Genomic DNA, 110,514 nt, shown 5'->3' with positions numbered 1-110,514 from the left:
CGAGCCCGGCCGTGCCCCAATGTCCCTTCTTTCCTCCATGGCGCCAGGGTCGCCTTCAGGGGATTTTAAAAAAGAACTTTTAAAGCAAAACACTTGCTCTTCATCAGTGTGATACAGTGCAGCTCTTCTTAAAGCGTATAAACTCTAGAGAGTTTCCAGTCCTTAAAATACTTTGATTCTTTCCCCTGCCAGCAACGCGTCCGGCCCACTGGGAACACAGGTCTGCACAATGCCCAGGGCTCAGTGGCTCTGCCACACACACGACAATCCACAGAGTGTCCCGAGGTAATCCCAGCGCTGGAGCCCCCACACTCGTGTTTGCCCCACTGCAAGAAATGCTCTTGTGCAGCAAAGCTGACACAGGCTGGATGCACTGATGGGTGCCCTTCCCTCCTCTACTCTTAGCTCAGTTTGGAGCTGACCCCGTGGAAAACCATAACATTAACCCAAGTTTTACAGTTCCAGTATTTCAAACCCCCTAATATTGTTCTAACCAAGAGGCAGGAGTGTCATCCTCTGAAGGGGACACCCTTTGCTATGACTTTTACCCCTGACCTTTCCTGCACAGCACATTTTGTTCCTGTGACCCAAGCACAACTGTTAAGCTGTCACATCCATGCAGAATGAGGACTTAGAGCTGGCATTAGCAACTCACTGCTTATTCACAGACTGTGACAAGAAGACAGATCCACAAAGTAGGATCCAGCCCTTCAAGATGGCAAATTTGGAGCATGCTGGTTGGCAAAAGAATGAATTTGTATTAGTTATTTGTCTTCTTCATGGTGTTCACTGGATATGCCTTTACTCCTTATTGCCTGTAGGTAGAGATGTGATGAACATGATTTGGCAGGGAAAGTTTAGATTGGATCTTCTTACAATAAATCACTAAAGAAAAGAAATCCTTATTTCCCCCACATGACCAAAAGCATGTCCCCAGTCAAAATGGCATCCTCCATTCTGTAATGGCTTCAATTCTGGCTACATGCAAGGGGACAGATGCTCCCAGCCCGTCTCTGGGTGCCTGTCCAGTCCCAGGGAACCCATCCTTTCATGTGTTAAAATAAGGGAGTAACACATAGGACAGACAAACCACAAGTGTCCACAAGATTGAGAAAGCATGGAATGAGTCAGAGGAATTGTTCTGCTACCTTGCATCTCGCTCCCAGTCCATGATTTTCACATGGATTTTGCTTTACCTAAAGGACCTTTTCCATAGCAGGTGGAATAGCAGTGCTTCTCAGGTGCTGACAGTTCCTTCTGCATTCCTCAATTCCCCTTCAGAAAAACAGGGGTGGCAGAAGGATTGCCAGAGCAAGTGATGACTGTCAACTTCTGCTGTTTCTTCTCATAGTTCCCAGAGATTTAATTATTAAAAATTTAAGAATACTTTACAATTTAAGTCACCTTAATTTCTAGTTCTTCATCACTAAATATTATCATTTTCCTTCAGATTATACCACTGACTTCAGAAAGCTCCAGCACAACAGTGTCTATAACTGATCTGTGAAACCCCAAGATCAAGGAGTTGTTGGGTTTTATTAATGCTATTAATTCTCAAAATAAGAGAACATGAAGAAGTTCTTAATGCTTCAAATAATCAAATCACAAAGTAGGAAACCATCTAAGTTTTAAATCAAACTCATCAGTCATGATCTCTGAGAGGGCTCCCCAGTGACAAGAAGCAGGGTAAAGACAAAAATAATTTTTCAGTAGCATTTACATTGTATTCTATATTGCAAAATAGGTCTCCAAATTCTAACAGAATTCTCCATTGCTTACCTTACCCTATTAAAGAAAGACAAAGAGTCTAGGGAGAACAGAGCTTCCATGGCTTATGGCTTTTAGAAATTACCTGCTAAGTGTGTAATTTTAAAGTGATTGTCTTCCATTAGGACTACAATAAACAGTATGGTGGAAAATTCTATCTGATTACCTTTTCTAATGAGCTGCAGGAGGTTGTGGAGGCCAGAGCTGTAGAATCTTAAACATTTCACTACTGATTACAAACCTGCCTCTGAATTAATCAGATAATGAAGTGCATAGCCTTATGCTGATCAACAAATTATTAGTGATCCTTGCAGATTTTTGGCAGGTTAAACACCTTTTTTTATAAGATTTTCTTAAGTAGAAAGTTTATAAAAATATGTGCTCTATATATAGTTTTTTATGCAATAATCAGTAGACATAAACTTTATAATTTACACAATTATTGAATTTACTCACAGTGTGTTTAAGTTCCTGTTGGGGCTCCAGGGGGCTGTTATTATCACAGATGCAGTTTAATTGAGACAGCAGCAATTAAAGATGAGCTAAATCTTGAGAACCTTTAAGTACAATCTCACTGGAACAGGTGGAGCTCTGACTCTGGAAATGACACAACAGGTTTTAGACATTGCCAATATTGGTACTGTGGACAAGCCCAAATTCCTAAACCCAAACCCTCCCTTCTGGTAGAACTGCTCCCCATGCCAGCATCAAACTGCCCCTGCCCTGGTCTCCTGGTATCCACCCTGCATTGTTCCCCCTCCAGCCATTTCTTATCCCTCCATGTTTCATTCCTGTAGCTGGAGTTCAATTATACACTTCCATTTTGGAGAACAACTGCCCAGCTCCCCAGGCCATTGTACCTGGCTGGGCAGGAGAACAAATCAAGTGGGTGCCACTGGGGCACACGTTTGCCCTGTGCTGTGCCCTGTGCTGGGCCTGCTCCCTGGGAGACACAGCCAGAAATGGCCTCACCTGCTCTTTCTCCTGAGTTTGGGAGTGTTCTGCTCTTGGAATCCCTTTTGATTTTCTGCTTAGTCACCAGCTTAATACTCACTGAAAGATCAAAGTTATTACTGTTAAAATCTAATATACTGCTCTTGGCTACTGATGGATCTGGGTATGGATGAGATAGACCTTTGCTCTGATCCAGGATGGCATGTCTTATGTTCCTATTATCACTTAAAATTTACTTTCCCCAAGGGGATGTGCTTGTAGAAGTCCATCTGTCAAGTGATTCATGAGAAGTGGACATAAAAGAGAACTGAATATGACTAACTGAATACATTAAAAAAATTAAACAAGTATCCCTGGCAAATGACTACTTGAAAGATCTCAAATAAAAACACTAAGAACTTGAATTTGTCACCTCTCTAGTCTCTGTTTTGCATTTTAAATGGCTGCACCTTTGATGAAATATTTTTTAATGTTAAGTATTGCCCTTTTCTTATAAAAACATGTGTGGCTTTTCCTTTCTATCTCAGTTGTTTTGGATTAAAAGAAGAAGAGGCAATTGCGGAAATATCAAAGAAAGAGACAGAAGCAATGGCATGGATCAAATTATTATCTCATTGAAATCCAGGGCCTGCTATTTGCAACTTCAGTCAGACCAGGATTCATCCTCAGTGCCTGGAACAGTGGCAAATTGGTTTTAATCTCTGCACATTTCTCATCTGTGCCCAATATGACTTATCCTGCAATGCTTGGTTCTTAGTATTTGCCTGGATGGCTTTTAATAAAGATTGAATAAAAATGCCAAACTTCTTTTGTAAAGTAAATTTTGTAAGAAATTTAATTTTTATTTCAATTCCCAGCTTCAAATGTTCAGGGTCACTGTGAAAGTAGAGCTGTTTCGTGGACTTTTTGAAAGTACTTTTTCCAATTTTTGCTGCTGAGGAGTGAGAATAAGCTCAATTTTATGACAGTAACCATTTTACACATTATTCCCAATATCAGTGTGTATCTTTCAAGTGGTGCCATGTGTGTTGTAAACAAGGTATCATTGTGATTCTGATAGGGCATAATCAGAATAGATCAGCCAATAGATATGTGAGAGGTGGAAAGGCACAACACTGACACTCTCATAAAATAATTGGATAATCTGATTTTTCTGCCAAATGCAGATAATTGCTTACTGTGGGTTTGAGGGTGACATGCCTCTAAAATGTCTTTTTCTAAGTATGATTTTGAACAGGAATTGTCTCATTGCTTTGGAGTTTTCATGAAAGGCTTAATTCATAATGTTAGAAACCAAGACCGTACCAGTTTCAGGAGATAAAGACATATATATGGAAACAGGAGATTGGGTTTATCCTCAGCAAATATCCACACACTCAGAAATGAAGCCTCACTATTTAACATAGCAGCCTTTGCTACAAATTAGCCCACTATCTCTTACCCTGTGTTTGTGTGCCTAAGGAGTGATGATTTTAAAATGCAAATATGAAATAGAAACACCATTTACATGTTTGGGGTCTTGCAGCTTCCCTCATGACTTTTCTAAATTTAATGGAGACAGTTCTCTCAGCCTTTCCTCACAGATCATGTTTTCTAAATCTCTCAGTGCTTTAGCTCTCCCTCTCTTTCTCTGCCTCCCCACTTTTGCTCTTTTCAGACTGCAGAGTCCAGACGAGATCCAGCAATCTGGCTCGAGTCTCACAAGTGCTAAATTGAGCAGAGCAGCCACCCCCTATTTCCATATGTGCCTTTTGCAGACACATTGAGCCTGGGATGGATGACAGATCTTCATGCCACACAGCTATTAACCAAGAGCAAAAATTATTCCTGATTTTCAGCTGATTAAATGGCTGAGAGTTACCAAATTTCCAGGTGTGCCAGTGCTGAGCAGGCTCGGTGCCATCCCAGCTGTGGAGTATGGTAAGAAGGCAGTGCAGAGAGGGCTCAGTCCAGAGAGGGCTGTTTGCTAGAGCATCATGATGGGTCAAAGAAAGTTCTTGGCAGGCAACACAAGCTCTTGGTCAAATGTTATGCAGTCCTGGTTTATATCTTGTTTTTTATGTATGAAATTCTTGTGAAGTTCTTCAATAACAAAACTCCTGTTGCTCTTCTGCATGTTGTTCCAATGTCTGAAAATCAACAGACTGAAAATCTAAGTGCTTTTGTTTACAGAGGCTTGAATTCACATATTTACCACTGAAAGTTATTGCCCATCCATTTAACAAATCTAACATTTCCACATGGCTCCCAAATTCCCACACCTCAAGGTCCTTCAGGACACACAGTTAAAATTAGATTGAAAGTCTGTAAATGGTGTAGACAGATACTCCATTTATCTGTAAATCTTTAAACAATGGAAGTTATGCAGAACACTAATGGGTCACTGTATATTCATTATATGAAGTTGAGAATTCAGGCAAGTCTATAAAGTGGTTTTTCTTTGTAATTTTCTCTAATTTTCCTATGTCTTCTTAGAAAGAGTTTTGGGGCATTCAGTGGACATTCACAAGCAAAAACTATTGCTATGCAAGTGGATCAGAATCTGGGTGGGGCTTTAAAGAGAACAGAATAGATTATTGAATAAACAGGAATGGAATAGAATAGAAAAGAAGAAAACCAGATAATTTTATAATTACAATACATGCATGCAGAGGGCTAAATTCACTGCTGCCATCAGTTGCTCTAACTCTCTTGATTTAAATGAATTGCTGTCCATTTACTCCAATCTGACCAGATGTGCTGGCCAAGTACATTTGAAAGCTTCCAGAATATCTGGTCACAGAACTGAGGACTCTCTGGATTAACTGCCTGTACAGATTTGAGTGACCCAACCACCACACATTCACCAATCACTCAGGCCTGCTGGCACCCTGCACCTGTGGCTGCTTTCTGAGTTGTGCAGAGCTGTGAAGGCTGCAAGTCAAATCCACTTTAGCTGAGCAAAGCACCTCGGATGCCAGTTTTTGAATGGATGGCTCTATAAATCTCAGTGTGGCCTTTTGAACTGTATATTACTATAGAACTGTGGGAAATCCCTTTTGGGAAAGAAGTGGCACAGTTGATATTTATCACTGCAAAGTCTATTGCAACACACTGTCTCTTCCCTTTGAAATAAAAGCTTTTGAATAACAGATGATCAACTATATTCACACCCCAAGCGAAACCCAAATATTTCTGGCATTTTGCCAGTATCGGCTTGGGTGTGAAATATTTGACATTTTGCATTAATTTTTTACAATAATAAAAGCACTTTCTCAGCTAAAATCTCCTTTGCCATCCAGGAAGTGCCACTGGGCTTGCAGCTGCTCCAGACTCCTGCACAGTAAATCCATGTCCCACGAGTGAAGGGAACTGCAGTCCTGGGCACTGAGCTCCCTGAGCACATACAGAGGCCACCGTGGCACAGACACTGACCCCACCTACAGTGTGAGCAAGAGGCATTGCTTTGGGATATATTTTGATAAAGGCAATTGCATTAATCTATGCTCATGACCAGTGAAACAAGGCTGCTGTGCAGTCTGTGTGCAATGTGGCTGAGTTAGCAGCAACACAGGCATCTTACCTCAGCAGTTCCAAAATCTCTAGCTCTGCAACCTGAATGTAGCATTAACTTATCTTCCTCTCTCATGTATTGACATTTCTTTCCTTTGGGGAAGGAGGCATAAGATTTTAATGAACTCAGAAAGAAGATGTTAACCTTGTAGGAGGGATCAGTCACAGAGTGGGTTCCAAGTTAATTTATATCATTTGGTCATTTGAGTATTGCTGCTAACAGGGTCAGTGCTCCTCTCTCCAGGAGATGAGCAGTCACCCCACTGAACTCCACTTGTGGACAGTTTTGGGAACAGAGGCTGACCAGTCTGTGAGGACCCATGGAGTGAAGGCTGACAGACTTCAGACCATGGAGCTGCCCAGCTCCTGCTGATGTGCACTGAGGGAACAGACCACACCCTCTCTGCAGGACCTTCTTGAGAAAGCAGAGCTGTCAGTCCTACTTCCAGTGTCTCAACCAAACTGTCCTAGCTGTAATTAAATAGAAATAGAGAGGAGGAATAAATATTTCTCTCCCTACTACAACAGTCACTTCTAGCATTCACTTCATCTCCAAGGAGAGATCTGCCACTGGGAATTTCACAGGACCGAAAGAATGCTGCCACTTGTGGATATGAATTTTTACAAGGGAGCACTTGTAGGTATGAGGTTTAGGCTCTCACTTGTGGTTCATTTAAAGACATCTACCCTGGACTTGATTTAAAGGCATGAAAGCTCCTCATGATGCAGACAGAAAGCCAAGACCCTTGACCCTCTAAATCCATGATCTGAACAAAAGTTTTTGCTTAAATTGCTCAGAAGAATTTGTAATCACTTCAGGACTTCCATAATCTTCCTATAGGTGAATCAGGAATGGTTTCATACTCCAAATGCTCTCTTCCTTGAAAGGAGTAAATAACTGGGTTTTGCCTCTTTAAACAGGAAAAGTTGCATCATGAGACACAGTCCCATGAGATCTCCAAGTTATGTGAACTTCCCTTCTGGTCACTGGACACTGTCAACAGCAGAATTGCAGTCGGCAAAAGTCTTGGAGCATTTGGATGCTCCCTAACTTCCACCTAACCCTATTCTACAATTATATTTCTACCAAAAAATAATTGAAAAAAAAGTGTAAAAAGCAAAAAGTCCCTATACCTTTAAAGGTATTTGGTTCTATAACAGTGGATCTACATAGGCATCTGCTGGCCAGAAGACTTCCCTCATTTATGATGTTAAGGGTTGGGATACATGACCTAGTGGGCAGGAAATTAGGCACACACACAACTTACCCTCTCAGACTCACACAGAAACAGGATAAAGAGAAGCTGGTGGGGGGGAAGAGGATGGAGCAAGAGGGAATGAGAGACAGAACAAGCACAGTTGTTCCAGCTCCTCATCACATTGTTTTTATCTGTGACCACCTCCAGCCTTGCATGAGATGCTTTGGGACAGCCCTGGCTGTGTGAACAACCATGGGCATGTGATGCTCAAATGAGAACAAAAGGCACTGTGAAACCCATGTACACTCCATGCTACCTGAAGTATTGACAGCCACTTTTAGGAGACAATTTACAGAAAAATAAAAAAGTTTACAAACTGGTTTATGAGACAGTTAAATGGTTCTTGAGGGGGGGTCTTTATAATTGAATTATAAGAACAAAAGAAATCTGAGGAGCAGGCAGAGGCCTTAAGGCCCAACATGCTTGACCTCATTTGGTTTAATTGCACTGCTGGCTCCCTCACTATAACCTTCACTTGGACAACAGTCTCTGGAAATCATTTAAACTCCTTGCTTCAGCTGCCTTTGCTAGAGATTTAGTCAATAATTTTATTGCCTCCTTGGTAAGTTAGCTCTGAGTGCTCCAGTCTTTAATTAAAAACCTCTTAGGTTTGAATCTTTTAGCAATATGAGCATATTTATCAAAGATCGTTATCAGAACCTTCTGTAAATTTTATAACTTCCTCCTAATCATCTTGGGGATGCTGTTTTCCATTGTGGATGAATCCAGGTCCCCTGGAGCAGGGCACAGAGCTGAGGGCAGGCTGAGCTCTGCACAGCTCCTGGAGGAACAGTGAGGTGCTGGTGGGAGGGTGCCCAGGGCAGCAGGGACAGCAGGGACAGCAGGGACAGCAGGGACAGCAGGGAAGTGTCTGCTGCTGAGCCTGAATGGGCCCAGGGGAGGTACCACAGCACTGGGAATCCCTGTGCCACCCCTGCCACCTTTGTTACTATGGCCAGGGGCTAACAGGGTGCAGATTTTGTCTTCCTGTGTGCTGCTAGCGGCTACAGCAACATTGATACCACAGTCCCCAAGACTTCCCTTCCTTTGTACATTGAAAGTGTTAAATTTGAAGCAAGCCCTTCTTGAGAGTCTTAGCTTCAGACTGACTTTTTCATATCTGCTCTTCATTAACTTCTTTATTTTTAATATTTAGGTTATTTCTTTTAGAATCGGGTCCTGTTCTTCAGGAGGGTTTCTGTTCAACCTTTCTGAATCACAAATTTAGTGCCACATGATTTCAACTCTAAGTGATCAGAAGTGAATGCCTGCAAAGCTGGAAATAGTAATTCCTCTTCTGAACTCAACTGTGATGTTCTGGCATCAGAGCAGGGGTTAACAGTGCAATGGGCACCATTAAAACACTAAAACTCCTGGTAAAGTGATTCTATCAGGGCTCAGTACTGCTGTGAGAGGGCTGGGGAGGATGCTTTTCTTGGGAGCATATTTTGGAAACACTTGGGTCTGATCCTGTCTCATGCTCTGAGTCCTCACACGAAGTGTGCCCAGTGTGGTCCCTGGGCAGGGGGGATGGCCTGTGGGGACGGGGCTGGGACAGACACGAGCAGGGCTCAGGGGCTCTGTCCCCATGGTCCCCAGTGAGGGCTGCCCAGGCAGCTCAAGCTTCCTTGCCACAATATACTCAGAGATGGCACCTTTGTCACCTGTCCATAGTCTTCCAGCCTCCTCCCAGGGCAGGATCCACCCAGGCAGATCTGAGGAGGGTTTCTTGAAGGACACAGCACCCAGCAGCAGGCTGCTCTGGCTCCTCACTGCCTGCAGGCAATGGGAATGCTCAGCAGTTCTCTGGGGAGGTTCTCTAGGGCTGGAGAAACCCTCCTTGCACCTCTGTTCCCACATAAAATTTGAGAACAACCTGCTTCCTACCATCAGAAGTTCAGCCAGATCTCTCATAGGCAGGATCCTGAACCAGGGCTGGCTGTCACACTGTCCTCCACCCCAGGATAAGGCACAACCTTTCTGCCTCAGTTTCCCTTTCTGCAAAATTAGGGTAATTGTAGTGGACACCTCAAGAGGGAGGGGGTTCAGAGAGATTAATGAGCTCTTTGTAAAGTGCTTTGAATATGAATATTGCTATGGATAGTAAGTGCCAACTATCAATTATTAAGTGGGAGTCAGGTTTCAGGAGCCTTATATCAGGGAAAGGTTAAGGAAGTGCAATAGCAGAAGACATGTAATGAAGCTCAGTACTGCCCCATAGCACTGGCTGTGAGAAGCTAATATCCACAGGAAAATTCCAGCTCTGTAGCCTATGCAGAGTATTTTGCTCTGCTGCTATAATGATGACACTTAGAATTAGACCGACATAACCTAGAGAGCTCTGGGGACTCATCATCTCTGAGATTTCACTTAATTATTGGCAAACTCTCTCATTTAGTATCCCAAGCAGGCTGCACTATGTATAACCAACACATCTAATTTGATTTCATCTTGAATTGCTCCTATGAGTGGTCTTGAATGGGACCGCATCTGGTATCTTGGCAACGTCCCTTCTTCTCGTGGAGAGAGCTGTCCTTGAATCCATAAAATGGATCTCCTGCAGCAGGGGGGGAGTGGGCATGGGGGGAAACCCTCTGGGAGCACACAAAGGGAGGCTTGGCTTACATGCACATTTGACATGTTTAGGTTTTTAATACTTTTTTTTGAGATAAATTATATCCGTGAATCTCGGTGTAAATATTTTTTTTTTGAGCTAGCGCAGTGGATTTAAGAAGCACTTAAGATATTTGATCCTTAATTTAAGCTTTCAAGAAGGAATTTGTTGCTGGTTTGTGTGGACAAAACATTATTGCTTTCCTCCATGTGATATACAATTAGAAGGTGGTGCGGGAGATCAAGTGTACATTTCAAGGAGAAAAGCAAACTAATCATAAAAGAATAGTCAGAAGGTGATTTTTCTGTGTAACTGAATGAGGTTCAGAATTCTGGCATGTAGGACGTAAGGATCACTCAGCTTCCCACTAACTCAAGATTTCTCTGTCCAGCCAGCCCTCCCTGCTGGCAGCTGGCTTGTGAAGAGTAAAAATCATCCCCAATTTTCATGTACACCATAGAAATGAGAGACAATTCACAACTCGTTTCCTTCTTCAGGGTTTCGATCTTACAGTTTACATAGGGATAAACCCAGGTGAAGGAATGAGTGGTTTCCATACAGGATGTGTATTCTGCTGTGCTCATGGGGGAAATGTTCAGATAGACAATATACATATATATGAGTGCCACATTTTCAGTAACTTCTCTCAATTTCTATTACTCTGTGATAAAATGACATTTCCTGAATTACAGGAATTTTCTGTCACTTAAGACTTTCTGTTCCCTTTTGCTGCAGCAAACTTAAATCACTGCATTATCCTTCTGGTCAGTAAGACCTAATCCTGTAAAGCTGAAAGCACAAGGACTCTTGTCCTATGTTTCTAGAGGAGTAATATCTTACAACATTTGTGATCTAAATTGCAATACTCTCTCTTTGTGTCACAAACTGAACATCCTTGGGAGTCATGTTTCAAAAGAAGCATGGTCCTTTCAGCTGTGAAAGACAGAGGCACATCAGGAAGAAGCTCAGGACTAAATTGAACAAAACAGTTCAGGTTTTGTTTTATGCTCTGTAACTCAAAGTTACACTTTTTTCAGTCTTCTCTTGGCCATTCCCAGACTACCAAGTTAAAATTTCAGTAGGATTAAAATACAGATTAGAACCCTGAACATTACCAACTACTTGGTAACTCGGTGAACTACTTGCTTACTTGACAAGTTCACAGAACTTTTTATTTTCCCAAAGGAAGATCCAGTCTTATCCTTTTCAAAAGAAAGCTTTGGTCATTTCTTGCTTTTAAGACAGACCTTTTACCAGCATCTAGGATTTCAGAAACTCTTATTTACAGTTATAGTGTCTATTTACTCCTTTACCTTGCTCAGTTCTCTCCAGCAGAGTGAAACCACAGTACCACGTGCACTTGTGAATATACTGGTTTTGAGTGGTTGGAGTACATTCATCAGCTCTAATAAAGTGCTCAGTGCTTCCTGGATGTACAGGATATGAATCACATAATGTGAAGAAGATGACCACATAGCATCCTCATTATTGAGCTGGGGCAGTGCTCTGCTGCCTGCAGAGCAGCTGTGCTGGTGTGTGACTCTGCACATGTCAACAGACTGAGCAAAGGGAGGGAGATGGATGCAATTCTTTCCTCAGGCACACAGGAGTTAATTATGAAAAGGTGTGATTTTTGATTGGTATTTTCTTGTGTAATTACATCCCTGACTTAACATGGCTTCTTTCTGACTATTCCTCCCAGTAACAGCATTAAGGTTTGAAGTACAGAGTGATAATTGCTATTAATATTTGCACTTCAGGTTTGGTCAGATGGAGGAACTTCTATGACCTTCCAAAAAAATGGATTAAAAAAAATGATGCTAACATCAGGATAGTTGGGGTGATTTATAAGGGGGGCAATGTTTGGAATCAGGATGGAGTTGGCAGTGTTGCTGGGACATCTCTAAGTAACCCCACTGCAGCAGAGTTCCTGCAACCTGAGACCCACACTGAGTGGGACACTTCCAGTTTGTGCACTGGTTCCACTACACTTCAACAAAGCTGGGCTAACTAGCAAAGAAAGCATTTATAAGCATCTATGAAAATAAGTGATGTCAGGATAAAACTAATCAGAACAAAGGGACTTGTGCCTATTTTAAAGCATAAGCAGATCTGGCTTTAATTGCTTTTTTGAAAACTTTTGCTCAATGTGGGCCTTTCTTCAATTTAGAGAATAAAATACAATTTTTGGTTACTTTTAGATTCAAACCATTGCTGGCATTGTGCAATGGAACAGTTTTTAAAAAATATTCCAGGGCAGTCCTTTGATTAAAAAACTTGATGACTGCCAGACTAGACAATCTCTCGGGGCCTCTGCCAGGCTTATGGTTCCATGATTTGTCATCACTCTGGAAAAGACTCTGCTCTCATTCCTATCTGTGTAGCTGCACTGTCTTCATTTTACACAATGAAGAGATGTGGAGAGGCTGAAGTAGCTTGCCAAGAACCAAAAGGGGATCAGTGATCACATCTGGGCAGAACTCAGCCTTCTTTTTTCCTCTGTATAAGCAAAGAGCACAGCCTCTGACAGAACTGCCCAGCTCTTGGAGCTACCTTCCCTACAGACCTTGGTGCCTGATCCTTCCAGTCAAATGCCAGTTCCACAAGCAATGATTTTCATTAATTCCTTTAGCATTCCTTCATTTCTCCCTCCTCCTTCCCATTTTTTTCCTAATTCCATCTCTTCACACACCCCTGACATCACCTGCATGCCTTCCCAGGCCTCCATTGCTCCTCTGTTCCCATCACTTCCTTCCCAATGGCTTTTGGGGTCACAGAAAGAGTGAACACATGTGCAGAGGTGGGAAGAAGAATTGGAGACAGGTTTGATGTGTGGGAAAGGTAAAAAGGCTGAAGAAGAAGACCCAGCCTGTGCTGGCCTTACCATAAACTGCAGCTTATGAAAACTCTCATGAAAGAATTTAACACAGAATTACCAGGAAATGCCAGGAACATTTCAGACTCCCTCCTCCCTTTCACCAACAGGTACAACATGCCAAAGCATATGACACACTCACAGCCACAAGACTACAGAGTTCCTGTCCTTATTTAAATCAAACCTGCAACAACCCCTCAGTATTTGGCTTCCAAGAAAAATGACTGTACAGTGATTTTGTCTGCCTATTCCTTGTCCCAGTAAGGTTTCAATTGGATGGCAAATTTCTAGGAAAATGTTCCAAAGCTATTAAGTTCCCACATGTTTCATGAAAGTGAGTGTCTGGACAGAAGATGGAAGTCTTTGCCATAAAAAGTTCCTATGCCTCATAACAAAGATCTGGAAGAGGTCATGTGGTTGCCCATCCTGCTCTGAGTTAGGCTAAAGCATCTACATTTTCCTCAGTGAAGGATTCTTGAGTCTTTATCTCATCTGGAAAGCCTCTAGCAAGGGGATGCCTCATCACCCCCTGACCAACCCAGAACTGCCACCTAAGCTTTTCCTTCACACACTGCTGGCACATCAGCTTGGTATGGAAGACAGTTTTAGGGAAATGTAAAAAAAGAAGGAAAATAGAAAAAGGAAAATACTTCTGGATAACAGTGGCAATATCAGTTCTGTATCCTGATACAGATAACACAGCAGCTGTCTGTAGAGGCAGATCCTTTCAAAATTTAAAAGACTATTTGGAGAAATCAGTCCCAATAGTGCCATAAGCACAGAACAAAACAGCAGTGCTGGAAGTTGCCAATTTGTTGCTGACAATGCTTTGTGTCACTACCCTCATTTCGGAACACGAGATGGAAAACACAGTCCTAATACCTACTTATCTCCAATAGCCTCTGCCCCTTGTTCATTTCATTTTTGGTATAAATCTACTCCCCACATCATATCCTTTAGTGAGAGCGAGGGACCTGAGGCTAAGTGTGTGTAAATATCACCCAGACATTGCTCAGCCTTGAATGCAGGTGGGGCAGCGTTGCTCCGTTTGAAGTGTGGGAGGTGAGAGGACACAGCAAAGCCACCTGCACTGAGGAGAGGGAGCACAGAGCCAAACCCATCTTCATTGTGGAGATGGAGCACACAGCAAACCCACCTTCAGTGAGGAGATGGAGCACACAGCAAACCCACCTTCAGTGAGGAGATGGAGCCCATGGTGACCTTGCCCAGGGCTCGGCGGGGCTGGGGGCACTCACCGAGCTCGCCCCGTGGCCACGGAGCGGAACCCAGCAGAGGGCACTGCTGAACCAGCGCCTGCAGAGGCTCTCCCCGGGCAAAGAGGCTGCGGGATCTCGCTCCAGCGAGATCCTTTCACACACACAGGGGCATCCAGAGCGGAAATCCTGACAGAAAATCCTGAACTTTCTGGGGAAAAAGCAGAGACATTCGCTGGCGCCTTGCTTCCCCGATGAGAGTTTGGTTTGCCAGGGAAAAAGTGATAGTTTTCCATATCCTCCAGCTCATGGCCACGGTTCTGAGTGCAGGGTTTCCGCCAGGTTTTCTGGCAGTGTCTAAGAGCTAGGGGTTGTATTTCAACATGTATTAAAACAAAAGAATATGGGGAGAGGCAAAAAATTATTGTTTTAATGGGAAGGGAGAAGGCAAATGCACAATCTGCAGTCTTTGGTTTTCTTTACATTTTGTGCAAACTGGTCGCTTACTGATTAATCTTCCCCTGTCGCTGCCATCCTGCCAGAGCAGCTCATGTTGCCCTTCCAACCACACTGCAGTGAAAAGGAGGTTTAAAAATCCATCAGCACTCACAGAATGCATTGAGCAGTGCTGCTCAGTCCCCCCTGCCCTCAGCAGCAGCTCCTGTGCTTAGACTGCACACTCTGTGGGCCAAACTGTCCCAGGATAATTAGGAAATACTGAGGGGGTTTAGTTCTGGCTTTCCCATTTCAGAGCTGTCCTTTTCTCTGCTTTCAACTGCTTATTTTATTTAGTCTGTGTTGAATGCTCTGTCCCTTGACCTTTCACATTTCCAGGAAAGTTCAGGATTTTGCCAAACATGCCAGGGGAGGGCAGAGGCTGAGCAGGGAGGGAGTCAGGCATTGCCCCTTCTTCCCAGCACCCAGGCTCTGTGCTGCGCCAGCTCACAGTAAATCTGGCTGCCACTTGCCAATGGGCACTGCCTCCACACATAACATAATAGCAAAGGTGTAAGAAAGATTTTGTTAAACCTTTTGGGAAATTGGATACCATTTAGAGGTAATCCCAAAGATTCATGGAAAGTTACAGTCAGTAGAGGGGTGTAGGAAAGCGGAGAGGCACTTTTACTTCTGAATACAGCTTGATTTTATACCTGTGAGAAGAGTTGAAAAACTTCTCTTCCCCTTGTCCAGGAGAGAAGTGTCAGGTATTAAAAAAAACTCATCTGACTTTGGGGAAATAAAGGCCCTAAGAATCAACTCTCCATATGCTCCTTTGGCTTCAGGTTTAAGTTAAAATCACCTCTTTCTATCAGTAGGTTTGGTTCTTGTTTAAGTGACAGCAATGTTTATTGTGGCTCAGCCTGGCTGCTCAAAGGCTTGTCCATCTATTGCTGGGTGGTTAAATTCTCAGGTTTTGAATTCTTGCAGGGGACTCAAGGAAATAAGATTTAGTGGCTTTTAAAAAAATTATTACTTCTAAGAGACAGACGGATTGCAAACAAAGGGCTGGTTCCTGCTCCTGTTGAAGGCATGGAGTTGAGGCACCAGAGTTCATTCCTGACTGCCTTAGGTGTTCAGGGAGAAAGAAAGAAATAAGAGAGAGCTGTAAGGCTAAAAGCAAGCACTGACATGCTGTAAGACCTTCATGATTACCTCTGGGGGGAGAAACACAGCCTGTAAAAAAAATTATAAGAGGATAACTGCACCTTCTTCATGAAAATGAGCAAATTCCAGAGTGTTTCTTCTGCCTGCTATGTGATTTGCTTCAGCTTCATTTCACGTGCTGTCTCACACAATAGCCTCCGGGGATTCTCAGGGAAAAAAAATTTAGCTGCCTCACCTTCTATGCCCAATTCCTGCCTTCCTGCAAGGAAATTATTTGCTGCTTCCCTAACAAACCTGCTTCAGTTGTCACTGTAGGTAAGGTTATGTCAACACTGCTATTATAAACTCCTCTTGTCAGGAATTTACAAGTCGGCTGTAAAAATTCCCTTTGCACTTAATTCTGGCAGAGATGAAAAAGCCCCAGAAGCACATTAAAAAAAATAAAAATCAACATTTACATATTAGATTTTAACATTTTCCAAGAAATGAATACTTCAATGTTAATGCAGACACTGTATGACCAGACAAAGACCTAAACAAATGGGTCCAGTCAGGGAGGGAATTCTCTACTGAAATAAGTCACCTTGGAGTGCCCTGCACATCAGTGCTGCAAATATGGAAATGTCACTCTGAGTACCACCAGAGGAATAAGAACAAAAGTGCCCTGGAAAACCTCATCTACTTCACTGCAATGATAAAATGCAAGCCATCCTGTTTATTGAGGGACACATCCTGTCAGTTGTACCAAGAAGCTGAGTTTAATGTTTGAAGATTTCACTAGAGTTGAGGAAGGATTTTTTTAAATCTGTCTGAAGTATTTATCTCACCTTCATCCTCATCTGAGCCCCTTGTAATCACCAGCACATTTAGCCTTCCTGGTGCATTACTGCCCTTTATTTTCATTTCAGAAACAGAACAGTGATATGGAGAGAGGTTAAATGATTTGCCCAAGGTCACAGAGGACAAGCCTGTGCTCTGGGAAAGGCACTGGCCCATGGCTGGGACCCACCCCAGCACACTGTCCATCCTCTCATGGCTTGCTAAGGGGTAAGGACAATTTATTGTGCTTAATACAGCTCTGAGCCTGCAGTTTCTTTTCTCTTCCCGGGGCTTCTACTTGGCAGGATTTAACAGTTACTGGCTTCATTCTCCCTCTCCACTCCCACCCTTGTTTTTTATGGGCTTAAGAGGAACTTGAAAAGGTCTGATTTTGGATCTGAGGAAGTGTAGACAGCCTGAATTGTTTGCATATAAGAAACATTGCTGTGTAGAGGCTGAAACAGAGACAGGGCAGATTTGCTGTGTACAGAGGTGTGTGCTTTTACATTCTGCCCAGATCCATATTGAAAAGGAGAACTACATGACACTAAGCTAAACTCTGGAAGTCTTGAGAGAAAAAAAGGGGAAGGCCAGGAAAAGGAAAAAGAAGATAGAGAATAAGCAGTAAGTGGGTTTGATACAGTCTTTAGTTCATTTTCAAATGCTATAGGGGATCAACAACTGAAAGAAATTATAATAATCCAGTTAGAACTAGTGCAGCTTCAATAAGACCACATTTTTAAAAGTATGATTCCAGCTCTCTAAACTCTTCCACATATTTAATGCATGCAAATATCTACACTCATGTGTATGACTCTGCAAAGTTATGTTTGCAGCCTTGCAAACCACATTTTAAACAAAGACTCAGATCTCCATCTTTTTCCTCCCCTTAACTGTTCAGGGCACACACAAGAAGTGCTGCTTCCTCCAGTGACACCAAGCAGGACGTGCCCTAAGCTGGGGCACCCCAGGCCCAGTTCTGAGTGAACAACAGTGTCAGTCTGCCAAGGAAAGGACCAAATTCTCTGGAACAGAACAGGCCCAAGAAGCACAAAAGGAATTTACAAAGCAAGATTTTGGTAATATGGTCCATTGGCTTTTGATAATAAAAACCACATTGTAAATGGCCAAGAAATTAATCTTTAAAAGGCAGCTGTAGCCCATGTGTATTAACTATTTTTCAAAGACATTTCCTCTGGATTTTTGTAACCTTCTTAATACATGTTTCCAGCCAGCAGAGATGTTATGCTCTGTGGGTGAAATATAATATGCATTTTTAAAACATTTATAAATATGTATACACCCTATGGATTCACACGACACTGTAGGAGCTGTGCTCTGGTCTGCAGTCTTTAAAAATTAATTACAAATATACTAAGGTGTATATTCAACACAATGCATGGGGATTTAGCCACATAAATTTCATTAAGGCTGATGAGAGGTGTGCAGTTAAAGCCTTGCATATCAAGACATCATGCATAAAGAAAAGCCTGTCTAATTATGTATTTACTTATTAAAGCGGAACAGCTCTGAAGGGCATGCATGTTTATCTAATTTTATTTATTCCTTTTCAAAACAAATGAAATGCACACATGAGTACACACGTGTGCACACACACACACCTATATTCTGCAGAACATGGAATTTTAAAATTTGATATGTTAATATGTTGAAAAATCAATTAAAATGATTCTTCAGCTATTGTTATTTTTTGTAACAAGCAAGATTAAAACATCCCTTGAGGTCACAAACTAGGAACATGGAAATAACTTGACAATGTGAAACGGCATTTTCCTGGTATTAAAGGCATTGGTGGCACATTTTAGTGCAGTTGCAATTGTGACACACAGTACTCAAAGCTGGGAAATTCTCAGTTCCCTTACCTTGTTTCCTCAGGTTTCACTTTTGCCATCATAAAACTTCTTTCCTCTTCATAACAGAGGGTAATGTAGATGGCACACAGCCTGCATTAACGTAAAGCTCTGGGTTTAGCACATGCATGTGGGTAGAAACTGGGTATTTTGTATGAATGTTGTTAAGGAATGAAGGAATGAATTTCATGCAACTATTTAATTTCTTCTCTAGATTACTGAATGGCTCCAACATGTGTTTGCTGCCAAGTTCAGGATCTGAAGATGTTGCTCCAATGTCTCTTCTGAGCACTTTGATGCCATCTACTAGATCATTGTGTTAGGGGCCAAGTTAAGGCCAGCAGGGTAAAGGCAATTTATAACCCACATAGTGACATCAGTCTAACCTAGCAACCTCCCTAGCAACACTGCCAAAGCATCACAATGTGGCCCCATAGCTCAGATGATATGAAGATAGCAGCATTGTTAGGGTGGGAGGTTGCCACTTTGGCCTAGCAACAAATAACAGCCTGACCTTGGGATCTATTGAAAGCTGAGAAGCCAAGCAGAACAGAGGGAGAACCACCAAATGAAAGCCCAAGGGTTCCTGTCTATTTATTTTATGTAACCTAAACAAATTCTTCAGAGAAAAATATGGCAATGCTTCCAGACACGCTGCATGCTTATATATTCAACATTGCTTTTCCACATGGCTTGTTAAGAGATTTTACATTGTGATTTGGAAATCACAAAACCTGTGTGCAGAAAAAGGATGAATAAAGAAAGCACTCAGCCAATTCAGAGTGGTGACAAACAGGCTGCATGTTGCTGTGTGTGCTGATGTGAGGGCTCCCACCCCCAGGTGTCACATGGGGTGATTTGGGAGTCACACACACACTGGGCTTTGGGCTCACCCAAGAAATCCAGCTGTAACCAGCTTATTTGCAGCATTTTGTCACTGAAAATAATGAAAAGGATATAAATCACATCCTCCCCTTCCTTCTCTTTCTTCTTGCTGCCCATTCAAATAAGCCCCTTGTCCACAGCATTGTGCCAGCCCTGCAGAGGCGGCTGCTGAGGCAAGGTAACACTTCTGTCTCCCAGAAACACATCAGGAGTAGAACATCCTCCAAAGACACTCTGAAGAGCTGGACCTGATCTGCTTGGTGTTTCTAGTTTCTAGCAGTGATCCCATACTCCTGGTGTTTGTAAGTGAATACCACATGCAGCACCCTGACAGTTACAGTGATTCAAAGACAACTGAGACAAACAAATGGCAAGCATGGAAAAATCAAGTGATGCTTTTGTTTCTGTACTGGTGGCCCTGAGCCAGTGTGTGGTGCTGGATGTTGCCTGATGCTGAGCTTCCAGGCACCATTTGGCCTTAAGAAAATAGAAAACAATATTAGCCCAACAGTTCCTAGGAGAATCATAACCCTCAGAATTCCAGAGCTGTCCTCTACAGTGAGCACTTCTAAGCCCAGCCAGTGGGGATAATTCACCTCCCCCTGGTTTGCTGGCTCTAAGCTACCAGCTGGCCAGTGCAGAGAGGCTCAAATTGCAGCTGCCTTCACCCTCTGTAGCTGTCAAGATAAACAGATGACTTTGGTTTGCAGCAATGGAACATTGAATATATATTTTCAAAAATGTAATTTCTTTGGAAATTTGAATGAAACATGCTTTCACATATGTGTGGCTTTGCATGTGGGTGTGTGAACACACACACATTTTTATACAATTACATTTTCTTAGTGGGTATCTTAAAAAATAATTTTAATTCCTTCAATTTTTGTGTATTGTGTCCCCCTTGTATAACACTTGGTATCACTTTCAGTTTATAACTTCTCTTGAGAGAGGAGCCACAAGCCACAAATAGCCAATTGTCTGCTTGCAGCAGCCTTTTACAAAGGGACTGATAGAGCTGAACTGGACATGGTCTGTCTGTCCTGCTGTCACTGCTGCAGTAACCATAATTGTCATGTGGGTAACGTGAAGTCAGGGGCAATTTATCTTATAAAACCTTAGTGCAACTTTCATCACAGAGCACAGCATCTGCCCATTAGCTCAGTTTCTGTTTTCAGCCAAGACTGTGACACATTCAAAGGCATTGTATGAAGTGTGTGAAAGTTTACTCCTTTGGATCTTTCTTAAATTACAAGCTTTAAGTATGTTGAATAATAGAGAGAATTGGGAGAAACCTCCTGGGTTAGTGCCACTTCCTCCATTCCACACTTTTTCAAACTCAAACTGGCAAGCTGAAGCTTTTTTAACTCCTTGGCTTTCCCATAAGAGCCCTTGCTGGAATTGTGTGTATCCAAATGGTGAAGGGGAGGCTGCAGTGGTACCCAAACAGCTGTTCCTACCTCCCAGTGATGCAGATGTGCTGGAAATCCCACAGACATGAGGGAAGAGGAAATTTCAGCTTCTCTCAGTGCTTCCCAGCCACGCTGCTCTGTCTCCTTCTGCTGCCATCTCTGCACGAGGGTGTCCCCAGAGGTTAACTTCCAAACTGTAAAAGAACGGGAGGAGAATGGGAATGGGGATGAGTTCTTTCAAACTGACCATATTACCTTCTCCATGGATTTCCTGCAAAGCATCTTGGAAAGTGCTGATAATCTTTCTCAAGTCCTAATGCTGGCCACAGATTTCCCCCCAGGGCTCCACATCAGGGTGAGCCCTCTCTCCCTTTTCCATGTCATTTCCTTCCCTCTTTGAACCATGGTTCCCAGAGGAGGGAAGGGAGCAGGGTGGGGAAGGGCTGCCACAGGAACCAATGGTCAGTACTGGCTGTGTGTCTTTTCCTCAGCACCATATTTTGCCAATCTGTACAATAAAATGTGTGAAATACACTTGCAAAAAATAGCTGAGAAGTTAATTTCCTCCTCCTTCCTCATCACTTAACAGCTCTATAACTCCAGACTGAGCTTTCACCAGTCCCAGCCCTGGTGTTCAAAAGCTCCAGCCCCAGCTCTGGCTGTCCTCTGCCCTCCCACTGCAAACCAAGCCCAGAGTAAGAGCCTGGTGTAATGAGTAACCCAGAGGAGATTCATTGGGACCAACACCAGGAAAATGACTTGATTTCTCTGCTTACACAATTCAGAGTATTCATCATTTTGCCAGTTCTGAAACTGAGTAACTTTGGCAAATACCAGAGTCAGTCTCAGTTCCTTAGAGGAAACAAAAGACTTCACCATTAATATTTCCAGAGCCAGCCATATTTTTAGACAATGGAGACTGGGACTGCATTGTGTGGGTTTCTGTACGTGTATAAATTTAACATTCTGGATACCCATGCTTTTTAAAAAATGTAATCAGTATCTAAAAATAAATGCACCTTATTAAATACTTAAAATTCCTATCCTTCCCTCTAGAGACCATGCATGACTGGCATTGAAGCTGGGTCACTGCAACCAAAAGAAATGAACAATTCTGATCAGCAGACCTGATTGCATCAGTGAGCTGGTGGAGCTGGGGAGATTGTACCAAAATTGGGATGTTCAGATCTGGGTTTTGTTTCACCAGTTAATGACAGATGTAGAATCTGGGATCCAGTTAAGGTAGACTTCACCTGTGTTAGATGCAAATTTAGATGCCTCTTTGGTGTAAATCTGAGTAAACCTCATGCACAAGTGCTGGGGAAAACAGTCTCAGCCACCTCCTTCATTCTGGCCCAGGAGGGAACAGCAGCGGCCCTGTATTTGTGCGAGGAATGCAGGGATATATACGGCTCTGCAGCGGCTGCCGTTAATGCCAAGGTCAGCCCCAGCTGACACCGTGCCTGGGGACGTGGGGGAAGGGATGGCTGTGCTCTGCGGCCGAGCCACAAGATGTCAGGAGACTGCTGTGCTGGGCTGAGCCGAGCTGGGCTGTGCTGGGCTGTGCTGTGCCGTGCTGGGCTGTGCTGTGCTGTGCTGTGCTGGGCTGTGCTGTGCTGTGCTGGGCTGAGCCGAGCTGGGCTGTGCTGGGCTGTGCTGTGCCGTGCTGGGCTGTGCTGTGCTGTGCTGTGCTGGGCTGTGCTGTGCTGTGCTGGGCTGAGCCGAGCTGGGCTGTGCTGGGCTGTGCTGTGCCGTGCTGGGCTGTGCTGTGCAGTGCTGTGCTGTGCTGTGCTGTGCTGTGCTGGGCTGAGCCGAGCTGGGCCGTGCTGGGCTGTGCTGTGCAGTGCTGTGCTGGGCCGTGCTGTGCTGTGCTGTGCTGTGCTGGGCCGTGCTGGGCCGTGCTGGGCTGTGCTGTGCTGTGCTGTGCCGTGCTGGGCTGTGCTGTGCTGGGCTGTGCTGTCCTGGGCTGTGCTGTGCTGTGCTGTGCTGGGCTGGGCTGTGCTGTGCTGTGCTGAGCTGTGCTGTGCTGTGTGTGCTGTGCTGTGCTGTGCTGTGTGTGCTGGGCTGTGTGTGCTGTGCTGTGCCGTGCTGAGCTGTGCTGTGCTGTGTGTGCTGTGCTGTGCAGTGCTGTGCTGTGCTGTGTGTGCTGTGCTGTGCTGTGCTGAGCTGTGCTGGGCTGTGTGTGCTGTGCTGTGCTGTGCTGTGTGTCCTGGGCTGTGCTGGGCTGTGCTGGGCTGTGCAGTGCTGTGTGTGCTGTGCTGTGCTGAGCTGTGCTGTGTCGTGCTGTGCCATGCTACAGCTATGCTAACACTGAGCAGTGCTGTGCTGAGCTGTGCTGCGCTAATATTGAGCTAAGCTGTGCTGTGCTAACACTGAACTGAGCTGAGCTGAGCTGTGCTAATATTGAGCTGAGCTGTGCTGTGCTTTGTGGTGCTGAGCTGCACTGTTGCACTGCCTGGCAAGGCATTCTGCACTGGGGCCTGGGAGCAGCCTGGAAGCTGCTGCCATCATTTTTCAGCCCTCTGTGCTATTCTGCATCCTAACCATGCCACTCTGCTTATTGATGAAATGATGTGAGCAAGAAAATGAGGAATTTCTCCCTTTTCATGACTTTTCCCAAGTCTCTATTTTACAGCTTGCCAACTCCCTTGCTGTATATCTACATGCAGGTTCCTCTCTTATATTTCACTTTACATGGTTAATTGTGTTTGTATTCTCCACAGGGTTCCTGGCACTTACAGCACACTGTGAGGTCACTGATTTGCCACTGTGTTTTCAGAAACCTGCCTCACCATCCCCATGTAAAACTGAAAACGAGAGGAAAGTGAGAAAGCAGCAGTTTGCAGGAAGCTCAGGATGAAAGGGTAAACAAGATCGTACACAGAACCGTGCCTGGGCTTGCATCCAAACACAGTGTGCTACAGCTTTAATATAAAGGGATGGCTGTAAGATGCATTTCATTCTCGCTGCATGCACTCTGCTAGTGAATACTCTGATCACCAGACACTAACTGTGTGTTGTGCACAAATCCTGCTGGTGGAATAAATCCTCTTCCCACAATTACAGTACACCCTGCACCAGTTTTTGCATGTCAAGCAGCCAGAGCACAGCCATGTGTGTTTCTAAAGCAGCAATGGCAAATCCATGAGGTCCAGTTCCAGCAGGTGGTATTTGGGGTGTACATAATTGCTGGGAAATTTCATCCAATTTAATTTCTTTAAAATAGTCCTGTGGGTCCAGTCTGGTTCCTAATGAATATCTACCTCATGGATTGATGGAGCGCTGTACAAGTGACTCCCATTTTGTTGCCATTGTCAGATCAATCCCCAAATGGTGTCCTGCTGCATCCCTCTCCCTCCCACACCAGCACACTGCCACTTACTTGCCTATACTTGCAGAATGAAACTCTTTTATGGAGAAGTCATTTTTCCAAGTGCAAAGCTGCCACACACAGAGGATATGTGTGGCCAAGATCTGCACAATTCACAAATTAAACTGGAAATTTCAGGGCCCAGTTCTTTATTATTCTTTTCATACCCTTGCTTTGGCTGTCAGCTCTGGACTAGCAGGAATCCCATCCTGTTCAACACCTTATTTTACTTCTGTATCCAAGTTCCTGAGTTTCTGCATAATAAATGGATACAGTAGCCCCCTTTTTGATATTAAGTGGCATCTGCACACCCAGGTCTTGGGTGTCAAGCTAAGAACTAAGAAAATCAGAAGACATCAGAAAAAAAAAAAAGAATACCAACATTATTAGGGTGATAGCTCATTTGGCAAAGTGACATGGAGAAATATAACACACTCAGTGTGTCATGGTTCAGTTTCAAGAAGATTCAGTGCCATGGGTGTTGAGGCAGAATGCAGAAATGCGTGCCAGATACAATACACAGGTACCATCATACACACAGGGTGTTTGCACACATTAAACATTGAAATGTTCCGTTTGGAAGTGACTGGAAGTTTTCAATCCACAGATTTGGAATTGCTGCATGAAATGACATGAAATCCACCAAGTTTCTGTTCACATAAAAAAAACCAAACCATGGACAAATGGCACTTTGTCTTTCTGGCAGTGTCAGCAGGCCGGACAAGGTTTAAGCAGGTAAGAGAGTGGAACACAGGCTCTGTGGCTGCCCCTGCTAGAACTGATTTGAAGAGAATTATGATTCTTTCTGAACAAACTGCAGCCCTGTCCTGTCCCCTCCATGCCCACCCTCTCCATCAGGCCTCCACCTCCTTAGTGGGGCAGCACAGGATCCCTGCATTGTCAACTGCATTTGGCACCTTGGAACCAGAAAATGTCTTCATTCAGCTCTGCCAGCCCAGTGCCCAGCTAACAAGTCAGCCATGAAAAGGAGTGCAATGGGTGCTTTTGGAAATACTTTAGGTGTGGGGTGAGAGGAGGCAGGAAGTTAATGAGTACTGAACACTGAATGCAACTGAAGAAGGAAGATGTTGACAGGTAGGACCCCACAACCCTGTAAACCAAGTTCTCTGTCCAACCTGCTACTGTAGCTGTGCATTTCACATGGAGCACTGATGTGTAAGAATGAGCACAAGCTCTGCAAGGCAAGGCTGCAAATCCTGACCTCCTGTGCAATGGCTCTTACCCTGCATTTCACATCATCATCATCATCAAGTAATCATATTTTAATGAGGGAGTAGAACATGCTAATTGTTTTTCCTCTGCTATTCTACATGACTGCAAATTAAAGAGACACCAGGGAAGCAAGAATGACAGCCCTGTGTTTTAGGATGGTGCACACTTGCTCAATGCAGCTTCAGTGTTTTGTCACAGCCACTCCATCTGTACGATGTGCTTTGTAGCCTATGACTTGTAACAAAAAATAGATGGATTGCTTTTGTCATTGTGGCACCAGATTGGTGAGGAAAATATTCATTGATTTGGTAGCTTAAAGTGAGTGTACATTAGGAAGTTCTGGCATTTTCATTTTATCTTAACAGCACATTTCCTGAGACTATCTGGAGAAAAGCTGCTAGATACCAACTACACTCTCATATTTTAAAAAGAATTGCAAGAAAGTGAAAATAATTCTAAGAGGAGTTGCTAGGTACAATTCTGGTGTATAACTAATATAAATTTGTCTTATGTTATAAATGAAATATTTGGTTCTGTAAATTCTGACCCCTGTTTCAACAGGTCTACAACTGATATTCTGGGACACATTTTAGAATCTTCAACAAAAACTGCTAGGGGTTTGGAAAATCCTGAAAATTACATAAATTCTTGTATTTCAACTAAGATCTTCCTCCCATGATCTGAGTCCTCGGCACACCTCAGGCACTGCAGCACCTTCCTGTCAGGGCTCTCTGGTGCTTGCACAGCTCTTAAAAAATGGACTCCAGCTTGAAGCAAGATTTCTGTTGACTGGTAATTGGTCACCTGCACATGGTGGTGGTACCTTGTCTGAACAGCAAAATGAGGGCTGGCTGCTTGCAGGGCTGCAAGCAAGTAAAAAAAAACTCATTAATTTCTGTGATATTTATTTCTATGTCCAGGATAAGACAAGGGAAAGAGACAGCAGGGTTATTTTTGTAAAAAACGTCCCTATTAATATTGGCAATTATTTAAAAAAATAATTCATATCACCCAGTAAAACCTTGCTGTCATATATGACACTAAACATTTGAACAAGTGAATTTTCACACTGCACAGAATGATTTAGCACTTTCTTACTTTCTGGGAAAGTTTTTTAGCAAAGCCAGCAGGCTGGGTCTGAGTACTGGCATGATGGATCTTTTTAGAAATAACTGTTAAAAGAAACTGTGTTCTGCAAGTCCAACCCTTTTACAGGGGAACAAGGACAGCAATGTGTGAGCACTGCTGCGTGCTCTAGTGTGGTTTTGTGCCTCGTGTTGGAGGAAAAAACAAGTCGATGGTGGCACAATTTGTAAAGCAATTACTGCTCCTGGAATTGATAGTCTGGCACTGCTAACTGGGTCTAAAGGAATCAGGTGTTTGATGGCAGCATTCCCCAAACTAGGACAGACAGCAAATTAAGTGCTGTCCTGAACAGCAAAGAAAACATGACTTTTTTTGCTCTAAATTAGCAATACTGTAGTTTTTATTTGGACTTCAGAGGCTTACATAGAGACCAAAGCAGTGTGTTGCTGTGGTCAGTTTAATTTTTTTAAAAAGTCATCATGTTAGATTGAAAAGAAAACAAAAAGTCACTGAATTTGGTCTTGCATGGAAAAGACCACAAACTCTGGGAGCTCACTGTGCCATGTGACCAACCTTCCCTGCCCATGGATGGTGGATTATCATCAAAGCTATTTGGGTACATGCACATGACCTCACAAAAATGTGCACTAACAAAAATATACTTTTTCTCAAGCCAAAAAGGGAACAAAATTTTTCATAAAAGAGACCTAAGACTTGCTCTTGTGCTAGTGATTGGATTAGGTAATGACTAATTAGATGAGGTCATCACTTTCTATGTCATATATATAGAGTATTTATGGAGAATTTACTCATTCTAATTAACAGAGTAGAAATAGTTTCTTGACAAACTTCATTTTCCTGAAACTAAGAGCCTTGAATTTGTTCCACTTTTGATCTTTCTTTGGTGGCTATGTTTGCTTTACATTAAAATAACTTCTAACATTCCCATTAAGGATAATCCCTCCAGCAGCCACAGTATGACATTTCTATATTAATCTTTTAAGCATTTTAGAAAAGCAAGGTTTCATGTTTTAATAATCACAGTGTTTTTCTCTGAGGAGTTGTAAAAATTTATGGGGCTTTTCTATCCTATTTGACTTCTGCATCTTTAGAGTTTGGTGCTAATGGCCCATTCAGCCTGCTTACTCTTTGACTCCTTCTTTATTTCTTTTTCATCTTCTTACAAAAGAAAAATTGCTTCCGTGCCTTACGCTGTTGCAGATGCTGTTCAAGTGGTAAGTAATTTCAATTCAACTGGCTGAAAAACCTCAGTTCACCCTCATCTCAGAATCACTTGGGGGTCTCCAATGTAGACATGTGCATACAAATCCTTTAATTCATAATTAAGAACAAAATGTAGCTAGTTGTTTAAAGTAGAAAGAGCAGCAACATCAATATAAATACACACATTTTAACAGTTTATTGCCTTGTCTTAAAAAGTATGTTTTCCTGCTCTATTTTACTTCATTCTTGCTGTTTTAGCAGAAAAACAAAAGATAAAGTTAAATAATAGATGAACTATGTTTATTGTAATTATAAGATGACCATAAGCATCTTATAATTATGCTCCAGTGCCCCAGAAGCATTTTTGTCCCATACTACTCAGAATTTGTTCTATGCAGAGTCAGGAAAGACATTGCAAATAATAAAAATCCAGCCATGCCATCACAGTAACAAAACAAGCAAATTCCTCACTGTGTCACTGAGATCTCTCTCACTGCTCATGCCTTCACTTCCTGAAAGCCAAAAAATCTGGGCCCTTTTGGATAAAGTAATTTCCAAAGAGAGAAAACATGCCTGCCTTAAGTCAGGATTGCCTCTGGTGATTTCCATTACTAAAATCCCTGCAAAAAAGGAGCTGTAGCATCTCAATTAGGCAAGTCTCAAAGCATTTGTGGTTACAGAGAATAAAACAATATTCTCAGTTCCAATACAAGTGGAGACACTTAGTGAGATCAATTTCTTGGGAGATGTTGCACTTGATTTGCTCAGGCAGCAAGCTGTCAGAAACAGGGGCTCACTCTTTACTGAAGCCACCTTGGCTGTCCCATAGAGAACCAAGGGGGTCAAAAAGGGCTGAGAGGATAAAGAACAGAGCAGTCAGCAGCACATCAGAATGTTTGATAATGGAGCAGACAGGAGTTTCAGGGGCTGGGAACACCCACCGAGGAGAATGTAGTAACCACAGAGGAGTGGGAAAATGTAGTTTCTATTGCATATTCAAGGCAGTAATTGAAGAGATAAGTGCCAAAAGATCTGCAGCATCCAGAAATTGTCAGAGTTGTCTTGCTACAGGTTCCTCAGTGATCTTATCCTGAGTGTTTCATAACAGATGGAAAGATAGCTGGAATGCATGTTTAAGAATAGACAAGGAAAAAGCAACTCTGTTTTGTACCAGAGGACCCCAGCCCTGTTCTAAACCAGCAAAGGCATGGTGGCAGCTCAGTCAGCACAGCAGCATCAGCCCTGCTCAGTGCCCTGGCAGCCAGCAGGCAGATGGGTCTCCCTCAGCCCAGCTCTGTGATTTACTGCACACACACAAAGCTGCAGTAACTTGAGTGCCTCTGGGTGATTTATAGAGGCGTGGGCTGCTCATCTAAGCAGAGGAGTGGGATGCAGAAGTGCTTGTGCTCTAACCAGTTTCCGATGTGGAATCCTGCAGTCCAAGGCAGGCCAGGTTGTTTCTCAGCCTCTGTGCAAGTTCCCAAATCTCAAAGTAAAGCCCAAGACTTTTTAGATGTGCTGTTAAAGGCTCCAGGAGAAGGGAAAGAACTTGCAGAAGGGCCCATCTGTTCCAGTCCTTTTTCTCCTGTGTATCCAGCTCTCCCCTAATTCAGCCCCTAAGACTGGGTGAGTACCTGCTGTGCATGAAGGTGCAGTGATTTCCTTCAGGAGCCTCTGCGAGAGCCAGTGCAGTGTATCTGTTGTGTAGGATGCAAAGGGCAGGGTTGCTGTTGTTCATTGGTTTCACAACCACACAATTCTGGTCCTTCATCACACCAGAATCTTCATTCAGCTCTTGTTTGTCTGAGCACTTGGAACAAATATTTACTCCTTTGTTTCTTTATTTGTACAATTATGAGTGCAACATTTCTTGCTCTGCATCCTTTTCCAGTGTTTGTAAAGCCACTGAAAAATGCTACATTTTTACTGACAAGGTATTTTTCAGCAAATAGTGTTGATGATGTCTATTATTTTAGTCTGTGTCAAGGTTGATCTTCAGTGCACATTTTAGATAAGTAGACTGTTACTTAGCAAATGTTACACCAAGGAGTGGGGTCAGTATTATGGATTAGAACATTGAATTTGTCACCAGAATTTAAGCAAAAGTTGAAAATATTTTCCTCTGATTCAGCCCAGAGTCCTGCTAGGAACTCTTTTAGCTTGTGAACACCATATGGGTGGTACTGGGTGGCCACTCTGGTGTCTTTTGTGTTCCCAGTCAATGATATCTGCAGTTGCCTGTCCCTGCACCATCCTGTCACCCATCACTGGTTAGAGCAGGCTAAAAGCTGCTGTAAATGATGCACTGGCCCAAGGGCAAAAGAAGAGCACCACGAATTCCACCTTTAACTGGGTTTCTAATATGTTGCCTTTTAACTTGCATTGTCCTTAAACTAAAACAAGAATACTGCTGGAGATTTTTGCCTCCAAGAAAAACAGAAAGAAAAAAACCAATGCAAATACTAAAAAGAGGGAGCAGCAGAGAGCTGGTGAGCAGAGAGCTCCCCATTCCTCATTCCCATGCATAACCTCTGAACTAATATTGGACATCTGTAAAAAGCACCACTCAGCCCTTGGTGCTGATACAGCCAACAATGAAACGAAAAGTGTCCCAAACATTCATAACCAGCCCTCTGTGTGTCCCTGAAAGAACCCCAATCTCGTGTTCTTTGTCCCCTGAACTATAGTCACCTTGCATTACACGGTGGGAAATGACTGGCCAGCCTTTCCATTGCCGCTGGCACTGAGCACAGAAGATGAATATGAACTGACCAATGGTGTTTATAACCTTGTTTAACAATGTCAGGCAGTGGGCTGGAGCCTCTCTCCCTTTCTCCCATATCATTCCAGTGGCTTCAGTGCAGTAATTTTAGACTTAGCCCAGCACCAGTGAAGTCAGACTCAAATGGAAAACTGCTTTTAGGACAGAAAAATCCAACCACACTTTTGAAGAGTAAAAAGAATGAGAAGTATCAGAACCCTGAGTCAGAGGTATTACAAACAGTGAATTTCTTTGCTTGGCAGCCCAGATGTACCCATGAAAACAGCACAGTGTATACTACAGTGAGAGGGTCTGGCCTCTGAAGCAGATCCCCTTGCCAGCATTAAGCAAAATGCTTCCCCCCTGTATATTTTTATGAACACTTGAAAAATCACAGTAAATACAGTTCATATGGGTAACAAACATGAAAATGTATCTCTGGTGCTAGAGAACCTTTTATCTTGGGTCACCAGCGCCCTGCTGGCACTGTAACATATTTATTTTTTAGCATTCAGTGACCTTTGATATCAGTAACTACTGAGGCTGCCAATCTGCCCATGGGCTCTTCCATGCCAGTCTTTATCTGCTTTGTGTGCTGGGCAGCAGGAATTGAACTCTGCCTGTTTGTGAAGAGGTGGGCAGGGGAGGGAACAAACCCTCTGGGGACTCTGCCCTGTCAGTGTGTGCCTGCATGTTCTGTGTGTGCCTGAGTGGGTGGCACTGGTTCTGAGGCCCCTGACACTCAGCTGATGCACACCAATGTCTGTGTGCATCTATTCAAGGGCTCTGCAGTTTCTTTCTCTTACACAATATGAGGAGTGGTGTTTGCATGGCTGTTGGTTTTAAAGAGCAGCCTTCAGCTGGGCTACAACATGCCCAGTATTCTGGTGTCCACTTTGGATGGAAAAGAGTCTTTTTGTAGTTCCTGTGATTATCTTCGCTGCCATGCTAATTAAAAACACTGCTGTGACCTGTCCAAAACCAGAGTGCTCCCTGGGTTTGTACTTTACCCTGGGCAGTGCCAGCTTTTGGGGAGTTTGCACTGCCCAGTTGCTCTACTACAGTTCCATTTATTTCAGCTAAATTCCCAGGTGGAGAGGCACATGTCACCCTGATCCAGCTGTCCCAGCAACAACAGGACATGGCTCACATTCACCTAGAACATGTTCTCACTCACTTAGAAAATGCCAAGCTAGGAGAGAGGAAAAGGTGCTTTTTAGTTAGATCTCCACCAACTAAATCAAGCTAAAATTATGTCTGCCCTTTGCTTAAGTGCCACTGCTTGAGAAGCAATCTCATTACGTGTGGTAACACGTAAACTTAAAAGCATTCAGCTAAAACCAATCCTTCTGCTGTCCCCTGGCCACCAACTGGCAACACAGCTCCACACTGACACCACTCTGGCAACCTGTAGAGTTTGCCCTCTATTTCATTTTGCTTCCATAAGCACAGCTATTATTGGAACTGCTTACTTGACCATATTGCATGCTTTACCTCCATCTGACAATAATTCATTCTTCCAGCTTGCAACATTAATTACTTATGCATACTGTACACACTGCCTCTCTGAGTACATACACATGAAGAAAGCAAAATGATTTCATGTACAGCCGAATTTGGTGGTGGCTTTCCTACTATTTTTACCTAATGTGAAGACAAAAAGAGATTTCTATGACCTGAAAGTCATCACCAGAAATACTCAGCAATGCAGCATGTCAACAAATACTGGCTGGCTCTGTGGGTTATTAGAGAAAATACAAAATATACCTCTGTGTTTCTATGCTTCCCAATAAAGAATAGAAGGAAAACTTCACTTAAATATGTATTTATGGATAGGTGTGTGTACACACACATATATGTACTTATATGTAAACAAAACCTCAAACCAAACAAACGAAACCTTCCACAAAACAAACCAACCAACAAAACCTCCACAAAAACGTGATCATGAAAAAGCTGGTCCAAAACATGACCAGCAATACACAGGTTCTTGATGGTTAACCCTTTACTATCTGTAACATTAGAAAGATAAGACTGGAAGACATCCTGGCACATCAGAAATTCCCAGCCACCAGCAGCAAGGTACTGGACATGCCTCACACCAGGGTCAGTATCTGTAGGGCACAGTTTTCAGCTCTCTCTCAAGTCTGTTATGATTACAGGGAGCATCCTGACAGACTGATACCTGTGTTAACACATGTGACAAGAGCCTGCAGCAGTCAGGATGGTCCAGCAGTGCCCTGTGCAATGTCAGCAGTGCTGCAAGAATCTTGTCTAGGACCACATTTGTCATTTCTCTCACTGCCTCATGTACTGATGGTTCAGAGTCATCCACTGGCAAACTAATACGGAAATTTGATCTCTTTTTTTCAAATACTGCAGTCAGTTTTCTTCCTTAAAGAGAATGTACTTTTCTTTATCCTTCTGCGTAGTTAACAGAGAGACTGACATATGCACACAACAGTCCCTCTTGTTCTAAATCAAGAACCCAAAAGAGGCAGGATAGCCCTCCACTCTCAGGGAATCTTCCTTTTTTCAGTGCCTGCAGAAGAAGCCCTGGATTAGATTAACTTGAAGAAGATGCTTAATTTTGAATTGTTAATTCTGAAGTGCATCCCAAATGTATGTTTGTTTTTGTATGGAACTGCATCCCATTTCCATCACTTTCACCATCTTCCAGCTCACCAGCCACAAAACTCTGATGCTGTTAATGATGGTGCCTCTTGACTCTTTCATCAGAACATTTCTTTGCCATTCTCCATCTTAAATGACAATAAATCATTAGGGTGAATATTAAACAAGTTCAATCTCCAATTACTAGAAATCTCTATCCCAATAGCAATCTATTGGCATCTCTCCTTCAGTATAAATTCTTACACATTTTACTGCTCTTGTACTAATCCCCATCTTCTCCATCTTAATGAATAACTTCCCATGTGGCTTCATAGCAAATGCTTGACTAAAATCCATATGGATTGCATCTACTGCATTTTCCCTTGCTTAGACAATCAGGTATCTCTGCAAAGATAAAGTGTCCAGGACACTCTGCAAAACCAGCATTGTGGTTGCATTTTATCCTGTTTATCTTCTCTTGCCATCTTTAAAATATATGTATATATATATTAAACATGTTAAATATATTTTTCTTCAAAACTTCTGAAAGTCTGAGGTGGTTTCAACACCAATGAACTCAGTGGCTTCTTAGAAAGCTTTCTAATCCTTTTAAAAAGAAAAGTATTATATCTACTATTTCCAAATCATGCAAGAACAACCTCCAACTCAAAGATTTATCTCAAATGGTTGCTATCAATCTGGTACTAGTTCCTTTGGAGTTCTGGGATGAAAATTACCGGTCTCCTTCACTTGAAAATATTAAGATATTTTAGATTTGCTTTCACTTTTCTTGTGATAACTTCCATTGCATTCCCCTCATTCCAACTAATCATGTTGGTTTTACTCCCTTCTTCAAACCCACTGTTTCTCTTAAAAGCTATGGCAAAACTTCATTTAGATCTTGGGTACAAAAATATTTTTAAACTTTTCCTTGTCCACTCTTCAAAGTAGCACCAGTTCTTTTCTTGTTCCCTGTTTATACATGGCTGAAGAAATGTTTCTTTTCTGTTTTAATCTTTGACATCTATTTGAGACTTATTTTCAGCAAATCTCTCTTTACTCTGAACACTAACAGGTGCTGAGTTTGTTCACCACTTGTTTCTCTTACTCTTATTACTCTCCCACAGCCCAGTGGAGTGATGCTGTTGCACAGACTATATTAACTAGCAGGGTAGACACAGTTTAATGCAGATGTTTTGGAGATAGGTACAGAGTGAACATATTTGCAATGAAATTCACAGGCCAACAGAAATCAAAGATCTTGTTATAATGGAAGGAGTGTTTTTATCTGATTAGAGTTGCAAAACCCCTTGCTTCAGCCCTGCCTATGCCAGAACATCTCACAAAAAGCTTCAGCTTCTAGCAACAAAAAGAGTGCAAGTTTCTTCCCTTCCAAGGAAATGAAAACTTCTGTCAGAATGAACAGAGGCAGAAGTGGACAAAGTAGTACCTTGTACAAGCACTAAACCACTAGCCTAGATTTTCAAACTGCTACCTTCTGCTGCGGTTTTTGTTTGTTTGTTTGTTTGTTTGTTTTTGTTATTGGGTTCTAAGCTCATGATTTTGAGCAGAACACTCACAAGGCAAAACAGTGCAGAGCTGAGGGAACCTGTGACCAGCCACAGCATACAACTAGCTCTGAAATGGGGAACTTTGTGGCAATTTTTTATACTAAAATGCAGGTTACATTTACTGTTTCTTGATTTTGCTTTTACAAATTTATTTCCAAAAATATTTTCTTTCCTTTTTCAGATGCAGAAAAATTACTTCTCAAATTTGTGTTCTATCAAGTTCTGCATTAGTAAAACCAGGAACAGATAGGATAAATTAAGATATAATTACACAAAGGTCATAATGTAATGCTCTGTGCGTCATCCACTGACTGTAGAAGTAGCAGAGTGGGGAACCCAACTAATCCAGTGAATGATGAAGGAGCTTTACTGAGGATGTACACTCAAGCACAGCACACTTGCAGATAAGAGAGAAAAGATTTTCCAAACCCATATTAGCATAAAATTGGAATCTCCTCCATGGGCACTTTTGAGTCTGTTGGACAAAACTTCCCAGACATGTATGTCTGACTGTAGAAGAATATTTCTATGGAGGGGACAGTGAAATAACTTTTTCATTTCATGAGCTATCCCCAGCTGTTCTGATACTATTCAAGCACAGTTTCCTGGGTCATTGCAATGCCTTACACGATGCCTCTCTCAGTTCCACACCGACATTCTGGCCCTCAGCATTTTTCGCGGAGCTGTCAGGAGTACTCCACTGCAGAGACAATGAGTGCAAACCTCTGCTAGGAAACTTTGTCTCAATTTATGTTCAGAGGTAAATCATTATCTATTCTTGAGAAGCAGGCTGGTTACCCCTTGCTTTAACCTTGCTTTCAGACATAAGCCCTAATCTGGCATTCTCTGCCCTGTATATTTTGCTTCGTTCCTTGAATTGCAGTTTTTTGCTTTTCATGGGAGATTTTCTGCCCAGCTCTACCCATGGGTTCGCTACTGTAACCAACAGTTTGCCTGCTAGATGGCACTGGCCATCCACCAGCGCTGGGACTGAAGGCAGGTGGCACTGAAGAGCCTTAAGGGCACAGGGCCACCCTTTGGTCGTTATTCTGTTTACTTTCTGCAATGGCATTTTCTTTGCTCAGATGACTTCACTCCTCACACACAGCACTCGCTTGCCACCACAATAATTCTATCCATGCTCTCTTCCTGTTCTAGGATGAGTATAAACTTGCTGTTAGCACTGCTACAAAGGGCTGGAGCTGCTTCTGGACCCATCAGTTTGTTGAAAACTGAAATGAAACCAAAGCCCTAAAGTTCCTCTGGGTTTCAGTCACGGACTTGAGTCTAAGTATTTTGCAAACAATAACTTATTGGGGGGTGATACAATTAATTAAACTTGTCTGCTTGAAAACAGCATTACAGAGCTATTGTGAATAGATACTAAGGACTAAGATACAAGAATGGTGTGCAATCTGCTTGTTCTTTGGATTCTGTTCTAAATTCCTTGTGTATTGTTAGGGCAAAAATCTGTTTGTCATAGCTACCTTGGATGTGCTGCATTCAATGTATTCATCAACACAGCAAGGAGAAAGTTGAAGCTTTCAACTGTGTCTGCAGAGCACCCAGCACAATCCACTGCTGCCATCCTCTCCATGCTCTTTTCAGTAAAGTGCTAAAAACCTCAGAGTCAAACAAAACTAGAAAACAAAGTTAATGACAAGTGTCCAGCTGCAAATAGAAGAGCCTCTTTCTTCAAAATATTCACAAGCCCAAATCATCCTCCAGAACATGCCCATTGTGCCACAGTGTCTGCAAGCAGAGTGCCACCATCACCCTTCTAATCCAGCCTTTCATCTGAGCATGCAGCTCTCTGCACCTGAGCAACCCGTTTGCTTCTCACACACAGGGGCACGTTTTACCAGTGCCAGATGTGCCCACAGTGGGTGTGATTTCTCAGAACTTGAGGGTGTACCCTCTGTTTGGATGGCAAATTCCCTGGCTGTGGTTGCTTGGAGACATTACAGGTATCATGGTATCTGCCTTGCGTGCCTGAAGATGTTTTCCAGGTAGGTGTGGCCATACTTCAACTTGGCTCATCAGATTCTCCACAGATGTCCCTGGTTCTAGTGACAGTGCCAGGTCTAACTTTCTCATTAGTTCTTTTCCAACCTTATAATTATCACTTATATATGAAGCTGAATGCAGTGTTGTATCATACCATATCATTTCCAGGTGCCAGACACCTAATTTCTATCCTTTTTTTTTGTCTCCTCTCTACTGAAAATTTGTCCATTTCTCAGTTTGCAGAGGGATGCTGCAAACTGATCATTCCCAAACCTAGAGAGGATCCAAATACAAGTAAAGATTTTTAGACTAAACCTTGTGGTCACATTTTAGGATGTTTCTGTCCATCTTCCCAACTTTCTTTCTCCCTTTCACTCTCAAAAGTTAACACCTGCCTAGCAAAGTTGGCAGACAGGCTGAAATGCTTGTGCCTCAAGCAATTCCTGTGAAAAACCTGGCACCTTTGTTCAAATGTCTGATGAAAGCGGGTTTGAACAAAGATGTTGGTTTGTGAACTGGCAGGGGCACAGATTGTGCTGGGGTGGAAAACTGCAGCGGAAGGAAGGAAGATGAGGGCAGATGGTGGCATTGTTGAGGTCTTGAAATGCCACACAAAGATTCACAAAAGTGGGTCTTTCTAAACCCAAATGTCTAAACTTATCTGATAAAAAATCTATGATGCATGTAGCCCCTGTTTAGATAGTGCAAGGACTTCTGTGTATTTGCCTACCAATTCCTCTGGCACAGCATGAAACAAATGGTGTGAAACACCTCCCTGGCTATTTGCAAGGCCACTTAGCTTTAAAATACAGCTCAGAGCAGCACCACCGATCTTAAATTAACTTTCCTGATGGGGGAAGAGTCTTGAATTGATCCTTATCTACTTCACTGGGTCTTGTGCTGACAGTCAGGTTTGCTGTTCTCACCACTGTTAGTGTTCTGCTCTTTATTGGGTGTACTGTGAACAAACCACCAGTCCAGACCCTTCTGATATGGCTGTTGTGATTTGCCTTATCTTTATCTGCTCCTCAAGCCACTTTGGTAAAGCTGAAGAAACCATGTCCTGCAAAAACTTTGAACTCTGGATGAGCAACTAGAAAATATCTTTATTATCAGGGATGGAGAGCTTAGGCTGCAGCTGGGATCCAGCTGAAGGGCATGCAGACTGCAGGGATCTGCACAGGAAGTGGCTGAGAGAGTCACTGGCATTGTGGCTATTAGGGAATTATTAGACATGTGTTAAACGTAGGCTTAGCTTCACTAATGAATCGCCTTGCTGAGGTTACAGAGAATTTTGGTTATGGATGGCTGTGAGGACACAGAAGGAAAGGAAATATCATCTCATACTTGGAGTTAATACAGTGATTCCTACATGGGATAGTGGAAGTACTCCTGTGCATGATTACAATAAAAATGTTTATGTGCATTTCTCCAGTTATTACAGATTAATTAGCTATGGAAGGGAGAGAGTGCTGCAAAGGGGTAATTCAGATTTCTGCACAGTTGTACTTTGTGGCAATGGTCAGTAAAATTAAGATGTAAAATGTTAAGGGAACTCAACATTTTACAAAGTAATGTGTTGAGTTTGCAGGTTGAGCACACTCAGTGTAAGCCCTTCTTACTCAATGCGATCAGTGATGTGCTTTAAGTTAAGCGTGCAAGGAAATGTTGCAGGACCAGGGACACATAACACAAATAACTTTTCCCTCCAATATACTTCCTCAGGTAAGTAACTAAAAAAGTTACTTTGCACAACCCAAAACTTCAGATTCTGTGGGTGCAAAGGCCATGTCTGTATCTGTGCCCTGAATGATGCAAAATGCAGTGACAGTCCTTAACACACAGATATGAGTGACAAAAAACTAATATGCAAATAGTGCTATGCATGATGTTTCCTAAATTTGTGTGTAAAACTCATTTCAGATTCCAACACATGTACAAGCTATAATCTATATAATTTCTCTGAACACACACTTAAGAGCTCATCAGTGATGGGAGAAATAATCTTAATAAATGCCTTTTTCATTGCTCAAAACCTGGGAGGGAGCAGCAGTATTTGGGTTGCCGGGAGGCAGTGGTCAGGCTCCGGGCTGGGTTTCGGGGTGTGGGTGGCAGGGAAAGGGGGGCGGCTCGGGGTGGGGGAAGCCCTGGTCCCTCGGTGGGAATTGCTCAGATCCCCGTCCCTTTCCCAGCCCCGCCGCGGCAACATTTATTGCAAAAGCAGGAAATTGCTTATTACTAAACTAGCTGGCAAGGGAGCAGAGCCGATGCTGTTCCACACTGGCACAGCACTTGCTTAGCTGCTGCTTCCCCTGCCTCTCCTTGTTCCGCTCTTTCTTCTTCTTCTTTCCCCTCTTTCTCTCCTCTCTCCCTCGCTCTCTCTTCTTTTTTTCATTTTGGCTTCTATTCAAATGTGGGTCAGGGGTGAGCGGCTCCCAACGTCACAAGCTTGCAAGATGGCGCTGGGAGGAAGGCTGTGAGATGAGGAACAGGCTGGTATAAACCGAGAGGACAGGAGAGGGAGAGGAGGAGAGGGGAAAGGGAAGAAAAGCTGCTGCTCCAGATGCAATAAGAAGGTAACGCGGCGCGGGGCGCGGGCGGGGGCGCGGGTCCCGCGGGGCGGTCGGGCGCTGCCGGGCTCCGCGGTGCAGCCCAGCCCCGCTCCCCCGCTCTTTATTTGCAGCCCCGGTGATCTGCCCATCTGCACGGGTCCGCTCGGGAGAGTCGCCGGGGTGGCGGGGGTGTCCCCTTGTTGTTCCCTGCCCTACATCAACCGTGCCCGGCACCGGCGGTACTTCCATTGAAAAACCCGAGATGGTTTCTCTGCTCTTGCCCCCCTCTCTCCGTGCCCCGGGCCCCCTCCCCTCGCTCTCCGGGCGCGCTGCCCCGTTGCTTCGGGGGCCGGGGCGTGCATCGGTGTGCCGGCCACCGTGCCTGTCTGGAGCTTGCAAATGTTGGCTATTTGGTTGAAGCGGCTGGAAACTTTCCCCTCCTCCCGTGCCATTTGTGTGTGCGCGCACGGGTGTGCGCTGCCCCTTCCCCGGCGGCAGTGGGGTCGGGCCGGGGGGCCGCAGCTGCTGCCCGCCAGGGCCGGCCGGCGTGGGGCTGACCGGCCCCGGAGCAGCCGCCTGCTCCCCATCCCCACTCGTCCCTTCAAGTGAGCCGTATTGTATTTTATTTGATTTTATTTTTTCCCCGAAAGGAGGGAGCGGAGCCCCGGGGTGCCGGGGGGCGTGTTTGTGCCGGGGATCTGGCCGCATTGTAGAGGAGAGGGCAGGAAAGGGGGCTCCCGGGACTTGCATCGCCTCCTTCCCGCCCCCCGCGGTCCATCCGCCGGGCTGCGAGGCGACGAACCAGGCCGGCATCCCCCAACCCCAGCGCCGGCCCCAGCCCCACCGAGCACCCCCTGCCCTACCGGGACCGCGGTGAACTTTTGCCCTGGCTCCCCCCTTCCCCGCCGCCCCCCTCGGCCGCTCGGGATCGCGGAGGGAAGGACCCGCCGGTCCCGCTCGCTCTGCCCGTCGCTGCGGGTCTCTGGCTTTTGTTACGGCCCCATCTCGGACGCAATGGACGGAGCAGGATCGCGCACCCTCCCGCGGCCAGGGGCTCCCCGGACCCTGCCCGCCGGCTTTGTGCCCCGCAGGAAATGCACGTTCCCCGGCCGCGCTAGCCAGCGTAGAGCTGTCCACTCGGTTTGAAAAAAAAAAAAAAAAAAGAAATTGTACGTCCAGGCTGGCAGGATTATTGCCGAGGCGCTCGACATCGCAATTGAGGGAACCGAGAGGGCTGGTTGCTGCTCGCGGCTGCCCGGTCCCGGGAGCACGGCGCCGCGGAGCCGGACCGGGCTCTGCATCTCCCGGCGCGCCGGTGCCGGTGCCAGCTCGGCGGCGGGGGAAGCCGGGCTTTTTGTGTTTTTCTGGTTGCATTTAAAAGCAAAGCGAAGCCGGCGGGGGGAGTGGGGGCGGGGGAGGCTGCGTGCCGGCCCCCAGCGCGGTGCGCGGCCCGGGAGCCCCTTGGTGCCCGCAGCGCCCAGCCCGCGCCCGGCCCCTTTGGTACGGGGCGAGAGCCGGCGGGGAAGTCAATTATTGACTTCTGCTTGGCCGGGTCCCAGGTGGAAGTGGGCACGGCGGCGGCGGGCGGCTCTCGGCGCGCCCCCCGTTATCGGGGCCGCCAGCCGCGCTCCTCCCGGGGGCTCCGGACACCGTGCCCGGCCCCGCCGCCGCCCGGGGAACGCGGATGTGCGCACGGGGTCTGGGCGCTCGAATCTTTCTGCTGCGAAATCCGCAACCTTTGAGAACTCGGGCGGCCTGGGCGCTTCCAGAGACGGGTAACTTGGCGTTAGAATCTGCGAGTGGGGCGGGGGTATACACACCTTTACACAGAATTAGTGAATTATATATGGAACCCAGTGTTTTAGCAGACGGTTAACGAAATCACTCAGGGTATACTCAGTTGTTAGAATAAATCTGAGAGAGCAGCCAGAAACCAGTTAAGAGCATCAGAATTACATTCTGCTCATGAACTGTCCTTTGACCAAAACTGGTTTAAATTTGTTGTGGAATGCTGTTTATATTTGAATGGCCCATGTTTTTCCAGAAATTAAGGGGAAAACAATATGCAATAGTCACTTTCATTGGAAAATGTCAGAACTATGAGCAGATGTTTGCTATGCTTGATAAATACAGTGTATAAACAACTAATATTTCAAGATGACTTATTGCTATTTTTTATTACTCAGAACTATTGTATATACTACAGCAGCTCTGGAGGGAAAGCTGTAAATGACTCCTTAAGATTTCACAGCAAATCTACATGAGGAAAATGACATATGGAAAGAAAATTGACTTATTTCCACAACTGCAAATGGCCTCCTTTTTGCGCCTTTTCATTAGCAATCTAATCCTAAAAGCATTAGGAGCAATTATTTGCAGTGGTGCCTGACATTCTAGGTCTAATTATTTAAATCAGTTTAACTTTTGATGGTTGACCCATTAGGTCAAATCTGTGTGCCCTTTGTTATATTTATTAAAAAAAAAAAAAAAGAGGGGGGGGGTCTTCAAACTTGACACCTGCTACTGACATATCATTTTAGCTCTGGAGGAGATCAGCATTAAGAATAAGCAACCTCTTACATTTGTTACTTTCCATTCTAACATGGGTAAGGACACCCTGTGTAAGTGCCTCGTTCTTTGACATCTAAAATCCATTGCTTAATCACAACAGACTTGTGTGGCCGCAGGAGCGTAAGCAGGAGGAATGGGAGAGTATGAGAATATGGCAGGTTTTCCTTCTGTCATGCTTCCTAATCTACGTGAAATGCAGATGAGACACACACATAAAAGGGATGATTTTTCAGTATTTCAGGGGACAAGCTTCTTCCAAGGATCTGGGAGAGCTCTAAATCTTTAATGCATAAGGAAATAGCTCATGTTAGTATTCACATTTCTGGGTGGAATGACTTATGGATGTGTAGATAGTAATAAGTATTGCAAGATGCTTGAAGCACTTGGTATCACGTGATGTGATGTAGTGTCAGTGCTGAATTGTTTGGCAGAAGCCAATGTGTGACAAGGGGTGGGGGGAGAGAGGAGAGAAAGAGAAGGTGAGAGGCCTTGTTCCAGAAGGGTACATGTTCAATTTATTTTGATTAGTTGTTTAAAATAACTAGAAAACAACATAATGCTAAGCAGTTTGGCTGTGTAATGGATTTAAACTCTCTAAAACAGCCACCACAGCCCAAAATTGGTGATCACAGCATGAAATTTGAAGTTGTGAACAGCAGATCTTGCAATGAGAGTTGTCGTTTTCTAGCATCTTTACAGCCCATAGTAATTAAGAGCTGCCAAACATAAAGTGTATGTTGTGCACTCCTCTGACCTTGCAGAAAATAGTATGTGGCTATTCTTTGAGCCCCTGCTGCCTTTTTTGATGATAGATGTAGGGAAATGGGATGATGTTTGAAAACCGAGGTGCATTTGCCTTCCTATCAGAAGTGTTTTTGCTGACTGCAGCATTTAACCCTGTCATCCAGTCTGATGAACATATCACAGCTCGACAGCCAGAGCTATTGGTAGGAAGAGGTTGCCATGTTTTCTCTACAGAAAACCAGGATTCCCATACCCTAACCAAATCTGACTGATAAAGTGCACGAACAACACTGCAGCTTCTGCCAACAGCCAGGGAAGAACATTGCCACAAAGTGACATTTCAGTGCTGCAGCAAATGTGGTGTTGGAGTGGAAGAAAGCAGAATCACATTTGTGCCATAGCCATTATATTGGCTGCATTGTGACAGGCGAGGCTCAATGGGAAGGGCCCATTTCAGCATCAGCAGACATGCCTTCCCTGCTGGGCTTGGAGAAAAATTAACAGGGCTCAGCTGTGGCATTGCAACAACAGTGTGTCAACCCAACCATAAGCAGGAGAATATATTTAAAAAAAAAATAAAGATGACTTCTTTGGTTTGGTGTTATTGAACACCAGTGACTGAGCCATTAGGCCTTCTTACATTGGTTTTTGTCTTGCTGTACTATCGGGAGCAAGGACAATGCATTGCAATAGGGATTTCACTCTGCTGTGCAGGAGCTCATTGGCAAAGAAACTGCATTGGTTTGTTCAGGTCTCTTGCAATCAGCAGTGACAGTGTGCTTACTTCTCTCAAAAGCAGCAGGACAATGTTAAAAAGATGTTCCTGAGAGTTGTAGTTTCTTGTTCAGTTAATCTCCAGGTTCCAGCTGGTTTTAAGCTGGGTTTCTTTCCTTGAAGCATACGTGTATTGTGCTAGCTGTCCAAACTTGTAAGTTACTCACGCTTGTTTGTAATTCCTGGAAAGAAAATTCACCCTCCAGTGCTGGCTCCCACAAAACAAGGAAGAAATGAGACGGTGAGGTCAATCCTGAATTTTAAGCTGATACAAAATGAGTTGTTACAATAGCTGTAAAGGATGAGCCTACAACACAGCAGTAGCTGTACCTGCTGTAGAGTGACAGGTGGGAGAAATTCTGTTCTTTTTCATCTATGTTTGGATGATGGCCCAGTGCTGGCCACAAACTGCAATCCAGGATTAATCCTCACATAGTGTTTTCTTTCTATGTATCAGATTTCTCATTTTGTTAATAAGCACAGCCTAGCATGCACTTCAAGTCAGCTGTTCTGGAGTGGAAGCAACAGGGTTTTGCTTTATTGAAATGATGGCTCTCATGCTTTCCTAGAGCCCGTATTGTTTGACCAGGGTAGGGCAGACTGTGATCCTTGTAATCACAAATCCTAAACAGGGATTCTAGTTACTGACTTTACTTAATGGAAAGGGGTGGGGAATGGAGTTTATCCAGGATTACATATGTATTATATCACATTTTCGGATGTGCACCCTGCGGATTTGAAGGGGCTAAAGAGTGATCTTTTCAACTAAAAACCTCAAGCAGGCATTTGGAAATGGACCAATTGTAGAAGCTTCCTTCACTTACTCTCTCTAATGGAGAAAAGACAAACTGAGCTGTCCTGCAGAAACTGTCAGAAGACATGCACTGACAGCTAAGCTGGGAGAAGAAGGGTCTGAGTCTTCAACTGGCACTAAGAAAAGTTTAAAGAAGTGCAGGGATTGGTTTCCTGCTCAAAACAGTCACCAGGGATCCCTCACAAAGAAAGCATCCCTGAAAACAGGGCAAACTTCTTGATTCTATTGCTAGGTGTTCTGAGGGATCTATGCAGGAGTTAGGAACAGCCCCTCTTGTTGTTCCAGCTTTAGATACTGGATGGGAAAATGTGTCAGTGTTGTCCTCACCCAGGTTCTGGATGGGAGGTAGGAAACATTTCATGTCAGTGTGCTGGCCTGAGGCATTTGCTGTCCTTCAGTCCCCTGGGTAAAGGAAGAGGGGATGGCTTTCCATAATACATCAGTTTGCCCTATCCACTCCCCTCCCCCACTGAACCAAACACTGTGCAAGATAAAATTGCCTTCAAATCAGTCCTTTGCCATGGGTGTGAAAAGAGATACACGATGGAGTGACTGGGGAGAGGCCTCATGGTAAACAACCTGACTGCTCTTCATGCTGGGCTGGTCCCATTCATCCCTGGACCCGTTTAAGATGACAGGGGTGCACAGCAGATTCCTTCCCCTAAATGTGTGCTCATTTCCTGTTGGATAAAGAGCCATTCAGTCAGGGGATTCAGTTTTCTTGGAGTCACATAAAGACGCTGCCATGTAGTGGCAGTAGACACTGCCATGCACTTACTGCATTTCCATCTGCTGTCAAGATGCCACCAGCAAGTCTGACAGTTTGGAAATCTTTTCTCTTGTTTGATAAAGAACAGAATAGAGTAATTTGCATTGCCAGTTTTAACTGAGAATTGAATTCGGCCAACAAGAAACCTTATTTTAAAGCTTGCTTGTTTGTCTATGTGGTAGTTACTCTCCAGTAGAAAGACTGGATCTTGCTGCTCTGTACCTTTCAAAACATGTTGATGTGCAACTAAGATAACTTTAAAGTAAATTTCATGTTAAGCAGAAGGACAGGGTTAACACATTCAGGCTATGATTCAACATGCAAATCAGAAACAAAATTAATTTACCATGTTATTGTTTCTGAGAAGTGACTCAAGAAACTTCTTATATAGCATTAAATTCAATGAAATGTTAAACCTGAAGATTTTGAAGTGTTAAATAAAAATATTTGTAAAATACTTTCTGATCAAAATGCTTTCTGATGACCTCCTGAAGTCGCTTCCTTTATGACATATTCTGTGATTTTTATTCAGCTCCAATTTAAACGCAAAGCCAAGGAAGTGTTCTTTGAGCAAAAGTGAACAGATTATTTTCTACTTTTGTTGCTATTTCTGAGTTTGGAACTAGCAGATAGTAGTTTCTAACACCTAGTTTTCATTTGGAGGGAAGTCAGCTTTCCTGCCCTTCTGCCCCTCCTCAAATCTCAGTTGCTCTCTGCAGTCTGAAAGAAGTGGTTATTGAACTAAACTGAAAAAACAGCCTCTCTGTCCCTTTGCAAGAGGCTCCTGGTGCACAGGGTTAGTTAACTGCCCAGAGCAGTAAAGTAGTGGCTTTTTCTGTGGAGGGACAAATTGTCCTCAAAACTTCACCAGGAAAGACATATAATTGAAGAATGCTTTTTTAAAACAAGACCTGTTTAAAAGAAGGTTTGAAATTATGACAGTGTATAGTGAGACTTAAACTTGTGCTGGTTTTATGTAATGTTGTTTCCCCTATCCCTCATGGGTAAGGTGCTTTGGTATTCCTAGTTTCTGTTTACCCATATAAAGTATCCAGAACAGTCCTCATGTGGATCAAACTCCTCAAGTCCTTGAAAAAAGCTCTTTGTTCTTTTCTAGGCAGCTGAAATGTTATTTGATAATGTGATATTAATGACATGATTATGCCCAGTCTTCAAAGAAAAACATGGATGTCCTTCTAGGCAGGGAATATATCTACCAAAGTTGTAGATTGCAAGGAATGCACTAAAAATCATAAATCTGTGTGCACAGCTATGAAGTGTAGATAGCCAGAACCATACTACCAGAATGCTCAATAAAGGGAATTTTGGCATGAGAGTGACAGTTCTCTTGAAATTCTTCAGATGTCAGCAGAGTGATGTTTGGCTGAGTGTTTTTTAAAAGTAATGTAAAGTATGACTTGAAAAGTTTTACCCAGAAAGCTTGGTTATATGCGTTTCCTTTTATTAACTGATGCAGTGGTTGAATATTTGCCCACATTTAATTCTTCTGGCTGAGCTTGTGTTCCAAGGAACTCTGCTTCCATCCCCGATTTAAACTTTCCATGCTATGGTCATGAAGGAAGTTAAGCAAGTTCCGTTTTCTTCATCTTTAAAGTATGAAGAATATGATGTCCTTGGTTTGTTTTGTGTATTTATCTTATAAATGCTCATCATATTTAAAAGTTTGCATAATGGGACCCTGACCCTAGCAACACTCTGTAAATGCTGTCATCATACACATAATTCTAATAAAGCTTCAAAATGGTAAAGTTGCCAAAGGACTGATGCTTTAGGATTTTGCAAAACCCATGACGGGGGAGGGAGGCTAAAGAAGAAATCTCTCTAGTCATTCAGAAATGCTACATTTCTTAGTCTCCACTGTACCTTATCAAACAAGGCTTTCAAAATTGCAATGAAAATTGAAACATGTCAGCTATAAAAATAACTTTTTTTTGCTACAGCACTGAAAGTATTAATGAGACTATATTCCCCTGCAGGGAGCACTGGGAGTTTTTGGAAGGTCTGTTCTGCACTGTCAGTCTCTTCCTGAAAATAAGTAAATGCCTCTAAATAATTCCCTTCAGGATGCACCAAGCAGCAGCTTGTATTTTTGTGTCTTCCCTCCGCGGCTGCATGGTGCAATGCCAGCGCACGGCGTGACGCAACAGTCTTGGAAATTCTTGGAAAAGCACTTCCGTTTGCTCTAGGTAGAAATTGTGTTGGCAGCAAAACTGACTCTGCTGTTTACAAGCTGGCAGCATTCTGAAATGAACTCCAAGAAAAGCAGTTTAATGTATGCGGTTCTGCATATCCATCCAAATGCAGAGGTGTTTGAGACTGTTGGCCTGTTATTATGGGTGGTGCCTTGGAGAAGGAATGTCTTGAGTATTTGCCCAAGTGTGGACCTCTTTTTAGCAGCTGTAGTCAGCTGGTTTATTCCAGTCAGGCTGGGTCTCCCAGTTCCTGGTTGTTTGTAAGGTGATGGGTTTAATTGTTGAATTGATATTCCTCAGCTCCTGAGTGAGGGAAAAAGTGACCTGAGTGCAGAGAGAGGACCATCAGCATCATTCTGACAATCTCTGTTTTGGTGGCTAAAACAGAACTGGGTATGAGAATTTGTTTGCCACGGATGGGTTGTTTGAATCTGGAAAAATAATTTCACATGTCTGTACCTCTTCACCTCTGCCTATGTAAAGCCATGGTATTTTGAAGATGGGCTGAATTTCCACTAGAATTTAATGAACAGAAAATAACAATAGTAACTGCTGTTTTCTAATATTTCACCCTGTTAGTTGTGCAAGAGGATTTCAAGCTGAATGCCATACTAATAATTCAGAGTCTTGCAAGTGGAACCAGATGCAGAGAAAACTAGTACTTCTGATAGAGCTGTAGTACTTGAAATCATGCATGGAGGTGTAACTAACCATAGAGGACAGTCATGGAAGGAAAATATATTTTAAGGGTCCTGCTGAAACACTGATCATTGGAGTATGGAATTCAAATATGTGCCTATCCAGAAAAGACATCCTGTCAACTCAAAGATCTCACAATGCTTTCATAATTAGTAATCTGTGACTTGAAGTTATGTCTCTGGCATATTCATGTAACCTTTTCTGAGATGTTTATATGGCTTTCTGAAACCTGCAGAAGAGTTCTTCCTTAACGGAACAGAAGCCACGGCCACAGCCCAGCAAACCAACAAACCCTTCCACTCCCATTAGAGGCAAAGGACTGATTAAACACCTCAGTTTCTCTGTTTCACTTGTAATAAACAAAACCTCCTTCTCCTTTCTAAATTTTGAGAGTTCATATGAAGTGGGACCTCTGCTACATGACACCAACTGTTCCATTTCAAAAGACTTACCAGTTTTCTACCTAATGCCCAGAGCATCTAATACCATATGCCAGAGGCTTGGGGTGTTCCCTATCCTTTAACTGGTTGGACAAGAAAGGGGGAAAGGAGTCCAAGTGAGTTCAAGCAAGTTTCCATGTGCATCTGCACTGCCATTATTGAGAACATTTGCCTATTTGTGCTCGCTTCCTCTGTGGTTACACATGGACTCCTGCTACCTCCGTGTTTACCTAAAACAGCTTGGGTTGTACCCTCACCAAAAACTGCAAAACCCAAAGCACCCTCCCTAAAACTTCCTGGAGCAAAAGCAAAGCACATCCCCTTTTGAGGCACAGGGGAAGTCACTGCATTTCAATGGCTTTGACCATCAGAAGTGGTGAGTGGGAGGGTATCTGACAGCATTAGTGCTGTAGATTGACTGGCTGGGGTCACATTTTTGTAAGTGAGAAGGTAGCAGCTGTCCTTTGAGGCATGCAGGATGCAGCATTTCAGGGGAACTTGCAATTTTTTTTCCCCCATAAGAACGGCTCCATGCTGTGCCAGGCCTCCTCTGTGTCTTGGCAGGGGAGAAGGGGCTGGGTGGCCATCAGGAATGCTCCTGATGGCACAGAGGAAACAAGTCTGCCTCTGCTAAACTTACACACTACTGGAGACTAACCAGTCAAGTCTGTTGCTTTAATTTTAACTTCAGGGAAGGAAGGATGGCAGCATCTGAAGTGAAATCCATGTAATGCCAGAGTGTGGGATTTCTGTAATTCAGTGCTGTTGTACTGTATTTTAAGAAAAAGCTTGAAATAAGAGAAGTGGAAAGATAATATGAACATGGTGCTTTTGTAATAAAATAAAAATACAAACAGTGCAAACTGGTTGTTGGTCAGATCAGTATTCAGGGCAAAATGTCTTTAATAGATGTCATTGTGAGGCTAACGCTGCACTTGGCACCAAAAATTAGATTTACTGCTGTAAATGGAGATAAAGCCCATTGCAGCTGACAATATACTTCCAGACCATGTCCCCAGCTAAAGAGCTTGCAGTGCAAGGCCCAAATAGGTGCTGTATAGATAACTGGCTGGGGGGGTCAGATTCTGCAAATGCTTACTCAGGCACTTTGCTTGAACTCGGTGTGACTGCTGGAGTAAGAGCTTGCACAACCCAGCCCTAGGAGTGGGGCTGGAGCCTTAGAGCTGTTGGGTAAAACAGAACTGCTTGGGGGGTTTATTTATTTTCCAGCTGCCTGGTGAGGCAGCTCTAAGTAGAAGCCCGCTTCCGACCCTGACTTGCATGCCTGTTTATTTGCTGTAATCACCTGTAACCTAAAATTGCAAAACTCCTGTGGATACACTAATGATGCCTTTGTAAAGTTCTCCTAGCAAAAATTCAACTGGATTTTAAAAGCACATGCTTCTTTCAAAACCCTTAGCTGTAAAGTTCAGTCCTGCCAGCCTGGTGGGCTGAGAACATTTTGGAAAAGGTCAGAGGGCCACATTGAATGCTTTGGGTCCAATTTCCCAGGATGATTTGTTGCCTGCACTCTTTGAAGGGAGTGCAGCACCTGCAAATCCCCTTCTGGGGATTCCCTTAAAATGTGGGGAAGCCTCCAACAGGTGTGTGGAGCTGGCATGGCCTTGGCCCAATGTGGGAGAGGTGTTGCTGGGACACGTCTGAACCTGCACTTGGGCTGGAGCAGGAAACAAAAGAGGCTGGAAGTGGTGGCTGTTCTCAGCTCCTCTCATTCCCCTGAGCACAGGGAAGGGATGCTAACCTTCACCAGCCAGAATTCAGAGGCTGTTCTGTGCTTCTGCAGCCTGCTTGGAAGTAGCAGTGGGCAAGGGAGTTGCAGCTGCCTGTCCCCCCCTCTGAGAGGCAGCGGGTTGGCTGCCGGGGCAGATGCTGACTAATTGTATCAGGAAAGAAGTGGGAGGCGATATAGCTGATTCAGATCCCTGCTTTAAAAACCCAGAGCCTGGCTCAGTGAATGCCTGATTAATGTATTTTCTTCTCAGATTCATTTGCTTTGAGGTCACAGTTCAGAGGCTCAAGAGAAAACAGGCAAGACATTCTGAGCCTCACTGGATGTGTCACACACTCGCTGCCTAAGTGCTCTCCGTGTAAAAGGCTCTGACACAGGGAAGTCCCAGACACACTGCGGTGGCAGGGAAGGCTCTGGCTGGCAAGTCTGCTTGGCTAGGGGTTTGAATCTTTATTTTTCTTAGGAGGCAGTTGCCTGGTTGCTATTAAGAAGTTATTCCTTCTGATGGGTCATTGGATTTCTTTGTATGATCTTTCTAGCTTATTTTAAACTTAAGGTTAACAAGGCATTTCTTTTGCTTTCATTGAAAAGAGTGTAAGCACTTCATCTGAGTAGGAAAGAAAAGCATGGTTATTCATAGTAAGTCAGTCTCTATAGTGAGTAACTGAACAAAAAAAAGTCCAACTGAAGAGTACATTAATGCTACCGAGGACAACAGACTTTAAAATTCTGTTCATCCCCAGAAGTCACAGAGAAAAATATGTTTTCTCTGTCCTGCTTCTTGTCAGCGGATTTGTCAGAAAGAAATCTACCTCCTTCCCAATCTAGTTTGCAGAGTGTATTTGCTCTTCAAGAACAAGTCAGCACAGTAATCCTGTTTCACGTTAACTGTTATGAAATATGGTGTTAACATTTTAGCCCTATACTGGCAGGAAATGGGATTTAAGATTTTTTTTTTCTCTGAGTAAAAAAGAGTTCAGGAGCAGGATTTAAAAATAAAAGATCCTTACAATCCTCTGAGTCAATTTCCATAGCTTAATCTTTCAATTCATCTCATTTGCCTCTTGTGCAATTTGGCTTATGATTTTAACTATGGTAGTCTTTAAATATAAGTTGACACTTCAGATCCCTGTGCTGACTTCAACTCCTAGTCAATAGTGTCTGCTTATTGAAATTTATGCTTTGGTTATCCAACCTGTGGGATTCTTTTCTTCTTCCCCAGTTGTGCACATACTTGCTTTTTCCAACCATTCCTACATATTTGTTGTATCACTGTAATCTCCTTGTTCCCTGGGCTGCGTTTATTCCTGTCTGTTTTCTCTGTCTCCTTCCACACAAATTTAACACCTTGCTTTGGGCTGTCCTTCACAAATACAACAGTAATTTCTTCACTGTAAGCTACTGCAGAACTTCGGAGAGCCACCAAATAGTTGCAAGTTACATCCTTGTAAGTGTTGGTGTGGCATCTGTTTGTGCATGGATATTCTCTTTAGAACAGGATCTGTCTTTCAAAACTCCCTGCAAATGCTCTTCCTTATTATAATACTTCAAGGTCACTTGCCACAAATATTTTTTTTTCTGACTTGTATGAAATTGAAATCCCACTAAACGAAGTATCACTGCAGATGCATTTAGGAACAGGGAAAATGAGGAACTTCCACTGTTAATTGCAGGAAAATCTGGCTGTTCTCTTGACAATGGCCTTCAGCTTCCCTTAGTATACTTTTAAATATTTGATTAATTCTTCTGGAGCAGAAGAGTCATATGACAGAGTTTTAAGGAATAATTCAAAAGAGACAGACTTCAATGTATTGCTGCCTTGTCTTGCCAAATACCAGTGGTTAGATTGAAGCCCCTGATTGTACAATTTGCACTAACTCTTGACATCAAACCTCCAGCCTATGTCAAAGTCTTGCTTTCTAAGAGACTGCATGTCCTTACATCTAGGGAAAACTTGTGACTGATGGAAGGTTTGATATCAAATGCTCTCAAGTCCCACTGAAATCAGTAAGCTGAGGGTGCTGATTGCTAAGATCAGGCCCAAGATCAAAAATGCAATTTAGAGATCATATCCCCGCAGCTGGGTCACAGAGCCTTGGAGAGATGCAGTAGTTTCTTTCCTGCAGGGACAGTCCTGAGCCCTCTCATTAAATTGTTCATTATTTGTTATACACATCTGTGCATTTTTTCTCTGTTTAAAATATCCATGCATAATACCAGACATGAGTGTTTCTGTGTGCAGTAACTGTCAAGGTACACTTGACATTCAGTTACAACAGGAAAAAATGGGGTTTGGTACTTAGTGCTGAATAGCAGAGGCCAACTCATCAAGTTTTTCTGTTGCAAAAATGCTAGGTCTGAATTTCTTGAACAGTGTTGTCTCTAATGCCCCAGAGACATGACAGCACATGTGAAGCACATGAAGGGGAAGACACAGGACATGAATTTTTCTGCAGGTTTTAACAAAGCCAGAATCTTCCATGCCCTCTCTGCTCTGCCACACAGAACAAAAGCCCCAGGGGTTTTGTTTCTAAAGTCATTTGAGAGCTGCCAGCACAAAATGAAAGCCCCAAGGGTTTCCCCAGTCATTGAAGGGGCACCCACCACCTATAAATGTGAAAATGCAACTGAGCTGCACTTTGAAAGTGAGAGGGCACAGTGGCCTGGCACAGTCACTGTGGGAGTCACTGAACTAGCAAGAGTGACACAGTGTGGAACTCCTGAACTCCTGCTTAACCAAGTAATTTGTTTAAGCAGTATGTGACTGACTGCATGCTGCTGGGCCCCACATCCTTAATGTTCCCCTCCCACCTTCCCTGTACCTGTGCCTAAGTCAGCTTTTGGGGATGCCTGATGTGCCACAAAACCTGCTGGAAAATCCTGAAGTCAGGCTTCATTTCACACCTGGGCATGTAAAATGCCTGGCTCTAACAAGAAACCTGAGCTTTCCTCGGCTGATTTTTAGGTGGGACTGCCACCACAGTGTCTGGAGGTGGGGCTTCCATGGCTCTTTGAGTGTGGGCTGGTCCCAGCATGGGCTCCAGGAGCAGATGGGCCTTGGCAGGGAGCAGCTGCTGTCCCAGAGACCTCGGCTGCAGCTCCCCCTGAGCCAGCAGGGCTAAGGCACCATGGCAGGAGCGGGAGGGCAGCCTGGGCAGTGCCAGGGCTCGCACAAGAGCAGTGTGGGCAGTGCCAGGGCTCTCAGGAGGGCAGCCTGGGCAGTGCCAGGGCTCACAGAAGAGCAGTGTGGGCAGTGCTGGTGCACTAAGGAAGGCGGCATGGGCAGTGCCAGGGCTCGCACAAGAGCAGCCTGGGCAGTGCCAGGGCTCGCACAAGAGCAGCCTGGGCAGTGCCAGGGCTCTCAGGAAGGCAGCATGGGCAATGCTGGGGTTCTTGCTCCAGCCCTTGGCTGCCTGATTCCCGGCAGGCAGAGCTGCTGCGTGGCCGCTGTCACGGACAGTTGCACCTGATGTGTGGGAGTTACTTGGCACATGGTGGATGTAGTTTCCCATTGATTTTTGGTGGAATTGATTTATAGAGCTATTTAATGGAATTGATTCTTTTTACAACTTTTTTCCCCTCTTAAAGACCAATTGTTTTTCTTGAGTGATGGCTGCAGGTTTGTGTTTATGTATTAATATACTTGTGCACCCACAGTCCCAACTGTGTTCTCTCTACTCAAACTGCAGAAGAAAGTCTGAATCTCAAATGCCATCTTAAATTTTAATATTATGTTTGATGTATGACCTGGGATAAATTAAACGTGCTAGCACTTGCAAGATGAAATCCTAGTGGTGGGTATAACCACAAAGCAGTGTTCTATTAAGCCAAGGACTGTCGAGAATGTCTGTTGTGGTTGTGTCTGGGTTATGAGTGGCTCCCTTTGGTTTAGTGTAGGTGGATATTTTTATTCTGCCTGGCTTGTGAACAAGGGGATGAAACTTCAGAATTTACCTACAAGAGGAGTAAGCCTCTGCTGACTTTTCCTTTACAAGCCCATAGGTTGGAACCACATTTTTATCCTAAACCCAGTATTTTTATTGTATTTTAATGTATTTCATTGATTGTTACTCCAAAGTGGTTTGTATTAAGGAAACATTATATGTTATACCCAAAGTAGTACTATGAGAAAGTGTGGATATCATAATTCTCTGTTACTGTTTGTACTTTGCAGGTCAGTTCTGTCAGTAAGCTTCAGTGGCAAATTTGTGTTGTGGTTTTGGGATTCTTTTTTATTCCCTTCCTTTCTGTCTTTCCTCTTTCAAGAACACTGAAATAAACATGGGCAGGATCCTTACTCTGGGTGGGACTCCTGAGCAGATATGCCACCCAGATTTCCAGATCAGAGAGACTTTAAATGTGTGTGCTGAGGGTTTAGGGTCCGGCTAACAACTGCCTGTCAAGATACAACAAAATAATCTCTGAACTAGCCAGCACCCAAGTCATAAAAGAAATTAGTAATCCAAAAGTACCTCCTTGAATGGCAAAGTGAAACAAACATTAACTGTCACCGTTGTTGTGTGTGATCCCTGTGTGAAATTTAGCTAAGCAATCTGGCAGCTGTATGGAGCACTAACTGGATCTTCCAAGTGCTCTGATGTGAGCCCAGTACATTTGGGTAACCTAATTATCACCACAGAAGTGAAAGGGATAAGAGACAGTAGTAGTCAACATCCTATTTGAATAGAAAAGCTCTGAACTTCATCACTGCTTATGAAAACTTCTACCCATGGCCAGCTGTAATCTGGTGCCATCTAAAAGCTGCTGAGAATCCAGCAGGGCTCACTCCTGTGCATCTACCTTACACTGTGAGTTTAGCAGGATGGCCAAGAATAATATCATTAGGATGCTGAGTGTGCAACTGCTGCAGGAGTGGGCTGTCCATGTGAACAAAGATTAGCAGGAAAACCGTAGATGGTGGATGCATGATGCAGAGCAGATAATAGCAGAGTATCCTTGTATCTGCAGCTCCAAATACCATGCACCATTAATTTTGGGAAAGGACTCCAAATGTAAGCAAATTGCTTTGACCCAGATTTTAAACTGGTAAAGGAAGCTGAATTCACAGGCAAGGCAATATGGGTCCTTTTGCAAAGCATGGTATTTAAATATGGCTTGCTTAGAGAAACTTCTAACAACAATCTACCTTCACCCTGTGCCCCAGAGGACTGCCAAGACTTTATTCAATGTCAGAGTGATCCTAAATGCCAGTCTTTGAGGGAGAAAACTGCATCCTTGCTTTGTAAATGAAACTGCAGCAGTTGAATTATACTGTAGTTTTACCGAGGTGTTTTATATACCACAACCACATTGTAAACCAGATTTTGTTTGCTTGGAATCATCCTAGTGATTTGTAGTCTGTCTCTGGCAGATGTGTCTCCCCCTAACCATCACATGCCCTAAGCAATTATGCAGAGTTAACAAAACCTAGAGAAGGCAACTGCTCTTATCTGTCTTGCCCCATGCCAAGTCTTTGCCTTCTACTCTCTGCTAGGAAATTCCAGGCATTCTTTGGAAGGGAGAGGGTTAAATTTAAAGAGAAGGATATCTTGTCTTTCCCCACTACTGGGATGGAAAGATTTTAACTCTGCCTGTTCCCCAGAGGTGCTTTGTGTGATGATATGTCCTTGTGGGATGGGTTGGACATTAAGGATCTGTACTGCCCAGTTTCTTCATTGTCATATGGACTGATTCAGGACATCAGAAGAAGCATTTACATGAGAATACATGATTTCATAGTTGGTGTTATGTAAATTGGACTATCTTTGGCTTAGGAACTGCAGAACCCTAAGGCTGTCACTGGGCTGTACCAGCACAATCTCTTCCCGGAAGAATGTTCCAGTCTAAATAGTAGATGGTAGTAGATAGTAGATAATAGTAGATAGTAATAGTAGATAATAGTAGATAGTAGATAGTACAGCTAAAGGGGAGAGAGGAAGCAGAGACACAAACAGATGCATTATTTGGCCAAGGTGGTGTGACAGATGTAGAGAACTAGGAGGAGAACCTAAACTCCAGTTACAGTTTACTTTGCTGCCAGGACAGGCTACTGTTATTATAGCACTCTCTTTTTCATCCTTACTCTTCCAACTAAATTAACTTTCCTTGCCTCAAGGACTGACACAGTCCCTGTACAGTCTTCTGGCTATCTTAGCTATTCCAGAGAACTGGAACAACAAGCATATAAACAAGTCACTGCACACTGACTGATCATTGCTTACTCTCTGTTCTTGAGGCTTTAGCTCATGGCAGTGAGAGGTAACCAGTCACAACCTAGGACAAAGCCAGCCACACAGGTAGCAGTTGCTTCTGGATTTGCACAGCTACTCATCAGTCCTGCTTGTTCTAGAGATGCCTACCTTGCATTTTGGTCTGCAGGCTCCTGGTGCCAGCCCACATGGGGTGAGGCCAGGTACCACCAACACCACCTCAGGCTGCTCTGGCTCCACTTCAAATCTTCATGGGCACCTTGCTAGTGTTAAAGATTCCTTACCAAGCTTCTACCTTACAAAGGGACTGCATTTCTGTAATGCCTGGATTTGGAATGCTATGAGATGGAAACAAATATTCTCCAGAAGATGATAAACAGGACCAAACAGTTACTTACTCTTTGTGTGTTGCCTTGGTAAATTTAAAAACTTCCATGTATTAAATGATGCAATTGCAAATTCCTTACAAAAAATAAAATGTCTGTAATCAGATAATGGTTGCTCTGGTGCTAGTGGTAATGTGGCATAGAATATCTCTTGGTTTGGCTTCCACGATTCAGGAGTGAGGGGAACTGGAATGGTGTTTACTGAGCCAATAAACTTCTCACTAAACATAATTCATGAGCTCTAGCTGGCTAATAACCAGGACCTCAATGCTCTAACAGTTGGCCCCATACATATTAAAACAAAGCTTTATTTGAAGTGAAAACTTTTAGAAAAATAAACTTCAGGATTTAGTGGCCTCTAATATTGTCCGCCCCCACAGGCCATGAGGGATCCCATAACTAGAGAGAAGGTTTTAAAATATTTCTATTGCAGTCTCTTTGACCAATGCTGAAAGACTGCTTGCTCCAAGGATTGCCTTGGCATATTTTTTTGTTTGCTGTTTCCAAACTTAGAGGAATCCATATGCTTCTTTTAAAATAGCACTGTGCAGGCATTTTTCTTCCCTATTTATGTTAAAAAGAGTTTCTGCTGGCCATTTGAGTGCTCTAAGCAGTCAGCCTTCTTCAGCTCTATGAAAAAGCTGAAGAGCTGAAAGAAGGTTTACTCTCTCTAAAATGGCATTTAAAAATTACTTCCATAACCTTTCTTACAGTCCTAGTTTTTCTCTGGAGACATCTTCATCTGAACAGGTTTATGTAAACACTTGCTAGAGTATGTATCAGGATTTCCCTTCCTCTCCTCATGAATGAAAACCTGTGCTTCTGCAGGTTCACTCAAGGAGTGCTCCTCCTTGGAGCACTACAGAAATTCAGATCTGGATTGGCTTCAGATCCTCATCATTTCCCTGTGTGTAGAAGAGTATTCCTGTGTTCTGTGTTTGTTTAGTTTCTCATGAATTAAATTTACATTCTTAAAGAATCCTGAGCAGTGCTCAGAGGGGTGTGGGTGAATGGTGGCTCTGCTCTCTGGGGCACGTGTAATTTGTACTGGGGCAGAGTAGTTCATTTTTAAGGACTGGGAATCACTTCATTTAGATTTCTGCTAATGGTTTTACCTTCTGGGGAAGCCTTGCCACTCTGTGCTGCAGCTTCTTTCTTGGATGGATGACGAAACAAGGCCTGCCTGCCTCCTGTCAGCTGCTTTGAAGTCTGTAGATGAAAGATATCATATGAATGCAAAGTACTTGCCAGTTAATGTCAGCAAGTCATTTTGCTTGTACCTTGATGAAAAAAGCTTTATTGTCAGTTTACAATGAATTGATCTGCATATGCACCAATAGTTCTTTGCCTTTTACTTAAATCTTTTGGAAAATTACATTGACTACCTTTCAGAAACATAGAGTGAGGTTAAATAACAAGCAATAAAGATTATCAAGGAAATTTCTCATCATGTGATACCTTGAAGATAATAATATTTTGAAAGGGAAAGAAAATAACAACTATGCACAAGGATTTTCTACTAAATACTGTTTCGTTCCATGTCTTTCAGGGATTATTTTCTCATGCAGAGCTAAACCTAGTTCCATCAATGCATAGAGAAGTTCTATTATTATACACTGATTTGATAAGATAATATAATTAGTGTCTTGGTCCATTGATGCAGACCTCTGCTGTCCAAAACCAACATTAGGTTATTAAATCAATTCTTGTATTTGTTACAGTAATAAGATAAAATAGCATTATTTAGATACCGCTTGTCTAAACTCAGATAAGTCATTCAACCGTATCTCTGTTTGCTTATCCACATTCTTCTTCTGCTTTTAAAAACCAGCACAAATTCATGAGGCAGTTGCAGGCTTTGGATTTCCTGGTCTTTATTGTTTGGTGTGGCAAGGTCTTCCCTGTCAGTTGTGTCTTGTGTGTGTGGCTCTGCCTGCCCTGCAGCAGATGGGCACTGAGGAAATGAGGGCTCCCGTGGATAAATGCAGCAGCAGCAGCTGCTCTCAAGAAGGGTATCCATGAGCAGCCCACAAGTGAAATGGTGTCCAGGCAGCTAATCTGGACAGATATCTACTGGCAATTTCTGCTGACACACAGATCAGGAGACCTGGAATTGATGGCACAGAGCCAAAGTCAAAAGAGAGAAGAATTTTTAGGTAGAAAGGCAGGTCTGAGTTTCCCAAATTACAGTTGTCTTGGGGAGCTTGGGAGCCTTCTGGCTCCAGAGCAGGAAGAAAGAGACTTTGCCAAATGCCCATTTCAAGTATAAATGCTCTCTCAAGCCCCTAGTTCATAGACTGATACAGTTATTTAATATTCTGCTGGAAATGGGTTGACTTACTCAAAGTTTGTACAAATTGGTTTTGTAGGTAACCTTTGATGAGTTTTGTTTCCTGGTTGTGGTTTTTTTGGGGGTCTAAAGGCACAGATCCTATAGGACAATGACTGATCCAACCTGATGTTAAGGGACCATGGTATCTGGTGAGATCTGTTGTTTTTAAGTATTATATTTTGTATTAACTTGTGCTTCAGACCACAATTCTGCTCTGTCTCCTTGTTTTGTAACACATTTATTTGCATGGGAACATCCTGCGTCTTGCACATGTGAGGACTTCCAGGATGAGGGCTGAGCCCTGCTCAGCTTTGTTCCCAAATTCTGTGGTGGAACACAGGACTCTTTGAGAGTGCAAAGGGCCAAGTTGTGCTGCTGTGTGCTCCTGGTGTGCTGCTGGCATGGCTGTGCAGGGCCAGACAGGGAGGGAAGGCTGTTTAATGGGGCCATGTGTTATTGGAACTTGCCATCTAACATTCCTCTCTTTCCCCAGTGTGTTCTCCCCCTTCCAAGCTGGAATGCAGTAATTGCCATACCAGAAAGAAGCCATGATCTGTCTGTCTAGCCTGGCATCCTTTCTCTAAGACAGGCAAACACCAGATGCTTGAGGGAAAGGTACAAGAACTCCTAAAACAAACAAATATGGTATAACTCGTGCATAGAGGAAGCTGGTGGTTGGTTTATACCCTGAGGTGAGGGAGTTCCTAGCCTTTACATGAGTATGTAGCTGGGTATTCTCTTCATGTATGACAGACTTGCACTCAAGCCACTCCCTGCCTCTGGAGCTGGGTGCCAAGGAGCAGCAGAGCTCAGCTGCATCACTGCACTGTGCTGGTGTGCTCCTCAGTCCCCAACTTTTGTAGCAAGGGGTCTGAGCTCCCACAGTGTGTTGGTGATATCAGTGTCTGCAGAGGATGCCAGGAGACTGTGTTCAGGCAGTATTGCCAAGGCACAGGATTTACTGTGTTCAGTAAGGTGTGAGCTGAGCTCTGCCCTGCTCCTGTCTTGTGAACACGAGAGCAGGATGGTTGGCTCCATGGGTGCTCAATCAGGGCCACCATGGGGGACACTGAACCTCAATCTCGAGTCACAACAAGCACTGCTATCTGCCTTCCTCCTTCCTGCTGTTCTCCAGAGGCCAAATCTTTCATCACAAGCTGCACATGCAAACAGCTTGTCCTGCCACACAGGGACCTTTGCAGGAACTGCTGTGAAACAGCCTCCAGCACCTGAAAGCATGAGGGAGAGAGGCCTGGGGAGGAAGGAGAAAGACCTCAAGTGATGGCTTCATCATCTGGTGCTGATGCAGAAGTCAGTAATGTGCAGGACCTGTGCTCACCTCAGGGATGAGGAAGGGGAGAGTGCTTTTTTAAATTATGCATTGCTAATTCTTTCCCAACCAGCCAGCCTGGGATTTCCTTGCATTCTGAGGCAACGCTTTCATCTGTCTCCTGTTTAACAATCTGAACTTGCTTGAGAAGTTGTTTTTCTTTCTTGTGGAAGATTGCATTGGAGTCAGAGTGTTGTTTACCTAAGATCTATAATAAAAATTCTTTATCCTTATTTTGCTTCCTCTCCAGCTCGAAAAGGGGTGTCATGGAAAGCAGCACGTATTCTGAAGGGAAGATCTTTCAGGTTCAGCCTATTTAGTAACCACAGTTACCAGACTGCTCTCACTTCAAGCAGTTGGTCAGTCTCCCTTGTGCTACCTGGACTTCTACAGTCTGTGGTTCTGATTTGTTGCAAGCTCTGCCAGCAGTCCCAGGTAAACTGAAGCAGAGAGGCTGAGTCTGTTCCCAAATGGCAGCTAGGGATTGGCCATTTCCTGTCATGTCTCCTCTGTGAAGTGATTTTTGCTGAGCCTTTTGATGAAGAAATGTTCTGTCCAAGCCACTATCTGGGTTGTGGTGTTTTAAGACCCACGGTGAAGCTGTAAGAGGTCCATGCCACTTAGTGAGCTGGAAACAGACCTAGTTGCTAACAAACAACAATCTCAATTTTAAAACTTGAGAATTATCCTCTCTGTTAGGTAGTCAAATCAGTAGCTCAGGGAATGGTCTAGATCCAGGTCTGCTGGCAGACTGCAGCTGATGTGTCTTGGGTCTGGTGTCTGGCTTTTTTTTAGGAAATGCCATGAATATTTCTTATGTGTCTTTTCCAGATTTTTTATAATATCAATATTCTTTTTTCTTCTGATACTTTAATTTTTAAACAATGCATATGGTCTGATAGATTGAAACAAAAGACAGATGCAGAACCAGAGGCAAGTTTTTCTAAATACAGCTTTAGGTTTGAAGGCATAGGTAATTAGAAAAATAAAATTTATAATTTTAGTTAGCTTATTTTTAAGTGGTGGGAAATGAGCATTTTTTAGCATGGAAGTTGGGAGACTTCCTTTGCCACATTCAGCTCCAGCATAGCATGTAACTTCATCATTTGTGCAACCCACTAATCCCTGCATGGGCATTCTTCGAATTAAAATGCTCTTACTTTAGTAGAATGAGATAAATGAAATTAAAGTTCCTTTTAACACAGAATGAGGGTGACTGTACAAAGATACAATGTGGTTTAGCTAATTCACTTTAAATTCACAACTTTAGTTAATCTGAATTAAGTTTCCCAAGTGCTGCGTGTAAAGACATCTTTATTTAGAAAAAGCTGTTGTTGTGGAAGGAGCACTGGGCTCAGCCCTGGCCCGAGGCATTGTGGCGTGCAGCTCGCTTGTTCGAGGCAGAGACTTTCTGGCCATTAGCAAATTGTCTACCACATCCTTTTCTTCTCCTCTCAGAACGCCTCTGTGCCACCTCCTAAAATTGTGGTTTCTGAGCCATTACTCTGAGGAACTTGCTCTGGTTGTATTTGCTGTGCAGCTGAGGAAATGATATTTCAGCAACTTGTACCATTTTGGAGCAGGGAAAGTTAAACTTGTCCCTAAACCAGCCATGAGCACACCCTTTGATCTGAAGGGCCTGTCCAGTGGATGTTCCCTCCCAGAGCAGGGAGAGGATGGGGGATCTCTGGTGCAGTAAATCCAGACTTATGCTGCATATAATTCAGAAGCCAAACCATGAGAACAACTGTCTTTTAGGGTCAGAACTTAGCTGAGAGGCTTGCTCCTGAAAATATTTGCTTTTCTGCTTCAAAATGATCTTGTGGTCATGTTACATTTTTCTTAGGAAAAGAGAAACTGGTCACATGGGTCAAATAACAACCATTTAGGACAAACCCCTAAATGAAACTTACTGTTTGCCACATGCAAGGAGTGCTGGACCACGTAACTCTCACTGCAAGTTTCACCCAGTTCACTTTCTATAAAGTTTGTTTTCCAACCCTTGCCCTAATGGGAAATTCTTCATAGTTGCATTGTCTGACAAGCTGCTGGTTTTGGTAAGAAATCAGCTGGAGGGGGATGACTTGGATTTCTCTACATTTTTTCAACTGGTATTTCTAGTATTTTGATCATAGATGTTATGAATAATAGGTAAGAAATAATGGAGTAAAAATTATTTTATAGCACTCCATCTTTGAGTTGGGGTACACGGAAGGACACAGTGAGGAGGAGATGGTTTTCCATGGCCCAGCTGATGAATTCAAGTTCCTTCCACCTGGCAAAGTTCTCCCTGACACACTGAAGTCTCCAGAAGTCCTGAAAGCATCATGCACTCTGCGTGTGTACTATAAATAAACTTTTAAAAACATAATTTAAAAACACCTTTGGCAAAGCACATGTTTAACTGAAACCTGTCTGGTCAAGGTTGACTCAGTGGTGTAGGAAGAAGATGGGGAAAGAGCAAGTGGGAGCACATAAATGAAACCTGCTGTCAGAGAAAAGCCACTTGTTTGTCATTTTCAGGCTGTCCAAGCTCTTGGCTTGTGAGCTGTGGGAGATCCCTACTGACTTTCTGGATATTTGCCCTTGGCGTGCATGTTTGTGAGTGATCTGAGACTTCATTAACAAAGCTGCATGAACAAGGTTAGTTAACCTGTTAGAAAAAGATCAGGTGGCTGGGAATCATAGTTGATTCTCCAGCTCTAAGAATCCAAACAGCTCTAGCTGAATGTCTCCAATCAATTTGACAAAGTAATTTCAAGAACTCCTCTTAATGAATTTTTATGTGTTCCACCCACAGTTCGGATAGCTGCATCCTTTTATTTTGAATGGACAATTCTTTTGATCTGCACAGAACCAGAGGAGGTTTGGGGAGATGAAACTCTCTGAAGGCAAATTGCCCTGATAGTATCTGTGGAGGTATATAATCTATATAATCTGCACTGCTGCTGTCTCAAAGCACGTCTGACTTACCTGCTTGTTTTTTAAGTTTTATGAAAACATGATGCATCGTCAAGCAAGAAAAAGAAATCTACACTAAGGCTTCTTTAGATGGGGCATTAAGGGGTTAAAGGCATTGCCAGTCCCAAGGAAGCCTGTTTCAAGGCAGGCATCCACTGGAATAAGGTTTTGCTGCAGACACAGGCTGATGTGCTTGCAGCAAGGATTGCAGCCTTATCAGTAAAGATAAACATGCAAAGGCTTCCAAACCCCTGTGTCCCTGCCACTTGTTTGGGATCCTTTTCCAGAGACCAAGAGAAAATACAAGATCTTCACCAAGATAGATGCTACTTCCAAAGGGGGCAGCCAGCAGACTTTGTAGACAGAGACCATGTATTACTGTGTGGTTTGGAACAGGTACAGGAGATATTAGTTTACCTGATTCAAAATAGTACTCGAGACCTGGCAGTAGCATGTGGGGTTGGCCCTTTCCCCTCACCCATCAGTCTTTTGCTGAGTGTTCAAAGGCTGGAAAACTCTGGGTTTTGTTGCCCTCACTGAGTTACTTGCCATAGCTGTTTTCTGCTGCCAAGCAACCTCCAGGCTTTACTACCCATTTGTTTGCCATTTCCCACAAATACTTTGAATGTTACTTTATTTTAATCCTGATGCTGAGAGAAGGGGAATAGTGTTTCTATTAAAAATGCACAGGATCAGCTACAGAATTTTTGGGCACAGAACAAGCCACTTGAGTTGCCTGAAAAAACAGTCATTATGGTAATATTGGGTGTAATAAGGGTGTAACCTTGAAACTAACACACTTTTCTTATTTCTCTCTCCTCCTGTTCTGTCAAACAAAACACAGCAAAGCAGGAGATGCAGAAATCAAACACCTGGCTTCTTGAGGTCAAATTCCAAAAGTCTGCATTAAAAATGCAGAGATTATTCCAGATGGGTGAGAACTGGCACTCTTTTTTCTGTCCAGGAAAGTTTGTGCCATTCTGCAGGCTCAGCCTGGGTCCCTCTGTTTTGCCACTGAGCCTGATTGACACTTACATGTGTGTGGCCTTTTTACACAGTGGTGGACTTAAGTTTGAAAATCCAGACATTTTTGGACTGTGACAACAGTTGGTATGGTGTTTCAATCTGTATTTTATTTTTTAAAAATTATATATACTATTTTAAAAGGGAGTGTGGCAACTTATTGCAAAAACTGAGAGAGGAGAACAGTTTACAGAAACAATTTAAAAGTTGCTCCCAGCTGAGTGAGTGTGGAAAAAGATACTTATTTCAAAAATTTCTCTTAAACTTGCAGTGTGATAGATAAAGCTAGTTCTGAGAATGTGAAAATGTGGGCTCCATGTGCTAAAGCTATTTGAAAAGAGGTGTGAGTGAAGGGGCTGAGGTTGGTGTGAACGTCAGACTTCCTGCCTTCTGCACTTTCTGTGTCGCAGCTGTAGCACGTTCATGGTGTGGCACTTCTTTTAAAAGGGACTCTGAACTAGCCCAGCCTTTCAGGGAAAGACAAGCTGCAGCCAGAAATTCTGGCCCATCGCAGGATGACAGGAGGAAGAGCTTTGTTACTAGCTTGTGTTTGATCTTAGCTGCTTTTTTTCTGCTCTCAGTAGCATGCTAATGATACCTGTGGGAGGCGAAAAATGGGTGAATTCCTGCTAGGGTGCGGACAGGTTCGCAGTTTAGTTCTTGTCCTCTTCTTCCCCTCTGGTAAAATTTTGGGGGCTGTCCCAGATACATAAAAAGGAACTTTTTCCTAGAATAATTTCTGTCCTATACCTGCTGAGGCATCTGAATCAGAAAGGCAGTAAGCAGTTGACTCAGTTTGTTTTGTCTCCTCTCCCCCTTTCTTATGTTTGAAATTATGAGTATTTATGGGAAATGACTGGCTTGAAAGTCTAGGACAAGTCTGAGCTGCCCATAAGCCATTCATTTTCTACAGTTCAGTTTTGCCTCGTTTACCTTAAACTTTAAAGCAGAAATGCCAAGTGCTAAATCCCCTTTTGTTTCAAATGCCAGAGTTGCCAGTTTCACAATTCTTACTCTCTACCTGATATGTCCCTCTTGGTATCAGAGGACCCAGCAGGGTGGGCAGGCTGCACCCTGGGTCAGAAGAACAGGGAGATGGTGAAACAGAGGAGTGCCAAACCTGGAGGCAAATACAGCCCAGTTTCTGCTGCTGCCCAGGGAGAGGGTCTGCAAGGCTGTGATAAGGGATGGAAGGACACAAAGAGGGATGGGTGGGCCCCCAAAGGAGGTGATCTGGATGCCAACATATCTTGTTCCAGCTTTGCAAGGAGGAGCATGCAAGTGCTTCAGAGGGAGGGCTAGTTGTGGTCTGTGGTTTAGGGAGTTGACACAAATAGTCTCTGAACCCTTTTTTATGGGCCTGCAAAGGAGTGCTCTCGCTGGGGAACTGGAGCCTGTTGTCCTTGGTGTAATCCTTTCTTGCTTAGCAGGTTCGAGGCTGTGCTCAGAGCAAGCAGCCATGGCTGGCTGACAGAAGGGGGGGTTTAGCATCCTACAGAGTTTGTGCTGTGTTAGATTAGAATGGGAATGTTGGTAATTAAACACTTGGGTCTGGGTTTCTGTTCCTAAACTGCTGCTGTAAATCAGCAATTGATTTCTGTGGCAGGCAACTTTTGACAAAATTTCTGTGCCCAAGAACCGTGTGGGCTAGTCTATTTTTAAACCTCTTTCAGTAAGTGCACTGTGTAACATTTTTGTGGACAGAAACACAGAATAGTGTGTTGACCTTCATTGCTGATCAAACTTCAGTTGCACACAGATATAACTGATAGCAGGTCTTACCTGGATTTGCTTTCTGTCAATGCATGTAGGTGGTCACATGGAGGAAAAGTGAAATACTTCCATAATATATGTATCACAAATACCTGGATGGAATAAGAAGAAATAAGAATAAAGTGTGTCCTAGAGGAAAATGAATTCCAAATCTTTCAACTTCAATGAGAAAACATTCCCATAGTTCAGATATTTCATTCTACATGAAGGATGATGCTGAACCTAATAAAAACCATCCAGATGGAGAGAGATCACTACCTAGTACTAAAATATCAGCACTCCTATTGGCATGCACTGTGCTCCTTATACCTGGCAAAGCACTGGTTACACTGATCTCCCAGCCTGCTTCCCTGCAACTGAGAGTTCTACAGGGATGACCAGAGGGAATCTTAGTGATACTACAGAGAAGCCTGTTTGCTTAAGAGGGCATATGTACATCTTTTAACAATCTGGTTGTGTACCTTCTTTGTGGGAGGATCCCTGACCTTATACAGAGAGGAACAAGTGCTAATTAACTTAATTCTCAGAGCAGGAGGTGGTATGACCTTTTCCAAAGTGATTCTTTTGGGCTAGAGTTTACAGAGAGGTATTTGCTAGGACTGATGCCTGGGTTTGCTATGAAAACATTATTCATACAGAGGTGTAAAATTCCCTAGTGTGGCCAGGGAAGAAATTAACCTCCCAATCTTTCTGGTTAGGGTTCATGGTTCCTTGTCTAAAAATTGTTGGCATGGTGTCCAGATTTATGTTATTTGGTATCAAAACAGTTACATTTTCTATCATATCTTTTAGCACTGAGCACACCAAATAGATCCAAGTTATTATTAGACCATTGTTTTGGACACCGCTCACTGGGTTGTGAACAACCCATCTTATATTGGCAACACAGGAGGAAATTAATTTCTGAGGAATTTTTTTTCTGAACTGTCAAGGTGTTATTTATTCTGAGCATCTTCCAAATTTCAATCTCTTTTGCCAGAGAAGTGGTATGGCCTCTTAATGCCATCTCTTTGCTGTGCCCCCTCTGAGCAGCTCGGGGACAAAATTACAAGCACTGAGTGTGCCTACACCATCCCATTTTTGTTCTTAATACCAGCTCTAAGCAATCAGTCCCAGTTGGTCCAGTGTAGACAAAACCAGAGGCAGCTACAGCACTGGAAATGTGCCTGAGGTGAGCAGGACAGAGAGCCACTGCTGTGACTCCCTGAGGAAATGAAACGCAGCCCCAGACTGGAGGCTGCTGTAGACCCCTGGCCACGTGTCAGGCTCACAAAGCATTTAGGATGCCTGGCTGCAGAGAAGTGGGCAGAAAGGTGTCCATGGTGTTTTACAGCCAGAGAAAGGTAGGAAGGCAGCTGATAAAACTGAATTTTCCTCAGGCAAAGAAATATCTTCGCTAGCTGTTGCCTTCTAATGTATTTTTAAAAACCCCAACAAGGTAACTCGCCCTCATTCCCCACCACCACCCCCAATAACAAAAAAGCACAGGCTTGCTGGACCCTAAGAGAAACAAACCCAAGCACCTTTTGGAAAACACTGCCGAGGCCTGCGGCCATCCCGCATTCCTGAGGCGGCCCGAGCCTCCTCCCCGGCGTGCCTGCCCGGCCGGGCCGCGCTCCGCAGGCCGCTGCTCCCTCACGGCTCCCTCGCTGCTCCGACATGCCCGCGCACGGCCCCCGCAGGGGCTCGCTGCTCTCCCCGCCGTGTCCGTAGCCGCGTTTGGTGCTGCCCCTGCTCAGGGGAACAGGAGCAGCGCCTTCACCATGCGGCATTTTCTGCCACGTTCATTCAAAGGACAGCTCCGTGTCTGAAGCGCTGCCAGACTGAGCTAAGGGCACCGCGAAACAAACAACTGCCACATCCTCATCCTACTTCATGTCACGGCACTGCGGTGGAGCTGGAAGCTTTTCAGCAATGTAACTAGGTAAGGGGTATTTATTTTGATGAAAATGAAGGTAAAATTCCTATTTCCCAGTTGGTTTGACCCCTATTTACAAAGATCTGGTAATGCATGTAGGTAGAAGAAATATCTACATGAGTGAAAATATGCCCTGCTAATATTAAAAGGTGCACGGTGGAATTTTGCCTAAGGATAAAATGTCATTTTAATTGAAAGCTGCTGTAACTTGATAGGGCATATCCACAACAGTCTTGAGGATCTACTTTAAAATACAGTTAAAGACAGAGACTACTCCCACCACTCTGTCTCTTAGAGCTACATGTCCTCTTTGATCCATCCATGATGCTTACGATTCCTAAGAGACACACATACTGCCAGTAGTCTGAGCTCATTAATATTTATATGATACTTTTCATCTGAAGATGTGTGCTTTGCAATTATTAATTAACAACTATTTCACAAAACCCTAACATTTAGCTCCATTTCATAGCTTACAAAACTAAGACCGAGAAAGTTTGTGTGTCCTTTACGTGAGACAAAACAAGATTAGGAATGTAGAAGTTTGTCTGCATGGACTTCTACTGTGCTGTACTTCTTTATTTTTCTTTTGTCAGTAACTTTGGACAAGGCAGCACAGGTTTCCTTTGACAATAAGATGCACCATGAGCCTGTACTACCTAGGCAATACTGAGAAGAGCAGTGAAGGGAGCCTTGTCTTTCATTCTGGTTCTTCACACAATACTTGCTTGCTTTTTAGAAAGCTTCTTTAAAAACACAACCTGCAAATGCTTTGTCAGCCCTGCAGACCACATCTCAAGTGAATATTTACTAGAATATGTTAAACCTTTCCCTTGCTCACTGTAGTTTAGGTCCCATGTTAGAGCAGATAGAAGGGATGGTGGATTATAATCCACAGCAGACATGGGCCCTCTCCTCTCAGCCCTCCCTAGTGCTTATGGAATGAAGGAGCTCAGCTCAGTGTGAGACTGATAACGGGAGGAAGGGCTTGCCATGCAATTAGACCAGTTCACTGTAAACACCTAAGTTGCACAAGTGGCTCAAACTTTGATCTTTTTGTTGTGGAAAAGAAATCTGAGACTCTAATACCTGCCCTCAGTCACAAACAAGGAGGTGGACATTACTCAAGCCCAACTGTGGAAATGTAAATATAGTTAAATGTGATCAAAATGGAAAAAGCACTTCTTTCTTCCCTTCTCCCCAGTGCACTGCCTACTTTTACCAGGGGCTCCTACTCTGACTTGCCTAGCTCTGTGAATGCAGGCCCCAGTCTCACACCTGAAACACCCAAATCCAAATGTTCCCGAGTGCTGTCTGGGATAAGGTTTAAGCCACAGGTGTAATTAAGCTTTTAAGTGGTAAGCCTATTTGGTTAGGGGCACACCTAGAGCCTATAAGAAGCTGGGAGAAAAGTGATCAGGTTTTCAGACTGACAGGTGGTTCCTGAAATACTGCTGGAAGGGTTAAGAAGAAGCTACAGCATTTGTGATTCTCCTAGTATTTAGTGTAACAACTCTCAGAACAAGGTCTCTGTGGAAGCATCTGGCTGTCCTAGTGAGGTGGGATTTGATTTTAATTACAAACTTGGTAATGGATTGTCAAAATGATGGTTTTGCTGAAGCCTTGGGCACACTCTTCATATTCCTGTCTTCTTTTTCTCTCACGCCCTCCTTCCAAAATCTGCCTGTGCAAACACTGGAGCAAAAGGATAAGTTTTATAGGAGTGTGGGCTGTTAGCCTGTGATCTCTTTTACTATTGGCATTTAGGCTTTTGATTAGATTTTTAGAGGAAAAATGTAATAGTAGGTTGTCTGGTAAAATGCTGGTGAATATTTTAAGATGCAAATGTTCCTAGGCATTCAATGAGCATAACAAAAATGGGGGATGTGAGACTTCAGCAATTCCTCACCATTCTGATTTTTTTGCACTGTGTCATAGCTTTGGTTTTACAGTCATTAGAACAGCATGAGACCTTTGCTTTGCATAGCCTTGAGTTCTTGGGCAAGTATTTAAACATGGAACATTAAGACATGTTAGTGAACATGTCCTAATTAGTCTCTTCCTTGGCTACCACATCCTCAAAGGCCACGAGCCTTACCTACACTATACCTCTCAAACACCCTCAACAATACAGCATTTTATCCTAGTCTAGACAAAGTCTTAAGGGTTATGTTGTCTAGTCAACTAATCACTCCTTTTAGTGGGAAAACTGCTTTTCCTTTAGGATTGTTTCTCTGTTTTTTCCTCCTTGCTGTTTCTTTTCTCCTCCTTCCCTCTGCATACCTTCCCTGCAGCAACTCCTGTTCCATCTGCTGTAATGGAAGCATTAACTATTTAATTGCTGATTAGGAAAATCTCATCACGTGGGCTTTGCAACAATACTGGAGTGGGAGGCAAGAGGAAGGAGATGTGTGAGTTCCCAGTTCTGTATCACAAGCTGACCTGGGAGGGCATTAGTCATTCTTGACGCCATGAGGGTGTTTAACGTCTCTTCAGTCTAAGGGTACAACAGTTGAATGGGATTTGGATGTACCTGAGCCCTTGTCATCTCTTGCTGCTGAACTTGCTATTTGACCTCGAGCAAACCAGGCTGGGTCTTTCATCCCTTAAGTGGATAGAGGGCAAGTACTGTAGCTAAGTGCTTTTTGATTCTTAAATGCAGAAAATGTATTCATGCAAAGGACTAGTTGCTTTTCTTGTATAGTAAAAAGTACTGTGAGGTTTGAAATCTTTTCTATGTGCTCCTGCACCAAGTTGCAGAGGGTGAGATGAGAAGCTGGAGATCTGCAATTCTCCAAGCAGTGAAAGCCCTTTTAGCTCTGCATTCCCAAGCAGACATATGGGGCTTTTGCCCAACTGACTTATTTCCTTGTGTGATGCAAATTCAGCTGGTGGCCCCCTTCTCTCCCCCTGGCATCTGCTATTCTAAGCATTCGCGTGGGTTATCGGCGTTTCAGCTCCTCTTTGCACTTCCAGCACCCAGTTGCCACAGCGGGGTGTAGTCTGTAGTAGGATACTTGTGAAAACTCGGCAGACTCGGAGGGGCTGTGGGTGATGTGGTAAGAAAAGGTGTGCAGGTGGACTCTGCAACCCACGTAGTCAGTCTCTGCCCTCAGGGCTTTCTGTGGCTCCTCGTAATTGCCAGTTTCTCTCTTGGTTTTGCAGGACTCTGAAAGTTGCGTTGGAGATGGGAATCGGACCTTTTTCATTCTGTTGGGAAAGAAAAAGGACTGAAATATTGCGATAATTGGAGAACTAATGAAATTGCCATTGTAAAAGACAAGAAAATTGTATTCTTAGCAATTAGCAAGGGAAAGCATTTCAGTCAGACTGAAACTATCTTCTCATTCGTTTGGGGAGTTTATTGTTAGCAGATGTTTAATTTCCATAGGCAGTTAATATTTGGAAAGCTTTAAAATATTTTTATATATGTAAAAACCCCTTGTATTTTACTTCAGTGATGGAGCAACCACTCACACAATGTCTCCTCAAAGACCTCACAAAGGCCAGAACTGGCCTTCTTGGCTCTTTCAAAGGAAACATGGGTGTATGTGTCAAAGAGTGCAGAGGAGAGGGTAACTCTATGTATGGGCACAGAATGGAAATAAATGGACAAAATACCTTTGAGAGAAGGGACAAAACATGCCAAAATACTTTTCTTGCTGTCTACCTCTGTCACTAACAATCCCTACTTCCTCTCCCCCATCCCCGTGTCAAAAAAAAAATTCCATTTAGAAAACATCCTTGCAGATCACGTGGCAGCTGGCAAAGGCTGCTGCCCCTTCTGCCAGAGGCAGTGTAGGCTCTTGAAACAAAGCAAACTGGGTTGAAATTCTAGGCATTAAAAAACTAAAGCAGCTGCCTCCCTGACATCCTGGGTTGGACTCTGATTTCAGTTTCGCTTCTACTAGATCTTGGGTAATGTCATTGCTACAGTGTAACTGAAATGAGAACTGGGGCTGCTAATCTTGACATTGGGTCACCCAGCGGTAATCCATTTGTTATCTCTGTTACATTTGTGAGAGCACACACACCCACTCCCTTTAGACTGCAGTAAATTATTTGGCCTATTTTGTGTCTGATGGTCACTTGAAACTGTACCTCTTGCCTGTCAGCAGCTGTAGTTGTTTTGCTAAGTGACGATCTAAAGTGAGACTTCCTTGTGCAAATGTGTATTTTAGACACTGTCACCAGAAATCCAGTGGCTCTCCTCTCTCCCTACCCCTCTCTCCCTGTCCCCTTCAGCTGTTTAGCTTTCAGGACACATGGCTTAAATGAGCGTATGCTTGGAGTTTGCAAAATGGCTTGAATGACAGGAGAAATCGGATCACACAATGAGAGTTCAGAACCCAGCCACCAATTGGTACAGCAGGAGTCTGCAGCTCTCTTACGCTCATTATTGTCTCAGCATAACATCCAGCACTGTGTGTTTCTCACGTCCCTCTGAAAAATGGGCCTGCAGTGGAAGGGAGTGGGCAGAGGAATGTCCCCCTCCCTGCCAGCGGGGCTGTCAGCCTCCGCTCTCTGTGGTACCCCCAGGCCTGTGGGGAGCGGCTGGAGAAGGGCCTGCACACCTCATTGTGCCTTCTTTGCTTACGCTGGAGAATCTCCAGCTTATCCTGCCAGTGCAGTGACTGCATGTGGAGGAGGGGGAGAGGTTGTGTTGCAAGCTCTGAGAAAATTAGTTGTCTCTATTTTATCTTTTGCAGCTGCAGCACTTTTTTTTTTCTCCCCTCATCATTCCCCCCTCCCCATGTGAGTGGTATGTCTGAACCATATCCTTCAAAACCAGTTTTCTAAGCAGATTAGATGGGCAGCAGAAACAGCTATGCAATCAGGCAAAAATGTGCACTCAAGCCTTCATTTCACCCAGTGGCCAAAGCAGTGTCTACCACCTGCATTTTTTTACTTACTTCTCTCCCTTTGCTGTTATTCTATAGTGCTGTTGTGTGTCACTGTTGTAGACTGAAACAAAATGCTTGTTCTGATCCTTAATTATATAAAAATTAGGGAGGGGAAGGAAGTTGGGTTCCACACAAATACTCATTAACATAGAGCGTGCTCCTGAGCTGGCATGCTTCACCATGCAAAGTGACATTTGCTCCCCGTGAGCGTGGGGAAGGGTAATCTGGAGATTACCCTCAGGTCCTGTAAGACCAATCCTCCCCTGACCAGTCTGGAAAAAACCAGTGTCTCAGTTTAGTGCTCCTTTGAATTCAGTATACTCCCCTGGACTGCAAGTGAATTTGGTCTCTTGCTGCCCCATATCTTTCAGTGCTCCCTATCAGCCTTGTTGCATGCTAGGAATCTGACAATAATGGTCTTCACCTGCTTTGAGATATCATGGGAACTCTTAAGCACTGGAATTGGTTTCATGTCTGGTCCCTTATAGGACAACGAGCTGAATTTGGGACTAAGCTCTCCAGACAAGTTTGGAAACCTTGTGTCTTGTTCAGTGTGGGTGGAAAATAGGGATAGGTTAGTGGGCTGAGTGGCAGACCTGAGGAAGAGAGACTTGAGTAAGCCTTGGCTGTCTTCCAAGAGAGGAAACAGAGCAAAGTGTCCCAGGAGCCAATTGTTGCTCCTCTAGAGCAGAGGCAGGAACCCAGAGCAAGGTGATCAAATAATGCTTCTTACTGTGAGTCTGGAGGAGCAACTTCATGCTTCTGAGGGAAGAGAAGTTGTATGATAAAACTAGAAAAGAGAAATTGGGGGTTGAGGTTGGGGGTGAGGGAAGAGAGAAGGAGAGAAAATAAACCTTTTATTTTCTATAGAGGATACAAAGAAGGAAAGAAAGAGAAACTAAACTGAAAACTTTGGTGTGCTTTGTAGGGTAAGAAAGAATCTACTATAAACCCAGACAAAGAAAATTTTATTTGAGATACTGGTAGAAAATGGCTTTAACATGTTGGCATGATGCACTTAATTATCTTCCGCTGGTCCCTCAAAAATAAAAAATTACTTTGAGAAGAGTTAAAAATTGCAAACAAGAGACTCAATCTTGCTGGCAAAAGGGGTGAAAAAGTGGGTGGAAAGCTGGTTGAATGTGTCAACCACAAAAGTGGTGAGATATGGTTGTAGAGAATTCAGGTTTTTAAACACAAGGAAATTGTGCAGAGATGTTTCTCACACTGACTTGTAAATAGCATCTTTGGGTGTGCAGCATTGCCAAATTTACCCTTGTTACAGGGGCAACTTACAGTAAATTCCCACCATAGCCATACACCATCTGTTTGAATTGCTTAGAGGAAAAGTTTGTCTCCTTATTCCCCTTCTATTAGATGTGACAGATTAATGTCTTTGAGGGCAGATCACTGTTAGGCTAAATCTTTCTCTGGTTATGATTCCTTATAACTATAAAACAGTCACAAGGTTATGGGGTTTAAAAAGAGAGGTTTATTGCAGTTTCCAGCTCTGAAACTACAGGCTAAGTGTCTCTCCTTTTTTTTTTTTCAAGAGCAAATCAAATCCATCCACACAGACACACACACTGCCTTCACTCAGATATACAGACCTGGGGGAAGAACACACACTGCAAGAGCTGCATTATAGAGTCTACAGGAAAGCTACTAAGATAGCTTTCTGTGCATACTAATTCATACTAATCTTCCCTCTGAGTCCTCTCCACTTGTTTTAAGAACTGTTTGCTGAGCATGAGTTGGTGACACCCCTAATGTTTGGGGCAGAACTCGGTGCCTTCAGCAGCTCCACCAGCAGTTGTTTCTACCAACTGCTCATAAAAGCTGTGCCTGTGCCTTGGCTGGAAGCAGCAAGGTATTGACTGGTCAGACATCTGTTGCAAACCCCCTGGTTCAATACTTGTCAGACTCTAAACTAGTCGTTAAACTCTGCTGATGAACTAAATCCTATAGTCCTCAGGTCATGCCAGGAGCTGTGCAGGAGGCAGAAGGGTGCTGATATTGTTATAATTTAAGTTTCCTGCTAAGGAACTTTCTGCAGGAGTGAGATTTGTTCATGATATTATTTTTAAGCCAGTTTGTAAGAATGCTGCTATGGTAGGAGACTGATCTGAATTTTCCTTGGAGTGGCTTTTTCAGGGAACAGTGTAGTTTCTTTAAAATGGAAACATTGTTTTTCTCCTAGAAAAGCACAATGCTAGATTTCTGATCACCTGTAAAATTAATAAACTAGCTTTTACCAGAAGCGTTACATTGACCTGTCTATGCTGCCTGAATGGGAATACATCTTTGTTTTGCTTTTCTCTAACTGATCAAAAAGGCTTCACTTGGGATTGGTTCAAAACATTGCACTGGATTTCAGGTCATCCTTGACTGCTGAGAGAGCTGTTGACTGAAGTACCTGTTCTGCTGGGCTCCAAGGGCCCTGGCCTTGCCATATGGCAGCACAGGTCTCCCAGGGGCCGTGCTGTGCCACAGGAGACCTCAGCGTGTGCTTTGGGAACTCCCTTCCAGCCCAGAAGTGGGGCCAGGGCTGCCAAGCTGCAGTGACTGGGGCAGTGCAGCACTGTGGGAAGAGGAGCAGCTCAACATTGCACTGACTCAGAACAAAATTTCTCAGGTCAGGTCACCAAACCAAAATGAACTAACTTTGGTTTCAGTAATGTAAAATATTCCATTTCAAATGACACAAAATGCACTGGTGTTCATAAATAGGTTTCCTTTTTTTGTTTCTTTCTTTTTAAACTTGTGAACTTCCATTCTGCATAGTCTCTAATTTCAGTTTTTCTGCCCGAATTGGGATGAGAGTAAATGCAGAAATACTGGAATTTCTTCCTTTCTGGGGAGGAGGCAGCTGGTGAGTAAGAGCAACCAGTTTCAGGGTTGGGACAGCTGACTGAAGCCCTGTACAGTGGAGCAGAGCAGGCCATGGAGGGGCAGATCAGCCATGGAGGGGAGGGGAACACACGGCAGAAGGAGGGAAGTAGGAGACAGGAATGAGAAACAGCAGTGAGGGCTAGAACAAAAGATAAGGAGGAGGGAGCAGAAGTTTCTGCTTGGCTCCCTGGGCTGTAGAACAGCTCTGTCCTGTGCTATCACACTGTTGGCGGTGCCTGGCTCAGCACCCTGTGCCTGGCTGAGTGTCCAGCAGGTGTGGGGAAGGTGCCACTCCCAGAGCTCCTGTCCCAGAGCACAGGAGGAGCTCCTTGGAGAGCTCGGGGGCTGGGTGAGGTGGGGCTGGGGGGTCACAGCAGTGCACGGCCAGGCAGTGCTGCAGGGTTTCACTTCTGCTTGCAGAGCAGTTGGGTCCCTCTGTGCAAATGGAGTAGGGGTGAATGCAGGATCAAAAGCTGAGCACTGCCGAGTTCTCATCCCAGCTCTGAGCAGGGCACTGCAGACTCTCTGCCCCTGAGTCTTCTTCTGCAAAGTAGAAAGCAGGAATACCCTTCTCTGGTGGGAATAGGAAGGAGAACTAGTACTGTTCCTAGCACTGCAGAGTATTTATTTAGCAAGTTTTTTGACTTTTAAAAGTAAACCAAATTGATACACTCCATCCATCAGCAGTGCCCTCGAGGAATGAGTAGCTAATTAGAGAGCAGGACTTGTGAAAAGACAAACCTGGGTTATGCACAGAACAGGTTTCTCCAGTATTTATTGCCTACGTTACTGGCCAAGCTGCCTTGTAAGTAATAGTCAAATAATCGGCCTGGGTCCTTTTGTGAATGGCTTGAGTCTGTGTGGTCCCTCCTTTGTTAGAGCAACTCATGGCTTCTGAAAGCTTCTGCACCCCCTGTTCTGAACAGCAGAGCCTGGTGGCACCAGCTGCTTCTGCCTGGAACAAACATTTGCATGTGACATTAAAAAGAAAAAAGCTAGTTTCAAAATGTATTTTCTTTTCCTTATCCCCTCATTTTTTAGCCCTAGTTCAAACTCTGGAAATATTTAAAAGATTAAATATATTTAGCTTTTGCTACAAGCATCTTTTAAACAAGTAAAGCTTAAAGAGGAAAGAGGAATCTTTCCTTCAGAAATAAAACAGCAGCCAGTGTTTGGAAATATTTTAACAATAGACCATATGGGAGTCCCAAACTATTAAGCTTTATTATTCAGAAGGCGGAAAATGTGGTTTGATATTCAATTGATATACAGCATAAATGAGAGCCGCAGACTCGGCTCCCTTGAGCTGCGATTCAGATGTTCTCTTGAATATAATAACCAATGCTTTGGCCTAGTTCCACAGAATGCATCCAGCCTGCTGATCACAAGCCAAGGAACTGTAGGCTTTTTTTCCCTTTCCCCTCTCTTCTCCAAACTACTTTCCTCTCCTGCCAGCATGAGCTTTTGGCCTGAATATAAATCTCCTGATACTGGATGTGTATAGAAAATGGGGAGGATGGTAATGGTGCACAGCAGTGGAGCTGTGTGTGTGCATGTGTGTGTTTGTTTTTCTTCTGCTTTCATGGTAAGGTTTTCCCCTCAAAATGTGCTCTCAGGGGATTACATTGGTCATCCTAGGTGGGAGCTTCTTTGTTCATGTCTCACTGTTTGTTTCTTAGTGCTGTGGAGCAGGTGAATATCTTTTGGGGTTACTGTGAAGTGGTGCCAGAGACCATGAGAGTGTGGAATTTATTGGAGGGAGAGACTGGAAGTGGTTTCAGTTTCTTTCAGCTTTTTTTTCTTCCTGGTTTGATTTGCAAATATTTATATTTGCCCTTACCCCTTTCTATCATGTCTCTCTTAACTTTCTCTCCTATGGGGAAAAGAACCCATAAAAGCTGCTTATAAAATATTATGTACTGTGCTGGTTTTGCACACATGCACCACATGTACATGGACTAAGATTGCCTGTATGCACAAGAAGGCTGAAATATTGATACTGTGATCAACTTATGGCAGACTGGATCACCTATTTTTTGATAGAGGATCCCTTTGGTACTGACATCCTCAGCTGTGCTGGGTCCTGTCTTTTCCATCCTCTCAGGATCTCTGTGGTTTGTGATTTCCCCTGAGTAGGCAGGAGACACCAGCGTTAAGGTATCTTGCATTTTTCTCTAGAAGTATGGTGTGCCCAAGAAAAGACTCCCACTTTTACATGTGAGTCCAGGAATGCCTCTCATGTAGAACACTGAAGAGACTATAAATTATGCATGCTGAATATGAAGTTTAATTTTGGCTTCTGTCTTTTCTCCATTTCTCTTTTCGGTTGTTCATGATAGCTTAAATTTTCCGTATTTTTGTCTCAACCCATACTGAAATTCTTTCCTTTGGGGAAAACTGGAGCAAAATCAATTTTAGCGCAATTTTTCAAGACTCCTTGACTTGCACTTACATCTGTTTGGTGTGGGGGAGTGGAATTTTATCATAAAACGTTTGATTTATTTAATGTATTCAATAAGCATCGAAGATGTGCCAGATACTTTCTCAGCCCTTTTGGATGAGAAATCTTGCAAGCTAAGAACTTAATAAACAAAGAAGTTCCAGAACTCAAAATTTCCCTGCTGTTAAGGTCTCCCTATATCTAAGGAATAAACCAAGTTTGAACAAAGCAGATGCTAAGACTAGTAAAGTACAAAATGTCACAAGCGGTACTGATGAGATCTGTAATTGAAACAACTATTTTTTTAAACATATTTCCTGATCCTGTTATCTGCCCAACTTAAAACAAACTCAGCTGAGATGTGCCCATGCAGCAGCTCTACTTTGATTGCAACTGTGAGTCTGTTTCTGTTGGTGAAGCCAGTGTTAGGGGTGTGTGGTGCTGCACCAAGGGCTCATCTAAATAGGGTCATTGATTGAGACCAAGGTAAGTTACAAATTGAATGGAGGAGCTATTCTCAGTGAACTTCATCATCCTAATGAAGAGGCCATTTGGAATAGTTAATGAGGAATAGCTGTTCTGGAATAATCCCTTTTTAAGACAAACCCTCACTGTTTCTGTAATTGCATTCCAGGGAGCTATTCTGTTCTGAATCAGCATGGGATAGAGTGCCTAGAAGACGTTCAGACCAAGCTCAGCTAGCGGTGAGTGGGCAATGCACACCGGCTGCCCTATGCAGCCATTCTGAGTGAGCAGCAGAATAGCCTGGCTGGTTGTCTGTACATCTCTGTAAAAGGCAACTGAAAGTGAATATGAAAATCACGGTACAGAGGCCTCTGTCTTAGCAGGGATGAAGTCTGAGGTGCCTGTTGCTGTCTGAGCGTTAGCCTGGTGTTACGGACAGAACGCGTGTCTCAACCCGTAACTGATTGCGATTTGATTAAAAGTTGGGGTGTGGAAAGGACTTGTGTGCTTTTTCCCAATGTGTATATTTACATCATTATGTGGGAGCAATCAATTTATCAAACCCATCTGATTATTCAATAGTGGGGAAAGACAACTGGTTGGAAGAAAATGTGTATTGTTTTTAAGGTGGATAGAAAATTGGTTTAAAATAAATTCCCACAATCCCTTTCTTTTGAGTAGAACCTACACTAACAAATTAATCAAGGTAAGGGAAATCCAGTAATTTATAATTGCCAATAATTTAAAATGCCATGAGAATTTTCCTGCAGCATAAAATGTTGTGCTTGTCCTTCCCAAGGAGGATGGGCTGGAGCAGAGGTGGTGCTCTTGTGCTTCAGTACATTGTAGTTGTGATATAGCTGCTGTTAATTCATAGTTCTCTTGACTTTTGGAATTCCTCCATTCCCTTAAAAGGGAAGGTGGCAGCCTGGAGTGGAGAAGCTCCAGTGCAGCCCTCTGGATGTTAATCCACCCTGACTTTCTTAAGCCTCCTACTTAAATCATTATCTTAATGAATCACCATTGCTGCTGTCTTCAGTGCTACACAGGAACATGCAAATTTTAAACAGCCTGGGGGAAAGCCCTTTTTGTCTGTAAAGTGCTCTGATACTTGCATTTAGATGTTACCATGATAGGTACCTTGGATTCTACTTTCTGCCTAAGCCCGTGGATAGATCCCGGGGTGTAGCTCTCCCAGGGCCTGCTGGGCAGCTCTGGGCTTCCTGAGAAGGGATGGATGTGATGATTCTGCTGCACTGGGAGCAGCAGCTTGAGCTCAGGTGGTTGAAGCCAGATCACTCCACCACTGTCCTTCAGCTGAGGGCCTCTTGCCTGTGCTTTCCTGTAGCTGCAGAATGGCAAGGAGATAGGGGAGTGAGGATGGGGGTCCCTCCTGAGCTCTGCAATTGCCAGTTTCACTTTGGGCAAGTTTCTTCACCTCTTCACTTGAATTTTTCACAGCTAAAATAAGCCGTGCAAATGTTCATGGATCAACTAAATTTTCTCCCAAGTACGTATCAAGGAATTTGATACAATAGGAAAATTACCAGCTTGCTAGAAAAAACATTTGTTTAAGGAAAAACTGAACATAGTGAAGCCACTGCAAACTGTCTCCAAGATTTTCAACATTGTTGTCCAAATTTTTCCTTGATGATTCAATTTGGCTGCACATTGAGCTCTGCCCACTTCAGCTTTCCCAGCTGATCACTTGAAAAATCTTTATTTGTAAATGGTGGATGTGGAAAGAGAGCCATGTATAGCTGTTTCAGATGGCAAATCTTTGTGGTTATTTACAACATATTTTGAGAGATTTGATTCCTTTATTCATTAAACCAAGAGCTGGAGAAGCTGTTTCATGCAAATGTCCTAGATGATAAGAAGTACCCTTCTCAAATTGCAAAGTGAATTCATCCATTATCCCTTTTCTGAGGCTTAGAAGTAGAGTCCATTCCCTTACTATGGGTGACTTTTCCTCACTAGTAGAAGTTCTGCTTCTGGAACAATGGCAGGATAAATGTGGAATATACCAGGTGAACAGAGAGCCTTTAGTTTTAACTAGGAGAGGAACTTATTAACAGAACTGAGCTTAAATGCAGTTTCTGTGATAACATTATCAGTTATCAATTCCTGCTGGGAGAGTTATGCCCAGAAGAGGCCAGAACATTTATCTCAAGGAGGGCATCCCCATTCCTTCATTCTTCTCAGTCAGATATTCTATGAAACAAGTTCAACTGGAGCTGGATACTTTCATGCTGAGAAGAATGCAGCTTCTCAGTTGGTTACCAAAGAAAGGAGATGTGAACAAGCATGCATGCTGACTTTTTGTAGCTCAAAGCCTTGACAGGTGTCCAGGTATAAGGCAGGAGATATGATCTCCTTCCTCACCTGTTTGTGCACTCCTTTCTGGAGAACAGCAAAGAACTAGCTCTGTGACTCAAGTGACTCAATCTTTTTTCCCTGCTTGGTGTAGCTCTGAACAGACTGCCACTTTCTCGTCATAGTGTTTAAGGCACTCTTTGCAAACTGCTTTACAGTGATAACTTTTCTGCTTACTGTGAGCAGGCTGTTGTGTTCTCTGTGTTCAAGCTCCTGGCTGATTCTGATCCCTCATGGAATGGCAGCATTTTATAATGCAGGGGGTTCATTAACTGGGGAACTATCTCTCAGATTCAGCACCACAATAGTGTCAGAGTAGGGATTTCAGAAGAAATATTAGAAGAGAGCTGTACATGTGTGTATAAATGTGTGTGTACATTGTGCATATATTTCCAAGGAGAAAATAGAGATGACTGACATTTGAAGCTGAGTGTGAAACTTAATCACAACTTTTTCTCATTCCAGTCTTGGAAAGTCATGGTGATGGGTGTGGGCAGGTCTCTGGCTGACTTTCTGAATTGCCATTATGTCAGAACTCCAACAAGGGATTTGGTGCAATTTCTCATCCTATTGAGTAAAAGGATGCTCTATCCCACATAGTTTCCTTAGGAAACTGAAGGAAAGAGATTCTTCTTCACAGATCTTAACACACCCAGTGTATTTTTGCAGGCACTATGTGCAAAATATTCAGTAAATGAGATAACCAAAAGAAATGTTTCAAAATGTTGACCTGGACTAGTTTATTCCCCCAGCTTTTGCATACTGTCTTATACTCGTGGGTAGTTGTAGATATTTCAATGTACAAAGGTTGTTATTTGTATAGTTACCTCATTCAAATGCAGAGGTTTGTAACTGTGGAAGTAAAATATGTCTGTTGCTATTATTTTGTTAATGTATCTTGAGCTACTTTTGTTAACTGTGTGTTCATAAGAGTCTGTTTGCTCAAATTACCTGCTCTGTTTTCTGGTCGGGTATGCTGAGATTCAGTATTTCAGTTTATAACTTTGTTTTTTGTTATTTTTCTCCTGATGTGTTACAACTGCCTGCCAGAAATTCTGAAACTGTGGTCAAACAAACTGCTCTGATGTTTCCTCCCAGTGTTTGCTAATTCAGCAGCACTTGAGCTGTTTATAAGAAGCACAGAGAAACCGCAGCTGAGGCCTGTGTATGGCAATGCTGTGTGAACAAGTGATGCACACAGCACTGCACAGGTAAAGGAGGTTAAATCTGCAAGCATAGCTGTCATTAATTTTAAGGCCTTTAGGAACCATGGTAGCTCAGCTAAGAGAGGGGAGATAAGCCAAGCAATTATATGGAGCAGCACTGTTTGGTGAAGCACATCTTTTGGGATTAGCAGGGGCTCATGAGGCAGGGTAGTGATTTGTGCATTGCACTGCCAAGTCTGACTGATCCCTCAGGACAGTCACTGTTATGTGGGGCCTCCTGGGAAACTTCTTAAGTCTGGGATATTGGCTGGGACAAGACTGAGAAAGTTTCCTTGGTTTGTCAGTATAGACTTAAATGCAACAATGCTCCCCCTGTTTGCTGGAGAGAACCACGTCCTTGCTGCTTCTCTGCTTTGGGGACCTTCTTGCTGGGTGTACAAGTGATAGAAAGTAGCCATGAGCTTCGAGTGACTGACTGCAAACTGCTGTGCTTTTGGGAAGACTTTGAAAAATAGCAGGGATTTGAAAGTTGAGATTTTGACTGACTTGAATTGGATAAAAAATTTGACAGAATTTTGGCAGCAGTTGTTGGGAGAAGAAAAATATCTTGTTACCTCAGCAGATTACTTAAGAGCACTCTGAAGTGAGTCCTCAGAAAAGGCTTGCAGAGAGACGAATGGGCAGCTGGGAGGAAATGCTGTACTCCCTGAAGAAACAACAAACTCTGGATGTTTACCCAAGCTGGTAAACCAAACAGAAACCATCAGTGTGCTGCTGGGTAAATCCGTGGTGTGCCTGTGTCTTAGGCACTGTGCAGTTCTAATCACCACCTTCAAAGGTGGTGGAGGGCTGGGGAAAGTCCAGAGAAAAAAGTCAGCCCCTCTGATTTCTCTTTGCCATAGGGAAGAGATGGCTTATTACAGAAACTGCAGATGCATTGTATTGTCATGAATGGCAAGGGGAGTAGGGAGTATCCTTCACAGTTCCTGTGTTTGCTAAATTGATTCAAAGCAGGCAAAGAGGAGGCACTCTGTCAAGCAGCAGTTACCACGTGAAACTCATTGCCACAGGGTGTTATGGATAGCAGAAGTCTAAACAGATTGAAAAATCGATGAAGGACAGATAAATTCTTATTAAAAGTGATGGCCTGGATGCAACCTCTGGATCAGGAGATCTTTAACAATTGCACAGGGTGTAAGAAGGAAAAAGACTGCCTGTATTCTATGCCATTACTTTTCCTCCCTCTCTGCCATCCCTCACTTTTTTTTTTTTCTTTTTGGCCCTATTCTGGCTACTGCTGAAGAACAGAGAGAGATAGACCTTTGCTCTTATAACTTGGCTATTTTTGTAGGTGAAAACTGGAAAGGAAACCAGCTACCCTGCAGTGCAGGGAGCTAGTTTTGCCTTGCAGCCCACAGGTAATGTAAAGCACACTGAAATGAAGAGCATTAGGAGTCAAATGCCTAAAAATGTATATGTGTTATAAAATGCCTCTGTAGCCGGCATCTTTTTAAAAATTTTGAGTTGACAGGAAGCTGAGCTTGTTAATGAAGTGTAAGTAACTACAATGTTTCCAGTTACTTTTCACACTTTCTCCTTTCGGTGCTACAGTCACTGAAAATGCACCTAATGACTTGGGCCTAGCACCTTGGGTTGGGAGCTGAGCATGGCTGCCCTCCACAGAAAAGACTGGGAGGAAGCAAAAAGCTGGGAAGGAGGCTGAAGAGAAGGTACTAAAATCCCTTGTATGTGCACCAAAGCAGGGAGGTGTAACACAGAGGAGGGCTTGTAGCCGCGAGTGCAGCAGCAGCAGTCGTTTGATATTTGGGAGGTGAAAGAATCAGTTTTACATTTTGCTAGATGACTGTACTGTAATACAGCAGTGCCTCCTGGCAGGGAAAGCAATGTAATGTAAAGCAACACCGCGTGGAAGAGCAGTTGGAGAGCTGTCAGAGGCTGAGTAGCTTGGAATGCTTCCACGAGGAGCTGGGGCTGAGCTGGGCTGAGCTCCCTGCAGCGTGGCATTGCCCTGCCCCAGGAGGAGGGAGAGCGGCTGCAGCGCAGGCGTCGCTGCCCCCTCCCAGCACGGCTCTGCTCTCTGGAGGAGCCTTTTCCAGGCAGAATAGCAAGGGTTCCTTTCTTCTCTTGGGAGATTTCTCTTCCAGCTCACAGAGCCTTGTGAGTTCATGTGCCAGGCAGTCCTGGGGCAGATGAGTTTGTACCTGTCAGCTGGCATTGCCTGCCACACTCCAGGGCACAAGGCTACCAGAGGGGTAGCAAAGGGCAGCAGGAGCTCTACAGGGTGGGCTGCTGGGTCTCTGGGTCTGATCTGATGGGGTGAACAAGGAAGAAATTACCTTTTTTTTTCCTTAGGTTCTTTTTTTTTTTTTTTTTTTAATATTTGTGTTTCCAAAGGGCTTTGGTGCAGGGCATTGGCTTTTATTCCAGTTTTTAGATTTTGGATATACTTGGTAATCTTACTTGTGGTTTTTACCTCCCCTCTCTCCTTGCCCCCAGCATTTTCCTTCCCTTCAAGTCCTCTGCCTCACTCTGTGTGTTGCTACTATAAATTGCTTGGTATGAAGGGTCCTGTTTCTTACTTGAAGCCTCTGGATGCTATTAAGTAATTGGTGGAAAAGCTTGTTTAAACATCTCAACCTTATGTTATTTTTTAAATAACCCTTTGAGGTGGCTGAAATGCTACTGAAAGACTACTTTCCTTTAATACTGGACAAGGAACTTCATTAGGGAAGGGAAATACTGTTCTTATTAGACTCTTTCAAAGGTACAAGTCATCTTTCTTTTAAAGGAGGGATGTGCAGTTTTATTCCCCCTCCACACCAGCAAAATCACTGTTTATAGTAAGGAGCAAAGAAGGTTTTTTTGTTTTATTCCTTCAGTGCATCCAGACTTTCTTTTGTCAAAAATCTGTAAGAACAGAAGGATGCATTCTGTGCATCTGCTCTCTCTAGGCACAACTTGAAAGCAGCAATGCTGTGAATTATGCAGGGAGATTGCCTCAATGTCCAAGCTGCACACATGACAGTGGTCCAGCATGATGTAGGACCAGGCACTGTGTCCAGTACAGTGCTGTCTTTCCTGCTTTATCACCTCAGCCAGATTAGTGGATGATGAACATGTGGCCATGGGTGAGCTTGAACAGCATCCTCCACCACAGAGCTGGCAAAAGGAAAGATTTCATTTCAGGTTTCCTTAGCTTGACAGGTCAGTGCAAACAATTAAAGTGTGAATTTCATAAATGGAAGTGCTATTGTGGGAAGGAATAAACAAATAAGGAACTTAGTGCAGAAGTGGTTTGAGAAATATAATGGATTATGAAGGCAAAAATGAATTTGAAAGTAGCATGGGAAGGTTTCATGAAAACCTGTTTCTTCTGGACTTTGCACGTAACATTGTGTATGATCAGGTGAAGGTCTCTCTTGTGTTTCTCTGCCATCTTTCTGGTAGCAAATTAAGGTTTATCTTGCTCTTTTGGCATGTGTATTTAGATTTTTCTCTAATATAAATTGCTAAACAAAATGTGGACAGAAGCAATCACAGCCTCTCAGTACACAAGCCAAGAAAAGTGAAGCAGAATGTGTATGGTAGGAAGTGGATGCATCATCTCTTGCTTTTGTTGGTTTTAGTGGTCTTTGATGGCAGTTTGTGGGGTATTGCACAAAAGTCAAATCCATTGTAGATGTAACAACTAAGAGCTACTGAATTGAACAATCTCTTTAATAACTAGGAAGAGAAACTTGAAATTACAATGGCTGCCTTAAGCAATTTTCACAGATCTTAATGAGCTTAGATCTGTATTTAGGCACTGCTTGTGTTCTGCCAAAGGTTTAAGGAAAGAGAATGCTCAATTACAGAAAGTCTGTCCCTGTACATGAGGAGCAAGAGATTATTCGGCTGATGAAGCTGCCTTTGCAAGGCAACCTTTAGGCTGTTTTTGCAGATTAAAAAAAAAAAAATCAGTAAAATATTTCAGTTGAGAAAACAGGGAAAGCTTAAGAAATTCAGGATGCTTGTTCTCCTTTTCTAAGCTGGTGAATAAGAACTAGATCTAATGGGAGGCCAACATCTAGTAGCTCTAGATTTTGAAGGACAAGGCAATGTGAATTCAGTTTTAAATCATTAGATACAGCTTACTTTTCTTTTTGAAAGAGTTTGTTTTAAATGTTCAACATGTTTGGACTTAAGTGCTTAGTATGGTAGATATAAGAATGAAGTAAAAAATTCTCAATGGATCATGACTTTTTGAATTTTCAAGCATTATGATTCAAATGAGAAAATGTCTAATGAAAGTCATTGGCTGTTTATTAAAATAATAAAAAGAAGAAAAATACCAGCTGCACAAATACCTGTGAAATGGAATAAATGTTTCAGCTGGAGACAGTGCAGCTCTGGTTAGCAGAAAATAATACCAAATTGAGAGCAGATTATATTTGGTTTTAAATCAATATGGCTTAGTAGTTACCAGCCACTGATCATCCTTCATGACCTAGAGTGTAAATGTAAAACAAGACTAAAATTGGTAGCTTTCAATTACTTGTATTTAAATCCAGTCTCCTCTACCATTGAATGCTCTCTGAATAAATAAACAAGTAAAAGCACATTTAGTTGCTGGCATTGCCCTGGCTGTTCCTGTATTTGCAGTGGTTTGATACACAGATAAAGGAAGCTCCCTCTGTGTGCTCATATATGAAGTCTCTAATGGAAGAGCTGATCTCTTTTTCCCCCTCCCCTTCCTCTCTCTCATCTCCATTACCCTCCCCCAAATGGAGGCAAGGGAATTTTGAATTTCTTATATTTTAAATACTTCTTAAAGTATGTAAGGCTGAAGATATCTTTGAACATAAGTGCACCTGGCCTCCTATTTTCCTGTATTCTGTATTGTTAATACAATCTACAAGAGAGCCCTAAAGAGGTTTTTTCCTATTTTATTACTGATCACGTGTCCTTTCACTACAAATTTGAACATTAAAATTAATTATGGCCTTAGAGACAGAGAGTCCAACAGTGAAATAGCTTGCAATTTATTTGAACTCTGAAATTCCACCAGTTAAAGTTGTGTAAAACTTTCCAGTAGTTTATTTATATATTATTTTAAGAAAAAAAACCTTAATTATGAGTCTGGTTGTTCAATAAAACAGAATAGCTATCTGGCTAATCACTGCCGTGCTCTAGATCATTAATTTTCTTCTTAATAACAGTAGGATTTTTTCCATTTTCTCCTTTAAAACCTTTTCAATTATATAACAAATGTGCTTGATTTATGGGGACACTCTCTAGGATTTTATGCCCCAAGACAGGCACGTCATGAAATAGCTGGAGGTTGGTGAAGAACCTCACTTGGATTAAAGGCTTGCAAGTACTGACAGGAGTGGGAGTTGGTAATTTGGATGGAGGCCTGCACAGAGGCACGTGGACAGCTCTGTTCTCAGCTACTCCCACTAAAGGAGTTGTTTTGTTTTGGTCTCACCTAGAAATTCAGACTTTCCCTATGGGAACACACAGCCCTGGCTATGCAGAGGGTTGTTCATAAGAAGGCCTGGTTTTCCCAAAGTCTGAAAAATTTTTGTTTGTGGAAAAATAAAGTGAATAATTGCACTCCTGTACAAAATGTGGGGATTTTAAATATGGGTTCTTAAGTAATCATTTCTGCATTAGGTGTGTCACCAAGTCTCAAGGTTCCTGGAAGTGCACATTTTTTATGTGGCACAGTTATGAAATACAGCTGAGCCTCCATTTGTCTGTTTGGGGACCCAGACCTGCTCTGTTAACTTGGTTTCAAGTTGCTTGAGAAGTACAGGACAGTCTGTATTCTAAGATTTCCTGACAAATGTGTGAAGTTCAGAGCTCTTACCAGGCTGGCTGCTAACTGGCCAGGAAGTCCCTAACGCTGTGGCTGGCAAAGAATAAAGAAAACATAAAGATGCTAAATTTTGGTTATGGGAGGCTGTTCAGAATTTAAAGTCCTGGTGTCTGAGAACATGGGGTGGCATTTGCAGCTGATGTTTGCCTGGTAGTGAAGGAGCCAGCATAATAAATAGTTGGCTGAGTAGTAAGAGTTCATCTGGCAGTTAATGCTGAATTTTATGGCTGTGGACTTGAGGCCTCTTGAAACTGAGTAATGACAGTAATAAGAAGGTGTTTGTAGGGGTAGATGGATTTGTGGGGGCTTTGAGGTCCTGCTCACATGTTTGAGAATGAAATATAATGGAGTGCCCTTGGTCTAGATTTATTTGAACAGAAATGGCCAGTGAGATGAAGAGATGAATGGGATGTAAAGTATGTCAGAATTTCCCTTTGCTTCCAGCTTGCACTGGACTGATGAGCTGGGTCCATTGAACCCTCTGTTTCACCCAGTCCTTGAGGGGTTATAAAGCAGAGGTGGGCTGAAAAAGCACTTGAGAAGAACGTTTAGCTTGGCAATGCCTTCATCCCCAACAGCTGTCTGTGATGCCTGGAGCCAGTTACTGTAGGGATGAGCAGATAAACCTGATGTGTACTGGAACCTAGAAATTGGAATTAATTAAACAGTGTAATATTTAATGGATGTGATGAGATTCCTTGTAAGTTAGGCTTTTCACCAAGATTGGTCCATTCATTTCTACTCATATACTCTCTCTCCTAAAAGCTGTTGCAAGAATTTTCTCTGGAAAATGAAAGCACTTGTCCTCTAAGGAGGACTAGGAAGGGCCCTACAGGGCTCCACCTCTTAACCCTCGTGTGCTGCTCAGCAGCTTCTCACATCTGCTGGTGCTCTGGCTCCCTGATCAGTACTGCAAGATCCCTTCGTGATGGATGGCATTGGGGCAGTTCTTCATGCTGAAGAATTCCTTTGAATTGTGATGCAGAGCTACAGCTAAAACCAAGTAGCTTCCTGGCGTATTATCTGTGCCACTCATGACACAAAAAATGTCACTAATGTGTTTGCTGCCATAAAAATTTTCTTAGTATCTCTTTCAGCTGCTTAGGCCAGCAGCCATCATGCTCCAAGGTTAGTGATGAATTAGGTTGAAATTGCCAAGGGGTGTCTTTCTGCACTGACTTGAAGATGTATGAGGCTCGCTCTCCTTTGTTCCTCCTCCATCCTGCTTTAGCCATACTTGCATTGTGCCCCGTCAGCATTTTCTGCTTGGGAATGGCTGAGTGGACTTTGCTCTGTTAGCCGTGCATCTTGTTTTATTTAAAGGAGGTCTTAGCGTGTCTATTTGGCATGAATTGGTTCAGAATTTGCTGGTAAAAAGCGCAGGGGAGGGAAAGAAAAGGATACTCGGAGCCTGGCTCACTGTCTCCCGGCAGTGCCCCCTTCCTGCTCTGGAGGAGGGCTCTTGCTTGGGCCGGCCCCTGGAGCGCAAGTGCTCGGAAGCAGCAGTGGCAGGGCCGCTGTCCGTCCGTCTGTCTGTCTGTCTGTCTCCGGGATCATGTGGCAAAGGGGCCGTGCCTGCGGCCAGAGCGGCTCCCCCCGTGCGAGGAGTCACAGGACACCGGCGGGGGGAGCTCCGGCTGGTATGCACTGGTACTAATATAATCCCCAGCACCGTGGCCATGGGACACAAGTGTGACATGGGAGGTATTTAAGGAGACACACCTGTTCTGGGCACAGGCTGGCTATTGCATGCCTTGGAAATGGAAGGCTTTGGTGGGACAGGGAAGACTCATTTTATCCTCATGAGGGCTTTGCTTTCTTCTTTCTCCCCAGTTGCACATTATTTTATAGTTCCCTGATATGAGGCAGCCCTGTGGCCTGTTAGCACCGGGCTGTTTCAAAGGCCAGGCTGGTGTTTGCAGGAGGGAACAGCCTCTGGTCTGAGTGATGGTTTGGGTGTAACAGCTCCCAAGAAAGGGCAGAGAATTCAGAGAATGTCATCTATGTGTGGGGTTGGGTCTTTCGGTCCTTTAGATAATTTAGATTTTGTGTTGTGTTTACCAGTATTTTTATTATAAGGTCTCTGTCTTGCAATTTAGAGCAGTAAATCACATGAAATTCATATAATCTTACAAATTTTGTACAAAAATGTTTTGTCACTTTGAAATCTGAGTGTATTTCTCTCTCTTCTTTCCCTCTGCCCCCATCTCAAAAATTACTGTGAAACAGTTACTCTCCATAAGAAGCAGCAAGTAAATACAAACTAAATCTCATGATTGCATAGCATAAAGAATTAAAATGCTTAGATTTTTATCTCTCTTTTTGAAGTTTATCTGACACTTGTTTGGCAGAGGATAATTTTTTCTCTGTTGAAAAGGGGATATATTAAGATGAGGGAAAAAGAAATTGCAGGGTCTGTCATATGACTTGATTCCATCTGTCTGTCATGTCTTTCAACTAGAATGGAATTCTTCTCTCAAATTTGATATGCCTTTTTTGATGTTAATGTGAAATCTCCTAGTTTGCCTTAGTCTCATTCCACATGGCCCTTCTTTCCACGGATTCCTGGTCTTGGTGAGGTGTTAAGTGTTTGTTGGTTTGGGACAGCTCCCAGGACTGGGGCCAAGGCTTCTCCTACCTTTGATAGATTGTTGTGTGGAAATAGTAGCAACTGGACAGTCATTCTCTCCCATCTTTGTTTTAAATAAGATTTTCAGGTAAACATCCAGTATGTCAGTTGTTTGCAGAACTGAAGTCATGGCTGGTGGAAATAAGGAGGAGGGTTGTGCTCCAGGCCCTGGTTGGTTTGGGCAGTCAGATATTTGGGGGGAAGGTGTTAATTCTCTTCTGTGACAGCTTTGCACTCTGAGTGTGGTGGTCTGGAATAACCAGTCCCTGAGTGCATGACAGACTCTCCTTCTCAGAAACTAAAGGTTGTTGGCAGGGGAGGGGATCCTGGGAATGGAAACCCCTCAGCTCCAGCCTCACCTGGCCCATGGGGTTATTGATCCTTATGACAAGGGGTTATAAATATATATATCTTTTTAATCCTAACCTGAAAGAGGACTGCAGCTTTATGCCGGTCTTCAGACCAAATCCAAACCCTCAAATAGTTTTCCTTCCTTGTGGGCAGACACATTTTTGTACATATGAATGTAAAAATACCTTTGATTGTGCTACAGAGAAGCAGAATATCTTCTTGTAAGGAAGGAATCATCCCCCTTTAGCTGTGGTGCCTCCCAGGCTGGCTTTGGGCCTCTGTAAATCACATTTTGCTGCATAGCCTAAGGTAGACACAGCCTCACTGTCCCTGCTAGCTGGTAAAAGTGGGCTCTCCCTCACCTCTGTTCCTACTGGATTCTCCCAAAGTTGGGATCTGTGCAATCAAAAACTGAAGATATTTATTCTGGGTTGTTCTGGGATTTTTTTTTTTGTGGGTGGGTAGGGGGGAATGGTTTGGTTTAGTGGTGGTTTTTGTTCCTTAACTGCACCCTGCAAAATGTCCTGGTTGAGTTGTTTCTAAATACTGGCATCTCCAGGGAAGGGGTTATAAATTGCTAATTTAAAGCCTGCAACAGGATAATTAACTAACCAGTTTGATGTAAATGGCTTAATGGGGCTTTACTAGCCCCTTTGAACTTAAAGTAGCACTAAAAAGTAAACTGTAAATACCTTCAAGGAACGTAGTGGCGTGTTTGAATGTGGGGCTGCTTGGCTGCAAGGAGCAAGCCTGCTCAACTTGCCAGGAATCCACTGGCCTGTGTGACAGCAAACATGCCAGGGGGGTGAGGGGACCAACCAGGCACCCCCTGGGGAAGGCTCTGCAACTGCCTGGGTTCTCAGGAAGCACACACACTCTGATATATCAGGCTTTCAAACCTGTCCTGCCTGCTTTGGAAAATTTAAATCATAACCTCAGTTTAAATGCAACTGTAATGAATTTCATCAGGAATGAAGGGGGGGAAAAAAAAAAAAAAACCCAACAGAAAACCCAAAACCCTGAGGGGGAGGCAGCCACTAGAGTCCACCCTAATTTTCCTGCAGTTCTATTTGCATTAAGGTCTTTTGGCAAGTCCAGGCAGAAACTCTGATTGCACTTTGTTTCAGAAGACCTCGTTACTGAATCTGCTGAGACAAGGTACTGCAGCCCTGCAGCAGATTCCAGTTTCTGATGCATTTGGGGGACTTTGGGGAGAATGTCCAGACTTTCATTCTTGCTGGGCTGCTACAAAGTTCCAAAGGAGGACGTCAGCAACAATTAATCACCTAGAAATGAAGGTCATTACAAAGTGGAAGTGTCTTGTGTAGTTAGGCATTGATCTCACTTCTGACTATGGAGGCAGGGGTGTTGGAGAGGAGAATTTCAGGCCCAAAGACTCACAGGAATATTCCCTTGAAGCTCTTCCTGGTGCCAGTGCTGCTCTGCTCTGCCTTCTCACTGTGCATGCACCACACAGTGTCAACAACAATTCCAAGAACCTTTTCTTTATTGTTCCTCTGTCTCACAACCATCTTTCACCTATTGCCAGCAGTCTTCCTGGATACCAGAGGATGTTTTGGGGGTTGAAGCACAATCCTCAGTTACTGCTGTGACCTCTGACATGTAGGATTTGGCTTTACAGCCAGATGTGTTCAAGAGTGTTCCTGATCCTTGGCTGTGCTTTGCTGCCTGCTCTGTTGTGCTGCCCTGAAGACCATGGGGTTTGTGAGGCTGAGCCAGACCAGGGCTGATGCAGAAAGAGGACAAGATCTGACCTTTTAGGTGGTGGCTCTGACTTGGATACCCTAAAACAGATCATGATGCCTCATCCTCTGTAATGATGGCTCTATTTTTGTGTGGTTTGGTTTGGAATTTTTTTTCACCTGGTAAGTAACATATTATTGGCAATGTTAATGCTGGCCTTTAAAAAAGCAACATAAAAGCACTGAGATCGATTGTAGAGGGCCATGATGCAGAAGTGCTATGTCTTATTTTAAAAGCCATGTCTGCCAGAGGATTCAGCCCTGCACTCTAATTATTCAGGTGTCTGTTGTATGCAGGGATCAGAATGCTCTGCTGGGGCCTTTAGAAGAGTTAATAACGTGGCACTTTGCTCTTACCTGCTGACTGAAGCAGTTGGCACCATGGTACTACCTGCTTGCTGTGTGTGGGTTGGGAGCAGAGCACAGGATTAATTTGGGGTTGTGTTGGCAAAGGTCTGTCAGCAGAGCTTGCCCAGCTGCCTGTGCCATGCTGGAGCTGTTAATGCTTTACTTTTATAAGCACTAACCTAGAGCACATTTTAAAAAATCCAAAATACTCACTGTTAGCGAGAGAGAGACGCTTGCAAGCAGAAGAGCTCTGTACACACAGTGTTCATGGCTGGAGACTCCCTTCAAGGAATGCCCCAACACCTCAGCCTGCCAGCTTTGCTATCTTGGCATCTGACTGGGAAATGCAAATACTCAATCTTAATCCTTCATTCCCACATGCTGACATGTATCCAAGGGGAACTTCTGTGAATGTTGTTGTTATTTCCATATAACTTCAGCTGCTGCTTTGCTTCCCAGAACCTCCCCACCATGTGTCTCAGTGCAGTGTTTTCTAGGTCTTTTGGATTTGTTTCCCTAATGGAAGGCAGGATTTAGTGTGCATGTTCTTATCAGAAATCTGGGCAAGGGAGCTGAGGGCACTTTCAGTGAGCTCACAGGTGACACTAGGCTGGGTGGGAGTGCTGATCTGCTGGAGGGCAGGAAGGCTCTGCAGAGGGATCTGGACAGGCTGGATCCATGGGCTGAGGCCACTTGGGTGAAGTTCAACAAGGCTGAAAGGATGCTGTAGCCAGATGGGGGTTGGTCTCTTCTCCCAACAAGCAACAAGCAATAGGGCAAGAGCAAATGGCCTCAAGTTGCACCAGGGGAGATTTAGGTTGGATATGAGGGAAAATTTAAAGGAAAGGATCATCAAGCATTGGAACAGGCTGCTCAAGGAAATGGTGGAATTGCCATCTCTGGAGATTATCCAAAGGATGTGTAGATGGGGCACTTGGGGACACAGTTTAGAGGTGGACTTGGCAGTGATGGGTTAATGGCTGGACTTGATTTTAGGGGTCTTCTCCAGCCTAAGTGATTCTGTGATTTTATGTGGAGAAGAGGAACAAGCCCTGTGATTGGGTTGTTTTTATAAGGCGCTTCTCTTTCTAATCCCCCTCCAACAAACCCTTCCACAGATTTTTAGATTCTTCATTAAATCCTTTAAATAATATGATAATAAAAAATACCCCTTCTAATACACATTTCATTTTGAAACCCACTGAACCTGACAACTAACTGTATTTGGTTTGTTGGCTTAAGAATCACAGGGAAAATAGAAGTAGAAACCCTGGGCCAGGACTCTGGACTCTGACTATCACTAGAGAAAGAACAAATGATGTGTAACGGTGTTTTCCTGACCTCTCCTCTGCTTTTAGTAAGATGAAAAATTTCATCTGGCTATTGCTAATGTTGGAAAGTTGTGTAAAAATTACAACATAATGAAGACAAATTTTAAAGTGGTGTCTGCTGCAGTTCTTGGGTGTGTTGTCTCAATTGCCTCCTACTTAGAGAGCAGCTGAAAAATCCAAGTCCTTTTCCAACATGTCAAAACCAACTTTTTCAAAGGATTTAGCAGCTGTGCCAAAGCACCTTGCCTGTTTGTAAGCAAATGCCAAGGGTTGGGATTGTCTCTGCCAGGGCCAGCATTCACACAGGCAGCTGGCTCTTTTAAATCAATTTGATTAATTACTGTATACCTCCTAATTTTTCAATAGGCAAGTCCCTGCCATTTCTTGCCTGCACAAGATTAAACTTTCACATTACATACCCTGTTATATGACTTAGATTGTCTGGAGTAGGTCTGGGTGTGCAGTGACTGCTCCTGGAAGGGTCTGGGGATTGGGCATCACTGTCAGGCTTCTTACATGAGGTTCCAGAGGAAGCAGGTGTGTGACAGCCATGTTAGCATCTGTGATGGAGGATACTTTGTGATAAGAAGGATGTGACTTATTCAGGTTCTTCAGAGGTGTTGGCTTGTTTGGTTTGGGATTTTGAGGTGGTTTTCCTGCTGTTAAAACATGTTCTTTGAGTGAAGTAGCTCCCAAGAAAATGCCTGGAGAAGGGAATAGATTAGGCCAAGGTGGACTGACTTGGTGGGTCAGGGAAAGCTGGATGGCATCAGAACATCCCTGTGGCTGGGCAGCCTCAGGATGTGTGTGCTTCTGAGCACCTGCACTGTGGGGGAACAATGCCACAATTTATTCAGCCCTTCTCTGTGACAGAGCTGCATGTGGCTGAATAATGTGCAGCCAGGGGCTGAGAGCAGCTGGATCCTCGGTACAGGTGTTTGGGCATGCACATTGCCAAGAGAGGATACATTATGTATCCTCACTAAGAGAACGTTCTGCATCCTCTGGGTGTCTCTTGATGCTGTTACATCACTGGGCTCTGCTGGAAGTGGTAAGGATGGAAAAAATTTTACTTTTTCCTTCCACTCTAAGGTGTGGTATCGATGTTTGTTCTGGCTGTTAGCAGAAGTTTGTATGTGTATTACTCCTTGGGCCAGATTCTGATCCTATTTATGTAGCTATAAAACTGCTGTGTTGTTCCATCTGTGTTAGGGAAGTTCCAGCCTCTCTGGTTGTTTTTAGGATTTGGTTCTGCTTGGCTTTTTGGTTTGTTTTCTCCTTCCTTTAACCACTTTCCTTGCTGAGAGGGGAGAACTCCATGGGAAGTGATCCAGCAAAGTTTTAAAATAACCTTTTAGTGTGGGTTTGGTTTTGGTTTTGTTTTTTTTTTTTTAAACTCTTGCTCAAACTTTTAAATATGTGAATTGTCTCTGAATTATGAGTGCCTCTGAAACCTGCCAGCCAAGCCTAAATCTTGCAGGAGGTGTGGCCACATTTGTGTTCTCAGAGCTCTCTGGCACAGACACCTGGTACACCTGTGTCTCCTGCTAGTTTCAGTACTGTCATAACTTCACCCCTCATGCCTGTTTCTCTGGTACCTCCTGTTTTTCCCAAGGTTATCTTCTAAAAATAGAATCTGTTACAGATTTTCACTCCCCCACACCCACCTTGAGGACAATAATTACGAATGAGATGATTTTAATTATGCTGAAAGAAGGAGGGTGATGCATTCAGCTCTGCTCTTTGAGGCTTTTTTTTTTTTCTGTCAGGGAAAAAATTGCACAAATTGCTTAGTAATTTCCTTAGGTGACAAATATAAAGTGAGTAGCTTTTGAAATACTAAAGCTTGAGTATTTAAACATTTGATAAACTATGGGTTAACTGAAGAATAAAATTATGATGTTTTGACACCAGCAGAATTCAATGCAAAGGTCTCAATCTGAATAGAAAATCTCTTAATTTCCTTAATTGTTAAACTGGTAGAGATAGCTGTGGTATCTGTGGCATTTACCTGTCCAGAAACCAAAGTCATGCTCAACCTAAGTGAGCAGGGATGCTTTGGATGATGCAGTTATGTGTCAGCAGCCAGAAATTAAAACATTCATAAGACAGAAAAACACTTCTCTAAAATAAAAAAAAAATAACTGAATGAAAGCATATTAGTGTTTGAGTGGATGATGCTGACTTTACTGTCCTCTAAACTATGCCTGCAGCAGCCCAGAGCTTATTGTCATATACACCAAGAGAAGTAAAAGGGAAGCTGTCTCTATAGGCTACATGATGGAGCTGGTGAGCAATTGCTGTGATAGTAGGGTGCTCTGTGTGTGATAATTGCCTACAGATAGAAATGCTGTGTAGAGGAGTCATTGCTGGCACACTGGCACAGGCTGCCAAACTGAACTGTTTGGTGGAAGGATAAGAATCTACTACAGCTCTTTAAAATCACCCTCATTGTGATCACCTCATGTTCAAACATTACTTTCTCCACTGTGAGTAAAAGCATAGCACATTTCACAAATCATCCCTGAAAATAAAACCAGATTGATGCATAAGAGACCAAGTCAGCACAAGCATGCACTGTGCTATACAAGTAGCACTGTACATTCTTAGGCAAGAATGTGCTGCTACACAGAGCTCAGAATGAAATGGGAACAGGGATGGTGCTTCAGGTTTTACAGCCACCTCTGTGCTCGACTTTGACAATTATTTATTACCACTAATATTGTGCTTTGTAAACTTATATAGTGCTTTATGAAGTAAGACATGTTTCCTATTTTAAAGATCTTATAATCTTGTGGGCTGATAAGGGGTGCAGATTATCCCTTGGATGTTCATAAATAGCATTAGCACTAAGAGTTTTATTAGCACTGGGTCCTTTCAAGCCTGTGGCTCTTTCTTTCTCTTAACAACACTTCCCTATTCAGGTGCTGAAATAAGGATTTCTACGGCATGATGTTCCAGGCTGGAATAATGTGGGCATTCTTTGGTTTTGCTTGTAGTGAAAGAGCAAAATCCAAGCAGAGTCCCAGCACAGTGGCTGTAGCTCTGCATGGCTTTAATCCACAGCCTTTGCTTGGCTCTCTGAGCCTGCAGATCTGGAGTTTGGGGGATGGCAGCAGAGAGCAGGCTCGGGAGGTTTGTGTGTGTGTGTGCGTGTGCTTGCGTGTGTTTTAAATAAACAAACAATGCAACAGCAACTTCAACAAATTGTGAGCAGTGCTAATTTGTTATAGGGCTGTCTTGCCTTCTGGCAGTGTTGATTTAGGAGAAGCTGAGCAGACTGGAACGGATGCAGGGAGCTGCCAGTTCCCTTGCTCTGTATATGGTTCAGCATAAAATACTTTTAAGGGTCCTGTCCTGAGGAGCTTTCAGATTACAGGATAAAGCACACACATAGGCTGTCAATCCCTTTTTCAAAACTGAATCTTAGGCAAAAGTATGTTTCCCCCTGCTTTGCTCCACCCCTTCTACTTTCTTAAAATGAAGAGAAGTTTTAAGTCCTAATTCATGACAAAAGGCTATAATTTGTGTACTTTGAGGACTGCCAGGAAATCCTTGGCCTTGACCAGAATAGTGTGCAGGGAAGGAAAGGAGGCAGATCCTGTGCTTTGGACTGTAGCAAAGTTTTCAACACCCCATGACCTTGCTGGGCTGCCTTTCATAACGAGCCTGGGGCTGTAATCCCCCAGGCTGAGAAGCTGTCTGTCAGGGAGGGCTGGCCAAATGTGCCCCAGGTGTCTGCAGCCCTGGACCACTGCTGTGCAGGGCTGCAGGACAAAGCAGCAAGATGGGAGCCTTGCTGGGAAAAGGTGGATTTTGGAAACATACATAGAGTGACCTCCCTGCAGTCTGTGAGCTGAGTTTAAATAATGCTTGAAGTCTCAAATGAAGAAGACAGAGGAATAAAACAGTCAAAATAAGAAGTAGGGGTTGAGGAAAAGCAGCCAAAGAAATGAGGAATTTTGCAAGTGAGTAAACTCTGCTTTCCCATTAGGTCATTTGGATGCAATACAGGCATTTTGTAGAACTTTGAGTCTGTTAGGCCTTCTGCTTTTACAAGCAATAGTGGCTTTCTGGCCTTCTCTCAATTGCCAGGCTCAGATGTGCTGAGACTTCTTGGTGGCTGCAAGGAATCAAATACAAAGGATTCAGGGTGATGGGTTAAGTATCTGACTTGGAGGGATGTTTGGTAGGCAGCACAGTCCTAATGCTGCTGGGACCAATTCTTAGAGTGGTTTGATTAAAAGACTCACCAAAGTGAAACTTAAAAAGATTTCTTTGCTAAGTACAGGCCTGTGTATGGTCAGTTTTGGGGGAAAAGCAAAGAAAAAAGAATGTGGCTAAGTGCTAAAAGTGCTATTTTTAAGGTATCATTCATATTAAGAACTGTTGCTGTATCTATAGATATGAGTAAAGAGAATGAGATTTTTTTCTCATTGGAAAAAAAAAAGACAGCAGTGCTTGTTTTGTGCACACTGTGCTCACCACTGCTCTGGCTTATGGTGAGAGAGATGACATTTTGGTCCCAGACAGTCACTACACCCCTCAGCATGGACACTTGCTGCTAACTATTGCACCTCATGATATTAGCAGTATTGTGTGTGCAGATGCTCCTGTGCAGACTGCTCCTCTCTGCAGAAACGTTTGCTGAGTCCACACAAGAAATGAGAATAAACAGGCCGATTGGGAGGAGGATCTTTACCAAACTTGTTCCCATTTTTCCTGTGCTCTGAGGCTTTGTTTGCTCTAACAAATCGTGTAACTAAGGAGTCTGAGTCACAGTCACTAGTTCCAGCTGCCTGCCTCATCCCTGTCCTGGAGATCCCTCCCCAGCTGCAGGGACAGTTGAAAGGGTAATGCATTTGCTCCAGTACTACTGCATTTCACAACCTGCTATCAGCTTGTACCTGGGGTGACTCAGAGCCCTAAAGCAGTGCTGCAGCTGGGAGTGTCCTGTAGGACAGTCTTGGTTGGAAGAGGGTCATGACATTCCTCCTTCTCCACAGTGCTGGGTGTGCTGCTGCCCTCAGAGCGATGCTCAGCATGAGGCTGGCACCCCATGCACCCCCTGCCAGTGGCCACCTTACTGAAGGACAGGGCCTAAGACTGGCACTCTCTAGGATTAACTGGGAGGTAGCAACGATCCTTTATTCATGTCCTAAATTCTTGCATTGTAAAGGGAGAATTCTGTACAGGCTCAGAGGTGGCTGGGAAACAGAAATTTTGCATACCAAAGGGGCATTTGAGATACTTCATCCAATATGTTGTTGTTGTTATTTTCATGCAATAGGGAGTAAATAAATGAATTAAATGAGATTAGCATTGGACATTGGAGTTGCCTTTACTACTTGCAATGCAGGTACAACTAAAACTGAGTTTGCTCAGTTGTAGGATGAGAAGAAGAGCCCAGAGTCTACTGCTGGTTACTAAGTGGTCATGAGCTTCTGAAGCTTAGTTTTGTGTCACTGCTCTGCTCCTGAGATCAACTGTGCTCTGTGGATATGCAGGAGTTTTTAATTCTGGACTCTGGCTGACAAGATCTGCAATGTCCATGCCTCTCCCCTTCTCCTCCCAGTAGAGGTTTGGGTAGTCCTAGTCTCCTATGTGTCAGCAGTGACAATAAATGTATAATATACAAGCACTCTGTTTAGGAGTTGGCAGGAAGCTTCATTTCTGACTGCAGTGAGATGTTCTAACAGTAGGAAACACCTTTGGTTGGAGCAGTTCTCTGCTAAACTCTGCCCTAGAGGGGAATACAACTATGGAGAAGAGCTCTTGCTTCACAGTGGCAAGAAGCAAATTGATGTAATCTGGGTGGGAAAAATCTCATGTTTGAGCTGCTGTTCAAGAAATACCTTTATGCAGCATTCAGCCTCTGTTAAACTGAGAATTACTGGTATTGCTTATGGTTGAGATGCTGGGAGATTGTGCCAGAGTTCAGCTTGCTCTAATGCTGTCCACAGCATGATCTTCTGGAGAGGGGGGAGCTCCAAATTCCTGGAGCTCTGGCCCAGGGTGCTTCAAGTGTGGTAGTTAACTGTGGGTTGGCCTGTTCATGCTGGCAGTGGTCTGCTCAGACTAGTTCAGCAAATGCTCTTGGCTGAGCACAGCCCAGGTCAGTAGGCAAACAGTTGCTTACATTTCACTTCTTCATTGAATTGACAAGATTTAAAAATCTTCAGCCTACAGCAGTCAAAACAGGGTGATCTGAATACAAAAGATCTATTATTTCAGTGAGAAAGGGGTTTGGTTACAGAGTTGTGGGGATAAGTATGCAGGTGGGAATGATGGGAACACTGTCCTGGGCCTAAGCCCAGCAGATGTTCAGGAAGAATGAACTATCTTCTTATACTCTGTCCTTGTATAACAACCCATTCCATTTCTCAGGCCTGTGTCCTCCTTCATGCTCTCTTTCATTCAACATTAAATATTATAGGTCTTTTTCATTTGGCCTTTTATCTTTTAAGGCTGATAATCAATAGTATTCTCACTTTTTAAATGTAAGATTTCTATCTCCAGAAACACAGCTGGAGACATGCAGCCATCAATGTGATAAAAGCTATGCACATGTTTCACTTTACCATCAGGGTCCAAGAACCCATGTTAAATCTCTACCAGGCTGCAGGCTTATTTCTGTACTGGTTTTTGGTGGGTTTGGGCTTTGTTTGTTTGTTTTCACTGGGGCAGCATCACCACTTGTAGAAAGGAACCTGTTCTTAGCATCTACCCTGAGACTGCTCCATGATAATCCCGCTGGAGCTGATTACAGGAACTCCATGGGAAGGAGATGCACTGCAGAGGATACAACCAGCCTGTCAAACCTGGGGTAGCTGTGCTATGTGCCTCTCCCTGACATGGAAAAGATGATGTTGCTTTTTTCTTTGGGCAGGGGGGATGGAATTACAGACCTTAAGTTTTGCGATGCGCATACAAGCTGCAGTTCACCATGAATCAACTTGATCTCCAGTCTCCAAGAATGGAGATTAAATTATCACTGAAGCATCATTATAAATAGGAGAGGGTACACAGTGTCGTCTTCTCCCACCTTGCACCAAAGTATCCAGCCTGGTCCAATGCCATAACATCTCTAGAAGATATTTTCAAAGGCTTGGGAAGTGGGACAGGGAAATGGGGACAACACAGTGGATCAGGTTTGAAGTGTTTCTTCTGCTGTACTGTGTTGGGAATGAGACCAAAAGCTCTGGCACCAGGCTGTTCTTGTCAGAGAGGCATTTCTGCATGGTGATGATATTTCATTGCCTGAATTTCTGGGCAGAAGGAAGCTGGTGCATCCTGGGATCTGCTGGTTTTGGATACATGTGAACTGGTCCCCCTGAAGCTCAGTGCTCTCGGGAGTCATGAACACAAGTGGCCAGGGAGCATCAGTAAGAAACTTGCAGAGTCCTGTTCTGCCTCCGTCACAGTTCACCAGCTGTGGGAGATGGGTGGAGGGGAGGTTGTTCTAGCAGTTACATATTTAAAGCAGGTGGCTGTATTAAAATGTACGTTTCAATTTTGATTGCAGTATTTTAATTGCATTTAACAGCGTCCCTGCTGGTTCTCCATTCTGCATCCGTGCAGCCACGTTCTATTGATGGCCTGTTGTGATTTCAATGGAACATCATGGGATGTACCTGGCACGTCGGGCAGCACTGGATGGAGGTGCCTTTAGCCCAATGTACCTGGCATGGTAAGCGGCAACCAAGTGGTTAAATCTGCATTCTACTGCTCACAGTTTCAGCTTGTATAGCAGGGTGTTCCTGCTTTGCTGCAGCCTTGCACTGACTGGAAATCACTTTGCTCTCCTGATTTTAGTGCTTTCATGCACACAGAGCCCCTTCCCTTTTCACCCACGGAGATTCCCCTTCCCTGGGAAGTTTGCCATGCAGTAGAGAAGGGCCTAGCCATGTCAGGCTCTCCTTGTTCTTCTAGAACATGAGAGAAGGGACTGGAAAATCATCTCACTCTTTTTTTTCCTCTCCTTTTTGGGCCAGGAGCTGGTAGCAGTTGAGCAGGTATTGCCCACGTCCCAAATATCCAAATGTTGCCGCACAGAGGTACCAGACAGGTGCTCATGTCCCTAAGCAAAGCTGTGCCATTTCTGCAGGAGTCCTGCAAGAGCTGCCTCGGGGAGCCAGGAGGGCAGTTCTGCCTGGCACTAATTGGAATGTAACAAATTAAACAAGGGCCACTTTCAGTTTGCTGATGTGGTATCCTCTGCAAAATGATCCTCCATCCTCCATTTTCCTTCTCCTTTCCATGCCCACACCTGCAAAATCAGCTGCACATCCTGATCTGTCCTGCATGTTTTCTCTCCCTCCCCCAGCTCTGCAGACCTCTGCCTGAGTACCTTCACATGTTGGTCTTAGCTATTTTAAAGTGCTAAATATTTGTGTGAGAAAAACAAGGGTGCTGCATCCTGTTTTCTGCTTGAGCCTTCTTCACAGAGCTTTTGCTGCTCCACTGCCAGTGATGAAAATGCATGTTTGTGCCTCAGCTTCTGAATTCTGCTGACTGCTCCAAGGGGCTGGGGATAGGGAACCATTTGGACTAACACAGTTCCAGCACTTCTCCCCATGCTTCTTCTGTTCTAGAATGTGAATATCTTTAAAAGTCATGGGCTAATGACCTGCCAAATGCAACTCCTGGGGGCAGGTTAGCGGCTGTGAAGCACCCACTACACTGACACCTCTGAGGGTCCTGGCTCTGTTGGGATGTGGGGAAAAGATGATCAGATAAGCCAGTGGGGAACAGGAAAGCTCTCTTCCCAGTGGGGTCATTAAGTGCTCAAAAAAAAGTTGGTTCATCTGAGACTGAAGGGTGCAGAAGTCATCTGTTCCAGTTTCACTCAGTTCCAGTAGCAGCTGGACACAGCATTTTTAATGTCAAATTGGTGTGAGAGAGCTATGTGGGAAACAGTGGATTTCATTTTGTCTTGTTCTTCCCCATGCTCACTGCTGCAGTGTCTGCTCAGTGCAGCCCAACTGCTTGGGAAGGTGGAGAAATAAGTAAGCAGGCCACTGTCTTTTTCTGGGTCTATTATAACATGCACAGTAGGCTGATGTTTTAACAGCATCTAATTTGATACATCACATCTAATCTGTTTGTTGGTTTTTATCTGCAGTACTGTTAACTCACTGTTCAGGTGCTTGGTGTCTAGCCTTCTCATCCAGCCACAAATCCTCTACGTGAAATGAGTGATTCCTTAGATCTGTTTATGATTGATTCTTTGCTTCACTGGTGTTGCTTCTTAAAAGGTAAACAATATTCATGTGCTGCGATCTGTAACTCTGAGATGAAATCAAAGAGCATCTCCTGCCAGAAGTTGCTAAGATAACACATTTAGCATTCATTCAGCGATTACTTTTAGGTAGAGATTTAGTGATATTAAAGAGAATCAAACCTGTAGTGAATATGTAGATTTTATACTGTTGAATTAGCAGTTTCATTTTCTGTGGTGTCCAGAGTCTTTGTGCAAATAGAGAGCAAATGAAGTTTTCCTGCTGTGTAGTGAGAGCAGCACAGCTCCAGGAGCAGCCTGTGTGTTGTGCTGAGCCCCTGGGGTCAGGGTGTGCCCCAGGCTGGGCACAGCAGCTCGCAGGTCCCAGCTCCTGGGGCAGTATTGGATATGAAGGTGCTGTCGGCTCTTAGCTTGCAAAGCTTTGTTTGATGTGTGGCATCTGCTTGCAGCATTACTGTATTCTGTGATTTGTGCCCTGTACTTCTCATGTCTTTGCATGTGCTGTGTCTCAGTGTCATGGATATGGTGGAGGTAGTGGAGAGTCTTAGCCTTGTTTCATTCCCTGCTAGCATGGGAGTATTTGAGCAGGTTCACTGCTCTGAAAAAAGTGTCTTGAATGTGAGAAAACCAAGCTGAATCTGGGAAAAGACCATCACTGCTGCCATTTGTCCAGAGCCTTCTGTAATTCTCTTTTAACTACAAATGGGTGAAATTTTGCACATCACATTCAATGTTTAAAGACTGTGGTCCCAGTGAGACATTTACGTATTCTTGAGGTCTGGGGAGTTGGGTTTTTTACTAGAAATGTACCTGAGCCTTTTCTGAACCAGGGCTCCTCTGAACTGGGAGTATATTTTTTTTCTGGTGTTTTGGTTTTTTTTTCTTTCCAAAAAACAGAAAAGGAAGGCTTATTAAAAATGATACTGAAATACAAGAAGTATAAACCCACTGTGATTTTTTAGGGCTTTGGAGGGTTGTGGTGATGTTATTCAAATGTTACGGTTTGTTAAGAGACACTCCCTGCAAACTAATGGATAGCAAGGCCTTTCTAAGGCTGCACCTGCCATTTCTTTGAGCAAATAACTTTTAAACAGGATTTAAACTCGCAGTTGTCCTAGGTCCCATGCTTTCAGCTAGAAGTGAGATTCTAGGAATGCCATAAGTTAAGGAATAATGCCTGCTTCTCTTTTGCTAACAACTTTTCCAACACACCTTTCCTCCTCCACCTCTGAAATGCATCATGGTCAAAGAGGGGTTTGTAACTAGACACCTCTCTGAAATATCTGGACTGGATTTATTTTTGTTGAGGGCTACAAGGCTTTTGTCAACAAAGGGACATCAGCCAAAGGAGTGTTCTCTGAGCCATACTCCTGTCCTGGGCAAAGCCCTTGGTGGGCAATTCTGACAATGTTTTAAACACAATGCTCCAAGCTCGGCTGAAGGTTTTGCTGCCTTGATTCATTACATTCATTTTTTGGGCGGTTGTTAAATCCGCGTTAGACTTCAGCTAACAAATTCAAATTTGAAAGGCATGGTTATACTGCTTACACTAGACAAGTGCATTTGAAATCTACTGAAGGTAATAGCCTACCTTATATATATGTCCTACTGAACATGAACAGTCCTGTAAAATTTGACATGTGAGATAAATAGAGGTAATTTAAACAACTTGTACTATGCTAGTTTTTATGCAGCAGAACATACTCAGTAATAATAACATTATCTTTCTCATGAAGGTCAGTAGCAGAATTAGAATTCTAACTCTGTTTCCAGGGCTTTCTCTGCTGGCTCATTACTTGGTTTCAATATCTTTTAAGGCAGAAAGTTAAAAAAAAAAGTAAAACAAAAAAAAGTAAAATGCTAAAAATATTCTGCATTAATAGCTGTTTTAAGCCTTAAGGCTTAGACAACTTGAATCCAGTGATTTCTAGGCCTCTGCTCTTAGTGCTACATCAATGGGAAATAAGCCTACTTAAACTTCAGTAATATTATTATTATTACGACTACTACTACTTTGTTTAGGCAGAAAATATTGGCTATACTGTTTCCCTTCCTTTCCCATATTTGTTCCTTTATGGAACACTTAAAAATCACACCCAGGGATTTTGTGTGTTACATGCATGGCAAAGCACCATGATGTTTGCAGTGAAATTGCAGTGCTAGGCTGTTTCCTGCTATCTGTAGTACTAGGCTGTATCTTGCTGTAAATGCAGGATGCATTTATATAGCAAGATGCTGTTAAGTTGCAAGCCATGTTTTTGTCCTCCCCTATCGATGTATCTCAGTGACCCAGAAGTAAGGGCTCTTACTGGCCTGGCTAGATAAAAGTGGGTATTTTGTGCCTCTGTGCTGCTGCTTCTTCCCCTTAATCAGCAATTCTGGAAGTAATCCACTAGAACCAGACATGCTGCATCCTCCATCCTGCAACTCTGATCAGACTAATTACATCAAAACTTGGTTTTTAAATGCTCAGCACTGTTCAGTGGAGGACAGGAGCCCGTGTCCTATCACATTTTTCTGATTCTGCAGGGTGAGTTTCTATTACAGAAACACTATGGGTGGAACTAGCACCATGGCAAGCCTGTACTTCCTCCTTTTGGCTGCCACCCTTTCTAAAGGCATCGAGCTCTGGGAACGTCCATGTGCACAGAGGCACTGCGGTGAATCCACCGTGTTCTTGGGTTGCCATCCATTGCTGAAACAAAATCAAATGGGGAAGCAGAGCAGCCTTTTTAGCTGTGGGTCAGGGTGATGAGCCAGAGGGATCTGTGTGGATGCTAAATTAGGTGCTGCTGCACTGAAGAGCCACCAAGAAATTCCACCAAAAGCATAAGCAAGCACCAGGCTGACCAGCAAACAAGCAAAGAGCTGTGTCCTGTGGAAAAAGGGAGGCACCTGCTTGGCAGATCTGTTAGGAAAAGTACCAGGGTAGTCAAGCAACAATGCTGGAGGAAATATTTCATTTTTTATCTTTTTGGTAGCTTTTTCCATAAAGCAAAACTTCTCTGTTGTGCAGAAATGGATGATGTAAATTCACCACCTTTCTGCCAAATGCAGTCTTTCTATTTATCATCACATAGTAAGAATCAGGTTTGAGGGAAGCAATTTTTTATACTAACTGCATCACTCCTTATTTCTTTTTGTTGTGTACCTATACTTGGCACAGAGGGAACATAATGCAGTCTGATGCTTCATCATTTGAACTCTGATGGGACAGAGTGTGGTAATGGAACACACAAACAATAAAAAAATTAACTGTCGATGTTTTTAAGAGAGAACTTAAGCTCTTAATTTCTCTATTTATGGCTTGCTTCTCCTTCAATAAGAGAAATGTTTCAATAATATGATGAACTGGGAAAGGAAGAAAGGAAGTGGAAGGCTAAATGGTGGTTGTTGTTAATTTGGTATTTAATTCCTCCTTTTGAACCTCAGAAACTATTTTAAATCAACTTTAATGGATAAATGCAAGTAGTAGTTGGCACTTTCAAACAAACGCATACGCACCAAAAAGCCTTCCAAAAAACAAGGAAAAAAAAAATTTGTCTTGGATTCCCAAATGCAATCCCAGATTGAATTCTGGGTTTGATTGTAATATCTACCTAATGTGCAACTGCAGTTAGTTCTGACATATCTCAATGTGGCTGTTTCCTCCAGTCCATACTACTGGGAAGGCCAATATAAACATCTAAACTAAAATACATCATGACTGCTGTTTGTGAAATGCATTAACTATATGCAGGTAACCACAATTTTCCTCTCTTTACAGTATTTCAGGATAGAGAAACTGTGACTTGAGATATACTACTTAACTCTATTATTTTAAACAAAATTATTCAAAAATTAAAGACAGAACAAAATTAACTTGAGAAAAATGTTTCAGATTTGTGAAGACATTTGGTGACATTTAGCTAGCTCAGCATCCTGAATTTCAGCCAGTTGAGGGTTGATTCTAACCCTACGTGTTAATGGATTGGGATATGGACATAGCCAGGGAAGTGGTTTTTAAAGCAGCTTTTTATTCTCTTAAGGAGGCTTCCCATTCACACCTCAGTGTGGGTAATTCCATCTTCAATGGATTTAGTTGCTACATGTCATTTTCTCAACCCCAGAGCAGCTGGGTGTTACAAGATTTCAACATGTAACGGCCAAGAAACAAACTACACATTAAAGCAGGGAAGCTGCAGTTTATGCTAATTATTTTACATGCTCAGATATGCAAATGACAGTGAAGTAGATGCTTCTCTTTTCTTCCTCTTTTTCTCACTTCTCATACTCCCTTCAAGTCTGTGTCAGGAGAGAAGAGCTTTCCTCTGTACCTAACTATTGTTTTCATGCTGATATCTTTTGAATAGTGATTCCAGCCAACGACAATTACTTTTGTAAAAAGATAATTACAAATCTGATTTTTTTAAAGATTTGAATCAAGTCTTAGCATGAGAAATATTTCTCTCTGTATTCCCAGCAGGATCACAGCTTGCAGGGCTCAATGTTCTTAGATCTCCCAAGTCAGTGTCAAGCCTAACATAGTCTGCACTGTGTTAAACCAGTCTATTAAATGTAACCTGCTCTAGTGGAGACAGCACGCTCACACCTCTCATCCTCGTGTTTTTCAGGTGGTAGGGTGAAGGTGAGAGGACGAGAAGGTGGAGATGGAACTGCCAAATCATGCCAAACAACTGCTACTGCAGCTGAACCAGCAACGAGCCAAAGGTTTCCTCTGTGATGTGATCATTGTGGTAGAAAATGCCCTGTTTCGTGCCCATAAGAACATCCTGGCAGCCAGCAGCATGTATTTCAAATCCCTTGTCCTGCATGACAACCTGATAAACTTAGACACGGACATGGTGAACCCCACCGTGTTCCGGCAGATCTTGGACTTTATTTATACTGGCAAGCTCTTAACGACTGACCAGCCTGGTGAACAGAACTTTAATGCTCTCCTCACCGCAGCAAGCTACCTCCAACTGCACGACCTGGCAGCTCTCTGCAGAAAGAAGCTGAAGCGGAACGGCAAGTCCTTTGCTGGCAAGGCCGGTGGCCTTGGTGTTGGGAGATCTGCCAGGAGTCAGAGACTTTCCACTGCTTCAGTCATCCAAGCTCGCTATTCAGGGTCAAATGAGGGGTTGAAGGGCTCGCACTCAAAGGAGCTGTCAAAGGGAAAGCTCTCTGATGACGAGGTCTTCATCAGCAGCTCCAACCAAGAGAACTGTCACTCCTTAAGCAGGGGAACCAGCAAGAACGGCGGTGGGAGCAGCAGTGCGAACGGGAGCACCGCTGACCAGGAACTGGGCCTTGACCTGTCCAAAAAAAGCCCCTCGCTCCCTGCCGCAGCCTCCCACGATGACACGCAGCACAGCGAAAGCCAGCACGGCTCTCCCCAATCTGCCTCAGCCCCTGCAGCCAACAGTGCCTCATCGTTCGACGAGCCTGGCGTCGGAGCCCCCCACAGCATGGCGGACAGCAGCGACCCCATGGAGATGGATCTGAGTGAGGAGTGCCACCACTCACTGACAGAGAGCAGCCAGCGCAAGGGCCTCCGGCACTCGTCCCGCAAGAAGGAGTGGATCAAGAAAGACAACGCCTTTGACCGAAAAGAAGGGGGCAAAGACAGGGACGAGGGTGAAGGGCTGCCCAATGGTATCCTGCTGGGGCCCTTGTCCAAGTCTGTGGAGAGGAGTCTGGCTGGGGCCTACGGGGCAGACCTGCCCTACCCGTGTAAGGAGGAGGTAGAAAACGGTAAGGAGAACAGTGATGACAGTGGCCAGAGCGAGAGCGAGAGCGGCGGCCATACCAGTGCCAACTACGTCTACCGGCAGGAGGGGTTTGAGCCAGTGGCCTATGGTGACAACCTGTATGTCTGCATTCCCTGTGGCAAAGGCTTCCCGAGCTCTGAGCAGCTCAATGCCCACGTGGAAACGCACACCGAGGAAGACCTTTACATCAAGGAGGAAGGCACATACGGCAGCAAGGATGAAGCTGAGGATTTGTCCAACCCCAATCAGTCCTACGCTGCGGAGTCCCGGCCCTTCAAGTGTTCGGTGTGTGAGAAGAGCTACAAGGATCCGGCCACGCTGCGGCAGCACGAGAAGACTCACTGGCTGACGCGGCCCTTCCCTTGCAACATCTGCGGCAAGATGTTCACACAGCGTGGCACCATGACACGGCACATGCGCAGCCACCTGGGGCTCAAGCCCTTTGCTTGCGAGGAATGTGGGATGCGCTTTACCCGGCAGTACCGACTAACAGAGCATATGCGTGTCCACTCAGGAGAAAAACCTTACGAATGTCAACTGTGTGGTGGGAAATTCACCCAGCAGCGCAATCTGATCAGCCACCTGCGAATGCATACCTCTCCCACATAAGCCAAAGACTCCAGAATGAGCTTCAAGCCCATCCGCAGTGATTTACCTTTCTGTAGACTTGCTGCTTAAAAAAAAAAAAAAGAAAAAAAAAAAAAGGGGCAACTCCCCATACTCTGTTCAGTCATGAGAGGCCTAAACAAATGTAGCTTTAACATTTAAAAAAAAAGTTCATTTTTTTTCCTTTTTTTAAGAAAAGAAAGGTCCACAGCCAAGCTGATGCATTTAGTCCCAGTCTCCCTTCAAATTTTGATGACCTGGCAAGAAATGCTTCTTCTTTTTGCACACATCGACTTCATTGCCATATTGTTTATCTGGAGCAGGTAGGGGGACCTTGGGGAACTTTCAGTCTCTGCTGGCTCCCCCTCCCTGCTCCTTTCTGTGTTCCTGTCACTGTACTCATCTCCTCTCTTAAAACCAA

General features: G+C 43.6%; 1 protein-coding gene across 1 annotated transcript; it reads left to right on the top strand.

Annotated features, from left to right (window-relative positions):
* The first annotated feature begins 39,174 nt into the window (after positions 1 to 39,174).
* HIC2 (HIC ZBTB transcriptional repressor 2) lies at positions 39,175 to 110,128 on the top strand. The gene is made up of 3 exons (XM_054289097.1): positions 39,175 to 39,265; positions 102,040 to 102,183; positions 108,348 to 110,128. Exon 3 carries the CDS (start codon positions 108,384 to 108,386, stop codon positions 110,094 to 110,096), a length of 1,713 nt encoding a protein of 570 aa, XP_054145072.1. The 5' UTR covers positions 39,175 to 39,265; positions 102,040 to 102,183; positions 108,348 to 108,383; the 3' UTR covers positions 110,097 to 110,128.
* The last annotated feature ends 386 nt before the right edge of the window (positions 110,129 to 110,514 follow it).

Source organism: Melozone crissalis, unplaced genomic scaffold (genome assembly GCF_028551555.1).
Source record: "Melozone crissalis strain CALT ecotype California unplaced genomic scaffold, PUWL_Pcris_2 ptg000063l_1, whole genome shotgun sequence".
Lineage (NCBI taxonomy): Eukaryota > Metazoa > Chordata > Aves > Passeriformes > Passerellidae > Melozone > Melozone crissalis.
The sequence above is the reverse complement of the archived record's forward strand: the minus strand, read 5'-3'. Positions and strand labels throughout refer to the sequence as shown.

Bases quoted from the DNA above. Each gene is read 5' to 3' on its own strand.
- HIC2 (XM_054289097.1), top strand. From the start codon at position 108,384: ATGGAACTGCCAAATCATGCCAAACAACTGCTACTGCAGCTGAACCAG.